This window comes from Urocitellus parryii, chromosome 1, assembly GCF_045843805.1.
Source record: "Urocitellus parryii isolate mUroPar1 chromosome 1, mUroPar1.hap1, whole genome shotgun sequence".
NCBI lineage: Eukaryota > Metazoa > Chordata > Mammalia > Rodentia > Sciuridae > Urocitellus > Urocitellus parryii.
The window spans coordinates 263,777,641-263,921,819 of record NC_135531.1 but is presented as its reverse complement, the minus strand read 5'-3'; the positions used below and the strand labels follow the sequence as shown (position 1 = coordinate 263,921,819).

At 41.9% G+C, this 144,179-nt stretch overlaps 2 protein-coding genes and 1 pseudogene across 3 annotated transcripts; all 3 read right to left on the bottom strand.

Moving 5' to 3' along the window:
* Nucleotides 1-1,944: 1,944 nt before the first annotated feature.
* LOC113192258 (S-adenosylmethionine decarboxylase proenzyme 1 pseudogene) lies at nucleotides 1,945-2,583 on the bottom strand (annotated as a pseudogene).
* A 48,739-nt stretch (nucleotides 2,584-51,322) lies between these two features.
* On the bottom strand, nucleotides 51,323-60,636 carry Rpl37a (ribosomal protein L37a). Its single transcript, XM_026402368.2, has 4 exons — nucleotides 60,564-60,636; nucleotides 60,081-60,209; nucleotides 59,661-59,743; nucleotides 51,323-57,797 (listed from the first exon to the last, which is right to left on the bottom strand). The coding sequence occupies exons 1-4, from the start codon at nucleotides 60,564-60,566 to the stop codon at nucleotides 57,734-57,736; spliced, it is 279 nt and encodes a 92-aa protein (XP_026258153.1). The 5' UTR covers nucleotides 60,567-60,636; the 3' UTR covers nucleotides 51,323-57,733.
* An 8,322-nt stretch (nucleotides 60,637-68,958) lies between these two features.
* On the bottom strand, nucleotides 68,959-128,448 carry Smarcal1 (SNF2 related chromatin remodeling annealing helicase 1). Of its 2 annotated transcripts, none has more exons than XM_026402357.2 (18): nucleotides 128,265-128,448; nucleotides 127,073-127,107; nucleotides 125,798-126,684; nucleotides 124,988-125,038; nucleotides 120,516-120,728; nucleotides 117,445-117,495; nucleotides 111,843-112,026; nucleotides 108,065-108,215; nucleotides 106,410-106,568; nucleotides 103,610-103,675; nucleotides 95,935-96,075; nucleotides 91,765-91,980; nucleotides 83,895-83,965; nucleotides 80,261-80,363; nucleotides 75,199-75,381; nucleotides 73,887-73,987; nucleotides 72,877-72,973; nucleotides 68,959-69,556 (listed from the first exon to the last, which is right to left on the bottom strand). In XM_026402357.2, the coding sequence occupies exons 3-18, from the start codon at nucleotides 126,624-126,626 to the stop codon at nucleotides 69,362-69,364; spliced, it is 2,811 nt and encodes a 936-aa protein (XP_026258142.2). In that variant the 5' UTR covers nucleotides 126,627-126,684; nucleotides 127,073-127,107; nucleotides 128,265-128,448; the 3' UTR covers nucleotides 68,959-69,361. The 2 variants fall into 2 exon arrangements, with proteins under 2 accessions (XP_026258142.2, XP_026258143.2); XM_026402358.2 differs by lacking the exon at nucleotides 128,265-128,448 and adding an exon at nucleotides 128,112-128,146.
* Nucleotides 128,449-144,179: the final 15,731 nt, after the last annotated feature.

The window sequence follows — 144,179 nt, the reverse complement described above, 5'->3', positions numbered from 1 at the left end:
CAGTACAACTTTTATGGTAGATTTTCTTCCTAATAAGTTTAGTGATAAACATTCCTTTTATATGATTCCCTACTTAGCAAGTTCATAAAGGTATGGTACTCTTTAGAAGTTCTCTCATTTGCTAAGGAGCCCAGAGCAGCACATGGTTACCATAGAGTTCAGTCAGTTCCCGAATCTCAGTTTATGACTCTCCTGGATCATCCCTGCTAATCCACACTGGGGAAAATTGTTTTTGTCACTGTCTTCCAAAAGAGTCCATGCCACTCAAAAGGAGGTCAAATCTCCATGCCCTTAAAGAAAATTAAGCCAGGAAGCATCCCCTGCACTTCTCTGCCTAGGCATGAGATTATTACATGAACCCAAGTGCAACAGTGTATTGCTTTATTTGGGGGACCAGAAATCAATTAAAGGACTACAAATGCGGGAGTAGTAATCTTTAAATAATGGTGCACAAAATGAATAACTAGAATCTTTTCTTCATTTTGTTTTTGTTTTTTTTTTTTTGCAGTATTGTGAATGGAACCCAAGGCCTTGCACATGCTAGACAATGCTCTACCACTGAGCAACATTTACTTCTCTAGCCTTTATAATCAATTAGACTTGTTGGGCATGATGGTGCATGCCTGTAATCCCAGGCAGGAGGATCCCAAATTCAAGGTCAGCCTGGGCCATTTAGCAAGACCCTCTCTCAAAATTAAAAATGAAAAGATGGGGATATAGAAAAGTAGTAGAGTACCTGGATTCAGTCTCCAGGATCACACACACACACACAAAGGAAGATTTGACTTGTGGGGGGAAAAAAAACCAAACTTTAATTACTGTTGTAAAAACTATCTTTATAATACAGAAATTGGTTTTTATAACATGAATATGAAATATATTCTAGGAAGTGGAGGTAACCAGATATAAGATTCTGGCAGCAACTTCTTTGTTTATTTATTTAATTAGTACTGGGAGTTGAACTCATGGATGAGCTACATCACCATCCTTTTTATTTTCTAAGACAGGGCCTCACTAAGTTGCCAAGACTTGCCTCAAACTTCTGATCCTCCTGCCTCAACCTCCCAAGTCACTGGGATTACAGGCATTGCGTCACATACACCCAACTCTGACAGCGATTTAATAGAACAATCCCGGCTGAGGCCAATGCCTAATAAGGATGAAAATTCATCTGTGGAGGAATTTAGATGATACTGGGAGAAACTGTATGCTGTGCACAAGCCAAATAGACCATTTTCACAACTATGGTAAAGTGTCACATAGTAAAATGTGTTTTTCTATGTGCACTTCAATTTCACGTCAAGAATAGCACAGAATGCTGTGCTAGTCAGCTTTCTGTCACCATAATAAATACCTGAGATAGTCAACTTATTCAGAGAAAAAGGTTATTTTGGCTCACGGTTTCAGAGGTTTCAATCCATGACCAGTCAGCTCCCTTGCCTTGGGCCTCTGGTGGCACATCACAGTGGAAATGTGTGGCAGAGCGAAAACACTCCTCTGATGACTGAGAAGTAGAAAAATAAAAAGAAGCTGGGGTCCAAATATCCCCTCCAAGGGCACCGCCCCCTCAGAGACTATAAGACCCCTCCACCAAGCCCCACCTCTTAAAGGTACTACCTACCGCCTAGTAGTGTCATGCGTGGGGACTAGGCCTTTACCACCTAGACCTTTGGAAGACACTTAAGATATAAACTATAGCAAATACCGACACACAGAAGGGAGAATTCATGCAAGATATCTAAGTCCTTGATGGAATAATGCATTCAATTCAGAATGATTACACTATCATTACTTGGGCTCTTATCATTATGAAGGCTTTTCTGCGACTACAAGGTTGTGGTTATGTAAAGCAAGGACCCCAACATTGACATCTAGAAAGCAGCCATCACTTTCGATGTGTGTTCTCTTTTGGTGTTTTTTCTTCATTTTTCTTCATCAACGCTGCTATTGTTGCTGCTTCTTAGCAAGATTAGTAAAAGCAAAATTGTAATCATTGAACAGCACTCTGGCAATCAAGGCATTTAAAATCTTCAGTCTTGGGGGCTGAAGAAAACACTGTGCAGCATTTAGAACTCTGATTAACAAACACAGATTTTCCTGACCTGAAGACGTCTACAATTTCCCGATCAGGTCATCACAGGAGGTCTGACATGAGTTTGTTTCAAAGCTAACAAGAAAATTCTGGTTCTGGAGTGATGTGAATAGTCCAGTGCATTCTGTCCACTTTATTCCACTCGATCAAATTACCCACAAGGATTGAACAAACACTGTGGCCTCAATGACAGAACCTGGCATCGGGTCATGAATTCCATTCTCATGAAGACATCCTTCATGGCAATACCACCTTTCATGCAGGACTTGTTCATAACTGTAGGTCGGCCTCATTTGTCAAAATTTCCAGGATTTGATCAGGTCCACTGATTACCCAACTCTGGGAAATTCAGAGTATACTAGTACCAACATTCAGAAATCATATGTCCCATACAATACACTGCTTCATTTGGAAAAAGTGCATATAAACCCCTATTTCTTCCTGAAAATCCCTGTGTGGTGTGGGTACTCTTGGTGAGAAGGCTTCATGAAATTCTTTTCCTTGGCAGGAGATGGGGTAATGGGGATTGAATCCAAGGGTGCTTAACCACTGAGTCACATCCCCAGCCCTTTTTATGTTGTATTTTGAGACAGGGTCCCACTAAGTTGCTGAGGCTGGCTTTGAATTGGAGATCCTCCTGCCTCAGCCTCCCAGACTCCTGGGATTACAGGCATGTACCACCATGCCCAGTAGCTTCATGAAATTCTCAAGAGAAGTGCTGAATTGAGTCAAGCCACTGAAGTCCCAGGGGAATGAGTATCAGCAAGAGGGTTGTACCTTATGTCTTCAGAAGGAAAAATGTTTTTTGAACCCAGGGGTACTTTACCACTGAGCTACATCCCTAACCCTTTTTATTATTTTTATTTTGAGGCGAGTCTCGCTAAATTGCTTAGAGCCTTGTTAAATTGCTGAGGCTAGCCCAGAACTTGGGTTCATCCTACCTCAGCCTTCCAAGTGACTGGGATTACAGGCGTGCGCCACCACACCCAGCTCTAGAAAACATCTTTGAATAGTCACACAGAGGACTGAACGTTACACACCCTTCAAAAGTATGTTCTACTCAGATCTTGGAAGATGCAAAGGTCCCCAGCTCCTTGGTTCGTGTTGGGTCACTGCTGTGGAAACCAAGCCTCTAGCAGCTTCTCAGTCCCTTTAAAAACATGTGTAGCTTCCATTACTGCGGAGACAAGTGAATAACCAACAACCACAGAAGACCAACTGAATTAAATCTCTCACTGTTGCCACAGCCATCTCTGCAAGTTATTCCAGCTGTGCTACTAAAGATCAGGTTCCTTTTTTTTTTGCTATAATTTTATATTGACTTTTAAAAAAATAAGGATTAATGAAATCTTCCCAGCTTTTTTTTTTCCCCACCATGACCAAAAGTTGAACATGAGTCTGTTTGAAAATAGAGGCAGATAAGTTTAGCTCTTGCACTTGGCTGCCTTCTGGGTCGCGACAACAGAGTCGGGGCTACCGTCGCCAGCCACGCTGGGTAAGCAGCCTCTCTGTGTTGTACATTCTACGGTTTTTGACAAGTGCATAATGTCCTATATCCATCTCTACAGTATCGTATGGAATAGTTCACTGCTCTAAAAATCCACTGTGCTTCACCTACTCACTCCTGTCCTTCCTTTTCCCCTTCCCCCACGCTGTTGGTGACCACTGATCTTTTTCCCTGACTCTATGGTGTTGCCTATCTTAGAATATCAGATAGTTGGAATCATACAATATATAGTCTTTTCAGACTGGCTTCTTTCACTAAGCAATATGTATTTAAGGTTTGATATCTCATTTTTTTCATGGCTTGATATCTTATTTCTTTTTGTTGCTAAATAATATTCCACTGCCTAGATATACCACAACTTATTTACCCATTCACAAATAGATGTTGAAAAACATCTCATTCACTTCTAAATTTTAGCAATTATAACTAATGATCCTATAACATTCATATGCAGGTTTTTGTGTGTATACAAGTTTTTTTACTCATTTGGGTAAAGGACTGTGATTGCTGACAATGTTTAGCATTGTAAGAAACTGCTAAACTGTCTTCCAACTGCATTCTTGCTGTCACAGCGTTTTTATTTACTATTAGATATCATCTAAGTAAACAAAAATTAAACCTTCAGATTATTAGCATGAAATTGCTGTTTATATTGCTTTATATTGTGCAACACCAGTTTTAAATGCAAATATAAGAATATTAACTTAGAATCACTGAAATTATGCAATTTGCATTTTGTAGCTCAGACATGCAAATTTATTTCATTCTTGCCAGAAGAGTAAAAATCATGGGCTGGGGTTGTGGCTCAGTGGTAGAGCATTTGCCTAACATGTGTGAGGCACTGGATTAGATACTCAGCACTGCATATAAAAAAATAAAGGTAAATCGACTACTAAAAAAAATTATAACAAACAAAAAAAAAACACTGCACAAAACTAACTCAACTGTTCCTGAGTTACGTGCATCCAGCCAACACTCTCTACCTGAAGGAAACTGTGTTGCCTGGTAGCTCCCTTCCCTTCTGGGTCATCATTTTCATGCTGAGCATCTCCACGACAGCCACCTGGGTCCTCCTATAATCACACATAAGCCACCTGATGGATTTCCCTGTCTGCCGTTTCTCTCCCTAATGTCTCCTCAGTCAGCACAGACTAAGTTTTCTGAAAAGAAAATCCGAACAGGTTCTTGCACAATACCCTTCAGAGTCCTCCAGATCAAGGCTTCTTCTGACCACGGCTTACAGGATTGTTTCTGAGCTGGCTCCTACCCGATTTACCAGGAACATTTCTTGCTGTTCCCCTCTCATTTTGGTGATCCATAAAAATGGAACAACATATATTTCTTTTTACGATTCCCTCAGCTAGTCTTAGTCCTCTTAAGTCTTGGTTCTTAAGTCTCCCATTATTGTGTTGATACGACAGCCGTCCTCTAGCACTTACAAAGCTATATCATAACAGCTTCTCTGCATTTCATGCTAGATTCTAAGCTCCAGGCATCAGGACTCTGGAGTACTCAGTGTCTCTAGCACATTGTGTACATTGACTGTCTCACGGTCATCAAAGAAAGAGTGTTGAAAGAACAGGCTCTCCCTGGGCCAGATGTGTCCTCAAGTCACAGGTCATTGAGATAAAAGTTTCTGGGTGAATGATACAGTGAAGCTGAGTGGTACCCAGCCCATCTCCTCATTGCCTTGGGGCTAGCCTTTGCTAACTCACTCACATTCTTTAGCAGACGGTTCAGATTCTTTATTAAAGATTCTTGGGCAAATGCTTCCCAACTTCCCATTTTTCAACAGCCGCTTAGAAGACTGGAGGCTACATAAAAATACCAATCTGCATATGAAATCATAGTTATCAGAGAAATTCCCCAGACCCAGAGAATACACATGTTTGGTGCCGCCTGGGAGGGGATCCAGTTAGGATCAGTCTAATCTGACCAAGTCATAAAGAGTGAAAAAGAAGTAGGATAATTTATTCCATTTCCATCAGAAAATGTCAACACTGCACATAGAATTGTTCATCAAGAGTGAAAGAGCAAAGCATTTGCTCAAAACTGATTTAACACTTTTTCTCAAAGCACCTCAGATGGTTGCAAAACCTCTCTGTGCTGTTAGAAAAGAAACAAGGGGTGGGGGGTTTGGGGGGAGCAAGACAAAACAAATCAGCAGCTTGGAGTTGAGAACAAAAAGTCCCAGAATAGGTTCATTTCCACACCACAGTCACTGCAAAACAATTCTTTGGAAAATTCTTTTAGTTAACAAGCCTATTTATCTTGTCTCATTTTATCCTTGCAACAATGCTCCTAGAACCCTTCTGTACCAAGCCTGTCTTCTGCCTGCTTTTGAAGCCTCTGACCAACCATGTCACATTTAATTCACTGTAGGACACTTGCGCTGGCTCCATTCTCAGGCCATGAGTCCCAGCTGGAGCTCCCATTCACATGTCCTTCTTGGCTCCCTCAGTTGTGAGGGATCTCACTCTTTCCTCTCTGGTCTCTTTGATGAAGTTTCTCTTTGTCTTTGGTGTTCTGCAGTTTCATTATGGTGTATCTAAAGATGAGTGGGTTTTATTTATTGAGTTTAGGGTTTATTGTAGTTTCTGAATTGAAAATTTCTCATCTTTCATCAATTCTCAGTCAACTTCTCTTCAAACATCTCCTCACCCCCATTACCTTTCTCTATTTTCTCTTCTGGAATTCCTCCTCGATATGTGGTAGACTTTTTCATTTTCTCCTAATATCTCTTTCAGTTTTCATCTCTGGTCTCACCATCCAGATAATTTCTTAGCTTTATCCCCAAGTTTTCCAATTCTTTCTCAACCAAGTAGTTCATGGACTACTTAGCCTATTCATGGGGTTTCGATTTTTAATGATTGTTTCTTTTTATTTCTGAGAAAAAGTACTATTTGTTTTATGTTTAAGATCTGTTTAATTTTATTCATTTTCTAGAACTTTTTGTTTTTAAAGGTTCACTGTATGTTATTAGCTATTTTAACATACCTAGTTTATGATCTCCTATGACAGCTCTGTAATCTTAGGTTCTAGAAGTTCTAATCCTGCTGTTTTTTGGACCTGCAGACTCTGGCTCCTATTTTTTCTTTTGTGTTGCACGATTTCAGATTGTGAGCTCATCTTCAGCAGGGCTTTAATCTGGAGAAATCAGTGTAATCAAAGTGTTTGCTTCTAACAGAGTATAATTGGCTCAGACCAAATTTTATGTTATTTCTTAGCCTAGGGATTTCTAGATTGTACAGGAACTATTTATTCAAACCCAAACCCACCAAAAGCTCATGCCAGTGGTTTTGAATTCTTAAGGGAGACGTTTTCCCCTTCTGAGCTAGAGCTCAGTTCAAGATAAACAAGTTTTCTTCTCATTTATCCACACTAGAGGTTGACTTTTTATGCCCTACAATTTTTAAAAGCATGTTGTCCTTCAAGGGTCCTGGCTTTATGTGGAAGTTTCAGTGCCAACATGTCATCTCCCTCTGGCTCAAGACTGCTTCCTGTCCCTGGACAGTATTAAAACCCAACCCTCTAACACGAGCTCCAACACTCCTTGTCCGTGGGAACTTTGAGGGACAACCATTCTCTTGCTTTGCTCATCTCAGCTCCCTCTTGGTATTTAGTTCCTGGATATTTTTTGTACACTCAGCTTTGTCAGTAACAGGTAGTATTTCTTCTTTATAAGTGCTAAGTGCTTATCCTTCATGTTAACTCATTTAACAACATGCAACATCCCTTGAAGGCTATTCCCAGTTACATTTTCATATAAGGAAATCAAGGTTTGGAGAGGTGAAGTTGTCCAATGTCTCAAAGCCAGTAAGTGAAAAAGCTCAGATTGCAAACTTGGGCATACTGGCTTCAGAGCCCAGCCTGTTCACCAATACTTTTCATTGGTGTCTTATTTAGGACATTCATGGAATTTTCTAGCAGGAAACTATTTTATATTTCATATTGCAGTTGTTTCTCTGCAAACATCTGAATGAAGAATAGCTGCGTGAATAGGCATGACTTCTGACAAACCAACAGCCTGCGATTATTACTAACTGGTCCTATAGCAAAAAAGTCAAAGCCCATACCAAAGCCCATACCATACATGCGAGAGAAGTCAAAATCCAGGCCCTCTCAGGAACATCTGCTAACTCCAAGTACAGGTACATAGTCAGGAACATTTGACTACATTAGAGTTGTCTGGGACTTTAGAGACAATCTTTTTTGAAGCATGGCCCATGAACCAACTGCATCAGAATCAATCCAAGGTACTTCTTATGAGGCCCTACCCCAATCCAATCAATCAGAACTTGTAGAATCAGGTCCAAGAATATACCTTCATAAACAAGCTCTCTACCACATCCTAATTTGAATGCATCTAATTCTAATGCACCTGTTAGAGAAGCACTCTTCAGTGTTTGCTTTGAGTCCAAGTTCCTTCTCAAGGCATGACCTTGCCAGATATGTCAAAGTCTCACCTTCTTTTAATGATGTATTGTCACACAGTTAATGCACAGACAGGGAAGGAAGATCACAGAAGGGGGTCCTCTTCTACAACCCCATGAAATCCGAGTTCCTCCTATATCTATCACCCTATGGTGTCATTAATTATACTGGCTGCCTGTCTCCCCATAGGCCTGCGAAGGAAGAAAATATTCCCTGGTCAGCTTTGAATCCTTGATACACAGCATAGTACTTGGCCCATAGTTCTCACTGAGTATTCACTGAATGAATAAATTAATTTGAACTGCTCAGTAGCCCTCATGCTAATAAGTGGCACTGGGAGGGTCACAATCTAGGTCTTTAATTATCTAAAGAAGCTGGGAGGGGAAGGGAGGGGGCATGGGGTTATTAATGATGGTGGAATGAGATGATCATTATTATCCAAAGTACAGGTATAAAGACATGAGTTGGTGTCAATATACTGTGTATACAACCAGAGATATAAAAAATTGTGCTCTATATGTGTAATAAGAATTATAATGCATTCTGCTGTCATACATAAATTTTAAAAAATTATCCAAAGAAGCCTTTAAGGGCTGGGGATATAGCTCAGTTGGTAGGGTGCTTGCCTTGCATATAAGGCCCTGGGTTCAATCCCCAGCACCACACACACACAAAAAAATTATAATCAAAGAAGACTTTAAATCTTCCAACCACTCCATTAGTCATTTTTTTCTCCTACTCTTAAAAATCAGATTTTCTTTTTGCCCAAAGGAAGTCTGAGGTATGAGGTGGCAACACACAGCTTCTTTGCCCAATGAGTCCAACTGAGACACAGGGACTTCTGCACAGGTGCTTAATTGGGAAGGGAGTGAGGACAGAATATGGCAGATCATTTAGAAGCTGTCACAGAATCATCTAGAAGTTAATAGCTTGGAAAGTGATTAAAGGGCCAGCCTCCTCGAAACATAGTACATCATCTTTGGTCCTTAAAGGCAGGGGAGCTGGGTTGCAAAGCCTGAAGCTCTGGACTGTCTTTCTCACAAATAGAGCCTTTAACTTGCAGGCTCACGCCCTTGAGCCTGCAGCTCCAGTGAAGCAGGGCAAGGAAACCTGATGTCAGGGCAACTAACCCCAATCCCCATAACATCCCTCAGGGAAAGGAACAGCCCAAAGACTGACATCTTTCTGAGGGGCTCAGGCCCATACTGCTTTCTAAATTCACAACAGGGTTTGCCCAGCTCCTCTGTCCCCAGTTTTGTGCACGTGTTTAGGGTTGCTACTCTAGGAAGAAGAGTCCATAGAAGTCTTCTAGTTTGCTTCTTGCAAAACACGTTGTATTCTAGTTTTTTCAGCTGGTTCCTCTGAAGGGTACTGAGATGAGTGCAACTTGAAGCCCACCCTGACCATTCCAATGAAAGACAGACAAGTCTTGCCAGGTGGTAGTTCAGGACACAGTGCTGGCCAGCAGGGAGGCCTCACAGTCTCCCATCTGAACACCATTAGCCCTTTGATGTTTCTCTGCAGTTGTCCCATGCCAGAGTTGTTGTTTTAGTGCTCACAGGGGCTACGTGATGTGGGGCAGCGAGGCACTGGCAGTGACCCACTCAATTCAGTGCTATGCAATCCCAGGGCCCTGCACAGAGCTTCACACCCAGGAATCCAGACGCAGCATCAGTTTCCACCTCAGCCCTCCAGTCTTGCCCCTGCCCGTCTGTCTCCAGCCCTTTGTCTCCTTCTCTTTCACCTTTGGCTCACACCTCAGGATGTTTTCACTAATCTGGAAGCCTCCTACAATGCCACCACAGGGCTGTGGCAGGTGCGCACCCAGACTTCTCAGCCATCTCACTACCTCCCACCCCACAGGGTTTCCAAGGAACTTAGGAAGCTGGGGCGTCTCAAGATGCCAGGACACCAGACACCAAGTGGCCTGTGTTCTGTCTGTGGATACCTGTGCTTGTTTGTTTGCTTAAAGACATTTATTCAAGACAACAGGGAAAGTGCTGCCAGCTCAGTTGTAAGCTGAGAGCCATCAGGCTTTGATTTCTTTCTCCTTCATGTCTCAGCTCTGTGAACTATGATTGGCTCCACCTCAAACCTGTTCTCTTCCATGGTGGCCACATGGTGGAAGCAGTCCAGGCTCCCACCTCTAACCCCAGTCCAGTTCCAATGGGCTCTGGATGGTCTAGAACTAGTCACATGACCTAGTCATAGGACCACCCCAAATTGGTGCTGTTGCCAAGAGAATAAGATCATCCATTGGCCTCTTGGAGGCAGAGTGAGCTCCACTAGGACCAGAGACTCTAAAAGGCAATAAGTTCCTTAAACTGGAAATAGGGCCACCAAAAATAGCAAATGTCTGGAACAACTAACATTTTGAGCGGTATGAACATTTGACATGCATTTTTTTTAGTATCTATCCCATAAGGTAGATACTAACATCTACATTTAATGATTTTTTTAAAAAAATTGCCCCACATGGTGGAAGAGAAATGAGAATTCAAGTCTCTGAAGTTGCAGCCACTTTCACACCAGGCTGTATATTAATCACTCTACCACAAACCACTCAAGCACCAACTCAGAGTCTTTGCGCCTTCTTTCTCCGCTGCATCCAGTTGTCACCTGACTCTGTGTTCTAACCTCCCATCCCCATCTCTCCACCATACACTGTCTCTATCCACTCCATTTGTTCCTGCCCTGGCATCCCATCACCTGCAGGTGGTCTTCATCACCTCTCTCCTAAAAAAAAACACAGCAGCTTCCTAAGGGGTGCTGGAGACCCTCAAGGATCACACATTGATGGGCTCTAACAGGACACAGTTCTACACCTGCTTTGTGCACCCTGATTTTTTTTATTTGAGCCAACATTTTATACCAAATGCTTCCTCAAACATATTATTTCTGGTTTCTCTTGAAGAACTGGAAAACCTGGCAATATTGAACCTGCATCACCCCCCCCCCACCAATAATGGACAAAACTGTGTGATTTTTGCCACCACACAGTCACATGTCATTTTGCCATGTCCCCACCTTTCCCTGTTCTCCTTAAAAGTTAAATTAAAATGTTCAAATAAGTTCTACATCCACATGTTTAAGAGTCAAAGTGTGAAAAAGAGAACACAGTGAGCAGTCTGATTTCAACTCTTGTCCCATAGCCACGTGGCTCCCGTATCTAGTAGCCTTCCACAGATATTCTGTACAAACACACACAAATGATAACACACTACACTCCCTGTTCTTTACCTTGCTGTTTTCTCTCAGTATTATCTATTAAAGATTACTTCCTGCGTGTCTGTACAAAAACAACTTCCTCATTTTGATTTTTTATAGTGGAAAATAATTCTATTATGTGGATAAATTATACTAATTTGACTAATGCCCTATTAAATGGACTTTTGGGATATTTCTAATCATTTGCTATTATAAGAATTACATTGACAACAATAATGTCATTATAACCAAACATTATATTATTATATTGTTATAACTACATATCAATGTTATTTCACACATAAATAAGAATAAATGTTGGAAGTGAAATTACCAGGTCAAATAGCTTATGCTAAGAAATAAAGGTTTTCATTGCAAAAGTCAAAGTATGTGATATCAGAAAGATTAAAGCCGACTCTTACTAAGCTTGTTCCACAACACTGACTGAGGTATATTTGTGTTTCTGTGTCTCTTTCACTAGACTATAAGTTCCATGAAGGCAAGAATCTTTCTGTCTTATATAATAATCATTGCATTCCTGGTATCTAACACCATGCCTAGATGATAGGAAGTGCCAATAAACAGTTGCTAAAGGAGAGAGGCAGGCAGGATTATTTTGAATGGAGGTTGGGCCCAGGCCCTAGAGGTCATGCCCAACCAATGCTACATATCAGTATTATTTCACACATAAATAAGGATAAATGTTGGAAGTGATCTCATAGAATAAGGCTTTCAGAAAGTTTCCAAAGTATACCATCAGGGGAAAATAAGAGTAATTCCACCCCAAGGCCAGGCCACAGAAGCTAATACATGTTTCTTTCTGAGACAAGCAGCCATATTGGATGAATTCCCCTAGTTGGTCTCTGTAAAGACTCTGTGAGAGAAGTCAGTCTCTCTCTACTCCAGGAAGGGCAAAGTCAAGCTGGAAGTAGAAAAGACAGTCCATCAGAAAAAAATAGCCAATGCTGTGGCCTCATTTTCATTTTAACTAGGTCCACATTTGCTCTCCAGCTTGGCAGAAGGATGTTCACAAATGCCTGTCATTTTCATCCAAATATTCCGCAGATGGCTTCCAGAGTCCCTGGATGGTGTATGTCTTGGCATACCTCTACTCACAGGACCTTCAAAAGGTCTATCCCTAAGCAAATTCAATAAAACAAAATGAACAAGTCCTTGGCACTAACTGGAATTGTCTCCAAACTCAATACTGAGACCTGGTGCCCTTTTCAAAATGGAATCCACCAGCAGGCCCTAATGTTGGATATGTGGGATCCATTAATGCACGAAGGCAGAGGGTTGGAAGTGTAGAAACATGATGCTAATGGTTTGAGAACCCCTTCCCTCCCAGTCCAGCAAAACCAACCAAGTTTGGGAGGAGGGAGGAGATGAGGAAGAACAAAGGGAAAAGGAAGATGGAGGGAGAGGAGAAAGGAAGGGGAAAGACCAGAACTCTTCCCACCTGTGGAGAGGTGGATGAGGCTGGAAGGGACCAGGAGAGCCATGAAGACAAGTGTCCTAACATCTGGATCAGGAGATGGAAAGGAAAGAAGGGGGTTTGGTGTCAGTCAGCTTTTCCTGACTGTGAAAACACACCTGAGAAAAACAACCTAAAAGGAGGCAAGATTTGTTTTGGCTCACAGTTTCAGAGGTTTCACTTCATGGTCTGCTGACTCCACTGATTGGGCCTGTGGTGAGGCAGAGCATCATGGCAGAGAAGGCATGGTGGAGCAGAGCTGTTCACCTCCTGCGAAGCAGAGAGAGAGAGCAAGAGATAGAGAGAGTGTCTTGGGACAAAATGTACCCTTGAAGGGCATGACCCACCTCCTCCACCTAGGCCCCACCTCCTGGAGTTTCTACCACCTACCAACAGTGCCACCAACTGAGGACCAATCCTTGGACACATGAGCCTTTGGGGGACATTCCAGATAACAGGAGGGAAGAGAATGGAAGGGGAAAGGAGAGGAAGGTGGGGACACGGGAAGCCATGCAGGGATGCTAGGGCCCCTCTGCCCTGGTTGGGGGAAGTCGTCTTCAATCCCCCTGAATCTCCTTCACAGAGAAGAAGGCCTTCTCAGGGGAGGACCACAGAGAGTCCACCAGAAGCTGCTGCCTGGGAGGTTATGGAAACAGGGTCTGCGGGCAGGCTGATTGGAGAGGCATTTCGGCGATGGTTTGCCCTGGTATGTGAAATATTTGTCCTGCTTAGATAGTTGGCAAACATTTTAGAGGCAAAATGGAATTTATTAACAGAAAATATTTGTCGAGGATTTCTCTGTCCTCCCCTTCTCTGTTCTTTCCTTCCTTCCTTTTTACTTTCTTTTTTAATCTTTTTTCTTCCCAGGGTGGAGGACTTCATCAACAAGAGTCTTTCATCTTTGCTTGTGGTTTGGATCCTTAAGCCTGGCTGGAAAGAAGAGGGAAGAGGCTTTAGAGGAAATGCTCACCCTCCTCCCCTGCAGGATGGTATCCTTCTCTAAATGCAAGTGTCATCTTTCTGCCCTGGGGAGAGCCTGAATGGACAGGAAACTGTCTTTCCAAAGGAACTCCTTTTTTTTTTTCCCCCTGGCATATACTTTGGCTCTGCCATTTGAATCCATATACCTGTGTCTGATTCCATAATCCACTACCTAGTAGCCATGTGGCTTGATTCTTTTGTAGCCTCTATTTCCTTAGGAGTAAAATAAGGGAAGAATAAAACTGAATGCTTGTCACTGGTGTGAGGATAAGATAGTATATGTTCAGGGTCTGGTACAGCATCTGACCCAGGGTACAACCTCAATGGACAGCAGTTCTCTTACTTCTGATAAGAAGTTGGTGGTAACCTGCTTGCAGGTTGCTCAACCAAGGTTTAGAATTTGACTGCTTTGGGCATTATTGATAGGAATGAAAGATCCCAGCCTTTATGAAACCTATGGGTTAACTAAAGGCAGCAAAAATAAATGACATTCATTGAGGGTTTACAAAGGATCAAGTGTTCTAAACAATCCCCAGTATGAACTTAATGTATTGAACCTTCCCAAATCTACTACTGTCCCTACCATTCTGCCCAAGGGTGGCATCTACCTGGTCCAGTGCTGAACCCAGACCTACTGGCTCTCCAGTCTACTTTCTTAACCTGAACAAACACTGTATCATTGTAACAATCAGAGGGGACCACAGAATTAATCATTTGAGAACCTGAATCTGCTCGAGAAGCCCGCTTTCCCAAACCTCGTTCTACAGTAGAGGACAGACAGCCCAGAGAGACCTGCCCTTGATGGTGGTGGAACCAGCTTCTGGAATCCCAGGTCAGTCTCAGCAGTATGAAAGGGAGGAGTAGTGAAGCCCTTTGGGGAGAGACTGTGTCACCCCAGCCACACTGCCCTTGAGAACTGCAGGCCTTAACTCAAATTCCAATGGAATTCATTCGTAATGTAACTGACCCAAAGTTCTATTTTTTTTTTTGCCAGACACATTTGACTGGGTGTCAAGCACCAGAAATTACATATGCACTGGGGGCCTGAAGACTGCGGACCCCTCATTTTTGGAACTGGAGACAGGTGTTGGTTAGGCACATCTCTCATGCCAGCTGTTGGAACATGACTCCAAAACCACCACTAGGCTCTGTGTATGAAGATACAGAGGAAGTGGGGGGGCCTATGCCATGTCTCTAAAAGAGTTAGAAAAGACACACAATGACCTTGAGAAGCAATAGGTAGCTCTCCATTTTTTAAAAAAATACTTTCTAGTTGTCGATGAATCTTTAATTAATTAATTAATTAATTTATTTATTTTTATGTGGTGCTGAGGATTGAACCCAGGGCCTTACATATGCCAGGCAAGTGCTCTATCACTGAGACACAACCCCAGCCCTCTCCATTTTTACCTATGTGGCAGAGCCCCAACCATATCTGTATGTATTAGCACAGCCATTACCAGTTTTTTTAAATATTGGAACACTTCTGCAGCTTTGGGAAATAGTCACTCCCCTGAGCCCCATGGGCCTTCCACCACTCTCCCTCCTGGGATCTTCGCACCTCCCTCCAGCACAGCAGCTAATGAGTTAACCCTTGCCTCTGCTTGGGGCCTCTGGGAGCCCACTCCCACCTTCAGAGCCGCTGTCTGTTCAGATTGGTCTAGGACTAGACTCATCTTTACTGTTTTTAAATAACTTGATTGTCACCCCTAAATGAAGCTGCCCACATGGAATGAGGCATGTAAACAGAGCCACATGGGGTCCATCTGGGGTGGCTCCGAAGAGGACAAATCATGCAAAGGAAATCTGAAGGGATAAGAGATGCAATTTAGTGGCTGGAAGAATGGGGGCCAGACAGAAGCTTTGATTAAGGACAGTCCTCCTGTGGCATGCTGTGGTGCAAATGCAGTGTTTAGAGTGGCATGAACGTCCCCTGCCCTCCACTGCCCTCTGTGGCCCTTCCCTGCTTCAGACTTTGGGGACAGGCCTCATAGCCAGTAGCCACATTATTAATAGTCCGTGATCTGCTGGACTCCCTGGGGTTTCCCGGCCAGCAGCACCCTCCCTCTCCTCATTGCCCACACTCTGCTCCTAGATGACATGTGCTGCAAGAATGCAGGTCAGAACTGCCACAAAGGGCTCCCAGCAACCCATGCAATCCTCCAGGCCCAGCAGGGACCCAGAGGTCATCCAGGCAGGGTCAGCTTCAGACCCTCAAGGAGGAGGCTTTGCTCAGATTCAAACATCTTGTGGGGAAAGGACCAGGTTCAATAACTTCTGGGGGATGTTGTGACCCTCAGGAAGGGGTTCCTTGTCAGTCAGTCCTATTCAAAAGGACAAAGAGCCACTGAAGGCAAGAAGAGAGGGAGGAAGGGGGAAAGACAAAGCCCATTCACCTCCCCCCTACATTGCTGTGGAAAGGCAGGGCCTCCGAGTGGTTCCTTCTGCTGGTTCTTGAGCTGGAGAGTCCTGGGCCCACATCTGGGCTCCGCCCTTACCAACTGTCTGACCCCTCAAAGCCCAGTTTCTCATTTACAGGATAGGAATAGTCCAAATGCTCAGTCCTTGTGGGGATGAAGTGACATTATTCATGTGACCTTTGTTAGTCCCCATCTTTTCCTTCATCTCATTAGACTGGGAAGATAAAAAACTATCTAACAAGTCATTTGAATATTCATAAGCTAAGTTGACTTTTTTCTGCCATCTGCTTACTCTCTCCCATGACTTTACCTGGTCTTTTCTTCCCTTGGACTCCCCATTCCTGGTTTTTTCTTGAGAATAAAAGGGCAAGAGATGTCCAAATGATACGGAGATGATGTCCGAAGGCAAACAGACATACAGAAGGTCTGGTTTCTGCCATTTTCTACTATATACCAAGAACCTTCCAAAAGTTCCTAATGTTTAACCTTCAAGGTTCACCTCTAGAAATCAAAGTGAAAAGATATAAGCATTCAAAGACTTAGAGATTTATGTATAAGGATGTGACATTCATGCACATGTGTGTACAATTTTTTTTTTCTCTCTCTCTCTCCATATATATGGAGAGAACTGTGGTATGTATACAGGTGTGAGCCACAGTGCTTGGTTGGGCTGATTTTACACACACACACACACACACACACACACATATATGTATATAAAATCATATATATACATGTATATATGTATATATATGCATATAAAATCACAACCTAAATGTCAAATTCTGATAAACAAATTAAATAATTGAGAGTAAATTCTTTTTTTTTTCAGTACCAGGGATTTGAACTCAGGGGTGCTTAACCAGTGGGCCACATCCCCAGCCCCTTATTTTGTATTTTATTTAGAGACAGGGTCTTGCTGAGTTGCTAAGTGCCTTGCCAAGTTGCTGAGGCTGGCTTTGAACTCACAATCCTCCTGCCTCAGCCTCCTGAGTTGCTTGGATTACAGGCGGGTGTACCACGACACCCACAAGAGAGTAAATTCTTTATGCTATAAAAAACTATATATGCTAGGACACTATAAAATCATTAGAAATCGAGTTTGGAAAATATTAATTGAGAGAGGGACTCCTAAAATATAAAGGACAGAGAAAAGTCAAGAGCCAAAACTACTTATTGGCATGATCACAAATACTGGCAGACGTTTGAATACAGACAAAAGGCGGGAAGGAAATTCGCCAGAAGGTGAAGTCTGTTCAGCTCTGAACATTGGCATTGGAAGTGAGTTTTATTTTCATCATTACAAAAGTAATCCATGCCCTTTGATGAACACTTGGAAAATGCAGAATGGTTAAAAAGAAAAAGGGTTGGTTTCCAACTGACCCACCAAATACATGAGTAAGCGCAATGATCAGCAGCTACTCCCCGCTCTCCACCCGCAATCTCTATCAGCATCCTCAGCAGGCACCTGCACACACAGGCGCACTAGCAGAGATACCTCCAAGGCCTGCAGCAAGGGGCCTGGGGTTGAGAAGATGTCTGTGTGTCTCATGAAGAGATACACAGAGACTGAGTGCCATAACTAAGAACATGGTGCCATTTTTTACATCTGCAGAAAGCTAGGAGAGGAAGAGGGAAGAATAGAAGGGTTGGACTGTAAGAGAGAGTGAGATGAGAAGGCAAGGTTAGTGGACCCCTGCTAATCCCCATTTCCATTCAGAGTAATGGGCTGTTTTTCCGTTTTTCTTTCTTTTTTTCCTTCCCAGTACTGGGGATTGAATCCAGAGGTACTCTACCACTGACCTACACCCCCAGCCCTTTTTATTTCTTTTGAGACAGAGTTTCCCTAAATTGCCCAGGTTGGACTAGACTTGTGATCCTCCTGCTTCAGCCTCCTGAGTAGCTGGAATTACAAGTGGGCATGACAGTGCCTCTGTGGGTTGAGTTTTGTTTGGCCAAAAAAGGGCAGCTTCACGGGACGGCTGGTATGGGTGCTGTTTTAAGAAAAATAACCGTAACCATGTGGCAGCCTGAGGGACTTGCTCTCTAGAGCCAAGTGCTCCAGTTTTCTATTGCTGATAACAAATCACCTCACGACCTAAAGGTGAGAGGGTGGTGGTCTTCTGTTGTACCCTAGGCTGGGCTTGCTGGGGCAGAGCATCTCTGCTCCTTTGCTCTCATCTGGGCTGGGCTTGACTGGGGGTGTCCAGTATGTCTGCCCCCAGGGCTGGCACGCTGATGCTGGTGTTGCCCAGGAGCTAGGCCAGGGCTGTGGGCTCGCAGCTCGGCTCCGCTCCACGTGGGCTTTCCCTCCCCCGGGCTGCTCTGGCTTTCTCTCGGCATGGTGGCTGGGTTCCAAGAGCAAGCATCTCAGGAGACAGGAAGTGAGAGCTGCCAGTTTCTGAAGGCCTGGGCCCAGAAATTGGCACAGCACCTCTTCTACTGTATTCATTTGTCAAGGAGTCCCAAGGCCAATTCAAGGGGAGGGGAGATAGATGCCACCTCTCAGTGGGAGGAGGGCCAAAGAACTGGGGGGCTGTGTTTTAAAACTGCCACGGAGCGGCACAGGCAAGATCAGTGCTGGGGAGGCTGCTCCAGATCATAACGTGTACATTGAGGTGCTCACAAAGGATGGATGGGATGAGCAGGTTGGGGGGAAGAAATGGCCTGCCTTTTCCTGGGAAAGGAAAGCCCAGTTTTGTTTTGTTTTGTTTTGTTTCCTTTCCTTTCTTCCCCCTCCCCATCGCCCACAGCCTGGTTCTCTTCCACGCTTGCGACCCTCCTTCCACCTCCTGTGTCCCTACAACTCTGAATAACCTCCAGTTCCTGAAGATTCCCAAACTCCTCCAACAAGGACTCCAGGAGTCAGCTCTAAAAGCCAGAAGATATGAAGGACCGCTCTGGCACCTATTTTGTTCAGTTCTCAAAACCATCCTTGGGGAGCTGGGACTGTGGCTCAGCGGTAGAGCGCTCGCCTAGCACGGGCGGGACCCGGGTTCGATTCTCAGCACCACATAAAAATGAAGGCATTGTGTTGTGTCCATCTACACCTAAAAAATAAATAAATATTTTAAAAAAACAACCATTCTTGGTGGCCACACGTGGGCTCAGAAAAAACTACCAGATCACACAATATTTGGTGGCTAAATTAGGATTTGATCCCAGGAATATAGGATTCTTCAGCCCCTCTGTTTCCACTCTGGTATGTCAGCTTCTGTGAAACAGGCTTTTCCTTTTAGGGAGGTGAAGCACTTTTACCTAAGTAGGGACTGTCTGGAGCATTGCCTGACCCATCGTCTGACTATGACAAATGCCTGTCCTTTGGGCATTGGCCTTGATGAAGGCAAACCACAGAGACTCACTGTTACCCACACCTGCCCCTCTTGCCAAGGCCCCAGAAGGGCTGTGGGTTTTGTGGCCACAAGATATCTAGAGCCAAGAACAGAGAAAAATGTGAATTCTATAATTTTATCTCCTCTGTTTCCTGGGCCTTATGAATTCCCTCAGAACAATTGACTGCGAAGGCTCATGAAGAGATACACAGAGACTGAGCGTCAGAACTAAGAGCTTGGTACCATTTTTACATCTGCAGAAAGCTCTGTGGGAATTCTTTTGTTATTCCCTAGTCATCTTTGTTTTCTAGAGTAAGCATCCTTAGGAATCAAGGTCAAGGGTACTGGTATTGCCTGAGATGAAATTAGTCAACCATATCCTCTCCTTTTTCCTGTAGTGGAAGGACCAAGAGACAGGACATGCAGCACAGGGACTGGCCAGGTAGAATCCAGCTTGGTGAGCAGAGAACGCCAGCCAACTTGCTTCAACTCAGCCTAAATCCCAAACCATCAGGCCCTGTATTTCCCTTGCTGGGGGTATGAAAAAAAAAAAAAAAACTGGGGAGGAAAGGTATTCAAGACACGCTCATCCTCTTAAGAGAAACCTTCTACTAGCCCTCCTTCCAGCCTTCCTCTGTTCCTTTCCTGTATTTTCTTTATCTGTACATCAAAAGGCATGGATTACTTCTGTAATGATGAAAATAAAACTCACTTCCATGTGCACTCACTCTTGCTCTCTCTCCCCTCCATAATTTAAAATGTGATATTTTCCTTTTGGGATCATGGGGAATTTCTAACATCTGGGAACCTGAATGAGGTATGTATATTTCTGGAATTTGCTCCATGACTTTATTCCTTTTTTTATAATCTATTCCTATGCAAAGGCAGGGACATTTTCTGCTGTGGTACTGTATCAGCCAGCTTTCGGTTGGTTACTCTAACAAATGCCCCAAATAAATCAACTTAGGAAGGGAAAGGGTTATTTTGGCTCACAGTTTTGTAGACTTTATCAATGGTTGGTTGAGCCATGCTTTTAGGCAGGTGGTGAGGCTGTACATCATGATGAGAGTACATGGTGAAATGAGCTGTCATCTTATGGTGGCTAGGACAGGGTGGGGCCAGGATTCCAATATCCCCTTCAAGGCACACCCCAGTGACCTAACTTCCTTCCACTAGCTCCTACCTCCTGAAGGTTCTACCACCTCCCAATAGTACCTTCGGCTGGTTACTAAGCCTTCCACATATGGGCCCTCAGGGGACCTTTATCCAAACCCTAGCAGACACCAGCCTTGAGAGAGACACTCTACCATCTCCCTGTCTGTCCAGTTCAGAAGCAGCATCAGACAGCCCTGGGTCTGTTAAAAGAATTCTTTTTACCCAGAAAACAAATAGGATATTTTAAAAGAGACATCAATCAAAAAATTGCCTTTAAATTCTTTAACTTCTTGGGGTGGGTGGGGGGAAAGCATTAGAGTAGATTAGTCTAGGATGTAAACTTTCAGGGAATGATAAAAATAAACATAGACCATTTGCAGTGGTTCTGAAAACACATCAACTTCATATGTCAAACTATTTTTTTCGATTCAATGCATTTCTGAACACCCTACAGCCTACCTTGGAATAGAGACATGGAATAGTGAAAGTGCTTAACATTGTCAACAAGCCCCAGTATATATATATATATATATATATATATATATATATATATATATATATATATATAATCTTGGAGTTGAAAGGATACAATGATAAAACTATTTAAAGACTTTTAAAAAATGTTAATTCTCCTATTTCTACATCTTTATGTCAGTGCAGCAAGAGGATGCAAACAGGTCCTACCAGGTCCCTACCATTATGATACAACCTCATTGAAAAGACTCCTTAGAACTATATGATAAACTACCAAATTGGTGCCAGGTTGGAACTAATCAATACAAAAATAGCAAAGGCATAACAGGGATGGCCCTGAGGGGGAAGGCTTCCCAGAGGAGATGGGTTCTGAAGGACTAGGAAGTTAGAGAGGATCCGAGGCTGGCATTTCGGGACCCGAGCTGGAGGGAGGAATAGACCAACATGTTTGTGGAGGTGTAGAAAGACAGACAAGACTGATCAGAGAAAGAAGAGAAGCCTTGGAGAGGAGCATCACAAAATGACAGGGAAAGAGTAGGGCATGGTGTGTGGACACTGAAAAGCCAGGCTGAGGGTGGTTCTGCTCTCCTTGGAAGTGGGTCAATTGTAGGTTTTGATAGGATGAGATCAAGTTATATGGAGAAGAATGCTAAAGGCTTCTCCTCTCTCCAGGCAAGAGGCAGCTGGAGGGGCCAGTGGGAGAATTCCTCAGCAAGGAGGGAGGGGAGCTTCTTCAAGAGCTTGGCGTGAGGACCCAAGGGAAGCGGAAGCGGAGGGCCTCCTGGTTTGAGTCAGGATGGCCAGGGAAGCACACTGACAGTACTGGAAGCTCAGAAGTTAAAAACGAGGTTGCCTGAAGCAAACCATTTGGTCATTTTGAACAAGTTTATGTGAGACACCTGAACGACAGGCCTCCAGGTGGATCTCTTCCAGAGAGTGCACACCCCTGAGGGGGAGGGCCTGGTTCCCCTTCTAGTTAATTCTACCCCCACCTCTCAGTACTCCAGTATCATGTTTCCTAAAAACTCAGCTGAATCCATAACTCCATCTGCCTGGAGGCAGAGAGTTATACAATCTGTCCAGAGGAAGCCAGAGGTGTGCTCAACACCTGTGTTTACTAAGACTTAGTTGGGTCTCTGGAGACATCAGCTAGTGGTTCCCATCATGCAGTGCTCAGACTCCTCTTTTTTTTTTTTTTTTTTCCTTTTGTCCTGGGGATTGAACTCAGGGGCACTTAACCATTGAGCCATTTCCCCTCCCCTTTTTGTTTTTTGAGACAGGGTCTCACTAAGTTGCTTCAGGTCTTGTTAAGTTGCTGAGGCTGGTCAGACACCTCCATCTTTTTGCAGAAGAAATATTTCTGGAAAGGATTTGATTCCATACCAGGCAAAGTCTCATGTCTTGGTGGGGGAGTCAATACTACAGAGAATATTAGAATCCTTGGGCCCAAAGGTAACTTGGAGAGGTTCTGTTTATGTTCTTAATAATGTCCTTCCTGGATCATATGTATTCCAAATAGCTTCTTCCAGCTTGCCTTATCATTCCACTTTCTTTAAGGTACATTTTGATGGATTGTCAAAGTGCCACGGATCGGTCTTCTTGCTTATGCATTCTGCCTCCAGGAGAGCCCCTGTTATCTGCTGCTGCAGATTAGCATGGCTTTGGCTGGCAAAGCTGTGTGGGTTTCTGGGCACCAGAATAGCAAGCAGGCTCAGAGGCAGCCAGCATCAGGAATTGAGGAAGGAAGTTCCAGATGGAAGCAGCAGAGTGTGAAGATGCTTGACTGCAGGCCAGGCCTGGGACTCGGGGAGAGGGGCAGGGGCTTGGAATGCCCTAAAAGGTTTCAGCCCAGTAGAGAAACTGCTAGAAAAGGCTGAGAATATCAGCACATAGACCCAAAGGAACGTCTGGTATTCAGAGCCAAAGTTAATAAGATTTAGAGATTTATAGAGTCCCCAGGATTGAAATCACACTCATCCTAAAAGTATTAGGTCCGCCATCCAGTGTCCTGCCAAGTTTACCACCACATTGTTCTCGAACAGAGATGACACAACTCTCGTGGGTCATTCGTTCAGACTCCCTAAGATTTCTATTGCTTTCTGTGCAATACTGAGTAGGAAAGGAAGTCCAATTTCAGTTTTTCTGGAAAATTCGAAGCAAAGAGACAAACATTGAGGAAACAGTTTATATCAATGAAATAGATGAAAGTTAGAGAAGAGAATTGGGGGAGGTCTGAGAAGTGAGATAAAGACATAGTCTCAACAGAGTCTCAGTGTCCTTTTGTGAAAGAGACAATCACACTGGGCCTCAGTTTTCACATCTATTCAATGGGAAGACCATTCCATGACTGCTTCACTTGACATTGCAGACAATAAAGTCTATCTGAGATGTCAAGGACCCTAGCACAAGATCCAGGGAGACCTATGAACTAAGAGAGTATCAGCCAAAGAGAGGGGAACATGAGGCTTCTTCACCCTAGATCATCTTCCAGAAGCACTCTATGGGTAGGTGAGAGGGGTCATCAGACAGGACTTATCCTTTTGGCTGCCAATACTCCTTCTGCTATCAGAGAATAACTACCTTCTTCCCACCCAAAGAACTATGACTTAACTGCTCTCGTGGCTTGGTGAGCCCAAACACTCCAAGATCACCTTCCCCCTCCCAGCCTCCATCAGAAGTCCCAAGTAGCAGGTGCTAACTCCTCCTGAAGGCAAGGACCATCCATGTGGCTGAATAGAGGTTAGAAATGCAATACAAGACACTGGCTTACAGCCAGTGTGAGTCCACTGAGGTGTGTTAGTGGGAGACGGTGAGAGATCAGGACTGGTTTTGGATCTCCTATCTAAGCCTCAATCACAGTGGCTCCGATGCTGTCGGTCTTAACTGTTGGAATACCATATATGCTTTTGTTTGCAAAAACAGTTCTGTGGCACTAAAAAAAAAAAAAGTCTATAAAACATTTGGCTGCACTAGTAAATTTTGTAAAGCAATGAAAGCCCAGAGAAGAAAAATTAATTATACTTAAGACTTCTTTGGAATCAGCTATCAAATTCAGCAGAATAATTCTCCCAGGAAAAGTGCCCAAGCTATTGACCCCAAACCAAAGTAACACGCATGTGAAATCCATCTACCTTTATATACTTAGTGCTTCGTCTTCAGCTTTGCCCATTCTCTTGACTGCTAGGTACTTCTAGGACAGGTAAAGATGCTTCTATTCGGGAAAACATGTATTCTCCTTCTAAGGTATCGAAGACCCTCCTCTCAGTTCTGCTTTACACATCTTCCACATTTGATATTTTGTACATCTGGTAGAGCTGGACTATGAACACAAAATTGAACAACTATGAACAACATTGAGGTCAGAGATCAGGTCTAATTTCATCAATGTTAAATGCAGTGCCAACAATAATTCAAAGAGCTAAACAGACATTTACCTGAAGGAAGGAAGGAGGGAAAGAAGGAAGGAATGAAGAAAGATACATACATAATCCCTTGTTTTTTCTTCTCTAAGTAAGCCAATACTGTCTTAACAGTCTTTAGAGTTTTTTCTTTCAGGTCACAGAGGGCCAATGCTGTAAATTCTCTCTCAGGGGAAAGCTGGGCAGATGTACTTGGGAACATTTAAAAAACTAGGTTGGCATTGGAGAGGAAACAGCCAATATATTTAGCCACCCATGGCATGCCAAGGCCTTATTGAGACAGAAATAGGCACTGTAGGAGGAATCTCAATTAAATATTTTTCTAAGCAGTCAGCTCTGGGCTTTGCCTGAACATGGATGCAGAGCTGGGGTGAAGTATGGGACAGAAAGCCAAAAGGATTTTGAGTGGGGCTTCTAAATCATCTTGAGGCTCCGCTGCTTGCAGTGCAAAGCTGGCGGCCCCAAGTGGGTGGGGAGTGGTCCCATCTTCCACAATTCATGGGGAAAGAATTCCTCCTCTCAGGCACTTTGCAGGATCCTTTATATTTGAGAGACCTATCCTCTCCCTGAACTCTCTCAAGCGGCAACACAGAGTTGAGATATTCTTTCTACAGACTCTACCCCACTGTTGCCATTAGTCAGCACTCCCTAAGAATCCTGCTTCATCTGGAAAGTGTTCCTGGAATTATCTGAAGGGAACCAGTGATACTTTGGGCATGAAACTCCACCGTGCATCGCTTATCTTTCCTTTCTTAAAATATACAGCACTTAGTCAACTGGCATAGGGACAAGTACCCCCATTGGTGGGGTCCTCAGGCTAGGCGGGGTGAAGTTGGGCATAGCATAGACAATCTAGCCCAGTTCAGCTGCCAATATCTACACATGTGAATAATAGCAAATATCTTCCTTTTTCATATTTGGGCTCATACTCTTTTGAAAACAGCTTTTCTTACTTAAAAATGGATCGTCAACATTTCCCTGTGTCATTGAGTATTTTACAAGATGAGCTTTGACATCTATATAGCATGGCCTCATTTGGAAGTCATATTTTCTTTAGTCAATCTCCAGCTGTTAGGCATTCAGATTATTTCCTGTTATTATAACATCAAAATGAATACCCTCAGGGTGAGAGTTGTGTTCCTTTCTAATCATTTCAAGAGGCTGGACTGCCTGGTGGTTAAGAACATGGGAGCCTTGGAGTTATTCTTCCCATCTCAATCCCCATGTCATAATTCATTGGTTCTTAGACTTTGCTCAAATAATGCAGTTTTTCTGTGTCTCATTTTCTTTATCGTAGAAAGTATTAATGGTACCTACCTTATAGGGTTGTCTTAAAGATTAAGGACATTAGTCAATGTGAAGTACTTAAAACAATATCATTTTTTTTAAAGACAGAATGAGAGAGGAAAGAGAATTTTTTAATATTTATTTTTTAGTTTTCAGTGGACACAACATCTTTGTTTGTATGTGGTGCTGAGGATCAAACCCGGGCTTCATGCATGCCAGGCGAGCGTGCTACCGCTTGAGCCACATCCCCAGCCCCCAATATCATTCTTAATACTGCATCATCTGTTGAGAAAGAGTTCAACAAACTTTTAGTTATTACAAACTTTTCCTGCCTTACATCCCCTTTCTTGGGACCAGGTGGTGCTGGATAGTCCCTGAGGTCTGGACCTCAGCAGTCTTCTCACCTTTCTCTGCATCCTGTCTCACAGGTCTCATCCACTGCAGCCATCCCCTACGCCCTAATTGGTACCCCTTGTTCTTACGTGTCACCAAGATCTTACTCCTATATCCCACTTACTATTCATTCCGTGTGGATGTGCCATCATTTCACATTTCCAAGTCCAACACAAAATCCACAACTTTCTGCTCCCTCTTCTCTACTTCCCTCAGACAGATTCTTGGTTCACCTCTTCCTGCCCCAGCTGGAAACTTCGAAGTCCCCTTGGACCCCTTACCAGCCTCCAGCATCTAAGTAGTTATCAGGTCCCATGCATTATTTTTTCTGCATCTCTCCTGGACTGTCTCTCTTTTTGCATTTCTAATACTATCCTCCTATTCAAACTTTTGTCACAAAGCAGGTCCTCTTGCCAACCAGCTGTCCCCCGCATACGCCTTCCTTTGATCAGCTAGGAGATGGATTTTTCCAAACACCCAACATTTCCCGCCTCAAGGATCCTCTGCAGACCTCGCCAGCTGAATAAAGCTGTACGCCTCCCTGTGCCATTCAAGGACTTCAAAGACCTGACCCCATCCTTTATTTCCAGCTCTGCCTTCTGAACCTGGCCTTTTGTGTTTTCTTAGCCTGGAATGTCCCTTTGCTCTAAATCTGTCTATCCTTCAAAGTATTCTCCTCCCTGAAGGCTTTTCTGACCACTGCAGTCCACAATGATGACCCACTATAATTAAGACAGTAGAGCTACAGGTAAGAGTTGGAGAAACTCTCAAAATGGCTTCAACAATACAGATATTTGTTAGCCTGCTCACAAGGAAACCTATAGATGAGAGAGCCAAGGGGGTACATGGTAGCAAACACTAACCAGCACCCATTTCTCCCTTCTTCTTCTTGACTTGAGTTCAATTCTGTTCCTGTTTGCTCTTCTCCTTTGGTTGAAGTCTGCACAACTTTGGGTTAGAGAAGCAGACCTCATTCCTAGTCCTAGTGAATAGTTAAAGACACAGGTGCTGGAGCCAGAGTTCAAAACTTAGCCTGCCACTTCCTAGCCTCATAGTCAGTCCCTGAGCAAGTTATTTGAATTTCACACTTTCATTTCCTCATGTATAAAATTAGGCCATTAATGGAACCCTTTGAGGGCTAGGGATGTGGCTCAGTGGTAAACCACTTGCCTAGCATGTGTGAGACCCAGAGTTCAGTCCCCAGCACTGCCAAGGGGGAAGAAAACACAGTACTTTTCCTGAAGCATTACTAATGACATTGAGATAATGTGTGTGAAGCACATGGAATAGTGCCTGGCACATAATAATCAGCGTCATATTTATGGAGCACTTGCTATTTTTACCCCGACTAGATTAAGACAATCATGGCATTCCTTTGCCACTTGTCCTGGCCTGGTTTGGTGTAGCCATGGATCCAGTGCATGTCAAAAAGTCCTGAGGAGGATCCACTGGAGACCATATGGAGATATTGTCTTAACTCTTGAGGAGATGCCAGCCAGGCACGGGGGCTCATGTCTGTGATCCCTGCTGTTCAGGAGGCCGAGGCAGAGGATAGCAAGCCTGAGGTCAGTCAGGGCAACTTGGCGGGAACTTGTCTCAAAATTAAAAGGGCTGGGGAGGTAGCTCAGTATAGAGAACCCCTGAGTTCAGCCCCCAGTACGGGGTGAGGGGAACCAACAGCAGATTCAGGGAACACTTGCAAGCTGAAGACGGCTGTACAAATGTCAAGTGCCGTGGGCCCGAGGGGAAGCAAGAACTCCAAAGCCAGCAGCCAGCCAGAGAAGCGAGTCAGAAACCCTGTCTCCTTCCTCGGGGCTGCCCTCTTTTGAAGCCACTCTTGAATTGACAGCTCCAGCGCGGGTCATCTGTCCCTCTCTACCACTATAACCACAAGCCACTTTCGGATTGATGAATCTTCAGGAAGAAAAATGTCCCACCTCCTTCAAATACCCATGCCTGAAGTCCCACTGTGAAGAGGGCTGAGATGCTACATTTCCATCAAGAACTTGGAGGCTATCTTTCTTTTGACCCAGTCTCTTGAGAACTGTAAAGGTCAAGCAGGAAGATTTTAGAAAACAGTTGTTAAAAACTTGAGTTTCAGAGTCAGTCTTTGATTTAGAATCTAGGGGACTCATTTCTCAGTAGGTAATTGATCTAAGGCAAAGCTTTTAGCCTCTGAACCTCAGTTTCCCCATCTTTAAAATGGGGATAAGTATGTCTACCTCACATAGCCTCTTTGAGAAGAGATAAAACATGTAAACCACACAACACTGTGCCTGCCAAATAGCAAGAATCCACCAAGCAGAGGGAAAGTTCTCTGTTCTATTTAGAAAATTTGAGGATCCTAATTCTAGCTCCTCTCCAGTACTTGAAAAGACAGAAGTCTTAGAAAGAACATAAGGAGACCTGGGTGCCAGTTCTAGTGACACCATCATGAACCAAAGGCCTTGGTCATCTTCTGAGCTCCTTTTCTCATCTCTACAGAGGCAGTATGGGGTGACCCCAAGTCCCTCCTGATGCTGAATGTTCTGGGTTATCCCACGACAAGACTTCAAAGTTCTTGTTTCTCTGGTCTTCAGAAGTGCTTCTGGTGCTGTCCTTGTCCCGGCCTTACTCCATGGAGCTCTCGCCATTTCAGATGGAGACACTGTGTCTCCAGCTCAGGTAATGCTGTTGCTGCCCTTTCTCTTCCACCCAGGGCTCCTCTGGGTTTCCCGGAAAGTGTCCCTCCCGGGCTCCCACTCCAGCTCCCCAAGGCCTCTGTGTTCTCCCACTTTCTTGTCTCCTACTCAAATTCCTGGCTCTCTAAGCCAGGTAGGAAAGCTGTTTCGTTCGACCCAAGCTGGCACTTTCTCAGAACCTCCCCTGCCTCTGGCACATTCCTTGAGTTTGGGCAGGACCCAGAGAGCTAGAGAATTCCTCTCCCTCCTTAGCGTGGATCCCCGTGTTGGCATGCCAACAGCCCCAAATATTTAAAGCAATCATGAAAATGAGCTCAGAGTCCCATGCCAGAGCCTTGAAAGGAATTAGGCTAAAAACAGGACAAAGGAAGAGGTGAGGCCAAACGGAAAATGCCATGAAAGGCAGTGCCCAGCATGGCCGGGGCCCAGAGCTCTCCTCGCTGGCTTCATTCATCTGCAGCCAGCTCTTTGCTGAGCACTGCAGAGACAAAGATGAATGAATCACTATCCCGGCCCTTAAGGAGCTCCCAGTCCAGTCAGGCCACATAGACAACCACAGTACAGTGGGTGAATGTGGACAAGATGCCCCCAAGAGCACAAAGGAGCCATCGAGGAGGGAGGTAGAGGCTCTCCCCAGGGTCAGTGATGCAACTCCCAGAGCCTTGGCCCAGGTGTGACTTAGGACAGGTGTTCCCCCAGGGACAAAGCAGAAGACGTGCTTCCAAGCAGAGGAGAACCAGCAGCTGCAAAGTCATAGAAGCACGAAACCGGGTGGAGAAGGGAGAAAGTGCTCATGCATGACTGCTTTGTAAACTGTAGAGACCCAGCCTCTCCTCTGGGCATGTTTATGCACATGTAATGCATAGGACAGAGAATAGAATGAGACCCAGCCTACAAGTTAAGATTTTAAAAAATACTGACAGAGGTGGGCACTTGGATGCTTGTTGACAGAGGGAATTTTGAGCAGAAAGCCTTTGATCATAAGGGGCTCTAAGCACAAGCCACACATCTGGGTAAGGGAGACTGGCAGTGCCATGTGCCTGAATATCAGCACCTTCCTGTGATCAATCCAGGGAGACTCCATGCAGGAAGGGAGATGGGATTTCCCACATCATTCAAATGATGGAAGAGAGTTGGCTTGGCAGCCTGGGAGGGCTGGCAAGTGCCCCAGGACCTGGCTCAGCTCAGGGGAAGTGCCAAGGTCAAAAGCAGATGCCTGAGTGGAGGAGTTATAAGTCAGGAAGTCTGGAGACCTCCTGCTTACCAAGAGGAGATGGGCAAGGTGGCAGGCCCAGGGCCTCATCCTGCTAGAGCACTGCTCAACCCTCGTGTGGGCAGGGCTGGGGGAACAGGGCTTTGACCTGAATCTGGGGTGCTAGGCAGCCACAGTGAAGACTCCAGGTAAGAAATGAGCAAAATGAAAGCGACAGAAGCCAAATGACCAGCAGATGCTATAAAGAAGGAATGCCATTGTGACCAAGAAATCTGCTAATAATGGTGGTATTCCTCAGCAATGTCACTACTTTTATTTCCTTAAATGGTTCTGACATGTACTAAGCAACATGGGGCAGACTATGCTAAGCTTTACATGCATGGACTCCTCAGAACAACCTGAAGACAGCAGAATTCTGACAAATGCCATTTTACAGAGGAAATGTTCCTGAAGAAGGCAAACTTAAAGTCCAGGATGCCCTAAAACCAAGCAGTGTACATTAAGTAAGTAGAGTTTCATGAGCTAAAGAGTGTTCCCCACAAAATTTTTATGTCAACTTTCTAACCCACAGCACCTTGGATTGTGACTGTATTTGGAGAATCTTTTGAAAAGCAAAGTTAAATTGAGGTTATTGGGGAGAATTCTAATACGATATGATTAGTGTCCTCATCAGGAGATGGGGACCCAAACAGGTACAGAGGGAAGGCTGTGTAAAGATAGGAAAAGGCAGCAAGCCAAGGAGACAGGACTCAGGAGAAACCAACCCTGCTGGCATCTTGATCTCAGCCTTCCCCTCCCGAACTGTGAAAAATCAACTTCTGTTGTTTGAAAGCCCTATTCTGTGGTGCTCTAATATAGCTGCCTGGGTGTAGATAGCAATGACTCAGGAGAGCCTTCGAGAAACAAGTCTACAGGGTGTGCAGGGGCCTGTGCAGAAGCGCTGGCCACCTGCATGTCTGTGCCTTGCCCTAGGCTGTGGGGAACCCAGTGCCCCTTACCATCCTCAGCTGAGCTCTGAGTGGCAGGCCCCAGATGGCTCAGAGTTGTGCGACAGCAGCACAATCACTGCTGTCTTCCTTAATAGGATCAGTCTTGAAAGCAATGAGCTTCAAAATGCGTCTAAAGAGATTCAAATCCCAAATCTCAAACCTTTCTACTCTACAGACCTTTATTCACCAAACTGCATGCCCAGTTGGGTCAAGGGGCGGGCCAGTATTTCCACCTGGCTTGAGAAGCAAAATCAGTACCCAATGGGAGTCACTTTCTCACAGGAAATAGGCTGAGTCCTGAGGATGAACCCCATGAAAGACATTAGGAGGGGTCAGTAACCAGGTCAGGAGCCACTGTGTCTGGGCTCTCGGATTCCTCGAAGCAAGTTAATCATTAAAGGGGACAGGCAAAAATACAGTCTTGAGGTTTGGATAAACTCAAATTGGTCTATCCAGAGAGTGGGGTGGGGAAGAGGGTTTCGAGAATTCCCATGAGACCTGCTGCAGGTACTCTGTGGAGCCACGCTGCATCTGAGTCTGCCATCAATATGGGCAAGCACAGGAGGACAGAGGAGTGAGGCTCCAGGTCCAACACGTGGGAAGAGGCATCCTGTGGCCTTCAGGAAGTTGTATTTGTGTCAAGAGCAGACTTGAAAACAGGTACAAGCTACTAGACAACAGAAAGCTAGGCAAAGACAAGGACCTGAGTGAAGAACTTTCTGGAAGAGGCACTCCAGGTGCTAGGATCTAAAGAGAAAGGACACAGAGCTCAAGGACAGAGGAGGGTGCTTTGTCCCATAGAAAGTATAAGAAACAAACTCAAGGAGCCAGAGCGGGGAGCAGGAAGGAGGCCCTTGCTGAGGAGGTTAGCACTACTAGGTGGGAATCTGAGCAGCATCTGGAGATATATGTCTGCATGTGTGTAGTGGCCTGTGGTGCAATGTGCGGATGGCATGCACGTTCAGTGGGCGTGATATGCATGACGTGTGTGCGTACCTACATATGTGTGGTATGTGGTGCACATGATATGTGTGCATGCATGAACGTGTGTGGTGTGTGTGCATGTGTGGTGTGTGTGTGCGTGCATTATGCATGTATATATTCATGGTATGTTTTGCGTCCGTGTGTGCGCATGTGCCTATGCATGCACCCTGGCACTTTAGCGGTGAGGATAATTTGGTCGAATGTTCCTGGTGAGAAGAAGTCAGGCTCACAGAGCCAGAGCTAACAACAGTGGGGTTTGGAGGGAGCTGGGGGAGTCCAGCAGGCGCCTTCCCTAGCAAAGGAAGATCCAGGACAAAGGGTCATGAGAGAGGCCTGCTGGATTTTCAGTCAGGCCTACAGTGCCAAGTTTCAGCCTATACTCAGATGTCTCGTATTTCTACTTATCATTTCCTATCATACCTACTTCCAGTAAGCAGAGCTTGCCATCTGCACAATGTCAGGCCAAAGAAATAAAAACCGAGAGGAAACTGCACTACAGCGCAGCATAATCGGTCTGATCCACCTGGGATATTAGTGGAGACATGTGTGTCTTCACTCATCTGAGGATTAATGTCCTGATTGTTTCTACGAAGGAAGTTTCCCATTTGGTCTGGCTGAGAGGCAGCTCCAAAATGAACCATGCAGTGGCAGTTTTCCGGTCTCACTGAGCCTCCCTCCCCTGCTCCTAAATCACCTCGCTCCCCAGTCGCTGCAAATGCTTCTCACGTGCTGACAGTTCACACGGTTCAAGACAAGAGTCCGGGTTGGAGCCGGAACCAAACAGTACAGGGAGGAGGCAAGTGAGATGGTCGTTAAGTTAAGTGACAGGGACAGGAGGTGCAACTGCCAGCTCTTCCCAGCCCTTTCTCAGCTGGTCCTGTTGATGTGTCCCCTGCAGTGGTTTACCTCAGGTAAGTCATGTGAACTCTGCAAACCTTAGTTTCTTTCTTTCTTCTTTCCTTCTATATTTTCCTCCCTTTTCTTCTCTCCCCCCTTTCTCTTCCTCCCTCCCTCCCTTCTTCCCTCTTTCCTTCCCTCCTTTCTTTCATCTTATTTATTTGTAATACCCGAGATTAAACCCAGGGAGCTTTACCACTGCGCTACATCCCCAGCACCCCCCTCCTTTTTTTTTTTTTTTTTTTTTTTTTTTACTTTAAGAAAAGATCTCCGGCTGGAGCTGAGGCTCAGTGGTAGAGTGCTTGTCTTGTGTGTGTGAGTCCCTGGGTTTGATCCTCAGCACCACATAAATAAAATAAAGGTATTACGACCACCTACAACTAAAAAAATTTTTTAAAAAAAGAATGAAAGAAAAGGTCTCGTTAAGTTTTTGAGGCTGGCTTTGAACTTACAATCCTCCTGTCTCATCCTCCTGATTTTCTGGTATTATAGGCATGAGCCAGCCATATAAAAAGTAGGCTTAGTACTGCCTACCTTAGAGAAGATTAATGAATTATTTAGAAAAAGCTCCTAATATAGTACCAAGCACACAAGAAATGCTTTGAATGATAGTAATAGCAAACGCTTATATTGTACCTCCTGCTTGCCATGAGTGATTTTAAGCACTTAATATATTTAATCAATTCAATCCTCACAACCCTGTTAGGCAGCCTCCACTATTATCCCCATTTTACAGAAGAGGAAACTAAGGCACAGAAAGATTCTGGAAATTTTCAAACATCACAGAGAGCTGGTACAGCTGGAATTCAAACTAAGGCCCCAAGATATCTAGGAACAACAGTTAACCATTAAATGCTGCCACATAGCAGCCTCACCTGTACTAAGCTAGAGGTGGAGGAGGCTTCCCTTACTGAAATGGGCTTCGTGCACCATAATTCGGAACTGAAAAGAGGTCACCTAACTGCTAATTTTACATTTGAAGAAAACAAGTGGAGGGACGTGACCGGGTCAGGGTCACACGGCTCCTGCTGGGTGCTTTGCCTTGCGCTATTTCCACCACACCTCTCTTTGCCCCAGGAAGGCTGCCTCTGGAAGCCAGGGAGGAATTAAGGACACAAAAGCACATTTGAAGAATCCACTGCCATGCACAGCAATTGCTTCAAAATGAGAAGGTCTCACTTTGTCCAGAGGAAGATCTATTTATGTGAGCCTCCACTCCCTCCTGAATTCAGGCAGCCAAAAGTCCAGTGAAGAGGGAGCAATTGTATGAATCGCACCCCACCCTGCACTTCCCAAACACACCTATTACCTGCCATATTCCCACCAAGGGATAGTTGCTCATGTTGTTCCTGAGCCTGAATCTCCCATCCCTGTCCCTACCTAATGCCTAAAGAAGCTCTCCTTAGGTTTCAGGGGACATCTGGAAAGGTGCTCTCTCTGTGAAGTTTCCAGAACATTCTGGGCCAGATGGATTTTCTGAACTCCAGAGACAGGAAGTTCCAGCCCTGTATCAGCCAGGCCTAGGTTTGTGTTCTCCATTCACACAGGTCTGGGTCTGTGACCTTTGGCCACTACCTACATCATCTCCCTGTCTCCATTTCACTACTTCTCAAAGGAAATAATAACAATCCATTTCTCATGGGCTTATAAATAAGATTCACATATATACAGAAAGAATTTAGCACAGGGCCTAGAGCTCAAAAAATGGCACACAATGGCTTCCAAAGGTGTCTTATTGCCACATGCTGTTTTGCTAGTTGCTTGGGTTTGCATCTTATCTCCCCCACTAAGAAATCTCTCTTTGTCAAGTTCATTTTTCCATTCCTGTGGCACCTGAGCCCCTACAGTCTGCACTCTGTGAGGGTGCGCTAAATCAAAGTGAACTAGAAACAAAAAAGATGAGTTAATTATAGCAAAGAGCAAAAGGCTATAGTTTTGTTGGAAGCCTATGATGATTGTCTTTATCCATAGACTTCCCAGATTCTGGGAGGCAAAGAAGAATGGAATATCACTATCCATTCTCATTACTAGTGTGATTAGAGATTAGGCTGAGAAAAATCAAAAATAATAATAACTTCTACCTATCGAGGACTTCAAATAATCCATATCAGTCTCGGGTACTCTTTACTTCATTTATTGCTTACTAAAATCCTATGAGGTAAACATTCTTACCCCCATGTAGGGATCGGACAACTGAGGTTCAAGATCAAGTCACCCATCAGAGGTCAGATGCCAAACATGTGGCTGAGCTAGGGTTTAAGCCCAGGTCTGTCTGACTCCCAAGTCCACGCTGTGTTCTAGAGTCTATAAACTACCTTCTGCACGCTGACCTGGGCCTAATTTTGTATGTCCATCAAACTAAGAAGGGGTTTATATTTTTAATTGTTGAAAAATGGTTAATATTTTACACCACTTGAATATTGTATGAAATGCAAATTTTAGTGTCCATAAAGTTTCATCAGGACTCAGCTACATCTGCTTCTTTCTACAACGTCTGGCTGTTTTTGTGCTTGAACAGACAAGACAGGGTGTTTGCAGGAGAGACTGCATGTCCATCAATGCCTGAAATATGTACTTTCTAGTTTTTTACAGAAAAGTTTCCTGACCCCAGCTCCATGTCATGCTGTCTTACAGATACACTTACTGCCAAGAAAACGTCCCTTTTCATAAAAAGTCATGCTTCAAAAAGGGCATCCTTCCCTGCAGCAATAAATGTTGGGGTTTGGATTCTGACTTGATGCATGCCTAGCCAGCCCTGATTCTTGTTGTCACCCAGCTCCTGATGGGATTTGGAAGGCAGAGCCACTAGCCTCCAAGAGGCAGGGACGACAGGCCAGAGCAAGCCTGGAAGCAAAGGGTAAGGGATTTAGACAGAGAAGCCAGCTTGGTTTCATGAATTCCTTTGCCCCCAGGATTCATGGTTTCCTGCCACATCTTGTTCAGCTGTGGATGTGCCCAGGCCCAGACAGGGAGGGCAAGCTGGAAACAATGAAAGCATGGGGGTGCCAGGCCCCATGATCCTGTATTCAGCCTCCACCCTGACCATGGGCAGAGGCCCAGCTCCAAAAATCTGACCCCACATCTACCTGCCTGAGACCTCAGTCTTCTCGTACATAAAATGAGAGGTTGGCTGGGCTACTCTGGGCAGTCTGCCTCCTGCACCTGGCACCTGCCTTCTGCCTGGAGCAGGCTTTCTCTTTTAGCTTCATATACTCCCAGGCCAGTGTCTGCCTGTGGGGGAATTCCAAAGAGCAGATTTTGCTTTGTGGCATTCCTTCATCCAGGGAGTGCTTTTGAGCACCTGCTGTGTCCAGCTTTGTAAAGATACTAAACAAGCAAAAGCAATGGCACTTCCTATTTGTTTCCAGGTCCAAGCTGTGCAGGTGAGGAGCTACAGAAGCATCCCAGCACTCAGATTCCTTGAACAAACTCTGAGCACAGGTTACAGACTTGGCACGCTCCAGGTGCCTTCGTCTCCATACTTTTGCTTTAGCTACAGACCAGGCCTGTGACCCAGACCCATTTTTCAGATGAGAAAATTGACTCTGAGAAGTTGCCTACAGATCAAATGGCTATTAAGGATGGAGCTAGGCTTCAATGGAGGTCTCGCTTATTCCAAAAACTGTGCATCTTTGAAAAACTGGGCTGCCCCCTCCACCAGGGTGTCATTGGGTACCCATGTAGGTACAGGATAGAGATGTTAAAATAAATTTATTGGGGGGGAAATTATTTAAGCCTTTAACACAACAGAAAGAGCGCATATCAGCAATCAAACTTCTTCTAGAACAAACTATTTTAATCACTGCATGATTTTTTTTCTTCCCTAGGTCTCAGTTTCTCCATCCATAAAACTAGAATGAAGAAGCTGGACAAAGCAATCTCAAAGCATCACCTACTTCCCTTGCTTCTCCCTGTACCTGCTGCACAGGTGCTATGCTTGGTTACAGGATTCATAGTTCAGCTCTGGTTCTGAATCATAAAACTCAACCCAGTGGATTCTATCAGAAAATTTAAGGAGGGTGGGGGGCAGGCCCTAATAAAACTCAATGGTTAGGCTATATGGATTCAAACATCAAAACTGTTTCAGGAAAAGATGAAGACAGGGCTGGAGATGTGGCTCAGCGGTAGTGCGCTCGCCTGGCATGCGTGCGGCCCGGGTTCGATCCTCAGCACCACATACCAACAAAGATGTTGTGTCTGCCGAGAACTAAAAAATAAATATTAAAAATTCTCTCTCTCTATCTCTCTCTCTCTCCTCTCTCACTCTCTCTTTAAAAAAAAAAAAAAAAAGAAAAGATGAAGACAAAGATGCTACGTAGATGCTGTCTTTCCTATTTTATTCCATCCTGCTTGATGTTTATGGAATTCTCTTTCCAAAAGTATCTTAGGTTTCTGTTGCATTTGAGTTTTCAGAATTTCCCGAGGCAGGGTCATTGAAGAACCTGGGGAACAGGTGGCAGAAAGAAGAGAGAGGCCCTAAGGATGGGAGGGATTTAGGCAAAGTGTGAGCAAAGATTTAAATAAAAAAGTAAAAAAAAAAAAAAAAAACATTTAGGGAAACGGTGAGGTTAACAGTTGTTTTTGATGGAAATTATCAGGAAGTTAAGGAGAGATTAGAAATATGGGTATCCTGAGTGCTATTAGCAAATTAAAAATGTGATTTGACACCCCAATAGCAACAAGTACACTGACCACTCAGATCTTGGTTTCTAATACCTTTGTCCTATAAAAGAAGTAGAATTTTCTGAAGAAATGCCTGATTGTAGTAAGACTGTGGCAAATATTCAATAAGCCTGAAGCATCTTGTAATGCCAGAAAGTAATGAAGTGCTCAATATAGAATAAATAAGTAAAACCTACAAGCCAGGCACTGTGGCACATACCTGTAACCCCAGCAGCTCAGGAGGCTGAGGCAGGAGGATTGTGAGTTCAAAGCCAGCCTCAGTAAAAGTGAGGAGCTAAGCACCTCAGTGAGACCTTGTCTCTAAATAAAAGAAAAAAAGGGGGTTCTGGGGATGTGGCTCAGTGGTCAAGTGCCTCTGAATAATTAAATTAAATCTATAATGATGGGAGAATGTCAAAGGGAAATATGAACCAACTGAAAGAGACTCCAATGGACAAAGCAGGAAAATTTTGATCAGTAAAATAAAGTAGTACATATAAAACCACAAGTCCACACTGATATAAATATATGATAGAAAAAATAAATCTTTCATTTATCTCTTATAGGAGAATCCCAAGTAACTTATATGGATACTCTGCCCCCAGAAGAAGGAGCATAATTCCTTAAGGGTGGCCTGTGAAGAATGACCTCCCTCCAAAGAAGAAAGCATGGAAAGAGAGCAAAAAGGGATTGCATGGTGAAGAATCCTGACAAGCACTCTCTCAGCCAGGTGATCAAGGTCAACATCGATAGCAATTGCTCACGTTGCTCCAAGGTGATAAAAATGGCACTTAAACTCTGTGGTCTTCCTGTCCTAGAACCCAGAACCCCAATCTACTCATGAAACTAAACATCAGACAAATTCCAAAAATGGGATATTCTACAAAATACCTGACCAGTGCTCCTTAGAACTGTCAAGGTCATCATGACCATTATGATATATCTTTTTTCTGCTTGTGGTTCCTGGCTCATAACTCCCTCTTAAGAGCAGGCCACAGAAATTAAACTTCTCTTCCCCAAGGCAGGTTTCAAAAATCCTAATCTTCACCTGACCATAAAGAAATTCTCCAGCAGGACACAGTAACACATGCCTATAATCCCAGCGGCTCAGGAGGCTGAGACAGGAGGATTGCAAGTTCAAAGCCAGCCTCAGCAACATCGAGGTGCTAAGTAACTCAGTGAGATCCTGTCTCTAAATAAAATACAAAATAGGGCTGGAGATGTGGCTCAGTGCTCAAGTGCCCCTGAGTTCAATCCCTGGTGTGGGAAAAAAAAAGAAAAAGAAAAAGAAATTCTCTGACCTACCATACCTGATTAAGTAAGTCATAAGACCCTCATTTCAGAAAGGATCCTGCCCCATACCCCTGAGAAAGGGATGCCGCACAGAGAAGCCAAGAAAATCTGAATTGGTGGGGTTTCTCCAGTCAGTCTGTTAGCATTACATTACACCCTTTGTGTCCAATCACATTTATTTATGTTTATTTATTTCTCTCTGTGTGTGCTTGTGGTACTGGAAATTGAACCCAGGATACTTTACCACTCACTACATCCGGGCCCTTTTCATATTTATCTTAAGATAGGGTCTTACTATGTCACCTAGACAGGCCTCAAACTTGAGATTCTCCTGCTTCAGCCTCCTGAATAGCTAGGATTTTAAACAAGGGCCACCATGCCCAGTTCCAATCACATCTCTATAGGGTTGTCCGTGTTTTGATCATGGTTATGTGATGAAGACTACATAAAACCCCCCAAAGACAGGGTTCAGATAATTTCCAGATAGCGGAAGGATCCTGGAGGGTGAGTGTGCCCAGAGAGTAGAGAACCTCCACCCCTTCCCCCATTCCTTACCCTATGCATCTCTTCATCTGCGTTCTTTGTAATAAACTGGTAAATGTGTTTCTCTAAGTTCTGTGAGCTACTCCACCAAACTTAAAAATTCCGAGGAGGGGGTTGTGAGAACACTAGTTTATAGTTGATTAGCCAGAAGAACAGGTCACAAGCTGAGGCTTGCAACTGGCACCTAAAGTAAGTGGGGCCAGTCTTTGAGACTGAGCCCTCAACCTGTGGGATCTGATGCTACTTCCAGGAAGAGTGTCAGAACAGAAGTGAATTAGAGGACAGCAGCTGGTGTCTGCTGCAGACCCAGTGGCTTTCTTGCTGGCAGGGAGCAGTCTTCACATACCTGCATCACAGAAGTGGCCTGTGTTGAGTAAAAGAAACTGAGCTAGTTCTTCCTCTGGGTCTCGAGAATCATCAAAACAAGGAAAGCCTAAGAAAGTGTCATGGCTGAGAAAAGTCTGAGGAGTCATGACATCTCAATTTAATGCATCCTGGATGCCACAGTCATGCAAAAATCACAATAAAAAAAACTGATGCCAGAAAAATAACCTGTAGTTCTTTGATAGTTTGGAGAAACACGTTTAACTAGCTTTTTTCCAGGGCAGAAATCCAGTTATTTGTACTTTGCTCAATTGTATATATGTAACAATTACTAACAGCTGGGACCCATGAATAGAAAAAAGCCATTAGGTAAAAACTAAGGAAATCTGAATAAACAATGGGCTTTATTACATGGCCATGTATCAGTACTGGTTCAGTAATTGTAATAAATACAGTATGCTAAGTAAGATGTTAGAAATGGAACACCATGTATATGCTCGCTTAATACCAGATAGTTTAAGTATCCCTAAATCCCAAACCCGTCAACATCTGAAACTTGTTGAGTGCTGACATGATGCCACAAGGGGAAAATTCCACACCTGACCTCATGCGATGGGTCACAGTCAAAGCACAGATGCACTAAAAATTTTGTGTAAAATGACCTTTAGACTATGTGTTTAAGGTGCATATTAAACATAAATTTCATGCCTAGTCTTGGGCCCCATCCCCAAGAAAACTTCCCCATATATTATGCACAAGTATTAAAGAACTAAAATACAAAAGTCTGAAATCAGAAACACTTCTGGTCCTGAGCATTTAAAATGAGGGACACTTAGCCACTCAGGCCTCAGCTACACAGTGGCAGCTCTCGCATATCTGGGACCAGAATAAGAACCATGATGTCTGATGCACCAACATGAAGCTTCAGTTTGGGCCTTCTTTTTTTTTTTTTTGGTACCAGAGATTGAACTCAGGGGTACTCAACTACTGAGCCACATCCCCAGCCCTATTTTGTATTTTATTCAGAGACAGGGTCTCACTGAGTTGCTCCGTTCCTCAATTTTGTTGAGGCTGGCTTTGAACTCTAGATCCTCCTGCCTCAGCCTCCCCAGGAGGTGGGATTACCAGCATGCACCACCACTCCTGGCAAGTTTGGGCCTATTCTTTAATATCCCTTCCAGCTTCCTCATTCTGGTTGGGGCTGTACTCAGGGGTAGAGAGCTTACCTAACATGTTCAATTCTCAGGTACCATAAAAAGAAAAAAAAAAATCACAGACTTCTTTACCTCTCCTTTTAACAGATCTCAGCCTCAGACCATTCTGTAGACAACAGCATCCAGGACAAATATAACAGTATTTTTTGTTTTACTTTCTTTTTTTTTTTGACAGTCACATTTTATTTATGAAAAATATGCTAGTTTTTCATTTATTTATTATTTTTTTTTTAGAGAGAGTGAGAGAGGAGAGAGAGAGAGAATTTTTAATATTTATTTTTTAGTTCTCGGCGGACACAACATCTTTGTTGGTATGTGGTGCTGAGGATCGAACCCGGGCCGCACGCATGAAAGGCGAGCGCGCTACCGCTTGAGCCACATCCCCAGCCCTAGTTTTTCATTTATAATAACAATAGAATGTTTCCTTGGTAAATAAATTTGGTTAAGCTGGGCATGGTAGTACAAACTCGTAATCCCAGTGACTCAAGAGGATGAGGCAAAAGAATCACATGTTCATAGCCAGCCTCAGCAACTTAGGTAGACCCTGTCTCAAGATAAAAAAAATAAAATAAAAGGGGCTGGGGATGTGACTCAGTGGTTAAGCACCCCTGGGTTCAAATCCCAATACCCCTACACCCCAATTTCTAAAAATTTGGTTAATAATATTAAATGATCATTTTCACCCTGATATAGAAAAAAAGAAGCCATAAGTTTGCATACAGTTTGATGTTGCATGATGGTGAACACATTGTTGCTGGTAGGAATAAAAGTAGGTACCCTCTACCAAATTTGTAAATACATATACTCTTTTACTGCATGATTCTGTGTTTCTATTTCTGTTGATTTAACCTTCAGATGTACTTACTGTAGTACTCAGCTCAGGCTGCCAGAACAAAATACCACAGATTAGTATTTTTGGCCTGAACAACAAAAATTTCTCACAATTGGAGGCTTTAGAAGCACAAAATTAAGGTGCTGGCAGTGGTGGTTAATTTTAGTGTCAACTTGACTGGATTAGGGAGTACTTGGAGAACTGGTAAAGCATCATCTCTGTGTTGTCAGTAAGGGTATGAGAGGAGACTGGCATACGAGTTGGTGAACCGAATGGGAAACAATATGAATGGTCATCACCCAGTGGGCTGGGGGCCCAGATGAACAAAAAAGACAAGAGGGATGGCAATATCCTCCCTCTCTCTTTTCTTCTCTTTCTCTGTCCTGAAAACCGGATACCCATCTTCTCCTGCCCTTGGACATCAGAACTCCATGCTCTAGGACCTTTAGACTCTATGACTTACATATGAACTCCCAGGTTCTCAGGCTTTTGGTCTTGGACTGAGAGTTACACCGAGCTTCCGTGGTTCTCAGTTCTGTGCCTGAACTCGGCTACTAGTATCCCATGGTCTGCAGACAGCCTGTATAGGACTTTCAGGCTCCCAAATCACAACAGGCAATTTCTCTAACAAATCCATTCTTACTAATCTAGCTAGCTATTACCTATTTGTCTCCTCCTGGTTCTGTCTCTCTGGAGAACCTTGACTGAAAACATGGGCTAATTCTGTTCTTGGGGAGAATATTCTTCCTGGCTTACAAACCATTACCTTCTCATGGTGTCCTCACATGGCAGAGAGAGAGATCTCCAGTGTACCTACCTTCCTTCACCAGGCACAAGCCCTAACATGTTAGGGCCCATTGCTATGAGCTCATTTAGCCTTCACCACATTTTCACTATCTCCAAACACAGACAGAGCAGGAGTTAGGGCCCCAATGTATGAATGGGGGTGCAAACATTCAATCCATAATGCTCATATACAAACATAATGGCATCTGTCCAACCTTATGGGCTGAAAAATACACTGATAAAAGAAGGAAAAACAGGGGTCAGGAGCAGTGGTGCACCTATAGCCCTATCTACTCAGGAGGATGAGTCGGGAGGATGACTTGAGCCCAGGAGCTCCAGGCCAGCCTGGGTAACATACTGAAATCCTGTCCTACAAAAACAGATCAAAGTCAGCAATGTCTCATTTGGTGTCTGCTTTTGACAAGGGAGACCCTATCTCAAAAAAAAAAAAAAAAAAAAAAAAGAAAGAAAGAAAGAATAGAAAAAATAAAACTATTCATAGGTTGTGAGGTAAAGAAGAAACTGAATTTCAAGCTCAGCTCCCTCACTGAACAAAAAACATGTGAGGAAGCCAAGCTGCTGGTAAGGGCTGTTGGCAGGGCCAACTGGATACTTGTTTTGGGGAAAGCTGTATACCAATCCAACACATCAAAATAAATAATTTTGTCCATGCAAACTCAAAAGCAAGTTTTGATTTTCAAGTTTGAACATCAGTCTAGCTGGGCACTGTGGCAAATGCCTATAGTCCTGGTTTCTACTCAGAAGCCTGAGGCAGGAGCATCGCCTAAGCCCAGGAGTTTAAGGCCAGCATGTACAGCACAGTGAGACCCCATCTCAGTAAAAACAATAATAAATTTGTGGTCACTTATAATCCCTGGATGTTTATTACATGTTCTTTGGGATTCCTGCAAAATACAACAACCTTAGCTGAAACTTTACATCGGAAAACTTTAAATACAAAGTTTAATAATAAAGAAGACATAAGGAGAAGTTTTAATTCAACATACCTTAATTTTGATCTTGCAGCATTCTTTGAGTATCTTTTTTTTTAAGACTTAGAAAGCCCCCCAAAGCTCATATATAATAGGCACTATAGCCAATGAATCCATACCCACCACCTTCCAAACCAAGGTACCTCTGAAAACATCAGATGTTTTCTGATGTATAGACCCTACACACACACACACACACACACACACACACACACACTGTCAAAGAGATGGCCTCCTACCCACCCCCTTCAACACAGATTTTGGTCCTTCACGGAGATGACAGGACACAAAGCCCTCCCCACTCCAAATAACCCACAAGGAAAGGGGCTGTCCCTCCCTCTCTCAGCACCTCTCATCAGCCCTTCTAGCAACTCTAAAATCACCAAGGCTCTAAATATGACCTCTTTCCAAAGTTTCCAGAATCACTAGTAAGTAAAACAAATGGGGAAGAGGCATTCCTTAAAAGCTGACCCAGGCATGAGTAGGGAGAAATTGAGACTGTAAACCAGAGAGTGCAAACTGATGCCTGCCCAGCCTCTGTTCCAAGAACACAGCCCGGCAGCCTTCCTGAGCCTCATTTTCATTCTCATTTGCGATGGGTAGTATGGGGGAAGCACGCTGGAGTGGGGGTCAGAGGTGGGAGTATACATACAGATGAAGGTGAACCAAGGCTGAAAGTGGCCAGATGGCCAGTATGAAAAGCTTGCAGTCATAGTCACGCCTTCTCTTTCTCTCTAGGGACCCAAAGGAGGATTGCAAGGCAAACAAAGACTCTGATTCTGTTTTACAGGATGTGGCAGCACATTACTGCTGTGTGACCACCCCTACTCTTACATCTCAGAGAGTTCACAGGGAACAGAGCCACCCAATCAGACGTGCACTTACCCATCCATGGTATGTACAAGGGTCAATGCATTATTCATTGATTGCATCCGCTTATCCACTTAATTAATTCCTGTCTTGCTCAATGCCCAGCCTGTGCCTATCAGGCCCATCTAGCGCAGGCCCTGTGGGTACCAAGAAAGCAAGGTCCTTTGCTAGTCCATGTAATCAAATATAATAATGATAAAAATACCAGCTAACATGCATAGGCCTCTGTCTTTGCTCAGTATTTTGTAGAGCACTCCCCTCATCTCATCTCTACTCAGCTCCTTGAGATGGAGACTGTTATTTGCTCCATTTTCAGATAGGGAAATTGAGGGCAGGGGAAATTAAATATATTCTTGGAGTCACATAGCTAGGGGACAGTCAGAATCAGGAAACCCAGGTAGTGTAGTTTGAGCCCAATCTCCAAACCAGTCCCCTCTGTTCCCTCATTAGCTATTTGTCTGCTAGTTGTTGGGACAAGGTTAGCTGGTGACTTTGCTCATGATCATCACAGGATGAGCTAGACATCCTCAATTGGTCCTCAGGTACTTCAACCAGTTACATAATTCCTGTTCCTTCTTAAGTTATTAAAGAATGAAATTCCAGCAACATTAATTCTCCCAGATCAAACTTTTCTGACATTCACAGCCTAGATGAAGTGACCCTCCTGTGTGGTTGCAAAAATCAGCCACCAGACCACAAAGCATTTACTGTATATCTATTTGTGGACTTCATAGCTAGTCTTCCTCTACTAGAAGGAGGTTCTACCCGCTCCCTACAGGGTTGTGTCTTTTCTATGTTCCCACCATCTAGACCATGGATTAGCAGAGTTCAAAGGATATGGGACAGCACAGGTGAGCTGGGACACCAGGATATGGGAAAGAGAAAATAAACTCTGTGATGTTCTAGTACAAGGACTCTCCCACCCTAAGGTGAGCCATAGTAACTGTGTGAGATTGGTTTTCAACAAATAGAAATTTTGATTTTGATTATGCTTTGGGGATTTCAAGAAAGCATTTCAAGGAATAGGCATCAATAGATACTCCTTATAGTGCTGTGGAAGTCTCTTCTAGTTCTTTATATTAAATTTGACATCTTGGGAAAGGTTTTTTGAATGGTTCATGTAAAAGGATCACTCACATTAAGATCATCTTTGCCCATAAACTGTATTACTCTTGAACGGTATCTGGTCACCTCCCTGTAGGATTATCATGGTAACCCACACTATTAAACTCACAGATGGCTTTCTTTAGTCATGAAACATGGGCAGCAGTGATCTGAGTCACTTCCTAAGGGTCAGTTATATGTTTCATCTGCTGGGTTCTGGAACAGGGACAATAATAATAGCAGAGACCACAGCTGACCCACAACAGATACGAAGTATGGGTAAGAAATGGATATTTTGAGGTTGTTACTGAGATATAACCTGGTTTTTCCTGACTCAGGTCCAGATGCCCACTTGGTTCCTTATTTATAATCAACAAAAGTGTTCACACACAAGTAGTTTGATTTTGTGACTTTCCCAAATTCAGAAATACATGCCCTTTATGGGTCTCAGTTTGGTATCCGTTAAACAATTAAAAGAATAGTAACCTAATGATAAATATTTTAAATTTTAATTGAATACTTATATATCAGGCTAAACACTTTAGAAAAATTATCTATTTTATCCTTATAATAACCCATTAAGGTGGATATTATTATTACCCTCATTTTATACACTAGGAAACAGAGGCCTGGAGAGGCTGGAAAACTTTGCCTAGGGACACTAGAAATAATTGGATATAAAGAATGATCTAAGATACTGAGAATTTTTGAAGGAAACCAACGGTCTGGTGCCAAAGCCTGGCCTCTTGACATCTGCACTGAAGCAGATCATGTCTAAGACCATATCTACCTAGAAAATGCTAAGAATCTCCAGCATTGCCATATGGTCACAATTGCCCCATGTCTTCAATTTTGAAAGCAAGACCTTTCTTCACAACCACCCTACTTTTGCAGGGTGGTACTCTGAATGACTTGGAAGAAGATCTCAGAGAAAAGGAGTGACTGCTCTTGTCCAAGAGGTTTTGCCCCCTGCTAAGGACAGAAGTCCACTATATTCCTCTCCAAAGTCGTAGTCTTACTGTGAGAAATGTGCCACCAAAGCAGAAAGCCTTTCTGCTCTTGCCAGGAGGTTTTATAAGGGTATAAAAACCACGTACTAGAGAAGTGGAGGCTGGGTGTGGGGGTGTAACCTCAACGTGTGGCTCTGGAGTCAGGGCTACAGTCCCTCCTCACAGGGCATTTTGTTCACTTTATCCTACTAATTCTCACAACAGGAGTTCTCAGGCCCCTGAGAAAGGGACAAGAGGCAAGAATAGCCCAGGATCTGACTCAGGCCTGTAATCCCAGCAGTTTGGGAGGCTGAGGCCAGAAGATCATGAGTACAAAGCCAGTCTCAGCAACTAGAGAGCCCTAAGCAATTCAGTGAGACCCTGTCTTTAAATAAAATATAAGAAAGGGTTGGGGTTGTGGCTCAGTGGTTGAGTGCCCGTGAGTTCAATCTCTGGTACCAAAAAAAAGAATGGTTCAGGAAAAGAAGTCCTGTTCACAGAACAGCAGTGGTGGCACACACCCAGACTTCCCACATCCTGTACCCAGTTAGACCCTGCACAAGAAAACTCCCATGTCCTTCCATGCCTGTCCCCTTCTTCAATTAGGCAGAAACCCAAGATATTTTTGAGGGGACATTTTCACTCTCTGTGGCCCTTGATCTATCTTAATGACCCATCTTTTGCAAATGAGAAGATCCAAAAGTCCAACTGACCTAAGAAGAGACTGTTTGCTTCAGAGGAACAGAAATGTCAAACCAAGAACTCTGGTCTCAGTCCTTAGGCAATAATGAATCCCTCATCTTCGACCTGTGCCAAAGCAACTCTGAACTCTTAACCCCGACCCTGCAACTCACACATCAAAAGCACTGGTTTTGTATTCTGATGATGGACAGATCCCAGTATTGAAGCTCTGACATCATCCAGTTATCTAACTGTGGGCAAATCACTTCACTTCCAAGGACCTGCATCTCCTCTTAACATGATGGCACTGGATGAGATGAACTATAACTATGCCTCCTGCAACATGACTGGAGAAGTGTGGTCTGTGATTCTGGGGACAACATTGGCAAAACTGTCTTGTGGGACTATTTGCAAGACCTGCACCATTGGTTTACCTCTTCTCATCCTCTCTCTCCCTAAGAGCTGCTGGAAAAGCTACTCTTTCCTATCTTCTGTCCCTCTGCCTACCTCCCAGTCATACTCAATTCTCTTCCTGCCCCCATGTGTACAACCTGTGGATGGGGAAATACAGAAGGATGCCACCAAATGCCAGCAGCTACTTGGTTTTGATCCTCAGCAATTCTGGAAAAGAGACATGGCTGAATCGCTGTTGAATATTTGTGAATTCCACTCGTCTGCCTTCTTGTCTTCTATTAGCAGAGTTCAAAGAGATTTGGTTCCATTTTGGCATCTCTAAGAGAGTAGAATTGGAGCAGGGAAGGAACAAGATGAGATTTTTAGGAATCTAAGCAATATGATTTGAGTAACCTCTTGTGTTTTCTCCAAAAAAGTGTTCCACTGACAGCTGGTGATCAATGACACCCATAGGTTGGAGAGGTCACTTTACCACCAAAGCCTTTTAGCCAGGCTCTATGCCCTGTGCCCTCCACTCAGAGGCTCCTTGTCATGCCACTAAGTTCCTACTCCCGCCTCAATTTCCTGCAGTCCTCCCCTAGGCCCCCAGCTGATCTTGGCCCTGACTCATTGGTGCTGACTCAACAAAGGAAAGCAGACCCCTCGGGCAGCCTGACGGTGGACTAGGGCCAGAGCCTGCAGGAGTGGGCGAAAAGGCAGGCAGAGGCGGGGAATCCATCAATCAGCTTGTCACCAAGTCTTTGCTGAGCCCCCCTGAAGACTTGGCCCCATGCCGAGCTACACAGTGGGGGTCCCAAAGGAAAAAAGAAAAAGAGAGGGGCCTTTATTTTGTGGCAACTAAGGATACAGAGATTGAGCTCCTTCATTTTGGGGATCCTCAAGCATGGCACAGCCTTCCCCACCATCATTCATGGGAGGGGGGCTGTGAGCTGCCAGTGGAGGCTGACCCAGGGATAGGGAAGGTTGGAGAGCAGTAGCCAAGGAGGGATTTTAAAGCTGTATTTGAAAAGTTTTAGACATAAGACTCAGATAATATCAGTCATTTTTAAAAGATGGGAGCGCATCAATGAAAATTATGGGGGATTTTAAAGCCTGCCCCAAGTCCACTCCCTGGACACTGTCATTGCTACTAGCCTTCACATTTTTCCCTCACGCCTGCTGAGTATGGGGTAACTCCTCTGAGTAAAAGCAGTGTTTCTACAATGTCCCTTCCAAAATGAACCTGCCGTGTGACTCTGAGATACTGTCTTTTAAACCCCGATTGTATCTACAGAGGGGAATAGAGGACCATAAAAGAGGTGAGGCCACAGAGCAGATCTCTGGCATGGAGGGCTGCACTGTGGAGCCTACAGCCCTGAGAACTGGAATCCTGATACAACTACTTACCATTCATGTAAGGGAACTTGGGACAGTCTTTCGGTTCCTGGGCCTGGCTCGTCTAGCCTTGTGAAGAGGAAGAAAGTGGCAACATCAATGGGCATTGCGAGGACAGACATGACTGCCAGCATGCCAGGGCCAGCCCTGCTAGGGAAATGTGTGAGCACTGAATTAAGACAAAAGTGGGAAGAAATAAGCTGGGGATCACCAAGGGAAAAGTCACTTTCTCATTCTTCTGAATTCATCCACTTACCTTGATGGGTGAGACTTGTCAAGCGCTCCCTCTGCTGTCCATTGCTTATATTTCTCTTCATATATACAACATGATACCCATATTCCATAGTTTGGGGCACAGAGTGAGCATACGCCTTGGGTTAATCAGTGGAATGCTATTTGTACTTTGTTAACATTATCTCTTTCCATTCTGTTATTTTTCTCTAATTTTATGCCTTTGGCCCCCATCTGAATTGGCCCTCCTGTTATCAAAGCCATGTGCATTCTGGATCTGTTTCCTTATCTGTAAAAAGAAAATAAACATTCTGTGAATGTTTCAAGCTAGTAAATGACAGAAATGGAATTAGATAATATAACTTCTGGGTCCATAACATTTAAACTTCTCTAATATTCTTTTTTGTCATCTGTAAAATGGTGAAAATTATCACATTAATCTCATGCGTTTGGTGTTGGGAGAAGGGGAGACAATGCAGGAGGAAAGGAGACTTGGCAACAGAAAAGAACACTATAAACATTAGCCATAATATTAAAGCACAGAGTGTTCGAGCACAGTATGGCTGGTGCTTAAAGTAGAAACAGGATGTGACAATAGATGGTGTTGGTGAGATAAGCAGGAGTCAAGCCATGAAGAGCTTGTAAAATACAGTCCTTCAGTTACTCAGTGTAGGGCCATTATGAAGAATAAACAAATTTATAGAGTTCACAGCCATAGAAAACAGCTCACAGCAAGGGGCATACCCTAGGTACTGCTGATACATTAGGTATTCCTGAAGGCTTCCCAAAGTTAATCATGTCTTAGAGACTAAAACAGGAAAGGATATGACAAAAAGAGCCTTGAGTTAATGAGTTAAAAGGATAGTTGCTTGGAAGGAGGAGGAAAAGTACAAAAAACTTAGAGAAGAAAGAACATCAGGAAAGTAAAGGAGAAACCTGTCACTGGTCTTCAATCTTAACAAATTACACCATTACACACACTGAGCTCCCACTTACCAAAAAAGGCCCTTCTCTCCTCCTGACTTCCCTCCAAGTCATGCATCCCATTGGTTCTGTCAACAAGTAGTGCCATTAGGGTGCCTCCTTGCATCAGGATAATCTTTTGACCCATTTTTGAGTGCCAGGCTCTTACTTAGCTTCCCCCATTGGTTCATATCTTCATTGCTCTAGTTACTCAATTACAAAGTCCAGTGTTTATGACAGTGTGCTTAACTTTCCTCCTGTACTGATCTTTTTTAAAGGGGGGAAAAAAACTTTGACAAGCCTAACAATGTGGTCAGAGACCTGCACAGTTTGAGAAACACTTGACAACCAAAATCTCATTCAATAATATATCTTTTAATGATAAATTATCATTATCAATGCAGAAGAGTTTTGTTTATACAATTTATAAAAGTAATTTTAACATTATCAACAAAATGAAAACACTGTTAGCATTTTTCTCTTCTACCTAGCTGATCCTAGAAAATATGCCCTAATTCATCTCAATTATTCATCTGTGGAAAATTTGTCCCAGAAGTCTTTCTTTAGTCTCCTTTTTTCTTTACCTTAGTCAGCTTCACCACATTATAACATTATAGGAATTTAAAAGGAACTATGAATTTACTAAACTGTAATTTTACACATGCTTTTAACCTTTCGTATATGTCCTTGGGATGAATCCTCTAAACCTTCCACTTAATTCTCAGCAGGCTGCGTTCCTTTCTTTTGTTTATGTAGTACCACCCTCTAGTGTTACATATGATGTTTGCAGCCAATACATGCTGACAAGTTTGATTTGTCCAAGGAATGAGTAATCTCTGCAGATAAGTATCTTCCTGATTTACAGATTAGGTTCCCAAAGAATTTATGTAAATTCATTAGATTCCAAGGCCAAACTACACTATAATAAATCTTCAAAATTAGAACTGTGGACTGCACTATGATAAGTTATAAAGGAATTTTTCAAAATCAGTAGACAAAACAAAGTGTGAATATAATGATATACATATAATAATTATTGTTTTCCCCTGCTGACATTTTTAAGGTATACATCAATGTTTAATATCAAGTCAGGGAACAAAATTGAGTGTCAATTCTCAGATCAAGGGGTTGGTTGTTTCTAGTTCAGCATGATTTTTTTTTTTTTTAACATCTATTACTGCTACTTCTTGAGCTGAGTCTTTCTTGATATTTTAAGTGTTTACTTCATATATTATTTAGAAATTAACTGATTTACATATTGTGACTTATAATGACCACAGTTTGCTGGGTTGTCTTGTTCTTTGGAATTGGCCTTGGAGAATTTACCAGTTCTCCTTGATTTCTGAGTGTTTCTCTAAGTTCTTTAATTATTCTTTACTCCTCAAAAACATTTTTAAAGCCATGAGTTCCTACTTATCTAGTGTTTCACATCAACTTCAATGGTCCAGATATGGTGAAAAATCACATACACAATTTTTGTATGTTTATATTAATGTCCCTCTTTATGTCTAGTGATATATACATTTTTTTCTTTAAAATCCTTTTTTTTTCCAGGTATTCCTAGAGCCTTTTATAAATTAGTGTTGCATGTGGCATATCTTTTTCCATTATTTTAATTTTTGAGAGAGAGGTTTTTTTTAAAATATTTATTTTTTAGTTTTCGGCGGACACAATATCTTTTTGTATGTGGTGCTGAGGTTCGAACCCGGGCCACACTCATGCCAGGCGAGCGCGCTACTGCTTGAGCCACATCCCCAGCCCCCATTATTTTACTTTTAACCTTTCTGTAGCTATATGATTTTGATGTATCTATCTATATTTTATTTATATCTAATTCCTTATACTTTAGGTCCTTAATCCTTATACATTGGGTATATAAGTCAATCTATATTTTGAGATATTTATCTATTTATATGTAATGCTATTATTGACACATTAATATACTACATATACATGTGTGTATAGGTATGTTTAATCCACCACTGATGTATTACCTGTCCAATCATTCTTTTTTCTCTTCTGATTGCTTTATAATACTATTTCTGATGTATTGTTATACATTATAAATTGAGTTATATACTGTTATTAATAATTACCAGAGATTACAACGTATTTGCTTTGTAGTTTGGCCTCTTCCTGAATACAGAACTTCAAAACATTTTAACACTATTTACCCTTTCCTTATCTATAGGCTGTTGTTTTTCTACATTTTAATATTGCTCCCAAAGTTATTGTTATTATTCAAATAGTCAATATTAACTTGTATTTACTTATATATTTCCCCTTTCTGTTGACTTTCATTCCTACTTATATTTTCCAGTGTCTTTCATGGATTACTTTCTGTGGCATGTGTGGGTGTATTAGTGATAAACTCAGTATTTTGTTGTTGAAAACTATATTTCATATAAGATATGATCACTGAATATAGAATCTAAAGCACTCTGGAGGTAAAAACCATTATCTTCTGGATTCCAGATTCCATCATCATTAAGAAGTCAACTGTCTTAGTGCTTTTTCTTTTCTTTTTTAGCACTGGAGATGGAACCCAGGGGTGCTTAACCACTAAGCAATATCCCTAGCCCTTTTAATTTTGAGACAGGGTCTCACTGAATTGCTTAGGATGAAGTTGCTGAGGCTAGCCACCAAATGGCAATCTTGTCTGCCTCAGCCTCCAGAATCACTGGGATTGCAGATGTGTGCCACTGCATCCAGCATAGTGCTCTTCCTTTATCGGCTGCTTTTAGGCTATTTCTTTTTAGTATTCAATAATACTATGACATTCTTTGGCATGATTTGTGTGTGCATGTGTGCTTATTTTAAGTAAGGTCTACAAGGATTTCTTGAATCTGTGGCTTGACCTCTCATTGGTTTTGTAAAATTCTAGGCCATTATTATCTCACCTCTCTCCTCCTTTAACTCCAATTACTTGTTAGAACTTATTCCTGTAGCTCCTATATGCCTCCTACACTTACATGTTCATTGTTTTTGTGCTTCTGGATTTATTTTTTTCTGGGGGGGGGGGATGGGGGGTGGTGCTAGCCTTCAAACCCAGGGGTACTTTACCATTGAGCTATACATCCCCAGTCCTTTTTTTAAACTTTGAGACAGGGTCTTGGGCTAAACTGCCCAAGCTGGCTTTGAACTTGTGATCATTCTGTTTCAGTCTCCCAAGTAGCTGGGATTATAGGTGTGCACCACTGTGGCCAACCTAGATTTGTTTTGACCTACCTTTCGAAGAAATTCTCTTAGGCTGCATCTACTGTGCTGCTGGATCCACCCATGGAACTCTATTTTAGTCATTAAATCACTTAATTCAAGATCACTTTTTAGATAAATATCAGTGTAACAGTAGAGTTACAACAGTTTACAAGAACTACATATTTAATAAAGAATCGAAAGAGTTTTGAGGTTCTCAACACAAAGAAATGATAAATATTTGAGGAAAATGTTAATGACCCTAATTTGATCATATACATTACATATTTGTATCAAATTATCAATGTATCCTACAAATAAGTACATTTTTAAAAGACTCTAAAACAAATTTTTTGTAATGAAATTCTGTCTCTTAATATTTGTCTATAAGAAACTTTTTTTCAATATTTATTTATTTTTAGTTCTCGGCGGACACAACATCCTTGTTGGTATGTGGTGCTGAGGATCGAACCCGGGCCGCACGCATGCCAGACGAGCGCGCTACCGCTTGAGCCACATCCCCAGCCCCAGAAACATTTATTTTTAAGTCGATGTTTGATAACTTATTTGGACACCCTGCGAGTCTTTTTCAATTGTCTATTAATTGTCTTGTCCCCTTGAATGCCTAGTTATTTTCACTAAAGTCCAGACATGATATATAAAAAATTATTACAAACTGGAATTTAAAGTATTTTATTTTCAGAGAGGATTTGCATTTGCTTCCTGTAGGCAGCTAGAGCACTATTAAGAATTAGCTAGACTAACTAAATTCAATCATGGATTAAGATTATTTGGAGTCATCTTTAGTCTCTACAAGGGCATTTACTTCTTGTTCACTCCTACTTCTAGGATGCAGCCCTTGGGAGTCTGACTTCACACTGGGTCGCTCACAAAAAAATAAAAGAGATAATATCCAGGCAAGAATCAGGGTAACTTCAGAGAATCTCCTAGACAGCAATCCATGGTCTTTTACTTAATATACTTTCACTAAAGGAAGGGCTCCATCTCAGATAGCCACTCCCTGTTATGACTGCTCAATTTACAAATGCCTAGAAGAAATACTTTTGTTTCATCACTTTCTTTGGCTTGTGCCATGTGATCATCTTTTCATAGCCAAAGGAAAGTACTGTTATTGCCAGACCCTGTCTCAAAATTAAGAAACCTACAGTGGACTGATGAAGCTTTCCACAGCAAGTAACAAGAGTCATTAACACACTGAGGCCTAAAGGAATAAATCTCAGTAGTTGTTCGTAATAGAGCAAAGACCACCTAATGGGAACTATGGCCTTTAATAGAAATCTTTTTTTTTTTTTTTTGGTGGTACTAGGGATTTAACCCAAGCCTTGTGTATGTGAGGCAAGCACTGTACCAACTGAGCTATATCCAACCTAATAGAAGTCTCTCTTTAAAGCAAGAAGCAGGAAAAATAATTATGACTCCACTTTTGGATATTCTGCTGGTACTTCTCACTTTTTGAACCTACCTAGAATGCAAGGACAAGGGAGTCCATCCTTATAGATCATATATAGGAATATGAGAAATCTCCTAGAAATCTACCACAAAACTGTTTAGCTGGGTGTGGTGGCACATTCCTATAATCCCAGCAAAAGTTCAAAGCCAGTCGCAGCAAAAAGCAAGGTGCTAAACAATCCAGTGAGACCCTGTCTCTAAATAAAATACAAAATAGGGCTGGGGATGTCAGTAGTCTAGTGCCCCAGAGTTCAATCCCCATTACCACCCCTGCAAAAGACAATGTAAGTAGAAGACCACCTTTCCTGCCTGTTGGTTCAATGGTATACAAAACCCAAAATAATCAACATATTGACTTTTTAAATCCAGTCAAAAATATGGTCCTAAGAAAAAAATAGGCAGTAAGCACCAGAACCCCTGAGCTTATCAAATTTAAGGTTGCAAGCTAAACAGAAAACAAAAAAATGCCTTCAGAGACAACTGGCCTAATCTTCAGTGGGTACAGTCTCATATCCCATCTGATTTCTTGACACATCCATCCTGGCTATTGGGAAGATGGCACCATATACTGGTAGACTGAATTACAGACATCTTGTAGGACAGTTACCTTATGCTCAGTAAATTTACTCCAGGTTAGTATATACCCAAGTTTTCAGAGCAAGCCAATATCCTAAAGCATGCTGTCTCTTGTAACCAAATGACTTTCTTTATTCCATACTGTCAGACTATACTGCATAGGATACCACAATGACAGATAAAGCACCTGCAGACATATTGTATGTACGAAAGACAAATCCATACCTGTGTACAGCTCATACACAGATTATTTACTTTAGTGGGTAAGTAGTGCTGATTGAACCTTGCACATGCTAAGCAGGTACTATCCCACTGAGCTACCTACCCAGCTCAATGCCTGTCCTTAACATACTGTTGCTCTTTGAAATGATGGCAGATGTCCAATGTAATAACTTGGCTAGATCTAGGTACCCTTTGTGAATGGTACAGCAGCTCTGCCTTTGTGAGGAGAGGTCCATGTTTTAGAGCTCATACACAGGTTCCATCTCTTACTACCATGACTGTTTTGTTCACGGGCTTTTTGAACAAGCAACAAGTTGGTGGCTGGGGAAAACAGCTGATGTTCTCAGAATGAATTATTTCATCAATGAGAGCAATGTCCATAGTTCTATTTAGAACCTTGAATTAGCCTTGTTTTTCCTTCTTGTTCTTGAAATTCTGACCTGTTTGTTGGCCAAACCATTAGCCACTGCCTAAGAATCAGTATAAAGCTTCACCTCAAATCATTTTTGCAAAACAGATCCTACCTTTTAAATTCTTCCCACTGGGAAAACTGTGCTTCACCACTTTCTATGTATGTTCACTTTCAGCTGATGCCAGAAGTATGTAGATTCACCCCCCCAAAAAAAGGTATTCATAAACTACTTAATTTTCTTACATGTAAATTGAACATTATGTATCTGTCAAGTTGTTGGATTGAACAAGACAGTACTCTTAGTGACTCAGGCTAATTCCTAGCAAGGTAACACAGAAGACCTCAACCATGATTCCAAACCCCCTAAATACTCTATTCTAAGGCATTTTACAGCAAACTGCAACAGAGTTAATTTAACCCAGAATGCCCAACTAGTTAGGCAGTGTAGCTACATGGTGCACTTCAGGGCAACTAAAGTTAATTCAACTCTCAATGCTGACTAGAAATTGTAGCCACTACTTGGAAATTCCTATGAAGACCTGGGTCAAACACTATGAAATAGTCTAATTTGTCCCTCATGGTACCACCAATCACTGACCCACAATACCAAATAATGCTTCACAGGACAAAAATCAGTAGAGTACAAAATCTTGTAAAAAAAAAAAAGAAAAAAGACCACATTTACTCATTACTTAAGCAGACCGCAGACCAAGTGCAAGGAATTATGCTTGGTACTGAGTACACTACAATAAGCTAAATCCTGTTGAAACAATAACTTAAAACAAAAAATCTAACCCATTATTTTTATGAGTTTAGAAGAGGTTGACCCAGTGAAGAAGTACTGCCCTGAGGTGATATTTGTGCCAGAACCAGCTCTGGAGTAGATGAAGGAAACATCTGTGTATAAGCTATTTGGGGCGGGGGGGGGGGGGGGATCACTAAAGGGCAAAAGCAAGATTTATCAGAAAGGGGTTGATTCCAGAAAAGTCACAAAGGTCTTTATTCTAACAGTAAAGGAAATCCATGTTTTATAACCTTTACATTCATGAAGAATTACTGATTTTGGAGTCCCTACCACAGATGGCTGCTTAGACATGGCTGAGAAAGAGATAATAACCACCAGAACTAATCGTAACTAGTAAACTCCTCCAAGGAACTTACACTTTTGTTACAATCTATATGAAATTGAATTCAATCTATGAACCCTTGTGTGAAAACTAAACAAAAGGATGGCAGACACATTCAAAATTTGTTATATAACTGTTTCACATGTTCATGTGCACTCAAATGAAACACCAAGAGAGGCAATTTATGTATATCCTTTGTGTATTTTAGCATATTTTACCTTTAAAACAAATTTTGTACAATATCAATGTATCTCGGAGTAGTTGAACAGTGTTTAAAAAAAACAAAAAAAGCTGAGTATATACTAAGCCATAAGACTTAGTTTCCTGCCGTTATCATCTGACTACTGAAGAAAAAAAGACCTGAATTACAATAACCCATCTAGCAAAATTTTCCAATTCAAATTAGAAGGGCTTCAATTTACAAATCTTTTGAAAGGGCAATATTAATGCAATTAACATCAGAATATCCAGTTAATACAATTAACAAACAAACCACAATTTTGCTATATGGTAGAACTTTCTACTGGTCTTTCAATTCCTTCAGTCTTCTGATTGCAGACTTGACTGTGACAGCAGAAGTGGTGCTGTGAAGAAAAATTCAGTTTCCAATAAATTAAGCATATTAGAGTATAAAATGTCAAATAAAGCTACCTCATTGTTACAGGAAAATCCTAAAGACTTTCTTAACTGCTGGAAAAAGACTACTTGCAGTTAACCCAAAGATTTAACTAATATTAAAACTATTATTCAGAAATCAGAGGCTCACAAAACTATACTATGGCATCTTTTAAGATGCCACACCTTTAGGCTCTTACAGAATTAGAAGGCAAGTGCATATAACTAATCTCTTAAACAGTATTTTTTTAAAAAAGGAGAGGAATAGCTTGCCTAAATTCATCAAATGGGAATACATAGAAGAAATGAATAAAGTTTCAAGCCAATACAATAAGATAGGTTTTTTGGGGGGGGAGGGGGGATTGTTACTGGGAATTGAATCCACAGCTTAGCACATACTTAGGCCAAGTTATAAAACTGTTACCACTAAGCCACATTAACCCCCTGTAACTCTGGCCTTTTTGAGACAGGTTGCTGAGGCTGGCCTCAAACTTACATCTTACTGCCTCAGCCTCCCAAGTAGCAGGGACTATAGGCATATAAAGATCAAACAATTCTTTAAGCTTTTTCAAAAAAGAGATATTAAAATGACTAGAGTTGAGCGAGGTAGCACAAACTTGTAATCCCAGAGACTCAAGAGGCTTAGGCAAGAGCACTGCAATTTTGAGGCTAGCCTCAACAATTTAGCAAGATGCTAAGCAACTTAGTGAGACCTTGTCTCAAAAAGGAATGGGCTGGGGTTGTGGCTCAGTGGTAGAGCGCTCCTCTAGCACGAGCGGGACCAGGATTCGATCCTCAGCACCACATTAAAAAAAAAAAAAAAAAAAAAGGAATGGGGATGTGGCTCAGTGGTTAAGCACCCCCGGGTTCAATCCCTGGTACCTGCCCCCAAAACCAACAACAACAACAACAAAAATCGAACAAAAAAGTGACCACAAATATTTAGAACAAAATTCAGGAAAAGTCACAAAACTATTCCATGGCGGGCTTAAGAATGCTCTTTCACTTTACTATCGGGACTAAGTACTCTTGGCATCATTTTACTGTTTGTCACCACAAATTAAAACGAGATGCTTAAATATACATCCATATTAACATTTTAACATTTTCCACTATTTCAGTTGAAGGTCAAAATTAACTTAAAAATACACATACATCATATTGCATATGGCTAGTTTGTTGCGGACAGCACAGATCTACACTGGCTTGAGTAAAAAGTCAGGCTTTGAGAATTCAGAGTCAACAAACAACTCCACTTCTAGAAGCCTTTAAGGACAGCTATAATTTCTGGAAATGTATACACTGAAGAGTCAAAACAAGCAATACCAGCACATATATGTGTATATATATATATATATATATATATATATATATATATATATATATATATATATATTCCCCCCTAATAGTATTACCTGGCCCTGTAGGGTCACAATGGCAAATAAATCCAAACAACAACAGAGGTATGAAGGTCCATATGGTTTCAAGTTTCCATATAGTTTTAAACCAAATGACCTCTTAAAAACTATCTTAAAAAAAAAAAAAAACAACTTGCAGTGCAAGCCAAGGTTCTGTACAGTCTCAAGGTATCAGCAAGGGACCTGCAAAATATCACAACACTAACAATGACCCCAGTTTACAGGATTTCAAAGCATCTCATAAAATTTTATTTCAATAGTTTTATTTCTATTCTTTGAATGTAAAATAAACCATGACACTAAAGAATTCTGGGGGAGGGCCCCCCAAAGCATCTTTACTCTCCTAACCCATCAGGGGCGAAAGAGGCCTATGCTGTTCCTACAGACTTTTAAATAACAAAAAAATGGACTCACTTGTAGGTCCAGGCACCACCAGCCACTGTTTTCATGCAGGAACCACAGTGCCAGATCCCCACAGCCCGTCTCTTCATCTTGGTCTGCAAAACAATCAATTTCTCACTATGAATCAAACAAAAACCTTTTTATCTTGCCAGCTTCCAGGAGCTTAATTTGTACACAAGAAAACCAACTTAAGCACCTAGTAAATGGCCAAATATTTGTTAAAAGGATGTTACTAGATGCGGACTATCCTTTTTATCCTTCAGTTCCTCAGTAATTTTGTTTAAATGAAGAACATTTCCCAAAACCTAAGGGTACCACCCTGCTCTCTTTTCACAAATGGTAATTGACTGTATGTGCAATCCCCAGTGCTCACCAGCACTGTTTATAAGCCCCCTTGGAGAGGAAGCCTGTCCCCTCCCCAGATCACCTTACTTTGCCACAGAAGGAACATGTGTACTTGGCGTGCTGGCTGATTTCGATTTTCTTCACCATTTTCCGGAGGGAGGCACCGTAGCGGGTCCCATATTTACCTACGATTCCGACTTTCTTAGTGCGCTTAGCCTGTTGAGATCGAGGAAAAGGACAGACCAATGACATTTAGAATTGAGACCCAGGTCCCGGTGTCTCCACACACATCTCTGCCACCCCTCAGCCCCTCCTCTGTGACCTAGTTTTTAAAAAATTAAACCCGGTGAAACAGGGGTCCGGGACGCGCCCAAAGCTCCGAGAGCCTGGCAAGCTGTCCCTGCCCCGCCGCCTCGGCGTGTCCCAGAGTCAAGTCTCCAGAAAAGGCGAGGGCATAAAGACTGGAAAGGGCTCGGGGAAGGGCTCGCGGGCCGAGGCGGGCGCGGAGAAAAAGCGAGAGGACAGATGCAGACGGATAAACACTTACGCTACAAGAACTATCACACTCACCATGTCTCCGCGACTTAGGCCCGAGACCGAAGAGGAAGAGATGTTGTGCGCAGGCGCAATTTAGAGGGGCGAGCGGAAGTGACGATAGGCCTCTCTAGGAACTGAGCTCTATGGTCTGGAGGTTTCCTTGAAGTTATTCTCCTAGAAAGGCCTCCTTGCTATCTCTCCTGGAATGTTTAGGGTGGCTAGAGTCTCTCCACCAGGTTTATCGAGACTCACTAGCTGAAACGACAAACGTCGAGCTGAATTACGTTCACATTAATTCACATATATTCCCGGCTCCATTCTCTGCGCAAGGAGGTCAGGTTTTTAAGTGACTCGCTTAGTGCACTTGAATTAAAGAAGTGGTGCTTAAATCTTAGGTTTGTGACTCCAAATCTCATGGCTTTCCCTACTACCTTATGCGTTTTAAAATCATAAGCTCCTGTGCAAGATGCTGGCACTAATCCTGAGTAGAATCCAAGGCTTCTGTCCCAGAGCAAGTTGCATTCCCCCTGCTAGAATCCCGTTGTCCCATTAATGAGTTATGAAATTTCACTCATGAGAGCTCTGGAGCAGAAGGAGAAAGAGCCTGAAGTTTTCTGGGAAAAGTTGGATACGTTATTAAGATAAAGAGAGAAGGTGTCATGTAATGTTTAGGAACATAGGCTTTGGAATCAGACTGTCCAGCTTCAAAGCGGGGCTCTACTATTTACCAACCCTGACAAGTTGTTTTATTTTTCTGCATATTGTTTTCCTCAGCTGTAAAATCTGGATAATTATAGCATCTACTATACGAAGTTGTTATGAAAAGTTAATTAATTAAATGCGTGAAGTGTCTGAAACTTAGTATAACACTATATAATTGTAACCATTAGTATTATTATTCAGATGAAGAATATGAGGCTTGGAGAAGTTAAGAATCTTGCCCAGTGTCACACAGCAATAAGTAATGAAGATAGAACTGAAGTCTATTTAGATCTATCTGATTCCAAAGTTAGTTCTCTTAATTGCTGATATGTGTTAATCCAGCTAATGATTATTTATTGTACTGAAAAAGCAAAGTAGATTGACTTGGAATCAGGTGCCCAGCTCTCAGTTCAGGCCAGGCTCTCTAACTACCTTGAGGTAGGACTTTGGCTTAGCCAGTCCCTGAATAGAGAACCTCACCACAACTTCCCAACAGCCAACATATTTATTTACAATGAGAGAATGAACCAGACAACCTTCAAAGTCCCATCCACTTCCTATCCTTTATAGTTCCACCAAGCGCTTCCAGACTGTTGGAGCAATAACTGGCCATGAAATTTGTGTTGTTACCAACATCTTACCCCCCCCCATTTTTTTTTCCAGTATTAGAGATTGAACCCAGAGAAGCTCTACCACTGAGCTACATCCCTCCCCCACTCCCTTTTTTTGAGACAGGATCTTGATAAATTGCTGAAGCTGGCCACAAACTTGAGAACCTCCTGCCTCAGCCTTCTGAATAGCTGGAATCACAGACATGCACATGTCATTCTATACATTTTTAGGAACAAAAGCAATTCCACTTTTATCCTCCCCAGTCTGTTACTCCAGTTCTGGCTATGTAAATCCAATGAGAAAAAAAAAAAAAAAGCAAAAAGTGTTCTGTTCATGGTAGTGAATAGTAGAAATAAATCATTTTTTTGTGTGTATACATTTCTGAAGTTTCTAATTATTTTTTATGATGAGCACATAATTATTTTATAAGCTGAAGAAATTTCCATTTTAACATAATTCCACAATTTCATCAGCAACTAGTACACCTAACACCTAGATAAAAACCAGAGTTCCTTAGAGAAATGGCTGATTCTAGAACTGCAGCAGGAAACAATGCAGTATGAGCCTGGAACATTTTGTAGTACCATACAAGTAGGGAAATACTAAAAAAAAAGCCAGAAAACCCCTGTGCTGACTGGAATGTCAAAGAGGTGAGCAGACTGAAAGAGCTCCCAATGGTTACTCAGGAGGCTGAGCCAGGAGAATCATAGGTTGGCCAGAATTTCTCAGAACTGTCAGGAAAGGGAAGCTGGAGATTCTGTCAAAGTCAAGAGGAGTCTGAGGTGACATGATGCCTAAGTGTGTACTACAGTATCCTAGAACAAAAAGTGAGACACTAGGTGAAAACCAAAATCTGAGTAAACCATGGGATTTAATTCATAATAATGTGTCCATATTGACTTATTAATTGTAATGGATACACACACACACACACACACACACACACACACACACACCATACCAAGGTAAGGCGTCTATTAGGGGAACCTGGGTGAAAGGATATACTGAAACTGTTACCATTACTTCCTCAGTTCTTCTATAAATCAAAAACTGTTCTAAGAAATAGTCTATTTAAGCCCCTCCCCAGATCATCAAAATTCAACTCCAGGAGGAGAGGGCCTTTGTTGTTCATCTCCTCATCCTAGGGCCTCACCCAGAGTCAGGGGTAATGAATATTGTTGAATGGGCACTTGTTCCCTTGCAAGGTCTAATGGTCATAAGTTATTAGAGTTTTATGTTTGGATTTCTCTACCTTACAAGATCAATCCACTTAAGACAGAATGGAAACAAGAGTTTAGAGATGTTTTAGCCAAATTGGAAACTTAGGTCCTGGAAGGTCAAAGGAATTGCCTAAGGCCACATGGCCAATAAGTGACTTCCAAACTTGTGTTCTACCTATTGTACTGCAAGATTCATGTCTCCAAGTCTGTTTCCTTAACTGTACAAAATACTATAATGCTCCAGAGAGTCTTGGGAAGATAAAATAAGCATCAATAGCTACACAGTGGGCCTCCTCTATGGTGTCTACTATTGTTGAAATGCTGCTACTGCCTGATCTCCAGGTCTCTTGATGCCTTTAATCTCATCTTCTCTCTGCCATACTTGAGGGACTACAGCAAGTTTGTTTTCTGCCTTCCTTAAAAATATGCCTATCTCCTTTCTTAATTTCTTTAGCTTGGGCACAATAAGACTACTGGGGTCACAGGAATGGCTTCCTGGGCCCACAAAGGGAGCTGAGTGTGCTCAAGTTCTACCTTCTATCTTAGGCACCTCCTCCACTTAGGGTGGGAATAATGGAAAGTTCTCTGTCCAAATTAAACCTGCTCTGGAAACTGTACATTAAAACAAATCCATATTCATATTGGTGCAAATAAACAGATCTTGGAGAGTGGAGAAACAAGTGCTTGCAATGGTTCTCCTGTTTCTTGAGTGCATGACGTTTATCTGACCTTGGTAGGTGGGCAAGTACAGCGGCCTTGTGCTGGAGCAGCCCAGGTGGAGCAGAGGTAAGCTCAGATCATCATTTAGCAAATTTACTCCTACCTCCTGCATAGCCTCCTAACTCTGGCCTTCAGGGGGTCTAAGAGAGAGAGCGAGAGAAGGGAGAGTGCATCTGGAAGAATGTATAACAGCATCTGAAAATGAGACACTCCACAATAGGAGAAAATTGCTCATGTTCAGAGCAATTTTGTCAAAACTGAACAAATCTCTTTAAATAGCAAGCTTGAGGATGTACAAATAGCACTCTCATGAAATCAGCTTTAAGTGACTTCAGAAAATTGTGCCTCTCATAAAGCCTCAATTTGTCTTATCTACAGGCCAATAAATCTCCATCCACATTAGAGGACCATCATGTGTAGAGAATGTTTGTTGCGATGCATTCCCATAAAGTCTCAGCAAAAATCTCTGCTGAGTCACCTCTGCTCTTCAGGGACGCTCAAATATCACTTTTTGCCTTTAGAAAAATAAATAAGTTTAAAGTCATTTCCAAAGAAAAGTTCTTTTAGCTGTTGAGCCAAGCAGTTCTCCTGGGCCATGTGGTACATAGTTCTCGAAAGAAATGTTGAGATGAAAGCATCATCCCAATTCTTCTTATGCTGGAGACGAGAAGGGTTTATTCCCAAGTTTCAGGTGCCCTTGTCATAGAAGTGCCAGGTGATTGCACACATGAGTGAGGACTGCACAGCACTGTCCAGAGTCCTGTGGGCCGAAGGCCCCAGGCAAGAGATAGCACAGGAAGAGGAGGCAAAGCCTTCAAAGATAATCCTGAAAACCAAGAAGGAATCAAGGTGCCCAGAGTGGATTTAGGCACACATATTCTTTCATTTCTTCCATTTCCCCTCAAATTCACTTTAAAGTAATTCTAGTTGTGCTTGCCAATGGGCATTTCACAGAGCATTCACACAGACAATGCATAGATCAGGTAGAAGCAGTTGCTCAGTAAATCATAAATGTGAAATGTGCCAATGTGAAACAGTGTCCAAATATATTATGTGAATTGAGCCACTTAAGTATGAGAAGTTTGATACAATTTTTGTGAAAACATTCTATTCATATAGGGAATAAATTACACATGGTTCCATCCTAAATTATTCACATTAGTCATTACCTCTAGGAAGTGGGGCCAAGGAGTGGGGAGGAGAAGAGCATAGGACTTTCATTTTTTAACATATAATATACATTTCTAGGTTAATTTTTACATGAGATACATAATATGGGAAAGAAAGCATTGCAAATTAGCAGGTGAAAGAAGTTATTTTCAATAAGTGGTGGTAAGGTAATTGCATCTCCATTCAGAAAAAATTAAACTTGACCTTATCTTACTCCAAGTATGAAATCAAACTCCAAGTAGATTGTAGGTTTAAACATTAAAGGCAAAACAAAAAGCTTCTAGAAGATTTTATTTCTTATAATATTGGGGTTACTGATTGCATAGGTGTTTATTTTATATTTGGTTAAGCTGTAAATTGTTTTATGAACTGTTTTGTATATTATTTTTCATCCCCCAAAAGGAGGGGTTAAAAAGAGAGAGAATGCCCAGTACTCAATAAAATCTGCTGAATGGGAGTAGAGAGGGGAAGATGTGGACATAATGTTCAAAATCAAGTAACTGTTGGCTGCCATAATACCCAAAAGACTTTGACTCACAGGTTTCTCAGTGCTTTTTGCTGTGATTAGGAATCCATTTCCTTCACTGAGAACCCACAGGAAAAGACAAACTAAAAAAACAAACTAAAAACAGATACATGAGATGGCTCCAATTAATCCTTTCCAAGCCTCTTATGTAATCCTGAACTTGGTAAGAAGTGAGAGGATGGGGTAAATACAGGATGGAATTTCTTTCTATACCCTTGGAACTTAAAAAAAAAAATCAAGATTCCAATAAACAAAGCCAAGCATGATGGTGCATGCCTATAATCCCAGTGACTCTGGAGGTTGAGGCAGGAGGGTCTCAAGTTGGAGACTAACTTCAGCTACTTAGCAGGCCCTAAGCAACTTAGCAAGACTGTATCTCAAAAAAAAAAAAAAAAATTAAAAAGGACTGAGATACAGCTCAGATGTAAAGTGCCCTTGGGTTCAATCCCCAGTACAAAACAAACAAACAAACAAACAAACAAAACTCTCCAATACAGGAAGAATGCATAGACAAAAAAAACAAAGATGGCATCTTCTACTGTATTTTTTCCCAATGACCAAGGAAAAAGGCTTATCTGAAGTCAAGAAGAAAAAAGACATGATGAATCCACATGTTATGGATTATGGCAAATGGGAGATCTTGGGGCTTCTTGAAGCATCTTGTACAGTGCTCGAGGCAGAAATTAACTGGGGTCACTGAGTAATAAGTCTTAGTAGCTGGGCATGGTGCTGTAATCCCAGCAATTCAGAAGGCTGATACAGGAAGATCACAAGTTCAAGGCCAGCATGGGCAACTAAGTGAGACCCTTAGAAAAAAAAAGAACTGAAAATGTGATTCTGGTTAAGCACTCCTGGGTTCAAACTCCAGTACCAAAAAAAAAAAAAAAAAAAAAAAATGGTTTAGTGATCATGGAGAGGGAAGGCAAAGAGACTTTTAGTAACATCTTGTTTTTAAATGTGTAGATGGACAAAATAATTTTATTTACTTTTTATGCAGTGCTGAACATCAAACCCAGTATTTCACACATGCTAGGCAAGTGCTCTTCTACTGAGCTACAACTCCAGCCCTGGGAATGTCTTTTAAAGGTATAATCAACAGCAGGGATAGGAATGGAATGAGAGGGCCCAGATTTCTTCATTCCAATTGGTGCTTCTAAAAAACACAATTTGGTGTCTGTATTGAGCTGGGAAATGGAGGAGGAAAAGGAATTAGTGTGAAATCCTTTTTTTAAAAAAAAAAAAAGTTTTTTACTCTCTATTTAAATAAATCCAACTGGCTTATACTGAATCCCACAGAAATGGTTGGATGGTTCTTGACAAATTTCAGATAAACATTTGGAATGGTCTAACTTGCAATACATAGGCTACATGGTCTAAATACAATTTGCTCTGGAGGACTTCAGGGTCATCTCAAAAAGAGTTTTTCTCCAGCTGCCAAAACCCAGGTCCAGCTAGAGGCTCCATGGGTCATATTTACTAAGACCACAGAGGAATGGTGGTTTCAAATGAGTGCTCAACTGCAAGGGACAAGGGCAGGCCCTCCAAATTGCAGCCACTGCCCTAACATGACCAGATGCCTCTGTGAGGCAGGCCCAGATTCAGGAATTTAACAATTGTCAGTGACTCTCCTAAACCACTGGTATAGATGTCTCTAAAATTAAATGCACCAATTGTATTCTGAACACATTTTTGGACTGAGAAAAAACTATTAATAGGTATAGAGAATGAGATCCTAAGAGATTTAAAGAACTCAACCCAAGCACAGAGGAGACTGAAGCTGCATGAAAGCCCCACTCAGGGGCTGAGGGTACAGCAGATAGGTAGATGCATTGCTGAGATGTCCATAGATCATAGGTGAGTGCTCCTTAATGGTTCTCAAGCTGTGATATAAATGCATAGAGCAGAGGCCATGGGCAGGTGGTAGGGGGTGGGCAAAGGAGAAATGCTCCTATTTGAAGTTCTCCCAAGATCCTTGATTCAAAAACTTTTCTGCTTCCCGGGCCTTAACTCATTCCAAAGATCCTTCCCTAATGTGTACGATATCTCTGCCAGTGACTGTCCACCAGCCACCTCAAACTTAGCAAGTCTGTTTCCAACCTGAGTTCACCCTGATCCCAACTTTCCCCTTTTCTTATCTCTAACTACTTAGCGCAGGCAAAACCTAGGTCCAGCGTCTCTTCCTCAAATACTCCATTGTCAGTTTATCTGCAAATCTTTTCTTTCTTTTCAAAATCTTCTTGGCTCCCAGTACTTCTTATCTCCTTCATGTTACCCACACTCAGCCACCTGCTGGTATCCACCCCACAAGGGGCACATGCAAGAGCTCAATAGCTTCTCATCTAGTTGCCCTGCCTATTGTTCCCGGTCTGTATCCTACACACAAGCCAGTTTGAAACTGTTTTTATCTTTTAAAAATATCAGATCACTTCATACTCTGCTCAAAACCATAATGTGGCTTCTATTCATAATCAAAACTAAACCCAAATTTCTTACCAAGACCTGGGTCCTCTTGTCAATCCCTTCAGTATAATTCCCTATTATTCTCCACCTCTTCCACTTAACATTCTACTACCTTTATCATTCTCTAAACCTGAGGTGTCCAACGTAGGAGCCACAGCCATATGTGGTTCTGGAGCACTTGAAACACGGTTAGATAGAGATGCTGTCACATATACATTGGATCTCAAAAACTTAGTAGAAAACAAAAATTATTATATTGCTCATTAAAAAAAAAAATTAAGTCCAGTACAGTAGCACATGCTGTAAACCCAGCAACTCAGGAAATTGAGTAAGGAAGATTGCAAGTTCAAGGCCAGCCTGGGCAATTTATAAGACCCCATCTCAAAATAAAAAATAAAAAGGGCTGGGATATAGTACCCCTTGGTTCAACTCCTAGTACCTAAATAAAAATCTTTTTTAAGGGCTGGGAATATAGTTCAGTAGTATAGCACTTGCCTAGCATGTGTGAAGCCCTGGGTTCAAACCTCAGCATCACCAAAAAATTTTTTAAAATTATGTATGTTGAAATAATAGCATTAATAGTATATTGGATATAATGGGTTAATTATATTGTTAATTTTATCCTTTTTTACTTTTTAAATGTTCTATTAGAAAAATTAAAGCCACATTATGTGGCTTGCATTATACTGCTATTGGATGATGTTGCTTTAAACCAGAGCTGGCAAACTATGGTCAATGTGCAATGTTCAGCCCCCAGCCTGCTTCTATAATGCCAGAGAGCTAAGAATGTATTTCACATTTAAAATGTGTGTTGTTTTTTTTTTTTTTTTTGGTGCTAGGTATCGAACTCAGGGTCTTGTGCTTGCAAAACAAGCACTCTACCAACTGAGCTATATCCCCCACCCTAAAATGTTTTTTTAAAAAATCAAAAGAATAATCTGTGACACATAAAAATTAAACAAATTTCAGTGGTCATAAATGGAATTTTATTAGAAAAGAGAACTTATACTATTGCTTTTCCCATTGAATAAGCTCTCCTAAGGCACATATTTTTTCTCTTGTTCAGCAAGTTATCACCAACACCTAGGCTAGTACGTGGCACATATTAGGTATTCTGTAAATATTTATAGTCATTAAAATTTTAAGATCTAGATGTTGGGTTATGTAGGGAGCATTACTTAAAAGAATATGAATCACCACTGTTACAAGTCATTTTTTGTCTCCTCTTCCAAGCTGGAAGAACTAAGATTAATTAAGCTCCAAAGCAATTCCCCACCTACTAACAGGAATGGAAATGCTGGTGTCCCTCTGGTCTTGGAGAGACAAAGGCACTGCTGATGACAGAGAAACACAGGTTTTATGAACAAAATAACAGTTTATTTTTATGAATTCACGATTCCTAGTACTTTTTTGGGTCCCTCTTAAAAGGGAGAGGTGAAGCTGTCCCAGTTATCAAAAAATTCAAATTTACTCTTCTTTGGCGGACTGGCAGTCAAGGCGCTTTCATCTGTGTCTCCTGGGTCAAAGGTCTCTGCTGCCTCCAGCAGCTCTTTGTCACTTTCATCTTTCTCAAAGGACTTCTGGAATAGGTCATAGATCGTCTTCTGCGTTGGGTCCTTCATCAGAGATAGAAAAGAAAAGATAAGAGGAAGAACCCATTTCCTAGGCTCCAACACTGACCCTCCTCCACTGTGGCTGGTGAGAGATAGCATATCTTAAGCCATCACGGAGATACCTAGTAACCAGTAGAGACCATTTCAACAAACTACCACTAATGTTGCTTCCTGCTTCCTGACATCTTACTGTCTCTGTGCTCATTGGATTAGAAATAAAAAGAAACACAAAGAAGCTGCTTTTACATTATAATTTATCTTGGTATGTTTTCTCCCTTCTAACTTCCCACATTAGTTTTTCAGTATCGAAATAGCTCCCAGGATCTCATTACCTGCAAAGCCTTTCTAAACTGAAGGGTTAAACTGAAATTCTGTGTGTTCAGCCATGGATTATGCCTCATTTTCAGGGATACCTGTCCCTACTTCTGATGGCCTTAAAGCTACAAATGATCAAGATGTTCACCAAATGCTTCTATCCATTATTGGCAATGGCACAGTATTAAAACTAGGCCCAACAGTGACGACATGACACATGACAGGCTCACCATCACCCCTGCTGATCTCTCCCAAGTCTAAATTTCCAACCCTGACCATTTCCAATCCAGAGGTACATTTAACATCTCCACTGACATCCATAAAATTAAACTATTTAGAATTAAAATTATCTCTCAGCTTACTCCTACAGCCTATCTTTGAAAGTCGACCAACATTCTCATTGTGCCTCTATTTGAAACCACAGGGTATCCTGAGTCCTTAGCTCATACAAGTTTCTCTCCTGTTCTCTCAAGTCACTCTCTTGACTTAGACCACGTCACTCGTCACTCGTCACTTAGCACTTGCAGAGTACCAAGTTACCAGAGCTCAACTTCTGCCTCAGGCTTCTTCCCAACTCCATCAGCCCCAGGTTCCTGCCAGCTTGATATCCCTTCAGGCCACCCTTTAGCAAGATTTCCTTTGTCATATCATTGTGTCTTCTTTACCTTATCAAGTTTAAAATTGGTTCCCTAGCTTTGCAGTTCTTTTTAAATTATTTTTTGCCTTTTGGTGGCACTGGGAATTGAATCCAGGGGTACTACATCCCCAGCTCATTTTGTTTCTTACTTTGAGATAGGGTCTTACTAAACTGCCCACACTGGCCTCAAACCTGTGATCCTCCAGACTCAGCCTGCTTTTACAAAGAAACTTCTTTTACACTATATTTATCCAGGAGTGGCTGGGATTATAGGTGAGTACCACTGTGCCTGGTTCCTCACTCTTCCTTTACAGAATCCCTCCACTTTGATAAAATGAAGTTCCTTGAAATCTGATTAAGGGAACATGTCATGTAAGAACTCTAGGTTATTCCATTAACTATACCCCATATCTCCTGCCTTTCAGAATCCCAGCCTCTTGGAGCAGGGGGTGAGTGATATTAAAGACCATTAAGGTCAATCTAAACACATTCCTCATGCCTTCCTGAAGGATGTACTCCTCAGTTTCTTTCTGAAGGGGTGCATTGTCAAGGAAGAGCTGCCCTGTGAGATGGCCCCTTCTCAGTAGAAATACCTTTTGAAGCACATTGAATTATGATGGCAACACTATGTGCTACCTTGGAGCATGCATAATTAATTGGAAGCAAGTTTCAAGATCAGATTAATATTTCATTTCCCCTCTCAAAAGGAAGCCTATCTTCCGGAGACATCTATAACCTCTTTTGCTTTTGTCTCCTAAAAAGGTGGCAACATTTTATTTTCCTATTTAATAAAATTTTCATTTCTATCTTAAGAAAATAAGTTTATAAAGTTAGTAATAAAAATAAATGCGGATAAGTCTCATTTGCATTATCTTGCACTTATACTTAGGTATAAATCTTAGCCAACTCAGGGTAACTGATGGAAAGACAAGAATGAGAAAAATGAGTTCAAATGAGGATCCTTTAGAACTAGTGTTCTTTCTTTTCCAAGGGTAGATAATAACCTAGGTTCTATAAGTATATTCACCACTCCAACTGAATTCAAGTTCTTTTGAGAGCTTAATAATAAGGTTGTCTTAAAATTGCCTTTACTGCTATTGCCTAAAAGAATTATTTATAGTTAACATTTAAATTAAATATGACCTGAGTCATATTTGTCCCAATAATTACTTTAGGAAAAAAAGATCTATTTGTTGGGTAAATGTAAGTGAATAATCAAATTCTCAGACTCTTAAGTCTTAGAGTCACCTATAAGATTTTGTTTATTTAATTCAACTTTTTAATTTGTTTGGGGGTGCTGGGGACTGAACCTAGAAGTTCCTTACCCACTAAGCTATATCTCCAGCCTCTTTTATTTTTTATCTTGAGATAGGTCTCACCAAACTGCCCAGGCTGGCCTCAAACTTATGCTCCTTCTGTATCCGTCTCCTAAGTAGCTGGGCTTATAGGTGTGCACTTGGCTTAAACTCAACTGATGCTCGATCAGCAATTGCAAGGAGGCAGGCACCTGCCTGCATGAGGCTCAGACTTGACCCAAACTGTCCTGTTATTCATCCACAAGCCCCAGTCCAGGAGCAGCACCTCCTGAGTAGATATCTTCTTAATCAGCCACCTGAACTTCTGAAGGCAAGTCAGACTTAGGGAATCTGAGTCTCTTGCTCCCTGGTGTTTCACTGAAATGGGGGAGCAAGAGGCAATGGCAGCAACCAGGCTGGAGTGTGCAGCCAGGGCAGATGAGGTGAGCCCAGCATTGTCCTCTCCAAAGGCCAAGAAGCCTCTGACAAGGCACACCGAGTCATGGAAGGATGTTCACTGGCCTCTTTACACTCTGCTATGAGGGGCTGATGTCACAGAAGGAATGCTGGGCTAAGTTGAGCAGATTTGTATCTTGGGCTGATTCTCCGGCCCTGTGACTTTGTGCAAGTCCTATTCTCTGCCATGTCTCAGTTTACCCACAATAAAATGGGGAGATACTGACAATAAAATGGAATGACAGAGGGGAAAATGTTCTTTGAAGCAGTGCTCTATTTTAAACACTCCCTGTTCTGTGCTTGGGAAAAACTGGGCAGTAGTCCTGCTTCGTGGTATGTACCTCTCACACCACTAGGACAATTACCACGGGGAGTTTTCCATTAATCTTGAATGGCCTGATGGAAGAGGCATCATTTGGCAGCCTTGGTTTTTAAGAATCTGAGGGCATGTGAGAAGCATCTAGTAGAATGCATACATGGACTGCAGCCCATCCTTTTCAGCTCTGGGCTGGGGAAGGTCCCCAGGAGTAAATCACACCTTTCCATTCAGGATCCATGGCCCGGAAGACAGCTTAATGCCTCCCTCTGCCCTAGAGACAAGGAGCCATGGCTGCATTTACCTTGTAGATGTAATCAGTGGCTTCTGTCATTTCTGAGAAATTGGTTTCAGAAAGCCCAGCTTCTCCCAGAACTTTAATCTTCTCTTGAATCATGGGCCTGTGGGGGAGAAACAAGCTGCAGTGAACACAACCTACTCAGAACAACCCTCCTGGTTCTGGTGGGACTACCTTGTGTTAACTGTTTCACATCTGAAATATTTGCCCCCTCTCAGTGGTAAAAAAAAAAAACCCTCCAATTTGGGGTTTCTTAGTTTCAGGGTCAAAATTCTTTTTTAACGGAAGATGTGTAGGAAATAAACGTTGCCTAGTTACAACAAAATTTTGAACCTGGTGAGGTTGTGAGCGGCCCAATTAAAAAATCCATTGAAGTGGCCCCCATATTCTGCAAAACTTGAGACCCTAGCCCTAAGACTGTGCACAGAGAAGTGGAAACTAATGAGATAATCAAAAAACTTAACACCAGGAAGGGAAAAATGGGATTGGGAAAAAGCATGGTGGGAATTTTTGCTTAGGTAGTAGACACAAACCTCTATAGTTGAAAATGTGACCCAGTGAAATCATAAATAAATGCTCCACGGTGAGCCTCTCTTCTCCGTGTCCAGCAAACAGTAAGATGTGGCCTATCAAGCCATATATTACAAAAGAGGAAAGTAGGCTGTCTCCTATCCTAACAATCCCTCATGGCTGGGAACAGAGTGTTTTATAAACCAAATCCCATCTGTTTCATCATTATCAATTCCTAATCAGTTCCTCTCCAGGACTCAGGCCAGTGAGGAAGGAGTCTGCTTCCTTTATTACTACAAGATTTCCTCCAATGTCTTGCAAACCCCCGAGAATGTTAGTGACAGAGGTCAAAAGTGGTCCAGATGAAAGTGGGAGTCATTGCTAACAAATCTTCTTTGTGGATTCTCAAAGCCCTCAGCAAGAACAGAAGCACTTAAAAAGCAAAGAAAGCATATCCTGTATCCATCCTTGCTCAGCTCCAAATCCAGTCACCCAGCCAGGCATACCAGAGGTAGTCATCTGCAGTGCCTTTTGCCACCAGGTAGTGAATGCCCACAGAGTTGGTCTGCCCGATGCGATGCACCCGGTCCTCAGCCTGGATCAGCACCTGCATGCACAGGGATCAAGGCAGCTAGGTGAAAGCCTGACACAGTCCAGCCCACCATGCAGTAGGCCTCTTGTTCCTGAGCCCCACCTCACCCCTTCCTCCTCAAGGCATTTCAAAGTCTCTTAGAAATGTAGACAACTTGCCCTCTAACAAAAGAACTAAACACAACCCTGGTTGGACCTAGAAGCTGCAGCAGTACATCTGGGAGTGGCTTTCTGGTGGTGAGCACTGCACTAGGTACTGTGAGTGGAGAGCGCACAGAGACTCCGCTGACAGGCTGGGTGCAGAGGGGCAAATGATAGAAGCCTGGCACATTTCCACTTCTTGTCTCTGTGAAATGAAAAGTCACATTCTAATTCCTAAAAACAGGGGCTGGGGATATGGCTTAGTGGCAGAGTGCTTGCCTACCATGTGTGAGATCTGGGTTCAATTCCCAACGACAAGCGGAAAAAAAAAAAAAAAGAAAAGAAAAAGGTAGAAACATCACATTCATACATGAATAGAGGGTGGTGTAGTGTCTTCATATAATAGTAAGCCCCATAATAAATAACTACAATCAAGAGCACTGTTTTTGTTATGAATAGCTTCAATCTCAAAGTCCACTAAGTTGCTAAGGTGTGGCCAGTGAAACCATACCATATCAAAATTTCAGAGGGGAAATAACCTTTTTTCTGAAGCAGAGGAGGAAATTTTATGAGTTCAAACAAATGACATATCTGTTGCCACAGCAGTCCCTTGATTAGTGTGACCAGGGATACATGGTGGTGTTCAGGGAGCACGGGGACTATCACTATTAAGCCCCCTTGGCCATAGTAGCTCACAGCTACAGTTAATAAAAGAGGCCTGAGTGGAAGGCCAGAGGCCTGGGCTGCTCCTGCCACCATACATGCCCCCTGTATGTACAGCAATGGGTCCTGGCTTGCTGCTGGGGCCCCTCCACCTCCACTCAGGTTTTTTCATTGATAAAATGGACTCGATAATCCAGTTAGCTGTGAAGACCTAAAAATTAGCCAACAGATGTGCTGGCTTAACAAGGAGTGAGAACTGACCTGTGAGAGTCTAAACATGATTAGGAGGGCAAGTGGAAACAGAAAGAAAGACAGTGGCACTGGGGAACGTCCGCAGAAACCACGTCTCCCAACTGACACCGGCTCCCTCACTGCCCCCCGCCACCAGCATGCCCAGGGGAGGTCCAGTCTACTGTTCCTTACCCCTGGGTTCCAAAAGAGCTCGGCAAACACCACCAGGTCAGCGGAAGAGAAGGTGAGGCCCATGTTGGCAGCAGTGATGGACAGCACTGCCACTGCGTGCCTCTCGGACAGCTGAAACTGCTGGCACAGGTCCTCCCGGTCTGCTGAGGGAGTGGAGCCATCGATGCGGATGTGAGGCACTTGCTGTGCGGAAGAGGGGGGAAACTGAGGTAGGCTGCAACAGCACCTGACTGTGGCCATATCAGCCACACCCAATCAGGGCCCCAAGGGCCACGCTGCACTGCTGTTCAGCCCTCTGCTTTCAGGGTTTTGCTTTTTTAAAATTAAAATCTGTATATTCACACAGCATTGTAAGAGAGAATACAGGATCCTCTGTGCCAGGCTCCATGATGTGGTAACACTTTGTAAAACTATGGAACATATCATAACCAGGATTCTGACTTGGATGCAGTCTGCTGGTCTTCAGGTTTCCCATGGTGTGTGTGTGTGTGTGTGTGTGTGTGTGTGTCTGTATTTGTTCTACAGTTTTGTCACTTTGGTAGGTTTTCATGTATTTACCTCCACAGTCAAGATATGGAATGGTTCCAACATCATAAGGATCCTTTTGTGGCTCTTTTAGAATCATGCTCACCTCTCCTCTCTTTCCCCATCCTTCACTTCTGGCAGACACAAATCCATCCTGCATTTCTAAAACATTTCATTTAATGACTGTTACAGAAATGTAACCAGAATGTGTTACTTTTTGGGATGGACTTTGTTGACTCAGCATTGTTCTCTGGAGATTCAGCCAACCTGCTGCCTACATTGGTAGCTTGTTCCTTGTTATTGCAGAGAAGTAATCCATGGTACCTATGTACCATAGTTCAAAATCTCCCCTATTGAAGGACATCTGGGCAGGTCCAATGTGGAGCTACCACACTTAAAAGTGGCTAGAAACATCTGTATACAGGTTTTTGTGCAACCACGGTTTTCATTTCTCCATGTAAAGCCCAGGGGTCAATTGCTGGGGTGTATGGTAACTGCATATTTAGTTTTGCATTTGTTTTAAGGAACATTTATTTGTTTCAAATGATAAACAATGTAAGAAAACAGAGATATTAGTAATCTTACTAACCTGTTTTTTTGTCCTTTTTTCTCAATGTGTATTACCATACTATTTTTTCCCAATAAACATACTATAAATGAAGTAAACTACTTAAAGTTTTCTAAAGTCTTATTTTTAATGGCTATATTTCATTATGTGACAATAGCATAATTTAGCCATTCTTCTATTTTTACAAATACAGAGAGTTTCTAATTTTCCCTAAAAAGGAGTGGTTGGCAGTTGTCCATCAACAGGTTAATGAGTTGAAACAAAAAACAAAAGAAAACAAAAATCCCTGTGGGATATCTACACAATAGGATTCAGCACTAAATAGGGATAAACAAGGATGAATTCCAAAATAAACTGAGAAAAAGAAACCAGACCCCTCCCCCCCCCAAAAGAGTACATACTCAATAATTCCACATTTTAAAAAAAGTCTAAAAAATACAAACTAATCTGGAGTCATGTACTTTTTTCTAGTCATACACTTTCTATTCCTACTGAGAGCCATGTAACTGTCATTATTTGTTTGTCATATAGTTGCTATTAGTCTCCTTAACTTATTTCCTTATATTAATTTTTTTTTCAAATTGCCTTGCCAAATATGCCAAATGTACAAAATAACTTATAACACTGCTATGTGTGTAACAGAGTGAATTTGTATTTCTGGGTAAATTTAGACAAATTTTCCTTTGCAACTTTATCCCCACTCCATGATTAGTCACATGTTCATCTGTAACTACTTCTATACTTCGGGTTTTAATAAGGATCTTTGATTCATTTCAATTTACTATGGTAAATACTAAGGTAAGTTTCATTTAAGTCTTCTTCCCTCCTCATCTACCCAGCCAAATACTCAAACTTTATGTATCAAGTAAATTAAACTTGATTTGTAATGATCCTTGATTATATGTTTACTTTCCATTTATACAACTCTCTATACTATTCCACCCACCTGGCCACCAGTTCCTGGACCTGCATGACTCAGTTTTTTTTTTTTTTAAATCTTTTTTTTTTTTTTAATATTTATTTATTTCTCGGCGGACACAACATCTTTGTTGGTATGTGGTGCTGAGGATCGAACCCGGGCCGCACGCATGCATGCCAGACGAGCGTGCTACCGCTTGAGCCACATCCCCAGCCCCATGACTCAGTTTTAATTGCTGGTGCTAGTATCTTAAAAGAGATTTTATATATCTGGAGGGACAAGTCTTCCAACACTGCTCTCCTTTTTCAAAGCTTCCTTAGTTCTCTCTCCTGATTGTTTTTTTGAGATGTACTTCAGTACATAGTAACAAGATGCCTCCTTTAAACAAATCCAGTTGTAATTTTATTAGAAATAAATTAAACTTACATATTAATTTGGGAAGGACTGGCATTTTTATACTTTTTAACTTTCTATAGAGGAGCCTGGCACAAGTCTTTCCAAGTCTCCATCAGTTTCTATAATTTTGGGGTAAGATTAATAGGCACTATTTTTTGTTATTGTGAACTTTCCTTCTCCCCATTACATTTATTAATTAGATATAGTTTAAAAAAATTGTTTTAGTATATTTATTTGGAATCCAAGAACTCTACAAAGCTCTTATGCCTTCTAATATAATAAAACTAATACAATAAACTAATATAGTATATTAATAAACTAATAAGTTTTCTAATATAATAAAAATAAATAAGTTTTCACATATAAGTTTTCTAATTAATTGTCTTGGGTTTCTTGAGAACACCCATGGCTCTAGTTTTAACCCCAGGGTTATAGCTTTGAATCTTACTGGCTTGCTTTCTGCACCATTTCATATGCAAAAATCATACCAGAAATCTGTCTCAAAATAAAAAAATAAATAAAATGGCCTGGGGATACAGCCTGAGGTAAAGCATCCCTTGGTTTGATCCCCAGTACCAAAAATAAATAAATAAAATAAGTGAACAAATAAATCTGAGAAACTACCCTGGACAATAATGATATCTAGTAAAACTGAACATGAACCTACCCAATGACCATGCAAGATCATGTCGAACATACATACAGAAGGCAACAAAAATATACAGATACAAATATATATATATATTTGTGTATATATATGTCTATACATACATACATATGTGTATACATATATATGCACATATACATATACATGTATATATGTATATATATTTGTGTGTGTGTATATATATATATATATATGCATATACACACATATGTCTATAAATACTCAGATAATAGCAAGCAAAAATCATAAATATGTCCCTCAGCAGGAGGACAGGAAAACTGCTATGCAGTCATCCCAGGAGATGCTACTCAGCAGCTAAAGTGTAGGAACCATATGTCACAAGTGGGGGAAAATCTCAAAAACAATGTCTAGCAAAAGAGCAAACTGCGAACTCCAGGACACTTACACTATGCTACCATTTATGCCAATTTAAAAACATACACAAAAGGAAACTATTTATTCTTTAAGGATACAAACTTTCAGAGTAAAGTATACCAATATGAAGGGGAAGAGTCTACGCTAATTTCAGAATAGTGAAATCATCTCGGGGAGGAAGGAAGAGGAATGGACTCAAAATAGAGGGTCCTAAATGTTTCACTTTATTTGCATGGGCAATTTAGTAAGACTCTGTCTCAGAGTAAAAAGTAAAAAGGGCTGCTGGGCACAGTGGCACATGCCTGTAATCTGAACAGCTCCAAAAGCTGAAGGCTAAACCACTTAGCAAGATACTATCTCAAAATAAAAAATAAAAAGTGCTTGTGGGTTTGGGGTTGTAGCTCAGTGGTAGAGTACTTGCTTAGCACATATGAGGCACTGAGTTCAATCCTCAGCACCACATAAAAATAAATAGATACAATAAATAAAGATATCATGTCCATCTACAACACACACAGACACACACACACATATACACACACACACATATATATATATACATATACACACATATATACATACACACATACACACACACACACAAACATACACACACATTTTAAAGAAGGGCTTGGGATGTGGCTTAGTGGTAGCGCCTCTGGGTTCATTCCCTGGTACCAAAACAAATAAAATACAAGCAAAACACATACACTTTCTCTTTCTCTCACACATACAAACCCACCCAAATCAAAACAAAACCCCCTTGAAATGCAGTAAAAGTTTTCATTTATTAAGTCTGGGTGGTAGATACATAGGTGTTGTATATTACTATGTACCTTCGTGTGTTAAACGTTATACAGTTATAAACAATGAAGAAAGACAAAAAGAAGTTTATGGTCCTAAACTTAACCAAAAGTGAAAAGGAAGTAAAAATAACATGTGTTTGTTTTTAAATTTTTATTTTATATATTTTTTGGTTTTTGGCACTGGGGATTGAACCCAGGGGTTTTTAACCAATGAGCCTGTTTTTTATTTTTTATTTTGAGACAGGGCCTGGCTAAGTTGCTGAGGCTAGCTTTGAACTTGCAATCTTCCTGCCTCAGCCTCTGGAGCCACTGGGATTACAGGCATGCACCACCTCACTCGGCACAATGTGTAACGTCCTTAGAAATCCCTCCAGATATCTTTTTTGCTCACTTTCATGAGAGTTATAAAACTCCATACTGAAATGCACATACTGCTGTGTGTGATTAATAAAAGCACTTAGTAATGAGGAGGCAAAGGAAAGAAAAAAAGGACATTCATATAATACTTGTCTCAAAGGAATCATTTTTGCCCTCGTCAGCTCCATAGTTCTGTGTGAGGAATAAAGGAAGAGTCACTAGGGTGATCCTAAAGCAAGATGGTTTAGAGCACAGAGTAAATTAAAAGTGACAAAGCTGGGGAAGTATTCTGACGCCACTGTGATCCTACGACTAAGAACTCTTCTTCAGAATGTTTCGGCAATGTTCCTGGAAACCATCACCTCACTTGTTTGCTTAGACCTGAACTAAGCCTTCTCAGAACAACTTGACACATAAATTCTTTTTGCTGAATTTCAAAAGGAGCCTACCTTTCTCTCAAGTTCCTTAGTGATAGCATCCAAAACCACCTTATGGTGTGCAAATACTAGAAACTTCTCTCTTCCACTTTCCAAGAGGTCCAGGATGTATTCACTGTATTTGATAATGACAAGAAAATAGATTAAACATAGTAAACACAGATTCTAGTGAGATTAATTAAAGAGACCATATCGATAGCAGGTATTTTCAAGGTACTTGCCTTCCCCAGCTCACCTACTCCCTTGTTTGAGAGGTGACCTCTGCCCATCTCCCTCATACCAGGTCATATGAACAGAAGTAAAATGAGCAGTTGCACTGAAGCCATCTTCTGCCATGTGCAGGAAAAGCTCTATACTTTTATCCATCTCACATACAAAAATAAATTGAAGTATTCCTATGCTTCATGGGTCTCTGGCATGTTACTAAAACATTCTTACTAAACAGGGGCCATGGAAGATAATTGACTGTTTTCACGTTAATTATCATGAAAGCTGTTACTTTCATGATAACCTGTTTTCTATACAAATTGAAGTGTATAAAATAAATGTGAAATACCTAGGTAGTGAGTTCAGGGATTCTTGATAGTACATAAGTTTCTGGAAGCTCAGTACTGAGATATAAGTAGCAATACTCAGTACTGAAATATAAGTAGCCTTTCCTGGGTTCAATCCCTGGTACCAAAAAAAATAAAATAAAATAAAATACAAACAAAACACATACACTCTCTCTCTTTCTCTCACACATACCACTCCCTCCCCAATCAAAACAAAACCCCCTTGAAATGCAGTAAAACTTTTCATTTATTAAGTCTGGGTGGTAGATACATAGGTGTTGTATATTACTTTGTACCCTCGTGTGTTTAAACGTTATACAACTATAAACAATTAAGGAAGACAAAAAGAAGTCTCCAGCTCTCTGCCATTTGCATCTCAGATGACAGAGGCCACAATGATGACTGAATTATTTTCCAAGGCAAAGAAATACGATGGAGAGGATACCACCTGCTTGTCTTCTTTTAATTTACTTTTCTCCCCATCCACTGTGTTTTTAGTTAACATCCTACTTATTTTTAAGCATGAGCTTAAAGAAAGCCTGCTGCTCCTGGGGAGCTGTATGGTGGGAAGCCTCCTAGCCATCAGATCCTCTCTAGGCTTCCCCTGGGATCAGCATCCACAGGGTTCATAACCCAAAGAAAAGGAAAGTCAGCACAAGGGACCACTGCTCACGGCTCTGGGAAAATAAGTTCCCACAGCCACAAGAACACATGCCCTGCCTGAGGTCTCCAGACAAGGGCATGTCCAGGGCCTTCCTTAAGGAAGGCAAATCCCAGCAGCTTCCAATTACAAGCAGGTATGGAAGGGTACGACCGCCTCCAAACCCCTAAGAATTATTTTCAAATAATATTAAGAAGGACCAAGGTTGGAGTTCAATTTCCTTAACTGATGAACAAACCAAATCTACTTTAATTATTTTCAGAGACATAAAATTTGCCATGATATAAGTAAAAAAGTTTATTGTTATAGCACCAAGAGTCACAGGGCCATGAAATCAACTTGGTAAACCCATAAAAACCTCTGGCCCCAATTTTCCTAATGCCTCTCTCCCTCCACATCTGACATGCTTATTGCTCTTGCTACAAGTCCCTCGGTTACCAGTCTGGAAATATCTGCTGACCACAACCTAGTCTGTTATACTAAAGACTCCCATTAAAATGAAAACAGACAACAGAGGAAATCGAGGTTTTTAAAAAAGATTTACAATCTAATTTCCACTAACCAAATAAATGTGTGACTTGGTGTCCCAATGACTTATAGGAGATATACTCTGCATTTTAAAATGTGAATTATTCTACCAGTTTCTTTCTCTCTTTTTATTTATTTATTTTTAGGTACCAGGGATTGAATTCAGGGGCACTCAACCATTGAGCCACATCCCCAGCCTTATTTTGTATTTTATTTAGAGACAGGGAATCACTGAGTTGCTTAGTGCCTTGCTTTTGCTGAAGCTGGCTTTGAACTTGCAATCCTCTTGCCTCAGCCTCTTGAGATGCTGGGATTACAGGCATGCACCACCAAGCGTGACTTATTCCACCAATTTCACAGGAATACTATAAATATGAAATAAGTTAATAGAGGTAAAATGGTTTGTAAACTATAAAATATTGTACAATTTATCACAGGATTTTTGAAAAACTATGTACATGGTATGACCAAAGTAAAAGGTGAAGTGGTAAAATGGCTCAACTTAAATTCTCAGGGAGTGGGGTGGCTGTGGGCCAGGTACCTCAAGAGAGAGGCACTGCAGACTCTGAATTTTGTAGGTCACGGGCGAGGGAGCCAGGCAAAGAACTCACCCCTTGCCCTCTGTTACTCAGAAGCACATGAGAAATGGCTTGGTGGGGGAAATTCAGATTAGTTTCTGAGAGAGATGCTTCCAGGCCATAAAAACCACACCTGGAGTTCATGAGTCCTATAACAGCATCATAAATGAAAAAAGCAGTGCCCAGGGGAGAAGGAGAGACAGTCAGCAGGCTTCCTGTGGGACATCCTGCTCTCAGTGAGGCAGGGACTGTCCCCATGGTTAAGGGCAAGAAGGAGGTCTGCAGGCCAGGGGGTCTGGGGGCTGAATGGGAATGTGGGGCAGGGGGGTGTTTCTCAATTTATCCAGCCATCTCAGTCCCCATAGCCACTCTCGAACCAGTTGACCCACACAAAATCCATTTTCATTGTAATTTAATCACTTGGCCATTATGCTGCCAAAGGGAGGGAGGGAGGGATTAAACCAGGCAAAGTGCACATCATTAGAATTGCCTCAAGTTACCCACAGTGAAATTTGAACAATTGAGGTTTGTTTTTTCTTTTTTTTTTTAAGTCAGTAATAATTCTAAGAAAAGAAATTATTACTTCAGCTTTAGTTTAGGCAGAAAGAGAACTAAGTGTGTCAATGACCACTCACCCGTATCTTTTTTTTTTTTTTCCTTTTTGAGTAATGGGGATTGAATCCAGGGGCACTCAACCACTAAGCCACATCCCCAGCCCTATTTTCTACTTTATTTAGAGAGAGGGTTTCATGGAGTTGCTTAGCACCTTGCCTTTGCTGTGGCTGGCTTTGAACTCGTGATCCTCCTGCCTCAGCCTCCTGAGCTGCTGGGATTATAGGCATGCACCACCGCACTGGCTCAAATCTTGTGAACAAACTTTAACCTTTGTCTCCCCTCCCCCTCCAAATAATGGCTGAAGCCTAATGTCTTTGGTGAAGACCAGAATATCCCCAAAGGCAGCTTCTCCCTCTAATTGTTCTCCTAAAAGCAAGTGATCACAGTTCTCCTAGCAAAAGAAAAACTCTTCCCTTTTACATGTGTGTCAAGTCCACCTTCCCTTTGAGTAGCCTCAGCCTACTTGGGTCAAGATAGGCTCTTTTGGGGACCCCAAGCACAGCCTGCTGAGGCTCAAGTTACACGGTGACTAATGCTGTGGGTGATGAGGCCACAGGGGATAAAACTTGTTTCCAAAGCAGTTATAATTCTAATCTTTGATCACTTCTTAGCCATAAAACCATCCTGGCACACTAAAATAATAATCGTTTTAATTTTTATAGACAAAAGGGAGAAAGAAAAGGATAGGTTGACACATGGTGACAACTTACATGACACATGGGATTTTAGCTTCAGCTGTTCTGTTGAAGAAGACAATGAGGGCTTCTTTCTGCTGCTGTTTCTGTTGAAAGAAAGGTTGAGAGCTTGAAGACCACTCTTGGGGCTCTGGGATAAGCTGACCAACTACTGCTACTCAGCTTTACCAACACTCAACACCAGTCAATGGAGTCAGAGACCCCAGACTCCGACACTGACTTATTTGCTTCCTCTTGGCCAAGTCATAGAAACTGCCTGGGCTCAGGCAGAATCAGCATTACACCTACCCTGTCTTTCACTGAGAACTGCTGGAGAAATCTAATTAGACAAGTGTTGAGAGCCACAGCTGAGTCAAATGGCCCCTGGCATTTTGCCAGAAGTAATGGTTGAGGGCTGGGGATGTGGCTCAAGCGACCTGGCATGAGTGCGACCAGGATTCGATCCTCAGCACCACATACAAAGAAAGATGTTGTGTCCGCCGAAAACTAAAAAAAATTAATATTAAAAAAAAAAATTCTCTCTCTCTTTAAAAAAAAAAAAAAAGTAATGGTTGAGAGGCAAGCCATTAAGATGATGCTGGATTGATTCAATTGTATATTAGACCTTTACTGTCCGGTAATAAATAGGGCGTGCAGCCCGGTGGGGTTCCGGGAGAGTTCCCGGGACTCCAGTTGGTGGGTGGTGTTCCTGGGGGCCCCGTGGGTGGCAGTTGGGAGAGTTCTCGGGGAGTGTGCATGGAGTGCTGTTTGGAGTTCAGGCAATAAAGTTTCCTGTTTGAACATACAAGTGCTTTGTGGCGGCTCGGTGATTTGTGCCCAGCCAGACTGCGGCAGACAAGGAACATAAAAGATCTTCTGAAAGGCATTTCAGGTGGGGCTTCACCACACGCATCAGACTCATGGGATCCACTGAGATGTGGCTGTGGCCACTCACATGTATTTCCTGTAGCGCAGTGACAACTTACGTGTGGTGTTTGCCCAGATTGTTTTCTTCTGTCAAATGGTGTCTGTGCCCCACTGACCAGGCTCACCTCTGTCCAAGACTTACTGAAATCACTTCATCTTGCTTTGACTGTTCTAATATCATTTCAAAACCAATACTCATGTGTTTTCAGCCTGCCTCCTAAAGAAGGGACTTCACTACCTGGGAGAAGAAACCATGTTCTCTATGGTTTGTATCTAAATTAATCCCACCAAAGAGTACCATATATATAAAGAATGCTAACGCTGGAGACACTCAGCTACGATCCCTCTGACCTCCCAGCAATGCTCCTCCACTACTGGTAAGGCAGTGCTGTGGTCCTATTTAGTGAAGTACTATTCAAAAGAGTGACTGAGGGCTGGGGATGTGGCTCAAGTGGTAGCGCGCTCGCCTGGCATGCGTGCGGCCCGGGTTTGATCCTCAGCACTACATACAAACAAAGATGTTGTGTCCGCCAAAAACTAAAAAAAATAAATAAATATTAAAACTCCCTCTCTCTCTTCTCTCTCTCACTTTAAAAAAAAAAAAAAGAGTGACTGAAAATAACTTAAAGGCCCAACTAAAACAATTGACAAAACTATAGTATTGCTATCTGAGAAAACACAATACAGTCTTTAAATACTATATTTTAGCTGACATGGGATGGTGCATGGCTATAATCTCAGTGACTTGGGAGGTTAAGGCCACAAGATGAAAATTGCAAGTTTAATGCCAGCCTGGGCAACTTTGCCAGACTGTCTTAAAGAATAAAAAAAAAAAAAAAAAAAAAAGGAATCTCCATACTGCTTTCCATATTGGCTACACAATTTGCAGTCCCACCAGCAATGTATGAGTGTACCTTTTCCCCACATCCTCACCAATACTTATTGTTGTGTGTCTTCATAATAGCTGCCATTCTGACTGGAGTGAGATGATATCTTAGAGTAGTTTTGATTTGCATTTCTCTAATTGCTAGAGTGATGAACATTTTTTCATTTATTTGTTGATTGATTGTATATCCTCTTCTGAGAAGTGTCTGTTCAGGTCCTTAGCCCATTTGTTGATTGGGTTATTTGTTTTTTTGGTGCATAGCTTTTCAGTTCTTTATATATACATTAGAGATTAGTTCTCTTTCTGATGTGTGAGGTATAAAAATTTGCTCCCATAATGTAGAAAGCAGTATGGAGATTCCTTGGAAATCTGGGAATGGAACCACCACCATTTGACCCAGCTATCCCTCTCCTCGATCTATTCCCAAAGGACTTAAAAACAGCATACTACAGGGAGACAGCCATATCAATGTTTATAGCAGCACAATTCACAATAGCTAAACTGTGGAGCCAACCTAGATGCCCTTCAGTGGATGAATGGATAAAAAAAATGTGCATATATACACACAATGGAATTTTATTCAGCAATAAAAGAATAAATCATGGCATTTGCAGGTAAAAGGATGGTTTGGAGAAGATAATGCTAAGTGAAGTTAGCCAATCCAAAAAAAAAATGTCAAATGTTTTCTCTGATATAAGGAGGCTGACTCATAGTGGGGTAGGGAGGGGGAGCATGGCAGGAATAGATAATTCTAGATAGGGAAGAGGGGTGGGAGGGAAAGGGAGGGGGCAGGGGACTAGCAAGGACGGTGGAATGTGATATCATTATCCAAAGTACATGTATGAAGATATGAATTGGTGTCAACATATTTTATATACAACCAGAGATGTATAAAATTGCGCTATATATGTGTAATATGAATTGTAATGCATTCCGCTATAATTTTTTTTTAAATCAATAAAAAATTAAATAAATAAATTAAATAAAAAGGGCTGGGGATGTAGCTCAGTTGTAGAGTGCCCCTGGTTTTAATCAAAACTTTTATACACACACACACACAAAAAAAAAAAAAAAAAAGAAAGAAACAAAACAACAATAAAAACAAAACTGTTTTAAAAAGAACACTTAACAATATGGAAAAGTCTTCCCAGCAGCTTTGTAACTTGTTTTTCTTCCCACTTGATGGGTATTTGTATGATCTGAATCTGCTTTTAAAATACATATACATATATATATGTGAATATATATACATATGTATATATACATATGCATATGTATATGTACATATATACATATACACATACATATATGTATATGTACATACACATATATCATTATCCAAAGTACATGTATGAAGATATGAATTGGTGGGGCTGGGGATGTGGCTCAAGCTGTAGCGCGCTCGCCTGGCATGCCTGCGACCCAGGTTCGATCCTCAGCACCACATACCAACAAAGATGTTGTGTCCACCGAGAACTAATAAATAAATAAATATTTAAAAAAAAAAAAAAGATATGAATTGGTGTCAACATATGTATATGTATATATGTATATCTACATATGCATATGTTTATGTACATATATGTATATGTTTATGTAAATATACATATATGTATATATATTACTTATTACATAAATAATGTATCCTATATATTTGGTTTATTTATAGGTATACACAAATATATTCTGTGACTACTTATATATAGGTATATATGAATGTATTTTAAACAAAGCATACACACTATAGAAAAATATCCAAATGCTAAAATTATGTGATAAAAAAAGATTTTTTATGGTATAGCAATAAAACAATAACTAACATTTATGCACTACTTATTATGGGCCAGTCAGTGTTCCAAGATATATAAGTGCATTAACTCATTTAATAATCAACATTGCTATGAGGAAGGTACTATTGTCCCCATCTTCAGAGATGAAGGGAATTGAAGCAAAATGTTGAGTGATCTTGTCACACTACTACTAAAAACTGTGTAAGTGCTTGACCACTGAGTGACATTCTCAGCCCTATCCTATTGCATTTTAAATGTGGGAGAAATCAATAGCTTTAGCTTATAAAAAAAAAAAATCACCAACCTTCATTAATAATCTCACTTCTTTTGCTGGTTACAGGCCAGAATATTTTAAATAATCTGAATTCTTTGTTCCTGCCTCCTAGACTTTCATTAAATTAGATCCACTGGAGTTCTCAAATTATTTTTCTGTGTTGGAAATTTGAATGGATTGCCAAATGATAAGGGTGAACAGATATTGTCACCAGAAGTCTGCATTGACTTGCTCTATTTTTCTGCTTCTGGACTTGCTGCTCAAAAAATGGCTTTAAACTAAGAATTAAGAATGATTATAGTCAGCTTTCCTCAGCTTGTGAAGTAATATCTATTATTTCAGCTGAAAAATGAGAAAAGGCTTTCATTATAACATTATATTTTTATAAATTGGCAACTTCACCTTGGCTTCTGTGACTTGAAGCATTTTTTTTTTTTTAATGTCCTCCTCCAGATGGAAAAGTGTGAAGAACAAAAATTAACTCCTGACAGGCTGTTCAGCAGGGCTCAGCGGAACCCACACCAAAAGCAAAGCTGCAGGGAAATAGGGCTAAAAATGTAGCGACAAGAACCAGTGTGTGGGGTACTCAGTAGAGGACAGAGGCTTGACCCAATCAAGAAAACACCATTACCCATTTTAACTCTTTGAACTTGATTGGGATTTCACAGCTGGCCAGGGTTTGGAAGGGATGTCTGTGGTCATCTAGTCCAACCCTAGCCAATGCTGGCTCTGGTTTCTGAAGGAAGGGCGATGCTCCTGCTTGGATTCATGGCTTACAACTGCACCATGTCAGTGGCTTTAGTAGTAGAAAGGTTTTGATGGTCCAAAGCAGAAAGCACACCAAGTTCACTTTCTACTCAGATCTATTATAAAAATGAACTTATATTAAAGAGCACAAAAGAGCACCAAGATTTCAAGGACTTACTATCAAAAAGAATTTAGTATCTAATTTCAGTAATACACTGAAGGTAATATGCACCAACTCAATTTTTATCTTTCAGACATAGGCAATTTGTCTAAGACTCCAGGGAAGCAGACTGCAATTCTCAAGTGCTGGATTGAGACGAGCTCTGGGCTCTTTCTCAGCTGGAGTCTTAAAACATTACACTCTAATTTGGGCTTTATTTTTCATAATCTACAAAACAAGTTAAGACTCCAGGGAGTTTTTAAGACAAAGACGACAATCACACAATTGGCAGGACCCTGAGCAACTAGCTCTGTTCTTATGTTCTTCCCAGCACCAAGGCAGGTTGTGGCTCCCCTTCCTAGATACAAAAATATTAAAACATCCCCCTAAATTTAAGGGACCAAAAGCTGTAAAACATCCAACATTCTTCATTTTCATGAATTAACTTAATTTCATATCAACAATAAACTCTAATATTAAACTTTCAGGCTGCATCTGAAAAAAAAAAGGTTTTTTTCAAATGTTTTTCAGTTGTTGATGGACCTTTATTTTTTATTTATTTATAATGCAGTGCTGAGAACCAAACCCAGTGCCTCACACATGCTAGGCAAGTGCTCTACCACTGAGCCACAGTCCCAGCCCAAATATTCAGATCTTTGCATTTAAAAGAGTTCATTCCTGAATTTTTTTCCCATGAATTTATTTACTGTGAGAGCTGGGTGTGGCAGCACATGCCTATAATCCCAGTGACTCTGGAGTCTGAGGCAGAAGGATTGCAAATTTGAGGCCAGCCTGGACAATTTAGGGAGGCCTTAATCAACTTAGCAAGACTCTGTCTCAAAATAAAAAATAAAAAGAACTGGGGATGTAGCTCAGTGATAAAGTAGGAAAAAAATAATAATTATTATTATTATATAAGGGAAAAATGAGAAAAAAATTCCACTTATTACATTTTTCTTGTTTTTTTCTTTGTTTTTGCAAGGTTAGGGATTGAATCCTGGGCTTCATGCATACCAGGCAAGCACTCTACTACTGACCTACATTCCCAGCTCTCATTCACTGAATTTTTATCTCAACCAGGAAAGGACTACCAAGATTGATTTTAGCAAAAGAGCACCTATTTCTACCGAAATGTAATTTTTTCAGGAGGTACCAGAGATCAAACTCAAAGGCACTCAACCACTGAGCCACATCCCCAGCCCTATTTTATATTTTAGAGACAGGATCTCAAGGAGTTGCTTAGCACCTTGTTGCTGAGCTGCCTTTGAACTCGTGATCCTCCTGCCTCAGCCTCCCGAGCTGCTGGTATTATACTGAAGTGTAATTTGAGAACACAGTTCTGTATGTCCACATCAGTACTTCTGAACTTTGAAAACTTCACAGCAAAGATATTATGCTTGCTCATTTCCTTGGGACCATCCAGATTATCATATGTAACACAAGATAAATTAAATAGTGTAACAATTTACCAGTGCATCTTCTATACTATCCTATTTCTTAAAAGTTACCAGTTATCTTTGCTCACCACCAGATAAAATAACAGTAAAAACATTGCACATTTTATCTGCTGTCATTCTAATTTACTTTGTAATATCCCAGAAGGCTGAGATCTCATTTGTATCTAAGTTTCTTCATATGGAGCAATATCAAACCCAAGTAATGCTTTGTGATTATGTCAAAAATTATAAATTATTGTTACTTTCTTGCCAATGAAAACTACAAAGTTTTATCCGAAGAGGACAAAAATGAAAGTAGTATAGATAAATTCATAGCACGTAGTAGAGTGTAACACTGAAGACAAAATAAAAGTATATTGAGGGCTGGGGATGTAGCTCAAGCGGTAGCGCGCTTGCCTGGCATGCGCGCGGTGCTGGGTTCGATCCTCAGCACCACATACAAATAAAATAAAGATGTTGTGTCCACCGAAAAACTAAAAAATAAATATTAAAAAATCCTCTCTCTCTTTAAAAAAAAAAAAAGAAAAAAGTATATTGAAAAGATAGAACACCACAGTGGGAAGAGCCCTAAATCACTGGGGTAAAAGCCAGTTCTAGCCTTGCTGCTGCCATGGAACATTCATGAGACCCCAGGCAAACTGCAATCTCTGTGAGCCTGTTTTCCTTCTCTGAAAAATGGGGATGCCAGCTTCCTGCCTACCATAAATAGCTATATCTAAGTAGGATTCAAAAGGTTTAAAGGCTTAGCCAGTGTGGTAGCACACTCCTGTATCCTAGCTAGCTACCTGGGAGGCTGAGACAGAGGAATCACAAGTTCAAGCCCAGTCTGGGTAATTTGATCAGATCTTGTCTTGAAATAAAATTTAAGGGCTGGGAATGTAGTTCAATGGTAGAACACTTGCCAGTATGTGCAAGGTCCTCGGTTCAATCCCTAGTACCTCCCACCACACACACACACACACACACACACACACACACACACACACATACATACACATACAGGTTCAGAGGGTTTGAAAACTCTGTTTTGTTATATAAATGTCCATTTGTTATTCTGACTAACACAAACCAAAGGGAAGAGCTAGAGGGTTAACATGTATCAAACACATGTAGGACAAATTTTCTAACAACTGTTACAATATCGAGGCATTCTCAAAATACACTAAGAGTGAATTTCAATTTTCTTTAAGGTATTCAAAATTTTTTATATCAGCTTCAGCTCTCCGAGGTTGGAAAAGCCCAAGTAGTCCCAGCCCCAGGACATCTGGGGATAGAGACCAGGTTAGACTGCTCACAGGACAGGAGCAAAAGGCAGAGATCCCTCTTTGTTCAAGGAACTTCAAGTGATAGATGAACCCCAGATAAGAAAAATAAGAAAAAGAAAGGAAAAGGAAAAAACCATTCTGCCACTGCCCTAGAGTTATTTGTATGACCACAGGTTAACAGCGATCCACACAAATATAAAACCACAAATTAATAAGAGATTTTCAAAACAGATCAGGTAGGCTGAGAAATAAACTGGCTGGCTCTTCCTGCCCAGGGAAGTGGAAAAGGTGCTGGAAAGGCAAGTTCAGAGAACTCAGGGTCATGTGCACAGAACATTTTACAAAAAGGAACCCCCATGGACATGTCTGTTTCCACATCCTTCACCAGCCCCACACTCACAGTCTGGCCCTGGGTCATTTCCATGGCTGCAGCATCCAGGGTGGCTCTGGCCCTGGCACTCATCCGTCCTGGGGAGATCACCACCGTCTTGCGCTGTTTGGCTGGCAGCTGGGAAAGGACGTCAGACTTGAGGCGTCGCAGCATGACCGCTTCTTCCAGCAAGAGCTTCAGCTCTCCGAGGTTGGAGGAGCCGGAGTAGTCCCAGCCCCAGGACATCTGGGGATAGAGACCAGGACAGACTGCTCACAGGCCAGGAGCAAAATGCAGGAATCCCTCTTTGTTCAAAGAATTTCAAGTGATAGATGAACTCCCAAATAAGAAAAATAGGAAAAAGAAAGGGAAAGGAAAAAGCCATTCCACAACCTGGCACTAACCCTGCCAGCTCCAAATGCAAAAAGTCCAACAACTCGTGCTTGTTTTATTAAAAGACAGAAAACTCTGCTTATCAGACTATTACTGTATATTAAGTAGAGTCATAAATCTTCCCCAAGGGTTCCCCTTCAGAATTCACTGTACAATGTAATAAACAATGTCAGTAATATCTGTATTTGAGACTTAGAAGGATTTAAAAACTACTATTTCTCAATATCGGTTTCAGCACCCAACCAAGTACAACACAGTTAAATGCAACTGCAGTCTTGCTGTGGGCGGTAGAGGCTGAAGCTTGGCAAGAGGGGCCAGAACACAGGCTTGTGTCAGTCTGGCTGAAATCAGAGGGTTCTGGGGAGTCCTACAAAGTCCTTCACAAACATAATTTCCTTATTTTGTAGCTCTGAGGAGGCAGTGAACTCAAATGTCTATGCCTTCTCACATGGCTAGGGAAGATATTAGCAATTAAAATAAAAATCTGGGAGTAATTCAGCAGAACACTTGCCTAGCATGCATAAGGCTCTGGGTTCAATTCCCAGCAATGCAAAAAAAAAAAAAACAAAAAAAAAACAAAAACCAATCAATAATAAAATAAGAGACCCTATCCTCCACTACAATATTGCTGGAGACAGGGTTGATTTCCACAGACTTTGCACAACTCTGGTGAGCCAGTGTGTCTGCTGCTTTGCATTGCTAGCTGCTCTATCCCCTCCAGCTCCACATGCCCTAGACTGTGAGCTGCCTGAGGACAGGAGATAGGCTTGCTAGCTTCACATGGCCCATGGGTCTACCATAACAGTGGAGACAGGGTAGGATCCTGTAGATCTATATTAAATAGAGAATAAAGAAATAAATGAATCAAAGCTGTTTCTTGGGCTGGGATTGTAGCTCAGTGGTAGAGCACTTGCCTAAAACGTGTCAGGCACTGAGTTTGATTCTTAGTACCACATAAAAATAAATAAATTAATTCAATTAAGGTATTTTTTTAAAGCTGTTTCTTCTTAAAAACAAACAAACAAACAAACAAAATAACACCTCGAAATTGTACTTGGGATGTAGTCCAGTGGTAGAGTGCTTACCTAGCATATGTGAGACATATATGTGAGACATATAAGGCCCAGGGTTCAGCCACAGTACCACAAAAGAAACAAATAAACAAATAAAAAAGCAAAAAACTTCACCCCTCTGAAATCAACTGAAAGTTCTCAGCAAATACCTGAGACAGCCAGGAGATAGCAAATGAGCTCAGCGTGGGTATTCCCTTCTTAATGCATGAAGCTGGGGCGGGCAGGGGTAGTGGGGGGGAGCAGTCTGCCTTTTGAGCTGCATTTAAAAAAATGTTGTGACCAGGTGGATATCATAATTAATTTGGGTATTATGCTCCTAAGTTTAATATTGTTACCTCTTAATTTTGCAGGTTAAAATCCCAAATATTAAACATTTAAAATTGGACTTTGGAATAATCATAATCCAACAAGCTTTTACTGAAAACTTACTCAGACACTGGGCTGGGTAAAAAAAAGGAAGCATGAAGAGACTCTGCGGTAGGTCTGGGATGAGAGCAGAGGAGGGAATGGGAGTGGTCAAGGATGATGCCTGTTTCAGATGTGAGAAACTGGGAGGGGCAGGCTTGAAAATGAGAACCCAGGAAGGGAGAGTCTAGAGAGTAGAGATGACAAATTCTACCTTCAGCTCCTTCCATCATCAGCTACAGACCTATCTAGTCAAAGCAGAGATCTTAAGAAGTCGAATATTTGCAAACAGGATGATAGTACAAATCACACATGAAAACTCTACACACTCAATCTAATCTGGATTAATCCATGGGCAAACTGAGTTGCAGAGTTTGTTAAAGAAGTGTATGGTTTTTGTTTTCTGCTCACTGTTGTCCGAGCTGATCTCAAACTCCTGGGTTCAAGCAATCCTCCTCCTTCAGCCTTCTAAGAGGCTGGACTATGGGTGTGTACTATCACACCTAGCAAAAGTATATGACTTTTATTTTTTTTTTTTTTTTTTTTTTTTTTTATAGAGAATGCAAAGACAATATGAAAAAGTAAAACCAACAGGTAATTCTTCAAAAAAAAGTTTACACAATTCATAAAGCTTTAGCTAAATTGACTAAAAGCAATATAAGATTGAAATTATTAAAATTATAAATGAAAGTAAGAACATTATCACTGAGATTACAGAAACTGAAAATATTATAAGTGGATACTTTGTATACTAATAAATTAGATGGACAAATTACTAGAAAACAAAAATCTGTCTTTTTTTTTTTTTTGTCAATTGATTTTCTTTTTTTTTTTTATTTTTTTTATTTTATTTATTTATTTTTTTATTGGTCGTTCATAACATTACATAGTATGACTTTTAAATATATTTAACAATTTGAGAAATTTCCTGCCTCAACAACCAGCTTTGCAATTAACTTTTCAAACCACTACAATTTACATTTTAAGTACTTTGCATGTAAGTGGATATTTACTAAGTATCTGAGTTTTTTTTTTTCCTTAAAAAATAGTTTAAAAATATAGCAAACAGCCAGGTATGGTGGTGCATGCCCCGGCAACTTAGTGAGACCCTGTCTCAAAAGAAAAAAAAAGGTCTGGGGATGTGGCTCAATGGCTAATCGGCCCTGGGTTCAATTCCTGGTACCAAAATAAAATAATAATAAAAATATAACAAATAATCATGAATTTGCATAGCAGGGATTTGCCCTCATAGATGGCTGATGAGTAGCTATAACCATTTCTCTAAGTATCAGTGTCACTGATACAAATAGGGGTTCAGTGTATTTTGATTTGATCACAAAGCAAGAATCACTCAGGTCTGAAAAAAATGTGAATTCATAAATGGAGATATTGACTGCAATGCATTTCTGTTTACAAGGCTGCCCTTTACATTTCTGGAGAATTGCAGCAGCTGTGTCCAGGTACTTGCTCCACTGACTATATTCATAGAACCAATCTTGGGTCAGAGGCTTCGGCCTACTGACCAGGCAGTGATGCACTGAGTCACCACTTATGGGCAAAGGCTCGCTGAGAAAGGTCCTTACAAGGCATCTTGGGATCACACTTCCACTCTACCTGCTCAAAGGTTCTCCTTCACCTTTCTGCACAGATAGGATTTTTCTTTTACTTCATATTCCTCCCATGCCAAGCAACCTTGCCACCTTGTATACTTTGTTGCCTCTGCCTAGGGCTGCAGCTGTAACCCACCTTAGTGCCCTCCTCTGGAGCTAACTTCTGGCATGGACTTTCCTTCTACAGTCCCAGCACCATGCCTTGTGCAGGAGCTATTAACTAAGGCCAGACCTGCTGGTTCTCAGAGCTCCACACACCTGCACATTAGCTGGTGGTCTTTTTCCTAGAGAACACTGACTTGGAATAACCACAAACATTGAAACTAGGAGATATTAATTTCATTTCATCTTGCCCTTGAGAATACTCCAAGGTTAGGGTAGGGGGTAAACATGAACTAAAATCATGATCCATTCCCTGATCCTTTTTTCTCAGTTCACTTAAACCACTGCCAAAGAAAGGAATAGAGATTAGATGTAGAGCCTGGTGGTAGAGCACTTGTCTAGCATATGCAAAACCCTAGGTTCAATACTTAATACCACCAGAAAGAAAAGTAGGGCCTGGGGATGTATCTCAATGGTAGAGCACATGTGTGCAAGGCCCTAGTCTGATCCCCACCACCAGGGAGGGGGGAGGGAGGGAGAGAGAGGAGGAACAGAAAGGTAAGTGTCAGAATCAGGACAAGGGATGGGTGGGCTTAGAGGAAAGAAAGAACAAATACCTGCTTGGCATCACAGTAGCGAAGTCCAAAGGCATGAAACTGAGGGAAGAAAGTTGGCTTGACTGCAATGATCTGTGTGTAGAGCTCTGCAGGCCGGGACATGGCTGGTGTGCCTGACAGTAAGATCACCCTCTTGGCAACCTAGAAGACAAACAGCCAAAGGTGCTCTGAATACAAGGAGAAGAACACAGGGAGCATCCAAAATGCCCGTGAGGCAGGAGCTAGATGCCATAAGAAATAGCAAAACCTCCTGGCATTCAGCCTGACCACCTTCCTGGCCTCTCACTGCTGGCAGTTCTCAAGTTCAAACATCATAGAAACAAGGGTAGATCTAGATTCCAAAGATACTCAATACCAGCCTTACTACAGACCTTCGTGTGGTGGACAACCTGGGATCTCTATGCAGGGCACTAGGAGCCGTAGGACCTAATGGAGATGCCAATATGGTAAGACGTCTTCTCCTTTTCTTAAGTCCTTCCTGACTGCCATCACAGCACTTAATATTTTCTTTTCCATCTCTCCAACTAGATGGAAAGCTCCTTGAGGTAAAGGACTAGGCTGGGTTCCCTTTATTTCCTGTAGCATTTGGTGCCTGGCACAAAGTTAAATAATCAGGAAGTATTCACTGAATGCCGAGAAAAATTCAGAAGGAAGCTAGTTAGTGTCACAAGGAACATGGAGTAAACACAAAGAATATAGCACTGGAACCAGAAGTGGGAAAGAGCGGCAGGTCTGAACTTCTGAATAGATTTCTGACATTCAAGTAGAATTTACTATAAAATAATGACACTGCTATGACCTGAAGGAAGTGACAGAGATTGCCTGTGTATATAGCCTCTATTTGATGTTCTTTAAATGAAAAAAAGGACTTCCCCATCTTCACCATGGTTCAAGCCTAGAGGTCCCTGACTCCAGCTCATTTTGCAGTTAATAGGGACTTTAAGTGGCAGCACCCAGATCCACATTCCTTAATTCAGCCCAGGTCTGCAGCAGCCTGGTCAGCAGTGGGCAGGATGGAAATAGTCAATTTTAATGATGTTCTCCACTACCCTAACAGAGACCTGTCCCCAAGGAGATCAGACCCAAATCCTGCACCTCTTGTAAAAAGAAGAGAAAGAGGTTGAGACTGAAAAAGTTCCAGCTCTGTTGGAACTTAATATCACCACAAATTACTGAAGAGAAAATTCACTTCAGCTCTGGGAAGGGACCCTACCTGGAGTTCAGTTGTCTAGAAACAGCTTGTTAACCACTGTAACCTTGAGCTAATGACAGTAATATAAGGCAATCACATTGAGTAAATCTCCTCCAGGAGGAAATTAGTTTTTTAAATGATACACTGCCTCGGGAAAATAAATAAATAAAGGTGTAGCAATGGGAAGAAAAATGATTCCTTATAAATATACAATATATACAATTCTAAAAATGCACTTTTGCCCTCTCAGCCACTGCCAATACTAATTCCATTTTGAAGGGGCAGCTATGCATTTCACCAGCTATAATTTTCCACAGTTCAATTACTTGGGTCTTCTAATTTCCTGCAAGGTTTAATGCAAACTCATTAAAATAACAATGGGCTTCCTTAATGAAGTCTGTTGCATCTCTCACCCTGGCTTAAGACCATTTCAATGAAAGGGACAAGATGAAAAGGTTCTATAGATAAAGAGAAAATCTGCCAGGTCCCAAACCCACTCCCCGTGTGGCTGTGTTTGCCCAGGACCTCCAGGGTCTCCTGCTGGATATTTATAGGCTGTTAATATAATACTGAGTCACTTCTCTCATATACATCCCAGACCAGAGTGACAGGAGCTGTGCAAATGGATGTTGGTGGGTGTTAAAAAGCACAAACAACAGTACAGATAGAGAAAAAGGCTGGCTCTTTGCACAACATCTAATCTGATTGACTGAGCTTGTTCCCTGCTCAGTCCCAAAACGTTCAACTTATTGTCACTGTCATCTGTAACGCCTTTAATCTATACCCAGCTGCAAATGATTTATATGATTTATGTTTCCATCTCAGAGAACTTCCAAGCTAGGAAAATATAAATGCCTAAAGCAAGATAAATCAACACCAACCTGAACACGATTGTTAACCAGCCTGGCTAAGGAAAAGTGGCACCCAAGAAAGCTCCAATGGAACAATGGGAAAAATAATCTCTGCTTGGTGTGATTCCTGAGCAGACACTGTTGGGGGCAGATAACCTTCAAAGATAGGCTTGGTTTCTTCCTGAGCTGGGTGTGGGAACGTCCTACAGAATAGGTTGCTAGCAGGATAGTAGGTCAAATTAACCAAGAGAATCTTATGTGGTTATTCAAATAGATAACCTTTACGTAGGTTTTAAAATATGAGCCCAGAGAATGTTCTACTGCAGAGAAAGGAGATGAAGTTGTTTAAAACAAGTTCATATAAGAAGCAGTTTCAAAATGTTTCATCACTTTTCATTGTTATCTCTCTTTTTTTAAATTCCAACTGAGCCAATAATTTGTTTGCAGAATTATTCTGATTGGCTATAACATCCTTTACCAAGACCTAGGCCAGAAATACAATCATGCTCCCCAAAGCTCAGTCCCATTCTTTTATCCAGTATTACTCCTAATAGTCCTCTAAATAAAGCTTATGCAATAATCTCAATTTAGAAAAAAGACAGGTAACATCAAAGAATAGACCACATCCAGACTACCCAATTGTCCAACACTCATTAATCCTGACATGGCAGGGACAATGAAGCTATTAAACTAGTATAGAAGTCATTACGCAATCTTCAAAAATAAGGACAGTGGCAAGCACAGTTTAGAGCAATTGACCGAAAGCACCAGATCAAAAACAAATTTAGGGGCTGGGAATATAGCTCAGTTGGCAGAGTGCTTGCTTTGCATGTACAAAGCCCTAGGTTTAATCCCCAGCATCACAAAACACAACAACAACAACAAAACAAAAACAAAAACACAACAACAACAAATGCAAGATCAGAGTGACCCCTCTCCCAAGGAGAAACAGCAAAATCCAAGGCCTGAGGACAGAGGAAAGACCCTTAAGCAGATAAACCCAGAGATGAGAATTTGGGAAGGGGACTGAGGTTCTGTGCTTCATTTTGCCCCCAGGCACCGTTTTCCCCAGGCGTATTGATTCAAAATACCAATATGCTATAATGAGAATACAGCAAATGGTGTAATTCTAGCTGATTAATGTCATGCCATCATCAGCTTCAAGGCTCGCAAACCACTCGTGGACAGGTATTAAGAGAGCATGCATGTGAAAATTAAATACTAAGGTGGATTTATTTACTCTAGAAAACAGTCTATTTCTGTAAGTATCAGATGCCAATAATTTCCTTTTTAAGTCTGACTCTGTAATGAACTTGAGAATAAACCAGAATGTCTAGGCCCAGGGGCTTCACTTGTAGACTTGACACAACAGGGGAAAAAAACAGAACCAGCCAGCTGATGGCCCTCTCCCCTCTGGCCTGAAGAATGCACAGAGCCATCTCTTCCAGATGCAGGGGACTGAATTTTCTAGTGCCTGCTTCTGTATCTTGAGAAGACAGTCAGTCACTGCAGCATTGTAAGAGCTATGATTTGGTTACAAATCCATCAAAAGGGAAGAGATTCATATTTGATGGATTTATACAATAATGCTATTTGTAAAAAAAGAGGGAGATTCTTTTGGAATGATAAGGAATGATTTTCAAGATACATTATTAAGGAAAAAAAGGCAGGTTTAGAGCAGTGGCGGTAGGACACTCTGAGGGAGAAAGGAAACACGCACACCCACACTGTGTGGGTGTGGGCTAGTCCACAGAAGAAAACTGGAAATCTGGTGCCTACAGCTGCTTGGGGAGAGGGATGAGACAGGATCCTGAGGTAGAGGAAAGACGTAGTTTTGTACTACAGTGTAAAGATGTAGTTTTCCTTCCTTTCGCACATTTGAACGAAACATCTATTTGAACTACTCTAATAAAAAAGGAAAAAGAAAAGCCTGAGCCTTTTAGCCAATCTCTCATTAACTTATCATTAGAGATATAAAAAGCACTCTACTCACAGGAAAGAGAAACAGTATTTATTAGGAGAGGATGGTGGGATTCCAGGGGCCTTTTCTCTTTAAAAATTATAATTTTGTTATTATAGTGGTTTAATAGCAACAACAACAAAATCAGTATAAACAAAACCAATTACTAACAAAAAACCCAAGCACATACACTAGATGCTCAAAAGAGAGATGATAATCCTCAGAGCTGGTGTCCGGTGTGGGGGAAGAGGGCCCTGATAGAGGTTGAATGGGAATGAGAAGGGTTCTGCCTGGCCAGGCTGGACTCAGAGGCTCCACCAGAAGGTACGATGAGAACCAAGAAATCCTGCTTATAGGAATTTGTCCTGATATGATAAGCAGCCAACTACGTACAGATGGATGATGTTCACTGCTCAATTATTTGTATCAACAAAGAAGGGTAAGGATCGAGGCCTGACACTAAAGGTTAACCTCCAGGGTGTTTTACACAATGGCATGCTCTACATCACTAAAAACTTCCATCTTGCCCTACAATTGGCATGTCAGAAAAATAACCAATTGTTAACAGTGGTTTTCAAGTTTTAATTTTGTCGTTTAGAGTTTTTTGTTTTACCTACTTTCATACGTTTACATATACTGTATACTTACGTATAGACTAAGCCACTTGGTTTAGTATTAATAACTCAGGCAAACAATGCTGTGGGGGGAAGAAAGAGGTCCTCTTTCCCATGGGACAAGGATACCAGTTTCTTATGAGCTAACAACATGACCTCTATATGCTGAATGCTGACCACTTACAAAATTCACATTTCTGGTACAATCTAGTTCTGCTATCTCACAGGCTATAAGATAATATGAAACACATGTGCTGAAAATATTTTATGATATTCATTATCAGAATATAGATTTTGCTTTAGTTTGAGTACTAGGGATTGAACCCAGGGGCACTTAACCACTGAGCCACATCCCCAGCACTTTTTATATTTTATTTTGAGACAGGGTCTTGCTAAGTTGCTTAGGGCCTTGATAAGTTGCTGAGGCTGGCTTTGAACTTGCAATCCTCCTGCCTCAGCCTCCCGAGTCACTGGGATTACAGCCCCATAATATAGTTCTAAAAGATGTACTTTTAGAAAACAATCGAATGGCATTCAATTGGCCCATTAGGTGGCTTTTCAAAGACATACTTTGCTTCTTACCTACTATCTCCTTATTCCCAAAGCATTCAGACTCATTTCCTTAAAACATTTAGATCAGTGATTCTCAATGGGTTTGGGAAGCGGCTGGCTGGTAGGAAACATCTGGAGACAATGTTAGTTATCAAAGCTGGAAGTCCTACAGGCAGCTAGGCCAAGGATGCTGCAGACATCCTACCATGCACAGGATGGCCAAAGAATCATCCAACCCAAAATACCAATAGCACCAAGGTTGAGCAACCTCTGATCTAGATAAAAATATACCAAAGAGAGAGCAAAAGGTTTAGTGAACAGAATTACAAGGGAAGCCCTGCCCAACTCCTTCACCCCAATCCTTTCATTGTCCAGCACTATATGAAGTCAATATTACTTCAAGACACCTTCATGGACAGCAGGCCATGTTCATAGCTCCTACTTTAAAATATTAATTCACCCACGACCTACAGCAAATGTAGAGTAATGTGTTCTTGTCAGCAGTTTAAAGATTTGTTTTAAATATGTCACTTTGAAATATACTCAAGATATTAAAGATGTATGTGTTCCAAAGGCCTGGCTCAGCAGCACATATTTCAGAACCTACTACATAGTTCTGAGTGCCCAACCAGACAATGGCTACATTAACAAGGCCTGCTAAGAAGCTTTCATATTACAATTTTAATGATATGATCTATCTACTGTGCAATCCTTTTGTCATCAGAGGTACAGATTTAATTTTAGCTTTGTCTATAATTCTGGAACCACGGTACTAAGACCTATTAACATATTTATAAGTTAAACATATCAAAGCCTCTCCAAAGACAGAAAGACATTTCATTTATGTGTCCATAAATGGCTATCAACATATAAATATTTATAGGTATATCAGCAGAGAATCAAGCCTTTTAAAGTAAAAGACTTTTATTTTTAGATTTGTAGCATATGACATAACTCTGCCTTGGAAGATGTATCTTATCACCTGTTATTCCTTAATAAAATTAAAACTTTAAATGAGTAGACATTCATGTTCAGTTTTTGGGGTGGTGGTATCACAGTTTAGATATGAGGTGTTGCCCAAAAGCTTGTGTGTGAGACAATGTAAGAATGCTCAGAGGCAAAATTAGTCAAGATTATTAAATCTATTGACCTAGTCAGTGGATTAACTCACTGATATGGATTAACTGGGTAGTCAATGAAGGCAGGTAGGATGTGGCTGGAGAAAAGGTCACTGGCAATGTGTCTTTGGGTTTTACATTTTGTTCCTGGTGAGCAGAGCTCTCTCTGCTTCCTGATTGCCACTTTCTGAGCAGCTTTCCTCCACCATACCTTTCCGCTATGATCCTTTGTTTCACCTCAAGCCCAGAGCCATGGAGTCCACCAACCATGGACTTCATTAACCTCTGAAAACATGAGCCAACACAAACTTTTCCTCTGCCAAGTTATTCTTGTCAGATGTTTTGGTCACAGTGACACAAAGCTAGCTAAAACAGGTGGGAAAATTAAATTAATTGTCAAATGCTAAATTTCACTAACAATAAATCTGTTTCACTTAGTTTAGGCAAAAGTGGAAGCTCTTTTTAGGCACTAAAAGCTGCAGTTTCAAAACACTGGGGTGACACAAAGGCTGCCTAAATAGAATGCAGGATAAACTTGAACTTCTGTTGGCTCTACATCAGCTAAAGTGGGTTCCTCCAAAGCCACTGTGAGACTTCTAACTTGCATGAGAGAAAATGCTACTTTCATAATCCATCTTCACAAGAGGAAAAAAACTTACCCTAAGGAAATTTGGTGCCTACCCGCTCTGTGAGGGGTAGGGACCAAGACACCAACAAGAATGCCAGAGAAACACAGAGCCTGGACTGCACACCAGACATGTGCAGGGAAAGACCTGACCCTACACTTCATACCCACCCCTGCTCTGCTCTGAATCAGAACTCTCACAAGTCCAGGTGCTCAGGGACTAGTGCAGAACCCCACAGAAAAGAATGTGAACAGCCAGTGCTCCCATGAACCAAGGAAGCCCAGAGAGCACTGAAAGGTGACCAGCTTATAAGGCATGTCTCAGTTCTGCCAGCCTTCCTGCTGATAACCACTGGCCCTGGCTGGTCCTAGATTTGGATAAGTCAACTTCTTTGGTTCCCAATACCTTGATAGAGGTGACTCAGATTCTTCTGAGCTGCTCTGTGAATAAGCTGATAAAGGTTATCCCATACCCAGGAAGGAAGTCAGAGAAGGATTCTGGAGTGCTATTCCAATCTGGCTTGTGATCCTCAACAGGACTTCAACTGGACTACTGGGTTCTTAGAAGAATGTCAGGAAGGAAAATGGAACTGACACCAAACCCTAAGGAAAGCTGCCCTCAGTCAATCCTGAATCCTGTCCACCTACAGCTCACAGGCCTGGACAGCAACAGCTCCACAAGGACAACCACATACCTGAGCAATACCACAGGTTTCAAGGCTCAGTGGGCACAGACCCCAACTCTCCTCTCATTGGCACTCACCTTTAGGATGGGCACAGCTGCTCGACAGCGGGCGGTCTTGATGTTTTTGAGGAAGTGAGATTCATCCTGAAAGAAACAGCTGTGTGGGTGAACAAGGCTCAGTTCTGAGTGGGCAGAGGGAGCCTACCTTAAGCTTGATCTTGGCCTGGCATTTTCCGTGTGGATGTCTCCCATGCCATGTTCTCATTCAAGGAGATGAAGCAGGGGACCCAGGGAAGAACTCAGGGCTCTGAAGCAGCTTCTTTACTACACTCTAGGCAAGTCACTTACATCTCTCCAGGCAGTGAATCCCTGCCCCCTCAGAGGCTGCTTGGATGAACAAGCCACTGAAAATTGATTTGCTGCTTCATAAGAGGCACCTCACATCTGTGTGGCACAGGACTAAGATGTACTAAGGACCCATCATGTGTCCAGTACCTGCCCTAGGGGCCAGCAGTACAGTGAGGATGTTGGACACTGATCAGTCAGTATTACTACTGGGGGATGTGAATGAAGCACCATGGGGACTGAGAAAAAAAAAGATGATCCTGTCCTCCAGGAACAGGCAATCATGCCCCGAATATGACAGCTCTGCATTCTGTGTATAAGGAAACACAAGACTCCATCATATCTCCTAAAGACAAATGAGTTACTACAAATCATTAGTACATGAGGGTAAATTTTCTAGGATGGTACACATTCTAATTTCTTGCTATGTGACTCTGAAAAGCTAACTGACCTCTCCGTGGAGCCAGTTTCTCCACCTGCAAAATGGGTATAATGATAGCTCTTAACAAATGAGGTTGCTATATTTGTGTATGTATGTATGTGTATACACACACACACAAATAATATTGTGCATATATTATGTATATATTTCCTCCCCTGGTGGTACTAGGGACTGAATCCAGGGCCTTGGGCATGCTTGGTCTTACAAACAGAGCCCTCAGATCAGTCCTGCCACTTAGCATTCCATGTAGCTGTCCTATGACTAGGGGTACTAAAAAGACTCAGCTCTGTCTCTGGAGAAATCTACAAGGACTCCTGTTCCATTTCAGCTATGATGAACAAAGAGGTCCTCAAAAGCAGAATGGAGGGAAGCATGAGATGCCCCCAAAGTGTTAAGATAGACACTTTGACTCTAGTCACAGAAATGTGGGGTGTAACAGTCATGCTCTGGCTTCATGTCAAGTCCTCAGGACAGTCATGAGATTTCTCTCTTTATAGAGAAAATCAAAGAAAGTGCAAGGACACAAAGGGACCAGACCCTCAGACTAATGGGTGAAAACGTGTCCCAAGCAATGGCTTGAAACCAAAGCTGCTTCTAAGAAGCATGACATGACAGGGTTGTCACTATATTCCTTTCTACCATGTTTCTTTGAAGTCACCAGAAGACAGGGCTTTTACTTCACTGAAGAACAAGCCAATGTTTGCCAAAAAATATCATGGCAGAAACAGAAAATCCAATTCTGAAGTCAGATGCAACCAGCTTTAATCAATGATCCTCTACATTGTTAGCTTTATGTTTGGGGGAAATGATCATTACTCCCACTGTCAGCTCCGTTAGCTGTGAAGGGATAATTCAGGAACAAAAGACGATACCTGCTCCATGGGCTCTGGGAAGATCAGTGGTTACACTTCATGCAAGGGGACACACAAGAGATAAAGGTGTTCTGCTTCTAACACCCAGAGCCATCGTCTTCCACCCTGGAATACCCTTTTATGTTTTTTGAAAATTTTTTGTGCTACTAGGAGTTGAACCCAGAAACTTGTGCATGTTAGGCAAGTAGGATATTCTGCTATTTTCATTTCACTTGGATGCTGACAGTTTTTAAAGCTAGTAAATTTATGCCAAACTACAAATGACTCCCTCAAAGACTTGTTACCCTTATAGCTTTGAAAAAAAAAAAAAAAAGTACATTTGTGTTTGCTTATGCCAAGAACACAGTGTGGTTCTCATGTCCAGAACATGGTAAGAGATCCCCTGAGGTCAGCAATTGTCTTCTCCTTCTCTTGTCTGAGCTCCCAAAATGTTTTCATTTGGGAACTATGTTGACACATTCAGTTCTGAAAGAGCTGGCTGGGTACCAAGTCTGCCCAGACTTTTCTCATGAGTGCATGAGCCATGAAAGAAGGAAAGCCAGGAAATGAAAGATGCGCTGTGGGATCTGGGAGCAGGACTCTAGTAAAGACTTCTTTTTAAAAACTTTTTAAAAAACTTTTTAAAAAGTCCCATAAAAGGTGCTTTTTATGTTTGTTGGTTTGGTTTGGTTGGGGATGGGGCAGGGTGTCTTTATAATGGTTGAAAGGAAACTTATTGAACCACTTTGACAAAATGGCACACCCTTGCTGTCCAGACTGCTGGCCTAGAGCCCCAGGTGGTCTTGGGTCAAGGTGCTGGCCTCCTATGCAGGCTAGAAATCCTAGCACATATTCAACCACAGTTTTAAAATGTTCCCCAGGAAATGATATTGGCCAAATTATATTATTATGTTGTATGCATGTACAAATACGTAACAACAAATCCCATCATTATGTACAACTGTAATGCACCAAAAACCAACCAAACAAACAAAAAACCCTGTTAACATTTAAAAAAAGGGAAAAAAAAATTAAAAAGCTCCCCAGGAAATTCTAATATGCAGCCAGGGTTGAGAACTGCTATTTGAGAGGAATGCAATGCCAGCTCTCCACAAAATAAAAACAGTGATTTCTGTTCCCCAAGAAACTGAGAAAGACCAAATGAGATTACAGATCCCTCTAGGAATTTCTAAGAGATTTCACAGAGATAAAATACTTGAAGACTTTGCAAGTCACTTACAATGATGACAACTTTGAAAGGGGTCTTTAGCTGTTTTTCCAACTTGCTAAGAAGGTCAAAACTGACAATGTTGACCAAGCCAGCTGTCAGACGGCCCTTCCCAGTTATTACCACATTGATCTGATCTGGGCTCAGAGATGGCAGCCACTGAAGGAATGCCTGTGGATGACAAGGGAGAACAAAACACAATAAATAAAGATCAGCCAACCCTCTTTGGCACTCTCAATATGGACTGATTTTATCATTTCCTGAAAAGCACATCTGGTTTCACTCTCCACACACCCTGCATCTGCAGAAAAAAAAAAAGCCTTGTTATCTCTACCTCCCTCTAACCCACCTGCCCCCTCATTGTCCACTGACAGGACACCCCCTCCCTTGTCAGCAGGTACTTGTGGTGACTCTGGGTTTCATCTCTGTGGTCTCAACTAGACAAGAAGTTTCTGCTGGGGAAGAATGTGATTCTTTCTAAGAATTTTATGAAGGACTTAGGAGAGCAATGAAGGCAAACTCCATTTACTGATGATGATGTAAATATTTATGTAAATTTATGTAAATATTTTCTACAAACACAACTGCCTCCCCACCCCCCCAAAAAAAACCCCTGCTCTCCCCAGCAACCCTATAGCCTCTAGTCAAATTTGCTCCCTGGAGCCAGTGGAAGGTCACCAGGCACCACACCAACGCTGGGTGACCATGCACTTTCCAGCACTGCCTGGGCTGCACTGTTCTGACACTGGGGGTGCTGGCCTTTTCCCTAGTCTTGGTACTGCCTATAACCATCTCTCTGACTTCCCTGGAACTTCTGGGGTGCTGAGGGAATCTTAACACATACAGGTTATTGACTGAATCATTGCTGTCCACAGGTGTTGGCAGAATTCAGAACACAGATAACAAAAGAATGTATTGTTTCTACACACATTTTTTAAAGTTTTTGCCTTCTCTTTGGTTAGGATGGCACATCTGGGATCAGACTGACCAGCAGCAGGAAGAAGCCATGCTATATGGAAGCGGGAAGAGACAAAAGTCAGGAAGAGCTATGGCTAATGAGCTAGGTCTTCCTTCTCAGCTGTGTTTGCTTACAGAGATTTGATAACTCAGTGTTCACATTTTTTAGGTTCTCAGTCCATAAGGTGACTTGGGTGACAGTGAACATCCCACCCATACCACCCTCTATAGAGTGCAAAACTCTGAGCCAAGAAGTCAAGAGGGACCTTCAAAGCCCACACTGCTGCTCACTAGCAGGAGACATGGTACATAACCCATCTGACATTTAGTTTACTCATTCATAAAACTGGTCACTGCCTTGTGTTATGGGATTAAAGGAGCAAAGCTATTTTGGGAAATAAAGTATGGGGCAGATGGAAGCTATTAATGTGCATACAGAGGGAACAGAGGTACTGAAAGTGTCTACTGTTGGACCAACTGATGTCCCTAAGGTGGTGAATCCTGGACTTTCTTCCCCAAAACATAACCTGACTAATTCAGAAAATATAAGCCTTGCCAGCTTAAAATAAAAGGATGCCAACTTCTTTCTTTTCCTGTCTTCATTTGAGACCAGAACTTCAAAGATTCCAGGCCTTGTCTCCAAACCATTCTTTTGTTATTCTAGCACCAAGGAAAATCTTTCTTAAGATTCCAATACAAAGAGAATTAACCTGCTCCCAGGTGAAGCGCACAGAGGACGGTACCACAACCAGGAGTGGCCACTCCTTCCGGTAAAAGGCCGCTATGCAGATGGCTTGGATGGTCTTTCCCAGGCCCATGTCATCAGCAAGCAGCAGGCGACCTCTTTTCGCTATGGCAAAACTGCAAGCAGACAAAGGAAAGTACATGTGTTCTTAGTACATGTGTGCTTAGTACATGTGTTCCACACAATCCATTTTCATCAACCTTACTACTGAAAGCAGGCTGCTCTGAGCAGCATGGGCTCTACTTGCAGCAAGATTTGCTCCCAAAAGAGGAAAGTATAGGTGCAGATTAGGGGGCAATATAAAAAACAGAAAGAGGGAGTCAACACAGGGAAAATATGGAATGGTGGTCAAGTAGCAGGGAGAAGACCTAGAAGACAATTTGGCTATAGGAGCTGAGGGGCAAGGTTCCAAGAGAGGACTCATGAGGGAGGAGGTGTCAGCAAGAGGAATCAGAGGAGGGAAGGTTTCAGTGACAGGAGCCAACCCACACAGAGTGGAGCACGGGCAGATGAGGGAACATGAAGGTGGGGCAAGCTCAGCTGTCCATCACCAGGGCAATGACTCACTTGGGAAATCTGCCCAGGAAGAACAGACAGAAAGACAAGTCAGAGGGGTTAAAAATAAAGCTTTCTGAAGATCTGAGTGCACTTCATATGCATATAAGCAGAGGGCAGAGCTGGCAGAGACAGAAAATGCTAGAGAGGAGGAAGATGCACCAGGAGTAAGTGTCTGAGAGGGAGCTCAGCCTCAGCACAGGGTTTTCCTCAATTAGCAGCAGCCAGGATTCTGAAGCCTTAAGGTCTACAGATGCTAACAGTGTGCAGATGTGGAGGATTTCACCATTTTGGAGCCAGAATGGTCTGTGTTGGAATCCCACTTCCATCACTAAGCAGCTGCACCACTTTACGCACCCCTATGCCTCAGCTCCCCTGACAGTGAAGAGGGAATAATAGCAGTGCCTGCTCTCAGGGTCGGGGGAGGACTGATGGAGACAATATTCAGTGCACTTAAGATAGTGCCTGGCACCTTAATAAGCACCAAGAAGTGGTTACATTAGAACAATTATTCCACAAAAATGAGAAAAATATTCAAGACACAAACAGCAAAATGACTTGCTTGAGTCACTAGCAAATCAGTGAGAAGCTAAAAGGATCCCAAATGCCAAACATCTGGTCCCTTGCTCCAAACCCCAGTCCTTTCATCTAATTCCTAAAAACTGACATTTGCCCAGAAACCTGATAATCAGCTGGTAGAATAGCTCTTTCTTTAATTCTCCTGTAGTAAAAAGAGAAAGTCCCATCTTCTAACCTGTATCTGGTAGGGCATATGAGGATTCTAAGAGGCACTTGGCCTTTCTGATTTCCTGGAAACATTGTTTCCCAGGAGGGAAACTAAGCAGCAGCTCTCTAGGTACCTGAAGCTAGCATGCCCAAGGCCCAGCACCATGTACGACAAAGGTGTCATGTTGTAGACTTCCCTGTCCTCCCAACAGCATCTACCTGGGTGAGAGGGAGTGTCCCTCCCTGTAGCCCCAGCCTTGGCTGCTGGGAGGAGGAAGCAGAGTGCCACCCTCCTGTCCCCTACAGGACTGGTCGCCCCCTGCACACCTGTTCTATGAAGTCTTCCCATCCAGTTCTGGGATCTACCCACAGCACAGACAAACAAGGAAGGCGGGTGTGAAAATTTCATCTTTTCATTTCATTTTCTGACTTGCAAAATTGGTGGCCAGGGAGGACAGGCAGTACATAAGAAACAAAATCCATAGAGAACAGCACTCCCTTTGAGTGCCTTTTGTCTCAGCCTCCTCAGCTGTGCCACCCACAACTTCCAGATGGCTTGGTCCATCTGGTCATTCTCAACGCAGAACAGACCCCCGAACTTTGCATTCTTTCCTCTCCCCTGCCCTCAGGTGGCCCAACTAAGGAACAAAGTGTCCAAAGCATGAGAACAAAGAAAAGGTCTGGATAACAGAGCAACACAGCCAAATGCATCTTCTCTAATTTGGTATTACAGGAAAGAAAGCGCTTCAGGCGTCATCAGAAACCACAGACTTGAGCCTCTATTCCATTTCTGAGTGACTTTGAGTAAGTGGCTCTTTCTGGTCCTGGATGCATTCATCTGCTGAATGGAACCAGTTATATATTAGTGGAAGCTGATACAAGATTCTGCTCCATAAATATCAAGGTATGTTTGACACAGTCCTTATATTAAAAAACAAAGATAATGGAATTGACAGCCCACATCCCCCTAAACTAAATCTCTAACCATTCAGAGACTGAAAGTTAAAATCTGAATTTAATTAGAAAGCTTTGAAGAAAGGCTATAAGGACCATCAGCAGCTTTACAACCATACAGTGTGAAAAAGATGAAAGCTCCTATCCAAGGTCCAGTCCTACGGCTACAGCTGTGGTCACATGCACATCTGTCTGGGATGTCTCACACACATACCTCCCTCAGGGTAATGGTGTGAGCTGGCAAGACCAGCATTCACCAAGTGCCAAAGGATATCTAACAGAGCATGAAGAACATGGATACAGCAGAAGGGCTGCTCAGAGGGTGGGGCCTGGCCACCTGTCTCAGGTCTAGTGAAGAAGCCAGAGGAAAAAAGATCAAAGAATAAGCTATCCTGAGCCTCATGAAAACAAGGCCCGAAGGACACCTCAACAGATGAAGGATTGAAATGGCAAAGCAAGTAGTTATTCAAAGTAGTTCTTTTAAGAGAGATGGAAGTTGGAGGGGAAAGGAAAAAAGAGGTGTGAGGCAAGGCTGGGACCACTGGGTTATAAGGGCAGCTGTGTCCAAACAGTACATAGAGAAGAGAATTCCCCCAGAGTAGTAGCTGAGCTTACACCAGAGCACCACACTCAGGCTATAGGCAAGCAGTTTTACAGTTTGTCAGCTCCACTGAGAACTTGGGTTCCCTCCCTTGCATGGGCTCTGTCTCCAGCCATGCTGCCTAATAACAGCTCTAACTCCTATTACTTCTGGATAGACCATTGAGACTTCCTCTTTTCACTCCTTCAAATCCCATATTTTATGAGAAGGCAAGTTGAAAATTAGCATTTACTTCTCCCAAGAAAAACTGGGGGAAAATGGTCAGGACATGACTTGATCTTTTTTCTTTCTATAACAAGGTCACCCTGACTTTCCACTTTCAGACCAAGTAATTCAGGTGTCATAGGCCCTACGCACTGGATCCAAGGGTGGATTTAACCAGCAGGATTTTAAGCCTCCAAGTCCACGTGACTGGCTCCAGCATCACCATTAGACCCAACGACAACAGTGTGAGATCCATCAGGAAAAATGGGTTTCAGCTGGGTTGCTGAGCTGATGGAAGGCGAAGCCCAAAACATCACAAGCTGTCACTAAAAGGAATGTGTGGGTGAGAATAGTGCAAGCCAAGAAGAAAGTAGAGTGAAGAGAGGACCAGAGAGTCGTGATGAGATCTTTAAACATGATAGATTTTCTATCATGTGCAGAGAGAAATTTCTATTTAAGCTACTTTGAATAGGGTCTCTGCACACCTGCAATCCGGAGTCCTGGCTAATGCATGGAAATTGAAATCAGTGGTTATAATAAGGCTCTGGTAACTGTGCACCTGATTGTTTAATGCCTAGATGTTTTTAATCACCCATGCAAGATGAGTATCCAAAAAAGAGGTAGCATCTGAATCCAGTCCCTGGTGAGTGATGAAATTCAGAAATTCATGCAAGAGAGTGTGAAAGGAAGATCAAGAACCTACTTGACTCCAGCTCTCTGAAAGGGCATCAGAGTAGACACGAGCTTGGCATCCACTTCAGAAAGGTCTGCCTCAGGGACCTCAACAGGTTGGAGAGATGTCTTTTCCAGCTGAGAAGCAAATGCCAGGGTGAGAGTCTTGGGCAGAGGATCCAGCTGAACTTGTGGGAGGCAGCGTACCCTTGTAACTGGAAAGAATAGAGGCATGTGAGCCAGAATGGTCACGCCCAAGAGACATGGGGAAGAAGAAAGGGCTTCAAATGCACAATTCAACAAGTTCTGCCACATGTCATCTTCTGAAAAAGGCCGGATGCAAACTGGGATCTGACAGCTGCATACTAGCATAGTACATGAACCTAGAAAATTAATTTTATCTCTGTGTTCCTTGATTTCTGCAAATAAAGCACTGGATAATGCAAAACTGACTTGGTAGACTACACAAACACTGGAAGAATTGCCAAGTATTTTTGTGATTGATGTTTTTAAATCTAAAGTAATCTTAAAAAATTATCTTGGTTTTCCCATTAAATTCAATAAACACCCATATTAAAACCTCAGCCCTGGAAGACTCCTAAAAAAGCAAGTCTTAAGCAGAATGAATCTCGCCTTATTTCCCTTCTTGTGCTTTGATGGTCTTGATGTCTGAGAAGGCAGCCAACTCTTAAGTCACCTGCTGTCAACAGCTCTGCACAGGATATTAGGTGTTCCCAAGGAAGACTGCTAGGGCAGCAGTGCTGCCTACAAACATCAAAAGGCACAGTTCATGCAAATGCCTCAAACTGATAAAAACACACATTTTGACCCTTTTCATAAAAAAATAGTTATCTCTAAAATATCCATTAGTTTGAGTGTGAACTTATACTCATGATCCCCTTTAGTGGGGGTCAGTAAGTTAAGGCTTGAGAGCCAATTCAGCTTACTGCCTTTTTTGGGGGGGAGGGGGAGGTATTCTAGAGATTTAACCCAGAGGACTTTACCACTGAGCTATATCCCCAGTCTTTTTTGTTTTTTATTTTGAGACAGGGTCTCACTAAGTTGTTTAGGGCCTTATTAAGTTGCTGAGGCTGGCCTTGAACTCACAATCCTCCTATCTCAAGTCTCCTGAGCCACTGGGATTATAGGTGTGTACCCCCATACCGGGCCAGTTGCCTGGTTTTTTAAGATAAAGTTTTACTGGACCAATCAATTCTGGATTGTCTATGGCTACTTTCACATGACAATGGCAGAGCTGAGCAGTTCAGACAGAGACCCACATAGTCCAAAGCCTAACACACTTATTATCTGGTCTATTTAAAAAAAAAAAAAAAGTTTTATTGTGTTGGGGATGCAACTCAGTGGTACAGCATTTGCTTAGCAAGTACAAAGTCCTGTTTCATCCCTAGCAACACACACACACACACACAAAAAAAAAAAAAAAAAAAAAGAAAGAAAGAAAGAAAAAGAAAAACCTACCAACTCTGGCTAAAATTAGAGTATGCACTATTACTTAGAGTGACTCTTTTGAGTTTAGGGCCCTTTACTTTCCTTTCAAGTAAACTGATTCTAAACCCCTTTACAATGGATGGAGAAATCTTCTAGATAGGGCCATTAACCCAAGTGGGAGAAAAAGCTTAATTGGGATCCATACAGAAATGAAAGCAAATAAATTGTACCAAATTTGCTTCCTGAAAGAATTTAGCCTCACCTGATTTTAAAATTAAGAAACAGAAGGGAAAAAAATCACACCTTTATTCAATAGAGAAACAAAATAAGTGAACCAGAGATTTAAAAAAAAAAAAGTTGATAAAATATGACTGACCTAGATATCCCTGGCAGCTAGTCACCATTAAACTCTAATCACAGTCTGCTATATGTGGGCTGTATCTTAAGATGTTCCCTTTTATCATTTGTCTTAAAAAAAATCTAATTACAAGAGTAGCCATTATTTACAGATCTTAGTTGCTCTTCCTCCATCATCTCTTCAAGGGCACCTAGGAGTCATAACAACCACCAGTGGGCTAATTGCCCTTAGGTACCCAGGAAAGGATACCAAAAAGAAAAACAATAAACATTTTATTTCTACCCAATATTACTTGAATTCTAAGGTTATTGGTTCTCTATTCGATAGAGTCAGGTGTGATCAGATGTGTTCTTTTGGAGGGAGAGGGTACTGGGGCACTCAGCCACTGAGCCACATCCCCAGCACCCTATTTTGTATTTTATTTAGAGAGAGGGTCTCATTGAGTTGCTTAGCACCTGACTTGGGCTGAGGCTGTTTTTGATCTCACAATCCTCCTGCCTCAGCCTCCAGAGCCACTGGGATTACAGGCAGGTACCACCTGCAGGGCTGGATATGTTCTTAAGATCCTCACAGGTATTCCACGTCTTCAGACCCAACCATTAACTCTTCACCTCCAAAAATACCTATGTGAAGATGGAGGGCTGAGCTATCACTACTACCTTCAATTCCTTTATATTTTCAATATATTTAAATCCATTTTTGTCCTTCATCAAACATAAGTACCTATTATTTCTAGAAACAGTTTCCACGAACAGAATCACCATGACAGGAAATTAGGGAAGGTTGGCAGCTTTAATATAAAACATGCTGTCCATATTAATGTAGAAATCCATCGTGTATCTCCAAATTAAATCTGAGCATGCTGATCTCTGCACACTCCAGGAGACTAAGCATTCCATGCACTTGCAAAAACCATTTTCATTTTAATCCTAGAGATCTTCAGAACTCAAATACCCGAGGAAAGCTAAAGGCTGATGTAAAATGCGGTACTTTGTAAGCACTATGCTCTTTTAGCTATTCCAAATGAGGGCATGGGGTGGGGGGATACATCTACTGTCTCCAAAATCCTTTGCTGCTAGTTCAGCCAGCTGGGTGTGCTTGTGAGAATGCCACCATTTGCCATTCTTGTGAACCACCGTCTCTACTGTCCTTTCTTTGATTCAGAGAGATGTCAGAAATGTGTGCCTGGCTTCATGAGTCACCTAGAAGTCATTTCTATGAAAAGCTCGTTGGCAGAATGCTACTAGCCACACAGCTGAGAGATGCAAATGTTTTCAAATAGCAGCTGACAAGACAAGATTGTTGAGAACCCTTCTGGACTGTGACAGCCAGGAGAAACAAAAGGCCACATGCCAATCTCACTGCAGGCAGAAGGACACAAGGCACTTGAAAAGAGAGCAGGATAGCTTTTAGGTTCACTTTACTTAGAGAAAATAACCGTTACCATGCCATCAAAGGGCATTACATACTCGGGTCTTATGGCCATTTCCGCATTAGTTTAACAAGCACGTGCTCACTAGCTCGGGTCAGTGATCTAATTTCACACATGAGGGAGAAGACCTCAGGGTGGGGAGGGAAATACACATTTCCCAGGCCTATGGTGTTAATGATGGAATCAGAAATGAACTGAAAACTGTGCTACATTTTACAATGCCTTCCCTCCCTGGCTTCTTAGTTGATGAGCTGGCTTCTAAATTTCCTAATGGGTACTTTAAGTCTTATCTCCTGTGAGACTTTGTAATGATAAGAAAGCATGTAAAAACTCTAAATCTAGAATTCTTAACTCAGGATCTACGGAATTATTAAAGTAAAATGCAAACTTATATGTGTGTTCATTATGTGCACTTTTCTGGATGAAGAACTAACCATGTTCATTAGATAATTTAAGGAGTCTACGGCCCACAAAAGATTATAAATCACTACATAATGCTATATGTCAGAAGCCATGGTTTTTTAGCATTACATTCATCTGCAAATGCTATAAGTATCCTGCTTTTTGTCACTCCATAAAAGTCAGTCTTTATAGCTATTTATGTATCTTTCTTGGTTGAAAAACAATGAGGTAAGAGGAAAGAACTAACTCTCATTTCTCATCAAAAATTCAATTTTGGTCAAATAGTTCCTGCTGAATCACAAGTTGCAAATAGCAGCAGCCAGAGAGCCTGATGGACACCGTCCATCCGCCTGTCTCGGTCAGCATTTACTGATACTAAATAGCATCACCTCATATTCAAAATTAACCTTGAAGTTTACAGCAAGCCCTTCCTCAAAGACCCAAAAGCCTTTTCCTTATATTTAATTCCAGTCAGTAAGAGATAAAGATTAAAGATTAGATTCCTTTTTTTTTTTTTTTTTTTAAACAGAAGGGACAAATGGGACCCAGGATGTTGACATATCTATTCAGGACATCACACATTAAGTCACAAAATGGGAGACTTGTTATTCTTCCTTAAAACCCTTGGGGCTCGAATTGTGGCTCAGCAGTAGAGCGCTTGCCTGACCCGGGTTCGATTCTCAGCACCACATAAAAATAAAGGCATTGTGTTGTGTCCATCTACAAAAAAGATTCAAATTCTCTCTCTCTCAATCTCTCTCTCTTTAAAAAAAAAAAAGAAGAAAAAAACCTCTCACCTGAGGGGCAAGATGGTCAGCTCCCAGGGCTGGGTCAGGTCTCTTCTGGCTGATGGGCACCAAAACATGCCTCCTCCCACTGTCCAGGAGGCCCAGCGAGCCCACAGGGGGACAGACAGGGGAACACACGGTGCTACTGCACACCCACTGCAGAATCACCAAAGCTTGAAAGATGGACAACACTGGCATTCTAGTTCCAGGACAGGTCAAGATTCGACCATGCCCCTCTATCTCAGGCATATTAGAATTTTCTGCCCCATCTAAGCAGGGCACACAGAAGAAAATTGATAAGTCCAACTGCCCAACTGCATCCCCTTCTTCTTTTTTGTGGGGGGGACAGGGATGAACCTAGGGCATTTAACCCCTGAGCCATATCCCCAGTCCAGTTTTTAAAATTTTGAGACAGGGACTTGCTAAGTTGCTTAGGGCCTTATTAGGTTGCTGAGGCTGGCTTTGAACTCATGATCCTCCTGCTTCAGGCTCCCAAGCCACTGGGATGACAAGCGTGTACCACTATGCCCAGCAAGCATCCCCTTCTCTTACCAGTACACATACCTCCTTCCTCTGGTCAGCCTCTGCAATACCTGTTAAAATGCTGAAGTTCCCTGGTCTAAACTTCTGTGTCTAATAGAATGCACCTCATTATAAAACTGATAACCACTGAGACTACTTTCTTGAGCTGTTTGTTCTAGAAGTAAACTGAGAGCCTGTTTGTAGAGGCCATCTAAGGCCTCTCCCCTAAGCTAAGCAATCCCAGCTCACGATTGATTCTTTACATCCGCATCACTTCTACGATGAAGGAAGGTTTTTAGGCCTCAGGGATTTTAACAGCAACATCACACCCTGAGGGATGAAGAACAATATGTCTGCGTGGGCTGTCATAAAACCACTATGTCAGTGGACATTAAAAAAGTTGCCTGAGAACATCTCACCTTTACCTACCCTGTCCTCAGTCATCTGAAGTTACTACAGTAGAAGAAGACTCTTCAAACACATTAAATTTAAAGACTATTAAGTCTTAAAAATAGCAAGGTGCGGGGCTGGGGATGTGGCTCAAGTGGTAGCACGCTCGCCTGGCATGCGTGCGGCCCGGGTTCGATCCTCAGCACCACATACCAACAAAGATGTTGTGTCTGCCGAAGACTAAAAAATAAATATTAAAATTTAAAAAAAATTAGCAAGGTGGGCTTCTCACTCAGTTTATTGTGTTCTTCCAAGAGAAAGTTCCATTTCCTGGTATTGGCATCTGTAATGAGAAGAAAAAACAACACTAAGCCAACAGGACACATGGCCCTCCTGCTGGGTCACCACACTCGCTCACTCCCTGGCTTCCTAACCCTCCACTAAACCATAGTGACAGGGATGGTCACATGCTGGGCACTGGGGATAAAGAAATAAAGAGCACTTGCCCTTGAGGCATCCACAACACACCAAGAGGGAGGACTGCAAAGATGATAATGATCATGGGTTGTAAGGGCTGTGATAAAAGATGCTACAGGACACATGACTGAGGATGGCTCAGGTCACAAATGCCCTGGATCCAAGATGGGGATGACAACTGTAGCTTACATTTACTCGCCACTTACTTTAAGCCAGGCACCATGCCAAGAAAAGCCCTGGTGCCATCTTACCTGCCTCACAACTCCATGCAGTGGGCTCTGAGACTAGCTCCATTTCCACATAGGAAACAAACTGCATGTGTTCAAAGTGGTCAATCCACCTACGTTCAAATTACAGCTCTGCCTCTTACTGCTGTGTGATCTTGGGTAAGCTCTGTAATACCACTGTGCCTCAATTTCTATATCTAAAAGATGAGGCCACTACTGGGTTATTGTGAGGATTAACATGGAATTTACATGTAAAATGCTTATAAAAGTATGCATTGGGTTGGTGGCTCAGTAGTAGAGAACTTGTCCAGCACATGTGAGGCACTAGGTTTGATCCTCAGCACCACATAAAAATAAATAAATAAAATAAAGGTATTGTGTCCATCTACTACTTTAAAAAAGTTTTATATTAAAAAAAAAGTATGCCTGGAAAATAATGAACATTCAGAAAGCTGGTTCTTTTTTAATTTTTTAAATATTTTTTTAGTTGTCAATGGATCTTTTATTTAATTTATTTATTTATATGTTGTGCTGCAGATTGAACCCAGGGCCTCACACACGCCAGGCAAGTCCTCTACCGCTGAGCCACACCCCAGCCCCCAGAAAGCTGGTTCTTAAGATATTGCTATAGTCACTATTATGTCATGTGCTAATTAGTAAGTGTAGCATAAATTACCTACAATGTTAACTAGAAGGGGGAGCATCTTACTACCCAGCAGTGGCTAATTTTTTAATTAGAAGCATTTCCCTACTAATTTACTATTTGAGAAAATCAAGAAGGTTTGGATTTTGTAAATGCTATCTGAGCAGCAAAAGTCAATTCCCCCTCTAAGGTCATTTCTAAAGAAAAAAAGAAAAAAGCATAATGGACATAGGCCCAATTGAGGAAGGTAAAAGTAACAAAGCCTAAGTGGCACTGATGGGAGGACCAGACCAGAGATGGTCTTGAATGTAGGGGCAGCAGAGGAAGCCTCTGCCCGACTACAACTTGTTCTGATGGCAGCAGAGCAGCAAGTGGGGAAATCCATGAGGAAGAGCTGTGGTCAAGAAGCCCACCCTGGTTTCTGGAAGTCTGGGTGAGCACAGGATGGGCTATTGATATTTTAGTCCTATCCACTCACCATATAGCAGGCCAGGTTGGGAGCAATTTCAAAAGCGGGTGGTAGATACCCATCATGTGCTGCCTTTTAAGGATCACCAACCACCAGCTAAAGCCAAACATCTGAGTAGGCGAGGAGCAGGGAATCCCAGGTCTCACATGAGCAGCTCACTTCATGACCAGGCCTCCCACACCCAAACCCTGCTGAGCAGCCCAGGCTCCTTAGGTAAATTCTGCGCAGCTAAAGAATGGTGACTTCTGGTCACCATCTCAAGCTCCCTGGGGCCCAGACTCTGATCTAAGCTCTCAAGAGCAGAGATTCCACAGTGACATCTTCCGTGACCTTGTCTGGAATGGGGGCCTCACAGGCATGATGTTTCCAGGGTTTGTTTTCTACTTGCCTAAGGAAAAGACTAAAACCCTCCCAAGAATGGGAGAACATTAATCTATAAAATTCAGATTGTTTTTTAAAAACATCATGGGCTGAGCTGAGGAGGAAACCCAGGATGAGCCCCAGGAGTCTAGACTCCAAAGTTGCCCCTGCCCTATTCTGAATGGGCAGCTTTTAAAGAACCTCACCAAAAAAATAAATAAATAAATAAATAAATAAAGCAAAACCACTCTACTTTAGCCAGTGTTTTTCAATCTGGTCTGATTATTAGGTTTGCTTGAAGATTTTTAAAATCTTTTTAAAAACCAAGGCCCCAACCCCATCTCTGACCATTGAAATAAGCACCTCTGGTTGGGAAGGAGGCACCAGTGTGCCTAATTAGAGAAACTAATGAGCAGTCAGAGAGCAGACCCAGAAGTATTTTCAGACTGAGGCACTGTGTCCCCCTGACCAGCAGCAGGACCAGGGAACTTGTCGGAAACAGGTTCTTTTTTCTTTTCCCCACTCTAGAGCTACACAATCAGAAACTGGTGTCTGATAAGCCATATTTTAACAAGTTGTACAGGTGGTTACCATGAATGCTCGGGTTTGCAAACCACTGCCTTCATCTACAGAAAGGCATATTTTTAATGGCAACCAATGTTTTTATGTTCAGACAAGGCTAAAATGGAAATACATACTTTTTAATGACTTAAAAAGGAATTTATGTATTTGTACACAAGATGACACAGACCAGGTGACTAGGGAAAATTGTGGAGTCTTCTCTCAGGAGGCCTTAAGAATAAAACAGTCCCCACTGTGTGTTCACCATCTGGAATAAGTGAAGTGTCATCTTTCTATAGCAAAGAGGCAGAACTAGAAGGTATGATCAAGAAAGTCATTTTTGAGCCCAGTGCACTAGCACATGCCTGTAATCCTAGCAACTTGGAACGCTAAGGCAGGAGGACGGCAAGTTTAAGGTCAGCCTCAGAAATTTAGGAAGGCCTTAAACAATTCAGCAAGACTCTGTCTCAAAATTAAACATAAAAAAGGTTGGAGATATGACTCAGCAGTAAAGCACCCCTGGGTTCAATCCCCAGCACCAAAAAAAGGTAATTTTTAAATAAAGATAGAGACACTTCACTGGGATCACAGACCACTCTATAATCACACAGAGACCAATTACTTGCCATATTTCCTGGAATCCATCTGTTTAAATAGAGCGATCAGGTCCTCTGAATAGCTGACGTCTACCTCGAAGCGGGCCCGGGAGATGAGCATGCATCTCCCTTTGACAAAAGCAAGGGACGGAGCTGAAGGAAGGCTGGCGTATCCCCCAGAGCTGCCACCAACCCCTTCCAATGGCTCCAGGGTGATTGTGGGGAGGCGCTGAGCAGCTTTCACTGTGAAAGAAGAGAAAAAAGACAGAAGTGACAAGGTGGACAACTCTGGGCAACTTTAGTGTGGCCTAGGGTGACAAGGTAAGCAAGAAAGTAGGGTAGGGACAAGGTATGTAGCAGATAGGTGAGAAGAGATACTACTAGGCTAGGAAGGCTTGCAAGTGTCCTTTAACTGGGGCTTTAGGAATTTCCATACTTATTGAATGTGACAGGTGCACGATGCACACCTGTAGTCCCAGCTATTTGGTAAGCAAAGGCAGAAGGATCTCTTGAGCCCAGGAGTCTGAGGCCAAACCAGGCAACATAGCAATACCCCTCTTAAAATCAACACACACACACACAGAATATAATTCTTCTGATCAAGTTTTTTAAATTAAAAAATAAAGAATTCAGCAATTAACAAGGGGAGAGAAACAGTTCACTGGAATAAGTAAACTTGGGTAATTTCTGATGTAGTACTGGAGAAGCCACTGAAGACAACACAGCACAAATCAGCCATTTAAACCCTATTCTTGGGTCACTACTCTGACATTGGCTTGGAGAATAAGGGAACGAGAGACAGGACCGACAGGCCACAAATGAATGTTTCTAAACATAATTTCATGTATCACAGTTGCATTCTGTGGATCAACAGATTTGACTGCATACAACCAAACAGAAAGAAACAAACTGCACCAAAGGGCAAGACAACTGAGTAAAGATATTTCCAAAAAACAAAAACAAATCTCATGCTTTAAAAAGTATTAAGGCCATGAAATAAAATATATATATAAATGTAACCAACTCAATACAGCAGAAAAAATGACTAGGAAACACTGGAAGAAATGTTCAACTTCACAAATACTAGGAAATATAAGAAGTTATTTTTTATTTACCAAAGTTACAGAGGGAAAACCAATTAGACATCTGCATTGCTAGTTGGGAATAAAACCTCTGGAGAAAACTTGGCAGTATACACATCAGCTCTAAAAAGTGATCATAATGATCCAACTTCTAGGAATCTATGCCAAGTAACAACTGAAAACAGACATATTCTTGTTCACAGAGATGCTCCTTATAGCTGGCTGGAAGACTGGGGAAAATGGGAGCAAATTAAGCAGTAAGAAAATGATTCAAACAACCTGTGGCATATTCATACACTCAATGTTATGCAGTCATTACTATTTTTTAGAAATTCTGGAAAAGGCAAAAGTTGAAAAATACTATTACATTCAATAACATGAAATCATTTATTGTTTGTTTTTTGATACCAGGGATTGAACCCACAGGGGCAATCAACCATTGAGCCACATCCCCAGCCCTTTTTATATTTTATTTAGAGACAGGGTCTCTCTAAGTTGCTTAGGGCCTTGCTAAGTTGCTGAGGCTGGCTTTGAACTTGCAATTGTCCTGCCTAAGCCTGAAAAGATGCTGAGATTACAAGCATGTGCCACGCCATCTGGTTTCTGAAATCATTTTTTGAAGGTCACAAGGACACATTATTGTAATGGCACCTGTGTTTGCATCACTCAGAATTAACTGTTAACATTAATTAAAATAATTTAGCAGGGCTCTAAGCAACTTAATAAGCCCGTGTCTAAAAATAAAAATATAAAAAATAAAAATAAAATAAAAAGGACTGGGGATGTGGCTCAGTGGTTAAGTGCCCTTGGGATCAATTCCTGGTACCAAAGTAACTAAAGAAATAATAAAATAAAAAGGCTTGTGCTGAAATAGTATATCAAAAGGCAAGACAAAAATTACATACAAATATAAAATTTGTTTCTTTTAATGCAAAATAAAAGGCTGGAGGAAGAAAACCAAAATGTTAATAGTGGCTAAGTAAGGAGACTATAAAGCATAGTTTTTCTTCTCTATTGTGTTAATGCTCTGTGTGTACTATAATGAGTGTGCAGTACAGTTAAAGCAAAATCTGGGGCTGAGGTGGATCAGTGGTAGGGTGTGCGCCTAGCATGTGTGAGACACTGGGATGGATCCTCAGCACCACAAAAAATAAATAAATTAAATAAAGGTATTGTTTCCTTCTATAATTAAAAAAAAAAATCTGGGCTGGGGATATAGCTCTATGATAGAACATGGGTCTAGCCTTTGCAAGGATCAGGGTTTGATACCAAGTACTGAAAAAAAAAAATTCTGTCTATTAAAATGACAGAACAATCATGAACTATATGAAAATTAGAAATACAATGACAAAGATTTCAAGGCAGAAATGCCAAATAATTCAGTAAACTTTACCTAAATGCTACATAGTGAATTTTGGGCCCAATAAACTGTTCTCAAAAAATAGATGATAATTCCAGAAGGTGAGGCAGGAGGATTACAGGTTCAAGGCCAGCCTCTGCAACTTAGCGACCCTGTCTCCAAATAAAAAATGTGGCTCAGTGATAGAGCTTCTCTGGATTCAATCCCCAGTACTGCAAAAATGCAACAAAAATACATGGAGCATTACAAAAAGCAACCATACCACACAGAAAGTCTAATGAATTTGCAAAAGCAGAGTCATCTCTCACCAAGCATCGTGGTCAGAAAACAGAAGTGAAAAAAAAAAAAAAAAGAAAAGAAACGAAACCTGATGCAGCGGGAATCACTGGTTTCAAAAGAGCAACTATGAAAATACAGGATGTCAAGACCAGCAATCTTTTTTGGGGGGAAAGGGGAAACAGCCCTTTTTTTTTTTTAATTTTTAATTTTGTGATAGGGTCTCACTAAGTAGCTGAGGGCCTCACTAGTTGCTGAGGCTGGCCTCAAACTTGCAATCCTTCTGTCTTAGTCTCCCAAATCATTGGGAGATGTGCTCCACAACTGGCAAGACCAACAATCTTAGCCTAGAGCAGTGGGTCTCCTTCCAATATGGTACAAAAATGAATTAAAAAGAGGGCTTCCTACAGCTGTGTCATGGGCTGAATTATGTCCCTCCAAAATTCATGCTGGATCCTAATTCCAAGTACTTCAGAATATGACTGTGAGATATAGCCTTTAAAGTTACATGAGGTCATTAGGGTGGGCCCTAATCCAGTATGACTGGTATCCTTTTAAGAAGAAAGATCCCAGAGATTTGGCCATGGGAGGACACAGAGAGAACTGTTCATCTGCAAGTCAAGGAGAGGCCTCTGAAGAAACCAACTCTGCACACACCTGATCTCAAACCTCTTTCCTCTCAGATTGTGAGGAAATATACTTCTGGTGCAAACCCTCCATCCTTACCCCATCTGTGTTAAGACAGCCCTAGAAAACTAATGCACCAGAGGTTACCAAAACATAAGAACAAGACAAGTAGCCAAGGCCAGGAGAGAGCAGGAAATTCTAGAAACTGTACTGCTGACCTCAAAGAATTCTGCCTCATGCCCCAAATCCACACAGAAGTGATCTGAGCATGTATGCTATCTTTCCCTTTTTTGAGCTGGGCAGGGGAAAGAACAGGTATAGAAATGGCTGCTAGGAAGGATGAGTAAAACAAGAGATGAAAGGACTTGGGGCTGTTTCATTGACAGAAGAATAGGCTAGGGGGCCAGGAAGAGGGGACAAAAACTTTCACATAGGACAGTCAACAAATGCTCCAAAGAGAATGGTGTATCCAGGGGCTAACAACAAGCAGACATAACATTGACTGGCTCCTGCCAGGGCAACCCTTCCCAGCACCTCTCTAGCCAGAGTACTATGGGATCTGGGGCTATGTGCTAAACGGTGACCTTTCTAGGAGCAGGGCACAGCATACTGCCTGTCACTGGCACTATCCAGTGGAAACATGCACTCTATGGCATGAATCTCAAAGGAAACTTGTAGGCTGTGTGACCCTGTATTAGCTACTCATCCTTTCTGGAACCGTTTCCCCATCCATAAAATGGTTGTTATAAGGAGTTAGCATAACTTAGGGGCTTATAACAGCTTAATGCAAAGAAGGGACCATAAAATGATAGCTTTTAGCTGACTGTGGTGGCCCATACCTAGAATTCCAGTGTCTTGGGAGGCTGAGGCAGAAGGATTGAAAGCTTGAGGCCAGTCTCAACAATTTAGTGAGAACCTGCCTCTAAATAAATTATACAAGGGACTGGGAAAGTATCTCCATGGTAAAGTGCCCATCCTCGGTGACAAAAAAGAAAAAAAAAAGTGCTAGCTCTTATTAACGTAAGCAATGACCTTTGCTCAAGGAGCCATCTCCTTAGGTTGGCCACAGTGGAAGGAGAATGAGGAGATGCACACCAGGAGCTAGACCTTTTGGTGCTAGGATGGCCCTCCAGAGGGACAAGGATGTACTCACTTACTCAAAGCACTGTAGTCAGACATGCTAAAGTCCCACGTCTTGGTGGCAGGATCTGAAATAAAACAGAAGGCTGATGACTCTTAATTTGTACTTGAACACTTAATAAAAGTTTGTTTTCTAGGGCTGGGAATAAAGCCAGTTAGTAGAGTGCTTGCCTCGTATGTACAAGGCCCTGGATTCCATGCCCAGTACCACAAAAAAAAGTTTATTTTCTGAATAAATGCCAAGGTCAACATAGTTGACCCACAAGCCCCTTCTGATTTACAAAATCTCTACAGAAGTGGCAATTAATTATTTTGTTTCACCTCAGGCCTGGAAAGTTATGGGCTGGGCCTTACTTAAGAAGGCTGAGAGCAGTTAAGATGAGAACTCAATTTCTCTGAATTGAGTTGAATTGAGTGCAAGTCAGGTAAAGCAACACTTAGACCAGTCGTGCTGAAGTGTGGCCAAGCTAGCCACGTCCGGCTCTCCCTTCCAGATCAATCAACCTAGCAGTCCCATTGATTTTAAAATGTGGGGGAAATCTACATTTTTTTAAACAAAAGTTTTTAGGCTTAAATCCTGCAATACATGCAAAACACCTGGCAAAGAAACTGGCTTCTTGGTAAATATTCAGCTATTCTTCCTATGGCCATGCAGTAGATCCTCAGTTTGGCAGCTGTCTGAGGCAATGTCTATTATAAAATAGAATAAGTTTTAATAACTGGATGGACAGAATGTGCCAGTGCACTCTTAATATTTATGAGAAACTGTTAGATTAGAAGAGACTCTAAAAATAGGAAAAACATCTGCAGAACAAAGGACTCATTACCATAACTTCTGCTAGGCAGACTCTTAAACACTTCGAGGAGCTGCTTATTATAGCCGATCTGCACCCGGAAACGATCTCCATCCCTTATGCATTTTCCCTGTGTAGAGCTAACTGCTTTTTGGAGTGAGGTCCCCAATTTCTGTTGGAAACTTCCTTCAGTCCTGGATGTCACACCCCCTGAGCCATGATGGATATCAGACATCCTCTGCCCTGAAGCGGAAGTTTTCACTGCCTTGGCCTCTAATTTAGGATCCCAGTGAGGCTGTCCAGAGGAAGAAGCTCGTGTCTCCTGGGAACTCTTTGCTTTGACCAAAGGCTCATGACCTGTGTTAGCAAGGGATGTTGATTCCATCTTATGTGAAGTCTGAGGATGACCTTGATCTAACTTATAGCTCAAGAGGAACTGGTTATGGACATTTGGAGGACTCTGTGCCAAAGGTGGAGAGAGTTCAGCAAGAGTCTTTTGCCTTGGTGGGCTGTGGCTTGGGCAGGCTGTGGACTTCTTTTCTTGGCTCTTCCATATCCCCGTTGCCTGCTCGGGTGTACTGAGCTGAAAATGGTGGGAATGATGAGGTCTTTGGTGACCCTGAGATGAATTACTGAGATTCTGTTGATTGAAAATGACACCATCGTTCACTTTCTTAGAAGGCTCTTTTGGGAGATTTTGGGAATAGCCTTGCTTAGACTGGGAAGGGTTGGCAGCAAGAGAGGAGCTCAAGGCTGTGCTCGTGGGCTGGTCTGCTGTTAACTTCTCGGCTCTACGAGCCAGAGCCTTTTGTCGATTTTCTTCAATCTTTTTCCTCTGCTCCTCTGTAAGGGTCAAGGACATTTTAACAGGGAAATGCTTATGCAGTAATGTTGACCTTTAATTGAAAAATTGGCAAAAGCTGTCAAAGAAAAAGATTGAAATAAACATTAAGTATGGCATACTCCAAACCTTTACTTTAACAAGCTTTTGTCTCGGGAAATGCATAAAAGCACAACTAAACTGTATATTAAAATTTCCTTTACAGTTTAAAAAAAGTGCACACACACACACATGCAGGTAGTAGGTAGCATATGCAAATATAATGATCCTGATGACAAAACAAGCACAAAGTTAAAAAGGTATTTCAATTGCAATATTATTCTCATTCTCATTCCCATTCCCAGCCAGTTATCAGATCCCAAGAAAGTTCTCCTGTGTAACCTAAATCCATCAGATAATGAGAAAGGTGACATTTTAAACTAGAAAGGATAATGGATTCGACAGAAATAGACCAAACAACCACATACCATGGTGTGACACTTTCTAATAGTCTCTTTCCAGCCTGGAAGAAGGAAAACAGCATTAGTCTCACATACACCACACACTCTAACTTCCCCTTTGCATTCAATTCTATTATCATCCCTGGTGAATCATCTATCTGTATGAGACTGAGCCCAAGACAAAGCCACGGGTATTAGTGTCTGACTTTCAAATGCAAAAGCCAAGTGACTCTCTCAGAGAAATAAGAAAAAAAGTAATGCTCATTTTGCAAAATCCAGATGGCACATAAAGATGTAAAGAAAAGGGGCTGGAGTTGTAACTCAGTGGTAGAGCACTTGTCTTGCAAGTGTGAGGCTCTGGGTTCGATCCTAGCACCACATAAAAACAAATAAAGGCACTGAGTCCATATACAACTAAAAAAAATTTTTTTTAAAGATGTAAAAAGAGTGAAATTCAACAGTAGTCTCACTAGCCACAACCTATTTCAAATTCAGAGTACAAGTTCAGTTCTGAATATTTTTCATGACATACTCAAAAGATACAGGCATTTATGACCAAGAAGGATCGTCCTATACATTTGTGCTCAGAATTTCCCCTCCACATTTTCCTACGAGCTGGGCCAATTTTACAATATTCTGGAACCAAGGAGCAGGACACCCATTTCTTCAGCTTCCACGCAGTGTAAGCCCTGCAGTGCTCCTAAGCTGACGTCAGGAGTACTTGAATAGCACAGTTAGGCCTCTGAGAGGAGCTGGAGGGCTCAAAGTTTCCTTCCCTGATGGGGCTCCCTTTAACCAGAGCCCCCCAAAACATCGACCCTCTGAGACGTTACACTTCCTTCAACCACCAACATTTAGGAAGGATTAAGAAGACTTTGTTCCCAGGGCACGGCAGCTCTCAGTCCTCCTGGGTAACACCCCCTGCCTAACTTTCCCACCAGGGCTCTCCTGCACTTCCCAACTCCCCAGGTCCAAGGCCTGATGAGTTCATTGCCTCGCTGGACCCGAGAGGTGAGGCCCTGAGATGAGAAGTCTCACTGAGTAGCCCCAATCCATAAAGCCATACCACTACATAGCTCGTCGGCCGAGGCGCGCCTTCGCCCCACCCACTCCTAATTTTCCACTTGGGTTTTCCCGTCCCCTTGGTCCCTTCCCTCCCCCCAGGCTGACTTTTGGTCTCGTCCGCCTCCGTCGCCCTCCTCCTCGCGCTCTCTCTCACCTAGTGAGGCCTAGAACACTAGCCGCTTTCGAAGCGGACTCCGAGGCCCAAGCGCGTCTTCAGAGCCCTCCCAAGGCAGTTTACTCTCTGGCTGGACGGTTAGAGGAACGGGAACTCCAGTGCTGCCAGTTCAGCCACCTTGTTGCAGCGCCCAGGCCTGAGGACTTGATTACGACCGAACTACTCTTCCCAGCGGGCAATGCGGCTGCAGTTCTGCTTCAGATAGTGGGAATGATAAGACCGGTGCTGCGTGGTCTTCTGGGATTTGTAGTTCATCCAGGAGCCTGGCGAGAAGTAGAAGAGTCGCAACGTCAGGGGCGGGGCCTAGTTCTCAGTTTTTCAAAAGGCGAAACAGCTCAGGATCCTGGAAACCTGGCATGTTGGGGTTTCCAAAACTGGAGTTTCTCTATTAGAGCTGTTTCCGGAGGGCATTCCAGACAGCCAAAGTGATTTGGTATATCTTAACAAAAGTATCTCTCGGAAGGTCTATTCCTAGTATTGCAATCCTAGCAATTTAAGTCCCACCGCTGCTCCAGCCCCCACCTTCCTGGACCAAAGGAGAATTAGCAATGCGGTTATCATTGTTATGTTGTCATCATCAGTCATAGTGTTGAACATTAATAGGGACTATCTCATTTAATCCATACTACAATTTATGGAACACAGATTATTCTTATCCTCATTTTACAGATAGGGAAAACGGAACCAGAGCTATCCCAAAACTTTCTCAAAGCTTTATTAGGCTAGTTTGTGATTCTGATTCCGAAGCCCCTGCTTTTATTGGACACTCTTAGAGTTAGTTAACCCCATTTCTGAGCATAAACACCTTTTCCCTTCTGCAATCAACTCCATTATTACTAATGGTGGTATCTTATTCTCTCATTTATGTACTGGTAAAAATTGCTTTGATTCTGTATTCAGACATTGCTCATTTAAAACAAAGAAATAGATCTCTACTTAAGGATTTGAAAAATGGCCAAGATATACTAAAAAAAAAAAAAAAGAGGAAGAAGAAGCATAGCAATATGTAAACAGCAATGTGTGCAGTTTGTTCCGTTAAAAAAAGAAAAGTAAGAAAAATCCCCTTCCTTATAAATGCATGTAAACATGAGAAAAAGGTGTGTGGAAAGGAAATGCAAAAGCCCACCAAGCTATTCAACATCAGGGTAATGTAGGTAACAGCCTTTTAAACTATCTTGTTTCTGAATTATTTGAATTTTCTTTGATAATCATGTAGAATTTGTGTGACTTGAAACAATCATTTTTTTAAATGACAAAGACACTGGTCTATCCTAAGGTTCTAGAGGAGAGAGCATTCAAATTTCAGTTTTGCTTTTTTTTTTTTTTTTAAACCACTGAGCCATATCCTCAGCCCTTTTTTATTTTTATTTTGAGACAGGGTCTCACTGACTTGCCTAGGGTCCTGTTAAATTGCTGAGACTGACCTTGATTTTGTAATCTTGTGTTCCTCCTGCCTCAGCCTCTGGAGTTGCTGGGATTACAGATGTGCACCACTGTGCCTGGCTATCAACTCTTTTTTTTTTTTTTTTTGGTCCTATAAACAGTGACTGTGACTTTATTTCTTATTTGAAAAGAAGCCAGGTGCAATGGCATGCCTGTAATCCCAGCAACTCAGGACTGGTATGCAACTCAGCAGTAAAGCACCTTGGGTTCAAGCCCTCAGTACCAGGGGGGAAAAAAGGTAGAAAACAATACCACATAGTTAAATCTCCTTATTGTAAGAGTTGGATTTGAAATATGGTAATATTGGGAAAATGCTTAGTGAACTGTGAAATCCCAGAATCGATGCGAGAGGGGTGTTGCTATTTTTCAATATAAATCTTAGATCTTTCATTTGTCTACACCCATCATTCATTTCCTGCTATAAAGTTTGACTAGAAACTAAACAATGAGCTCCCGTCACTGCCCTTCCTGCCCCAAACAGAATCAGTTCATTTGCTAAAAAACAGTGCTGTGCACTTTACCCATGCCTGTCACTGATTCATAGGACAATGTGCTCATTCTCCTGGACCTCAGTTGTCTCACCTATAAAATATGCCCTTTGGTGCATGCTAGGAGGACATGAGATCAGTGGATCCTAATATTTAATGCTAGAATTTCTATAAATTCAAGGATCTTACCCCCAGAAATCCAATTTGGTAAGTTTGGAATTGAACTAAAATTGTGTTAAGAATTCAGTATAGGTCTGGGGTTGTGGCTCAGTGGTAGAGCACTTACCTAGCATGTGTGAGGCACTGGTTTCAATTCTCAGCACCACATATAAACAAATAAATAAATAAAGATCCATCAATAACTAATAAAATATTTTTTAAAAATAATTCAGTATAAAAATCATATTCAGAAGTAATAAGCCCATACTCAACATTCACATTTTTTACTTTGTTAACAGCTTTATTTGCTGAGATCGTACTGTATGCAAAACTTTTTTTAAAAAAAATTTCTAGGCTGGGGATATAGTTCAGTAGGTAGAGTGTTTGCCTGGTATGCACAAAGCCCTGGGTTCAATCCCCAGCACCACAACAAAATAAAATAAAATCATAAACCTCAGTAATTAAATTTTTTTTCTATACAGAAAAATTTTCAGAAATTCTTAAGGTAATTTATATTGAGCTAGGTGTAGTGGTGCACTCCTATAATTCCAGTGACTCAGTAGGCTGAGGCAGGAGGATTGCAAGTTCGAGTCTAGCCTCAGAAACGTAGCAAAATCCTAAGCAACTTTAGCAAGACCCTGTCTCAAAATAACAACAACAATAATAATAAAATATAAAAGGTTGGGGATACGGCTCAGCACTTAAGCACCCCTGGGTTAAATCCCTAGTACCCCTAACCCCCCAAAAAGTATTTTATAGTTGTACATTGAGTTCCAATTTAACTCTGAGTTTCCTGGAAGCTAAAGCAAAAGAATCAAGAAGTCATCTGTGTTCATAGCTCAGTGGTGGAGCATTTGCCTAGCATGTGTGGGCCCCTGGGTTCAGTTCCCCAGCATCACACACAAAGTCAAGCAATCACACAAGCCCTGCAAGTGTATGCCCAAAGCTCACAAACATCAGTCAGCTGGATAGTGCAAATCTGATCTGAAGTTTGACCCGGTTGTCCTAGAAACCGAGGAACAAAGGACCTATAGTGAGTGTTTTGTAAAGCTAAATTATTATTATTAAATATAAAATCTTTAGTTTGTTTTGTAGTTTTTAATGTTCAACTGGCTTTTCTTTAGCAAAGTGCTAATGGTTTTATAAGCACCTTTTTCTGGCAAAATATAAAGTTGTTTTCCCCTCTTAAAAAAAATCCAATTACGTTCAGTCTGTAAATCCCCAAATGTAGCACTATTGTAAGAGAATCTAGAGATAAGTTCAGTTATGTCCCTTTCTTGGGTTACAGTATTTGGAGAATAGAAGTCAAATAGCTAGAATTGCCAGATTTAGCAAATGTCCCAAATATTTGTCCCACATTTTGCATGGGACATGTGTATACTAAAAAAGGATCCATTGTTCATCTGAAATTCAAATTTAACCGGGTGTTCTGTATTTTATCTGCATTCGTAAGAGCAGTCCATTCCTATTGAGAGAGGCTCAGGAGTAAGCTGATCAGTAAACACAGGTGCATTGATAGACGATTCACAGATAAGTGGATACATTGAATTTTAAAGCTAGAAGGGGCTTTATTATTTTTAAAAATTTATTTAGTTTTTGGTGGTTCTGAGATGGAACTTAGCCTCAAGCATACTAGGCAAGCGCCCTACCACTGAACCACACCCCCAGCCTAAAGGGTTCTCTATGGCCTTGTTTCATAAGTGAGGGAATAAACCCAGATCAGCTGCCGGTTCACATGGCACCTCTATTAGCTCAGGTTGCTGTAACAAAATACCGTAGAACAGACAGCTTAATCAAGAGAAATTTATTTTCTGGGGGCAGGGAAGTCCAAGGTCAGATTTTGTTTCTGGTAAGAATCTCCTCCTGGATGTATCTTCACTTTGCAGGGGGAAGGTAGAGGAGAGGGAAGGAGGGAGGAACGAAGGGGCTAAAGAGAGACGGAGGGAGGGGGAGAAAGCATGTCTTCTGATGTCTCTTCTTATGAAGATTAATCCTGTCATGTCAAAGTCCCACTCCTTATGACCTCAGCTAACCTAATTATCTCCCTGTAGGCCCTGTCTCCAACTGAGGGTTTGGCTTTGAACCTATGAATTTGGGGAAAACAATTCAGTTCACAGCAGAGCATTAATGCAAGGGCCTCATGCTCTGCCAAAGCAGGGAGTGCAGGATTCAGATGGGAACAACCAGATTCTCTCCTTCTGGAGTTGGGTCTTAAAGATGATGTGGTGAGAGGCAGCCCAAGGTGACCTTGAATGGAAACTACTCCTTAGTTCTTGCCACCCACTTTCCAGAGTTCCCCTGGCCCTGTCATTCCTGAGTCCTGATTCTGGTATTCTTGTGAACTACTTTTAGCCTTCTTAATTTTGGAGGGAGAAGGAGGGGCATAATTAAGCAAAACATCTTTGGATGTTACTTACATCCAAAGATGACCAAATTCTACCTCTTTTTGCAGGGAGGGGTGTACTAGGGTTACCAGGGGCAATTTACCACTGAGCTACATCCTCAGACCTTTTTTATTTTTTATTTTGAGACAGGGTCTCACCTAGGTTGCTTTGGGCCTTACTAAATTGCTGAGGCTGGTCTTGAACTTGCAATCCTCCTACCTCGGCCTCCCAAGCCATTGGGATTATAACTTGGCAACACCACTTCTGCCTCTCAGTTCAGAGTGCCCCACCCTCCTTCCCTTCCTTCCAATAGTCAGCTGAAGTTTTGCTATGAAATATAGGCACAAAATGGCAATGATTTTAAAAGGACCCAAGTGGTGTGACTCTGTGGTTCTCAGGTTCAACTCAAGTCCTTTAGGACTCCATGGCATCATCTCCGGGTTATCTTGGACTCTGGGTCCCTCGAGAACAACTGCTGTGTCTAAGACATATTCTTTCCAGTCTCTAATTCTGAATTCTCCACCATGGATACTCTGGGGCCCACAGAGTATGATAGCAGTGTTGCTGATACATTTCCAGAGAATCTTTCTAGTTTCCTTTTGTTGATCCATATAGTAAGATTCAGAGGGACCTTAGGGAGTGTCAATCTGCCTTTAGAGGTAAGGAAACAAGCCTAATCTACCAGACCAGGCAGAGCCCGGGCAGGAAGGAGGAACCCCAGTCTCCTAGTAGGGCTCTTTCTAGTCCTTAATTAAATGTCCAGACAGTCACTGCATGCCTGCCCTTGCCTGACAGCCTGTGTCTGGGCACCTACAACAGATGACACCTCCCTCTGGAGCCTCCCTGCTAGGATGGAAGTGCTGGGCTTCCCCCTTCCTCCTTTGCTGATTCCCTAGAGGGCGTGACAGCCTTTTGGGAAGGGATTTTTGACAGCCATCTCAAGGGCATGCCATCTTTCAGGTTAATTACACCTCGAGTGTGGCGCTGAGACTGCGAGCAGATGCGAGGCTTTGGGTGGAGAAGGAGGCTGTTCCCTCCTCCCTCGCTGCCTGACAGCAAAGTCATTTGCATATCCAAAGCTCGGAGGAGCAATGTGGTTTATAAGCCAAGAGATTCACCTTCCTTAGCGGTTGTTCCCTTCCGATGGACTTAATTGCTTTGCGTCTGACAGTTCAGTTTTCCTCCCTCCTCTTGTCTTCCCCCCTCCCATTCTCCATGTAGTAGAACCACAGAACCTGCAGTAGAATTTCTACCCCATTTGTTCCATGGTCTGGTGTGAGGGTGCCCCAAGTGTCTTAATTTCTCTGACTGTTTGGGCTTCGTGGCTGTGATTACTTCACAAGCCTCCCTCTCAAATCTGGCACATTTTCACGACTTTGTACATCCTTTGCCAAAATACATCCCCCTCTGCACCCTGCTCCACTGTTCTCAGACTTGTGAAATGTCACTTTTTTTGGTTCCTCCAATATTGCAAATTGCACTTCATTCATCCATTCATTTATCTATTCACTTAATGAAAATTCTAGTCCCTAGATGGGCCACTCACAGTGTAAAGGCACTGGGGCTATAACAGTGAATAAGAACCCAAAAGCTGGGTGCAGTGGTGCACGCCTGTAGTTTCAGCAACTCCAGAGACTGAGACAGGAGAAGCCAAGTTCAAGGCCCTAAACAATTTAGTGAGACCCTGTCTCAAAATAAAATGGCCTGGGATGTGGATCAGAGACAAAGTGCCCTGGGTTCAATTCCCAGTACCAAAAAAAAAAAAAAAAAACAAAAACCCCAAAATATTCACCCCAAATTGTTACCCTTTCTTCATAGAATTTAGTCTACTTAGGAAGGCAGAGTCAAAAAAAAAAAAAAAAAGAAGAAGAAGAAGGAGGAGGAGGAGGAGGAGGAGGAGGAGGAGGGGGAAGGAACAAATAAACAAAGTGATAAGTGGTGTGCAGGCACAAGTAGGGACAGCTGAGGGAGCTATTTTCAGGGTGATCAGGGAAGGTGGCCTCAGGGAGCCATTGAACTGAGACCTAAGGAGAGGACTTAGTGAAGCAGATCCAAGAGGCAAAGGCAATCTCAACTGTACAGACAAGCAAGAATGGGGCATGTTTAAGAAGCCGAGAGGCTGGCAAGGCTGGGGGGATGTGACAGCAGGAGAGCAGCAGGTAAGGCTGCAGAGGTAAGCAGCACAGGTAAGCAGCAGGTCCTGCAAATGTAGAAAGAAGTTCAGCTTTGGTTTCGAGAGCAGTGGGAGGTCACCTAAAGAAATGACACTGGAATGATGTGAGCTCATGTATGCCTCAGGAGATTGCTCCTGCTGGAGTGGAGAAAGCCCCAGAGGAAGGCAGAGTGCCCACAGGAAGACCCTGGAGGAAGCCATCCCAGGAGCCTGGAGAAAAGAGAGTAAAGATGGGACGGATAGCCAGATTGGAGTCTTAATCTGTTTCTGTCACTAATAACGCAATACCACAGACTGGGTAAGTTATGTAGAAAAGATGCTTATTTGGGCTCACAGTTATGGTCCAAGTTCAAGGGGCTACATCTGGTGATGACCTTGCTGGCAGAGTCCTGAGACAGCGCAGGTAAGACAGGGAGCATACGTGAAACCTAGCCAAATGGGCTTGTATAGAGACCCACGCTCAAGAACCCATAACCCACTAATGCATTAATCCATTAATCTCACTAATTGTTAATCCATTCTTGAGGGCAGGGCCCTAATCGCCTCTTATGAAGGGATATTAATTATTATGATGATATTAATGATTATTAATTCTCTTAATATCTTATAACGAGAATTAAATTTCAACATGAGTTTCAGAAGGGACAAATTATATTCAAGCCATCGCAGAGGGAAACTCCATCAGCTCCACATCTCCATCTCAGAGAGTGGCAACCTCTGGGTCCTGCACACATTCATGCAGACCTCCCCATTTCCTGTGCTGGATAGTTAGATAGTTGAGGTAGTATGTGGAACTTTCTCATAGACCATTATTATTGTTTATTCATATACTAGACAGCTTCTTTGCAGAAATATGAATTAGAAAAATTGCATTTGTTCATGAATATGAAAGTTTTAAAAATGAAGGCAAAAGGAAGCCTAGTAGCTTGTTCAAGGATATAACTAACATTGGAGCCCAAACTGGATCTTAGGTGTCCTAGTTCCTACTGCTAATAAGTATGCTGCTCTGTAGATCCCACAACAGAGGCCAGCCACCAGCTTTTCCCCAGTAGTTCTATTCTGGATATGATTTTGTTCATCTCATGAAAAATTTTAACAATTGTCTACAAATGTGAAAATTTAACACTGGATTAGATGCCATTGGCCAACTGCAATGTCCCAGAGGACCACAAGAGGGCAGATAATATCCCATGAAAACCTGTTGGTGTCCTCTTTATCTCCTGAGCCTGTCAGGGCTCATGTCTTCTTGGTTCTGTATGTTAATACTTGGTCTCTTCCTGTGTCTTTATTTCTTGTTTAATGTTACATCTATTTGCTTTTTATCCTTCTCTGCTCCTCTGCATCCAGTCTACCCATAGCGTGGAACAGAAGCTTATTTTCAGTAGTTTGCTGCTTGCTTTGCGTTGCTTCTGGTTTTGAGTTTAAGTCGTAACGGGAGGACAAGTGAAACACTTTCCTAGCCTTTCTGCGTCCTTATTTGTTTCACTTTTTTATTTCTATGGCCACCAATTTCCTTCTCCCCTTATAGCTGAATGATATCCAATAGGAAAAGAAAAGGGTACCCACCCTTGAACAAAATAAGACAGGAACAACAAAAGGACATTCCGTTGTGGAGGAGTTTCAAGAGTAGGAGATATTTTAACAGGCCTTGGGGCCTGCAGCCTGTGTCCATTCTACCTTAGGCAACGTCTAAATAGCCACCTGAAGTGGGATTCTATGGATCTGGGGATCCTTCACTCAGAATTTCGCGTTTCTTATTGTCAGGAGTTTCCTCTCAGTGTCTATTCCAGATTCTCTGCAAGTTCGGATTTATTCTGTCCATGGATGGGAGAGAGATGGGAAGGAACTGCTGGATACTTTATGCTATTGCTGACCTAGGCCAGGCTCTGAGCTGCAGGTTCAGACATTAGGGTGATGAGGACACAGAGCTCTCACAGCCAAAAGAACTCTTCACGTCTGCATTTGATGGAGTCACTCTCGGACTAAATCAGGGAGAGGGATCCATTCCATTCATCATGAATGTAAAGTATCCTAATTGAGCAGTTAAGAGCATGAATGCTTTCTAGGTAGTTTACAATAAGGGGCCTCCTGCTCCTGGATGCAATAATAGAAAACCACCAGCCATCAGCTCCATCTGGGAAGGAGCATTAGCATCCCAACTGCTCACCTCCTTGGTCCTTAGCACTAGCTTCCAGGAAATCAGCTCCCTCTTAGCAATCACCTCAATATTATTCGAGTTTTTATTTTATATTTCTCTTATAAGCTTCTGAAAAAGCAGGCTGTTTTTTTTTTTTTTAACCCTACATGTGAAGCAAATCGTATGTAGCTCAGTCCGTATTCAAAGCCTTTCAGAAGCCTCCTCTTCTGAATGATGGAAGTAAATCCCCACCCCCCACTGCCCTGCTTCCATTAAATGGACAATTACAATTCCAAAACTCCTTCCCAGTGCCCTCCTCCAGCTTGCCATAGACACATCCTCCCATGCTTGCAGACAAGTGAAAACACTCAGTTCTTTGCTTTAGTTTTTTTTTTTTTTGTACTAGGGATTAAACCCATGAGTGTTTAACCTCTGAGCCACATCCCAGAACCCTCCCCCGCCCCCCGACCTTTTTTAAATTTTGAGACAGGGTTTTGCTAAACTGTCTAGGACCTCGCTAAATTGCTGAGGCTGGCTCTGAACTTGTGATCCTCCTGCCTCTGCCTCCCCAGCCGCTGGGATGACAAGCAAGTGCCACCAAGCCCTGCATTATTTGATTTTTGAAACATTTAAAAGGGCTGTTTTTTTCTGTCAGTTGAAGAAATGGTCCTTAAAAATATTAATTTAAAAAAACATATTTTTCGAATAGGCAATGCATTTACATCCTTCAGAGTCACACTCTCACAAAGGCAGGTCCAGGAGACAGATGGGGAACAGGAAGCCACAGGAGCTGCAGCTTCAGAGCTGCTTGTGCACATGCTCCAGTCAAAGGTCCTACACTCCATTTTATATTCATAATTTTGTGTTTTTTCTGTAAAAGCAATCCCTCGATTGAATGAACTTCATTGCCCCCAAACTTGATTCTGCTCTGGTCCCATCCCAGGCCCTCATCGTCCTATTCCTTTCCCAATAGTAACCAATATCATCCATTTCTTGCATATTTTTCTATATGTATCTTATGCACTTTTTAAAAAAACATGCATTTATGTCCTTTCCTTTTTATACCAATGGAAGCATGCTGTATGCACAGCCCTGCACTTTTTTCTTTGCATTTGATCTCTTCACATTTTTGTTTCTCTATATAGAAATAATTAGACCTATCCCATAGACTTCCTGTTAGGGTTAAATGAGATAATATGAAACACTTAACTCACTTTCTATAATACAGTAAGTAATCAATAAATGCAAGCCATTATGCTATTGTTAGTTTAAATACACTGCTGAGCTATAATAATGGAAACAGTATGGATAACACTATGGTAGATGAATGAAAGAGAAGGAAGCCTCTGCTACTCAGTCTTTATGATTTGTGTGCAAGCTACTATTGCCCATGGGTCAAATATAAGCATCAAAAAGATAAAGGCTGCCTCCATAATTTAAAAGGCATGTGTCAATAATAGCTAAGCTATGGAACCAACCTAGGTGCCCTTCAACAGAGGAATGGATAAAGGAAATGTAGTATATATACACAATGGAATATTACTCAGCCATAAGAAAAAGAATGAAAACACAGTATTTTCCAGTAAATGGATGGAACTGGAGACAATCATGCTAAGTGAAATAAGCCAATTCCAAGAAACCAAAGACGGAATGTTTTCTCTGATATGTGAATGTTAACCCACAACAAGAGGGGTGGGGAGAAAAGAAGTTCATTGTATTAGACAAAGGGGAATCAAGGGAAGGGTAAAGGGATAGGAATAGGAAAGAATAGAATAAATTGGACATAGCTTTCCTATGTTCATATATGAATACACGACCAGTGAAACTTCACATCATGTTCAACCACAAGAACTGGATCCTAATTAGAATAAATTATACTCCATGTATGAACAACATGTCAAAATACATTCTATTATCATGTATATCTAAAAAGAATAAATAAAAAATTTTAAAAAGGAGACATGTCAAAAGTATAATACAAAAGGAATTATGGAGCTGGGTGCATGGCACACACCTGCAATCCAATGGGTCAGGAGGATCTTGAGTTCAAAGCCAGCCTCAGCAATTTATCAAGGCTGTAAGTAACTCAGTGAGACCCTTTCTCCAAATAAAATACAAAAAAAGGGCTGGGGAAGTAGCTCAGTGGTTAAGTGCCCCTGGATTCATCCCCAGTATCCCAGACTAACAACAACAACAACAAAACCCCACAAAATTTAAAGGACTGGTGATTTACTGTCATGACATAGTTCCCCTGGGTTCAGTCCTTAGTGCCACCCCCGAAAATTATGGCCGATTTGCTGTAAGGGATTTAGTGAGGGGCTCTGATGGAGGGTGCATTGGGAGTACCGAGCGAGGGGGTCTAAGTGGAAGTGATACCTGGCCAGGCCTTTAGGGATAAATAGGAATTTGACATCAAGAAATCAAAGGGGAAATGGCGGTTATTATAAATAGCCATGATTCCATCTGACAGAATCGCAAATGCTGAGGAAAATTCCATCCATTGAATGAAATAATGCTCAAAAGAGAAAGTTTATTATTTATCAGAGGATTATAGATTGACAGGGAGCTTTCCTATATGACATGGTCTTTGGGGTCTTTTCAACAAATTTGAATCACTGAAAGAGAGCTGGGAGTCCCTTGGTGAGGTCCTCTATAGGTTTTGGTGGAATTTGGCAGCTGGGTCTAACTCTCAGTTACAATTAAAGGGGCCGGGGGAGGGGAAGCATCAATGTTAACAAAATCCCTTTGAGCAAACTCAAAGTCTAAATCTTCAGCTAGTGCTTTATCAATCACACGTTCTAATTACATTTGAGACTTTGAAAATATGTCTCTGTATGATAATTTCAGTAAAGTAGATTTTAGTCACAGGAACTTACGAATTGCAGTTGTTCAGAAGCAATAGGGAGTTTGTCACTAGTGTCAATTGCAGATATCCACAGTACAATGCTTGAACAATGGGCGTGCCTTTCTCTCTCTCTCTCCCTCCCTCCCTCCCCTGTATATATGCAAAACACTCCAAAGGCCATCTGATCCCTCCCCAAGGACAGATGGGGCTTTGGGGAAACTGAGTGCAGAGCCACATAATAAATAAAATGAAGCTCAGGTCTTGACCTCAGCAATTAAAGAGCTCTATGGCGAAGTCAGCTTCCACACAAGTGCAAGCCCTAGAGAAGAATCAGTTCCTCAAGGCTCAGTCCTTGGATCAAACTCTTTTCAGACCTGCAAAAGAGGGAGCCCCTGGAGCTGGGCCCAGCCCAAAGTACCCCTGGTGGGCATCTTTTCTCCACCTGGCACCTCTTTAATCCAGCTCCTCCTCTGTCTAGATTTCCCTGCCCACCCCTCGCCCCCTGCCCCCACCCCCCACCCCCGCCCCGTCTCACCCAACCAGGGTGTGCTGTTTGTGTGATCAGCAAGTCATTTAGGGAAAAGCCTTTTAATTAAGGGGAGAGCAACAAATTATTAAATCAGAGTCATTTATTACCCTGCCATCTGGCCAGAACTCTTTCTGCACCCCCCCCCACACCCGCCCTCCTTCTCCAAGCCTGCATAAAAAATGATAGAACAGAAAAAAGAGGAGGAGTTTGTCAGCCTGGGCTTGGAAAGGATCCCCCAGCCCTTGCTGGAATCAGGATGAGGGTACTGAAGACTCCTCGGTGTCTTTTCCACCCCAGAGAGGTGAGGTCTTTGTTCCCTTGCCTATAAAATGGGGGTGATAAAGTGTACCTCCATATTGTGAGAGAGGGTTGATGCAATGGCTGGTGCAGTGGAGGTGCTGGGGAAATGGAATCAGATCTGAAGCTTGCAAAGGAGAAGCTTTGTAATGGATGATGGTGGCAGCAGTGCCCACGTGGGGCTGCCAGATGTTTCCTCTCTGTTTGCCCCACCTGGTTGGAAGGAGCATTCTCTAGCTCCCTTTTGCCAAATGCCAGGCAAGCTCAGAAAACCCATGTCCGCCCCTTGCCCCTCCTCCCACCAGACCTGGCTGCTAGGACGTTACCCTGGGCAAATGCAGCTGGAGGGGGCAGTGCATGGTGAGAGGAGGGGCAGAAAGACTTAGAGTACTAAGCAGCAGAATCAAACTTAGGGGTGCATTTCAATAGGTAACAGCCCAGGGAGGACAGCCCTGGAAGACACAATGAAACAGTTAGGTACTATTTTCTAAAAGTAAAATCAGCCCAAATGAGACAGCTTTGTGGGAAAACTAACGCAGGCCCATTGGAGACTCTCGTGACCACGAATAGCTTGGTTGTCAGGGACGTGATTTTCCAAAATGGCGGACAACTCTGGTAAAGAACTGACCAAAACAAAGAATGTACATCCCTCCTTTAATTTACTAAGAAGTTCCATTCTTACTGTATACTTAGTGTTCAGTAAAAAGAAATCAAGGGAGGAATATATAAAACTAAATTAAATATACAAAATTAAATTTGTATATTCTTAGCAGATTAAGGGAGGAATATACAATAGTAAAGATCCTAAAACTCAGATGACTATAGATAACTTTTTTTTTTTTACTTTTTAAAAATTTATATATGACAGTGGAATGCATTACAGTTCTTATTACACATATAGAGCACAATTTTTCATATCTCTGGTTGTATACACAATATACTCACACTATTTGTGTCTTCATACCTGTACTTGGATAATAATGATCATCACATTCCACCATCATTAATTACCCCATGTCCCCTCCCTTCCCCTCCAACCCCTCTGCCCTATCTAGAGTTCGTCTATTCCTCCCATACTCCTGCTCCCTATCCCACTATGATTCAGCCTCCTTATATCAAAGAAAACATTTGGCACTTGGTTATTTAGAATTGGTTAACTTCACTTAGCATTATCTTCTTAACTCCATCCATTTACCTGCAAATGTCATGATTTTATTCTCTTTTATTGCTGAGTAATATTCATAGATAACTTTTCTACCTCTATAAATAGCCAGTGGGACTTTTGAAGCTGCATGGAGTGTGGGATAGACATGTGCAAGATCGTCTCTCCAAAGGAAAAATATTCAGCTGCCTGGGGTCCCACCTCTACTTGCCAGGAGTTGCCCCCAATGCATCAGTGGGGCAACCAAAACACTCCACACCTTTCTCAAATGCCTCCCAGGGAATGACCTGTGCTAGGCTAAGAACTCAAATGTCAATCAAACGAAATTAAATGTTTTTTAAAAGCCGTGACATAATCAAGAAATCCTAATTTAAACAGAAGATATGAAGTAAATTTTGTTCATTTTGTCAAGTATGATAATTAAATAGTTTTATATGAAAAACACAATCATGTATATGCTTAAGCCAAAAAGAAAATTATAATAAGATCTTAATAATGACCATCTGAGTACAATATGTTTATGAGCTTTATAAAAATAGTTCTTGAGTGGCCAGGTGTCATGGCACATGCCTGTAAACCCAGTGACTTGGGAAACTGAGGAAGAAAGATCACAAGTTTGAGGACATCCTTGGGAACTTAAAAAGACTATGTCTCGGGCTGGGGTTGCGGCTCAGCGGTAGAGCGCTCGCCTAGCACATGCGAGGTCCTGGGTTCCATCCTCAGCACCACATAAAGATAAATAAACAAAATGAAGATATTGTGTACAACTAAAAAATAATTTAAAAAAAGACTATGTCTCAAAATAATAATAAAGAACTGGGGATGTAGCTCAGTGGTAGATCATTTAAATATCCAGTACCAAAAAAAGAATAGAAGAAGGGGAGGAAGGAAAGAAAGAAAAGAAAAAATTTCTTGGGGAGCTGCCCAGTTCCCATTCCCATTAAAGAAGTTTGGGAACTTCTTTAATTCAGTTCTCAAGGTAAGCCTCAATTGTAGAATTGTGTCACTTCTTCCCAGTTCATAGGTGATCTGACTAGGTGAGATTTAGGCCTCAATTCAAGCCCATCATATGTTCTTTCACAGAAAGTAGGCATTTTGTAAGAAAAACTGGGGAGTGTCTTAGTCTGTTTTATGTTGCTTTAACAAAATACCCCGAGACTGAGTACTTCACGAAGAAAAGAGGTTTATTTAGCTCATAGTTCTAGAGAACCAAGAGCATAGTGCCAGCATTGGTTTCTGGTGAGGGTCTCATGGTGGATAGTATCATATAGTAGGAGGAGGAAAGTGGGTCAGAGAGAGAGAGATGTTACAGAGAGGAAGCAAGAGAGCAAGCTAAGAAAACAGAACTTGCTTTATAACTGTTCTTGTGGTAACCAATCCAGTCCCAGGAGACCTAACCCATGCCCAAGGGAGGAGCATTAGTCCCTTCAGAGGATGGTTCCCTCAATGACCTAATTGCTATCCACTAGGACTCTACCTTCTGAAGGGTTCCACCACTTCTCAATGCCATTACATTGGGGACCAAGTCTCCAGCAGATAAACTTTGGGGAACAATTATACTTGAACCATAGAAGGGAGTCTGGGGCGTGCAGATGAGTCATATTAATGGCACCCCCTAGAAAAGAACTTCATGCTACAGGTGCTGAGGTTTCCAGGGACATTTGTTTTCTGCCCTCTTTAAGATTTAGTAATCAAATCTTCCATTGTTTCTGTGAGACATCATAGAATGCTTCTCCCAAATCTAATTTTTTTGTACTCAAGCCAACAAAAGTTTGTTTCTGTTATTTGTAACTAAAGAATATCTGTGAGATGCTCTCAACTTGGGAGGAAATCATATATCAGGAAACGGCTTAGAGTCTGAAGATCTAGCACCATAGATTAAGTTCATTGCAGCGATATTAAGTTCCAGAATCTGCTTGCATTTATTAAACCTACAAAGGGGGTACAATCAAACTTGGCAAATCATTTCTCTTTGCATATTTTGAAAAAAACATCATTTGAACAGAATAACTATGATAGCCTTGGCCTGTGCTTTCTACTGGGTATTCACATTCTTGTTTAGTCCCCTCCCACACTGAACAGGACTGACTTATGTAACCAAAGTAATATGGCAGAACATTGTGTGTGGAGTATGACTTCTAAGGCCTGGTCATAAGAGCCATGGCGGCCTCCATCTTGTTCTCCCAGGTCACTCACTGAGGAGGGAAGAACATACGTATTGCATGAATTCTCTTTCATCCCTGTGGAGAGAGTCACATGGACAGAGCTGAGGCCTCC

Coding starts and splice junctions, on each gene's coding strand:
- Rpl37a (XM_026402368.2), bottom strand. Junction 59,744..60,080: donor CATGTTCCTTCTGTGGCAAA/GTAAGGTGATCT, acceptor ATTGTTTTGCAG/ACCAAGATGAAGAGACGGGC. Junction 57,798..59,660: donor GGTGGTGCCTGGACCTACAA/GTGAGTCCATTT, acceptor TTTTCTTCACAG/CACCACTTCTGCTGTCACAG.
- Smarcal1 (XM_026402357.2), bottom strand. CDS start 126,626: ATGTCCTTGACCCTTACAGAGGAGCAGAGGAAAAAGATTGAAGAAAAT. Junction 125,039..125,797: donor TCTGCCTAGCAGAAGTTATG/GTAATGAGTCCT, acceptor GTTTTATTTCAG/ATCCTGCCACCAAGACGTGG. Junction 112,027..117,444: donor GGAAGAACACAATAAACTGA/GTGAGAAGCCCA, acceptor TATTCTTTCCAG/TTACAAGGGTACGCTGCCTC.